General features: G+C 41.8%; 2 protein-coding genes across 2 annotated transcripts in view; both read left to right on the top strand.

Moving 5' to 3' along the window:
• IDO1 (indoleamine 2,3-dioxygenase 1) overlaps nt 1–5,391 on the top strand; it is a 14,189-nt gene extending 8,798 nt beyond the window's left edge. The window contains exons 6-10 of the mRNA XM_061134445.1: nt 1–21; nt 575–692; nt 1,857–1,908; nt 3,488–3,636; nt 4,602–5,391. The exon at nt 1–21 is cut by the window's left edge and continues 79 nt beyond it. Of these exons, the coding sequence (XP_060990428.1) occupies nt 1–21; nt 575–692; nt 1,857–1,908; nt 3,488–3,636; nt 4,602–4,969 (708 nt within the window). The 3' untranslated portion in view covers nt 4,970–5,391. The remainder of the gene's footprint in view (nt 22–574; nt 693–1,856; nt 1,909–3,487; nt 3,637–4,601) is intronic.
• A 5,434-nt stretch (nt 5,392–10,825) lies between these two features.
• IDO2 (indoleamine 2,3-dioxygenase 2) lies at nt 10,826–79,804 on the top strand. The gene is made up of 11 exons (XM_061134789.1): nt 10,826–10,830; nt 13,785–13,929; nt 38,052–38,147; nt 43,759–43,878; nt 47,702–47,820; nt 49,277–49,291; nt 51,186–51,285; nt 52,775–52,892; nt 67,958–68,009; nt 77,240–77,388; nt 79,243–79,804. Exons 1-11 carry the CDS (start codon nt 10,826–10,828, stop codon nt 79,596–79,598), a joined length of 1,275 nt encoding a protein of 424 aa, XP_060990772.1. The 3' UTR covers nt 79,599–79,804.
• The last annotated feature ends 64,375 nt before the right edge of the window (nt 79,805–144,179 follow it).

Here is a 144,179-nt window from a genome sequence, read left to right on the forward strand (position 1 = left end):
GCAGCTGCCTCTGCAATCAAAGTATGTCAGTCCAGAAAAACGTGCATTTTGATTCACTTAAGCAGAACAATTACTTAGCAACAGAACATTATTATGCATAAAGTAACTTGATCCTGACTGAATAGAGGATTTGCTGATTGAATTGGAGATAAGGGATCGCCTGGTACAAATAAATACTTTATTTTATTTTATTTTTTTTGTCTCTTCTAAAATATAAAATGTAAGAGCCATATAATTAGAATCAAATTTGAAGCCCTAATAAGAGAGAAGTATTTTCAATGCAACTTGCCATGGGAACTCTGTCTCACAGTGACAAAAAGCTAATGATTTTTTTGCCTTAGAGATAGAAATACATAAAACTATATAAACTTAACTCTAAGTGATAAATTAATAAAGACAAACCCAAGTTTAATTAAACATATGAAAATCAGTCAAACAATCCAAAGGTATTCAATCCAAGAAAGAAATGGAAATACCAAATTTAACTTGAGCATTAAGATTTAGAAGAACTTAATTCTATGCTAATATTTAGTGTTATGAAATCTGAAGTGTTTGTTTTCTTTTTTTTTTAAAGGTGATCCCCATTATATTTGATGCAGTAAAACGTGAAGACTCAGATACTTTGCAGAGGGCACTGCTTGACGTATCTTCCAGCCTGCACAAAGCCCTGGACGTGTTTTCCCAAATTCATAGCAAGTATTGTGTGCCTTGCAAATGCTAGACCATGCTCAGATGTTTCTGGTTATCTAGATGTAGACTTGCAGAGAAAACGGACGCAAAACCAGCTCTCACATAGTAGTTGTGTTTGCGGTTTCCTTTATCTCACTGAATCATTATATGTACTTTCCATGTGGTGGGTTTTATTATGTTCATCTTACAGAGAAGAGAATCTAAATTTTGAGAGAGAAGATAAATGACCCAAGATGATATAAGTAATAAATAGGGAAGCCAGAATTCCACTAAAAATTATGGAAAAACTTGCCAAAGGTGCAGGATATGTTAAGTTCTGAAAAACTCAGCTTCTGCTTGATAAGAACTCTCTATGAATTCTGCTTTTACGTAAATTAACTAGAAAGCCATCTAAAACAGCCACAGGGCTCGAAAGTTATCATAAAATTAACAGCTAAAAACAGTAACAAAAAGAGTACATAAACAAGGATTTGCAAAAGGAAATGTCCCCTACTGGATGCGCCTAACAAATATGTGATTGTGTATCAGTGGGCTTTGGCAAGAAGATTGGCCTTCAAACCAAAGACATTAGCAGGCTTTGGGGAGGAACACCCAGAGATGTGGTCCCTAGGGCTCCTGGAGGTTTTGTTTTATTTTTGTTTTTTGTGTTTAGATTTGGAGTTTCTTTATGTAAGTAATTTATCAGTTATGCCAGTAAAAACGTTGCTGTTGTTTAGTCTCTAAGTTGTGTCCAACTCTTACGATCCCATGGACTATAGCCCACCAGGCTTCTCTGTCCATGGGATTCTCCAGGCAAGAATACCAGGGTAGGTTGCCATTCCCTTCTCCAGGGAATCTTCTTGACCCAGGGATCCAACTCGCATCTCCATCACTGGCAGGTGGATTCTTTACCGCTGAGCCACAAGGGAAACCCAGTAAACATATGAAGCATCCTTAAGTAAATGTTGGCAGTTTAATTGGTCTCCTGAGGATGAGTGGTGAATGGGCCAGGGCTCTTTGTCACAAGATGTGTGCTTAACCTCAGGGATGTTTCTGCACAGACTGACCTAGCACCTTTCTTGTTTCCTATACTGAAATCCAGGATCAGTTGTTTATAACACCTTGATTTTTCCCCATGATGCTACTTAATTAGGTGTATCTCATCTTTTTTGTTTGTTTGTTTTTAGAATACGTGGACCCAAACCTGTTTTTCAATGTTCTTCGAATATACTTGTCTGGGTATGTAGCCTTATGCTTGGTTCTGTTTTCACTTAGACAATTAACAAAAAGAAGACAACAAATTTTCCTGATGGTCCCCACTATCAATCCAGTTTAAGAAACAATTTATATCCTAAAATACATGTTGCAAGAAACAGTAGGCTATTCTCTCGGTTACTACTTGGGCAGGCAAACACTAGAGTAGGGACAAGAAAGCTACTCATTTTAAGAGAGTGAAATAACCTTTGGTGGTGCAAGGTAAGATTTGACTTATAGAATCCTTATGCTTGTTGGGGTCCTTTAATGGACCAGAATCTGGTGGTATGGAGTCGACGATAAGAAAGTAAAAGAGAGAAAGAGAGAGAGAGACAAAAAAAGACCCGGGGACCGAAGCTCTGATGGAGCAAAAGTGCTTTAATGATTTTTCTATGAGTATATATAGGCTGTGGTACAAGAAACTTCTTTTGGGAATGATAGAGATCAGAAAACCAAACATATAGCAACCATTACCAAGGGAACAAGGGGAGACCCAAGCCTGCTAAAGGAGACCCAAGCCTGCCTCACACAATGACCTCAGTCCCTGGGAGCAGCGTGCTGTTCCGCTTGAAGAGGGACAAAGGACTCATGAGAGACAGCACGTAGGAATCCTCCCATCAAATATTCCCTGACAATTCCCCCTTATTTATTTATAATATTTGTAAGAAGAGTTCTGACCATCAGAGTTTATTTAGTTTTGACAATCTTTGCATGAAGGCAACAGTAGACAACAAATATAATTGTTAAGACAATCACCAAAATTATAGTTCTGGACCCAATGCTATGAGTAAGGCTTTGAAACCATCCATGTGGGTCTAGCCCAGATAATTGATCAGCCGATTGTTTAGCTAAAGTTCCCATACTAGTGGAAGAGGGCAGATTATTAGAAAAGGTTTCACATATTTTTTTTTGTAATAACTGTACATTCAGAAAGGCATTATCATATATGTTTTAAAAATGAAACTTGATTTGTTTCCAGTTGTAGCCACTATTATAGAAATGAACAGGAGTAACATGAAATTGAATAGAATTTCAATCACATTTTAGCATCATCTGTTTTTGTACATCTGTTCATTGATCTCCAACCCATTTGATGGCTGTTCTCAGTTCCTGTATTTCTTTTTGAATATCCTCATCTATTTGAGCCTGAGTGGCCCACATAGTATGAGCATCTTTAGTCCAATTTTGGATAAAATTATTTGTTTGAATTGAGATTTGTAAAGTAATGCTAGTGATGGCAGCAATGGTGCAAATAGTTATTAATCCTATAATGCCAAAAATCAGTCATCCAATGAATCGTTTAGATCACTAGAACAATTGTTAAAATAACTGAGAAAAATTATGAGCCTATTTGGACAAAGCAATGGACCCCAACAATGCTGAATTTGCTCAGAACCATGTTAATTATTATTCTTATGCTTGAACATGAGTAGAAGGGGGAGTATGGAAGAAGTATAATGAAACCTAGCTCATTTCACCTTTCACTCATCCTCTGTTGCAAGATTTGACGTACAAAAAATTGGCAATTGATAAAATACCGATTATTCTTTCCTTCCTGATTTAGTTGGAAAGGCAACCCATTGCTGTCAGAAGGCCTGCTATATGAAGGCGTCTGGGACACCCCAAAGAAGTTTGCCGGAGGCAGTGCAGCCCAAAGCAGCATCTTTCAGTGTTTTGATGTTCTCCTGGGCATTCAGCACACTGTTTGTGGAGGTGAGCAGCAAATGACAAAGGACCAGCATCGCTTAGGCTAATAGGATAGTGTCTAAAAAGTCCCTTCCCATCAGCATCTTATCTGAGCTTATCAGATACTTTTAGAAGAATCAGTGGAGACTTTACTGCAATCATCTCATTACACCATGAAGAAGCAGACACTGAAAGAGGCTCATAAACAGTCTCCCTGTTAACCAACTAAAAAGCAGGGAAGCCAGAGCTCAGACCAAGTTCAACACCATCTTGATCTTGATATTTGAACATGTCTATGAGGTCTGATTGAGTGGTGAAGCCAATATTGCATGTCCTGAACATGTAAGGTCAGATTTAGAAAGAAAAAGCCTATGACTGAGATAAGACCACAAGCAGAAGCTAGAGAGTGGGGAGGCTTGGCACGGTTCTAGTTCCCCAAGCTACTGCCCAGGGAGCCCAGGGCCAACAAGTGCATCAAAGTTTAAAGATGAGCCATGTTCATTACATTCTTCATAGGCGATTAAGGGAGCAGAGGAAGAAGCTCCAGGAAGAACTTCTTTCTGCTTTTCTTTCTTCCGTAAACTGCTAATGAACAGTCAAAGGGGAAAGCTTTGGGGTGCATGACAGTAAGGTGTTTTTTTTGTTTGTTTTTTTCCCGAGCTCATTCTCTTATTTTAAAATGGTCCCTTTAACTCTCTTGGACTCAGCATCACAGTCTATCAAGTATAGTACATCTACCCTGTCCTTAGAAGGATCAAATGCAGTAGGAACATGAGAAAGGAAGCAAAACAACAATATAATGAATGAGTTTAGCTCATGTGGTTTTCAGAATTAAGTGCATTTTGCAGTAATTACCATTACTAGTAGCAAGATTAGCAGGATGCTAACTTGATGGTTATAAATTCATGGCCACCCACTCTGACCCCGCTCGGCCCTCCCTCCCTGGATTGGAGACTGCTTCAGACTCCTTATTAACTCATCTCTGTTTTCAGTTCCTTCAGACCCTGCTGCTGAATTTCTCCAGGAGATGAGAACCTACATGCCACCAGCTCACCAGAGCTTTCTCCTCTCATTAAAGTCAAGGCTCTCGGTCCGTGACTTTGTTCTTTCAAAAGGCAATGCTACGCTGCAGGAAACTTATGATAAGTGTGTGCAAGCTATGGTCTCCTTGAGAAACTACCATTTGCAAATAGTAACTAAATACATCATAATTCCTGCAAGCCAGCAATCGCAATCCAAGGCAGAAAGCTCGGAAGAAGATTTAAAGGCAGAAAGTAAAGGAACTGGAGGCACCAATCTCATGGACTTTCTGAAGTCTGTAAGAGGTAAAACTGTGAAAAGCCTGTTGAAGGAAAATTAATTGTAATCCAAGAAAGTATATTTTTTGGCATATGTAGTATATTTTGACATGTGTTAATCATCTCTGCCCATTATATCAGAAATAGCATTCACATTCTTCATTTGAGAGGAAAATGAAACTTATATTCATACAAAAACCTGCACAGGGATGTTTATTGCAGCTTTATCATAATCACCCAAACTTGGAAACATCCAAGATGCCCTTCAGTGGCTCAATGGATGAACAAATCGAAGTACATCCTGACAATAGAATATTACTCAGGGCTGAAAAGAAATGAGTGCTGTGTGACAACCTGGAGGGGTGGGAGGAAGACTCGAGAGACAGGGACATATATATACCTATGCCTGATTCATGATGATTTATTACAGAAACTTACACAATATTGTAAACCAATCATCCTCCAATTAAAAATAAAATTTTAAATTTTTAGAAAAAAGAAATGAGTGTGGTGTATTTCTTCCTGGTTCAGTAAAAAATGTTGAAAATGAACTTATTTACAAAACACAAACAGACTCATAGACTTTGAAAGCAAATTCTGGTTACCCAAGTGGAAAGGTGGTGTGTGGTGAGCGGAGGTGTTGGTGGTGGTAAATTAAGATCTTGGGATTAACATATACACACTGCTGCTGCTGCCGCTGCTAAGTCGCTTCAGTCATGTCTGACTCTGCGACCCCATAGACGGCAGCCCACCAAGCTCCCCCGTCCCCGGGATCCTCCAGGCAAGAACGCTGGAATGGGTTGCCATTTCCTTCTCCAATGCATAATGTGAAAAGTGAAAGTGAAGTTGCTCAGTTGTGTTCCAACTCTTAGCAACCCCATGGACTGCAGCCTACCAGGCTCCTCCATCCACGGGATTTTCCAGGCAAGAGTACTAGAGTGGGTTGCCATTGCCTTCTCCCAACATATACACGCTACGATATATAAAATAGAAAATCAACATCAAACTATTGTAGAGCACAGGGAAATCTACTCAATATTCTGTAATAACCTATTTGGGAAAAGAATATGAAAAAGAATAAGTATTATGTATAAGTGAATCATTTTTCTATACACCTGAAACTAACACAACATTGTAAATCAACCATACCCCAATATAAAATTAAAAATATCTTTTAAAAGGTTAAAAAAAAAAAAAAAGAAATGGGTGATCAAGTGATGAAAAGACATGGAGAAATGTAACAATGCACCTGGCTAAGTAAAAGAGGTCACTCTGAAAAGGTTACAGAGTGTGAGATTCCCGCTATATGACATTCTGGAAAAAGGTAAAACCATGGAAGCAGGAAAAGGATCAGGAACTGCCAGGGGGTTGGGACAGAGGGAGTGATGAACAGGAGGAACACAGAGGATGTTTAGTTCAGTGAAACTACTCTGTATGATAGAATAACAGTAGATACACGCCATGCTTTTCCCAAACCCCATAGGACGTGTAACGCCAGGAGTGAACCCTAATGTAAGCTGTGGACTTTGGATAATCATAATCTATCAAGGTAGGTTTATCAGCTGTAACAAGTGCACCATTCTGATGTGCAAAACTCAGCACATCTGGGGAAGAAGATATATGGGGACTCTGTACTTTCTGCTTAATTTTGCTTTGGGCCTAAATCAACTATAAAAAATTAAAGTCTATTAAAAAGAAAACCACTCTATGGCCTTCAATAATTCACTTAACCTCTCTGGTCTGTTTTTTCACACCTAAAATAATCAGAGATAAATAGATTAAGGTGCCTTTCAATTCTATGATTCACTCCTCTATGTGATCTGAAAGTTCATCCAGATGTTATGTTAAGCTATGGAAGCTATGGAAATTTTAAACAACACATGTGCAAAAGTAGAATAGCATCTCTATTTCTTCCAGATCATAAAGACAATGATTTTAATGTAAGAATTATTTTATATATTTATAATTTTTAAAAGCTTACAACAGGCTTTCCCTCAGTATCTTTGTTTCCTGACAATATCAGTTAGTCAGAATAGGAATTATTTTTCTATGTTGTGGTGGTGGTTTTTTAAAGTGTTGGAGGCAGAGTGAATGAGAATGATTTTACTTAAAACAGTCAAGGTGACTCATCAATCAGATCACTGATAACTAATTTCAAGATGATTGTCAGAGTAAACTGTGCTTTCTGCATGTAGCCCACTCTGTCTGTCTACAAATGCTCTAACCTGCTGATTCTTGATGGGGGTGTTGGGGGACGGGGGTGGAGTCAGTCTTTGGACAGGAGTCTGTCCTCCTCTCCCCACACCCAGTTGCTGGCATCCAAAATAAAGCAAACTTTGCTTTCCACCAAAAAAAAAAAAAAGTTTGTGGTAAGAATAGATTTTCCTAGATAAGGCAATTCATGAGATGAGTTTTAAAAGGTGATTAGTATACTATATGCAAACAAAAGGCTAGAAAAATGCAGGAAGAGAAAGAAGAGTGTTTAAGAATAGCAGCATAGCAAAGTCTACTTAGGAAGCCCACACAGCTCAATATGACTGAAGCATAAAAGAAGAAAAATGGTGATGAGTTGATTAAGCTAAATCATGATTGGCTTCCAGGGCCATTCAATAAAGGAATTTCAATTTATTGTGGAAACAAAAAGAATGCTTTTAAGCAGAGAAATGACTTTATTATATTTGTATATTTGAATTCTATTTAAGTAAAGCATTGCCCACTGTAAAGGAAAGTGAAAGTCACTCAGTCGTATCTGACTTATTGCAACCTCATGGACTATATAGGCCATGGAATTCTCCAGGCCCGAATACTGGAGTGGATAGCCTTTCCCTTCCCCAGGATATCTTCCCAACTCAGGGATCAAACCCAGGTCTCCTGAATTGCAGGCAGATTCTTTACCACCTGAGCCACAAGGGAAGCCCATCGTAAAGAAATAAGTATTTAAATGACTTTGGTAGTAGTCGAGGAAAAAATTGTAGGGGTGGGAGACAATTGGGTGTGATCATAAAGGCAGGGTGATGAGGTTGGAGCTTGTAAAAGTCATCCAAGGCTGCAATGATGGTAAAGTATTATGGGCTTAGATTTGGGGAAAATATCAGTTTAAGGATTAGAATATATAATATTTCAGTAGTAAATGGCTATTGAAAATGATGGCAGTGGGATTGGAGATAAGGGAAACATAAGAAATATTATGGCAGTAGGAGGGGCAAGACCAGAGTTCTGTTGGATGAAATGGAGAGACGACTTTCAGGTCTCCAACTGGTCAGCTAGAGCCAGCCTCATGGACCTTCAGCCCATGTTGTCAGATAGGGTCTTGTCTGCAGAAGGGTTCACTCTTGACTTCATGCTCAACTGTTACTCTTTTGAAATTCTGAATAATTTTGAACAAGGGTCCTTATGTTTTTGTTCTTCTCTGGGACCCACAAATTATACCACCAGTTCTGAAAGATACCATTCACCAAGACATGCAATATAGGAAGGAAAGATGAGCCTGGTTCTTATCATCAGAGTATAAGTAATAAGTAAGCCTTGAATTTATCTCTTGGCAGTAGACTCTCTGCTCAAGACCTTGTACCTTGATGTAGGTTTTCTAAGTATTTGCTCAGGTCTTCATGAAAAGTATACAGCAAATGTTGGATGTGTTAAGGTGTTTCTTAGGAAGCTTCTACAGCAGTCCAGTAAAGATGTCTAGATGACAGGAGAGATCCAACTAGAAATGAAATGTTGAGAGTCTTCAGCTGGAGATGATGGTTGAAGTCTGAAGACAGATGACCACCCAAGGAGAGGGAAATCTGGACCTGAGCTAGGAAGATCACCAGTAGTAAACTGTAACTAGAACAACAGAGAGAAAAACCCAAAAAGGGAAGCGATACCTTCATGGTTAACAGCAACGATTTTGGCTCCAGATGGCTCCAGCCCTGACACCAACACTTACAAAGAAGTATGACCTCAGGCTCTTACTTAACTTTCCCATGCTGTGGTTTCCTCAACTGAATGATGGGAATAATATTGGCTCACTTACAGGGCTGTTTAGGAGGGTTAAATCAGAAACTCTAGGGAAGATGCTTACCTAAGGACTTGGAACAGACAAAAACAATCTGTGAGTGTTAACTGTCGGGTTTTTTCTTTTTAGTTTTAAATACAGTCCAACCAGAAGGAATACGTTTCATTCAGTTCAGTTCAGTTGCATAGTCGTGTCTGACTCTTTGCAACCCTGTGGAGTCCAGCATGCCAGGCTACCCTGTCAATCACCAGCTCCCGGAGCCTACTCAAACTCATGTCCATCGCGTCGGTGATGCCATCCAACCATCTCATCCTCTGTCATCCCCTTCTCCTCCTGCCTTCAATCTTTCCCAGCATCAGGGTCTTTTCCAATGAATCAGTTCTTCGCATCAGGTGGCCAAAGTATTGGAGTTTCAGCTTCACCATCAGTCCTTCCAATGGATATTCAGGACTGATTTCCTTTAGGATAGACTGGTTTGATCTCCCTGCAGTTCAAGGGACTCTCAAGAGTCTTTTCTAACACCACAGTTCAAAAGCATCAATTCTTCAGTGCTCAACTTTCTTTATAGTCCAACTCTCACATCCATATATGACTACTGGAAAAACCATAACTTTGACTAGATGGAACTTTGTTGGTAAAGTAATGCCTCTGCTTTTTAATATGCTGTCTAGGTTGGTCATAGCTTTTTTCCCAAGGAGCAAGCATTTCATAGGAAAGGTCAAAAGGAAAAGAAAGTTTTAAAAAATTAGTAAAGCAAAATGCCAGTTGTTTGAACTATTAATCAGAAAGGACTAGGAAGTTCCATTGAACTTATGAACAAAGGAGTAGTTAATGAGCTGTACAGAATAACCTTGGTGTACTGCTGTTTGGGCTGATTGAGTTTGATAACTCAGGTTTTGGACTTAATCAACTTGAAACTAAAACTAAGTATAACTGAAATTGTACCAGAAAACATGTAAATGATATCCTAAACACTTCCATTGTGAATGCTTTTCTTCTTTTTCTGACTATTTCTTGGTGCATTTCCAAAGGACCCTAATACCCAGTTTAAGAAAAGGGGAAACTTTGTTGTATACTGAAATTATAATAATTCACCCAAAAGCTGATTAAAGAACCCAGGACTCTGAAATGACAAGCCTTACTATTAGGAGAGGAAGTTCTTGAACATAGTTTCCTCTTGGTAAATAAGAAAGATATCAAACAAATCTTCATAAGGTCACTGTGTTCCCTACTTCAGAGTACACCTCTGGTCTGGAGCTACAGTGGAGTTACAGAATGTCAGGAAACATTTAACAAGAGGCTTCCTGTGTGCTGTTTTGGATCGGTCAGGAACCCTCTGGCCCTTGTTAATTCCTGAATATTCAGGAATTAAGAGGCGAGGCATGCCTTTCCTGGGGCTAAGGAATCCAGGCATTTCTCATTACGGTGGCAAAAACCCTCTTTCTTTTAATGAACCACACGGTAAAAGGTGATTGTTTGCAACTCTCTATTTGATAGGGATCGTCTTATGTTTTGTAAGTCTGGAATTTTAATCTTTATCTTTGCTGAGAGTAACTACCTTGTAAGACAGTATATATGCCCACACTATGTTGATTAAAACACCTTTGCTCCATCAGAGCTTGGGTCCCCATGTCTGTCTGCCTGTCTGTCTGTCTGTCTCTCTGTCTGTCTGTCTTTTCTTCTCTCTCTCTTTCAGGCTAATTCCTTGGAGCACAGAGGCCCGTTGAGCTCACTTTCTTGCCCGGGCTTCTAAGACCCTCTCGAGAAGGCACACTGTGCCTTCACCCACTCGAGAGGGTGCCCGGTGCCTACGTGCAGCAGTGTAAGCTCTAAGAACAGGACTTCGTTGGCTTTCTGCGTAAACCAGGGGATATCAGCCTCTTTCTCTCTCTTACTTTCTCATCGTTGACTCCGGACCATGAGGTTCCGGTCCATTAAAGGACCAACAACAGAACAGCACAAACTTCTACTTGGCATCAAGACACCAAATCTAAAAATGAGATGCCAGGATAGATCATTCATTTCATAGAACTCTAGACACTGGGCTTGCTGCTAAAGGAAAATACAAAGTTGAGTTAAATATGGCTTAGTCAAGGAACTTACAATCTAATAGAAAAGATTAGATAAATACAATGTTTGGATGTTAGTAGCTGTCAAACCAGGTTTGACATGATGCTTGAAACATGGTGTAAAAGAGGTTCAAGGTGATAGTAGAATTTTGAACAGCTAGAGGGTATTTAGAAGTCAAGTGAAGGACATCCTTGAATGTCAGGCCAAGGACATTTGAACTTCAACTTAAAATGAGGAGTTCTTAATGATTTTTGCTGCAGAACCTGAGATGCTCAGGGACCCACAGGTTCCATGGGCCTACACCTTGGAAGTAAGAAAGGTCAAGATTGAACATCCAGACTGTAGTACATGCACATAGAACTGATGGTTAAGATCAGGTGGAAATACATAAGAACACTGAGGTGGGGAAGTGGTTACAGTAATACTGCAAATATCTATACACTTTGGTCTGAAGTGGGAAAAGAAGTCAGAGACGGAAAAAGAAAAGATCCAGTCAGGAAGAGAGGGAAGAAAGCCAGAAAAAAAATATCATATTAAAAATGTATTTCTAGAAAGGGGGGAGAACATAAGGAAAATAACATTTACTGTTACCTATCTGATAAGTCCTTCACTTAATGTTCCTCATTTATCCACTGAGGTAAACATTACTATTTCCTGCAGATGTAGAAACAGAAGCTTGGAATTTTAAGTCACTTGTTAAAATAGCCACATAAGCTAATAGGAGATGAGATAGAAATTCCCACTCAGGGAGGCCTGGCGATTGGGCAGAGTGGAAAATTCTGGGCTGAGAGGCAACAAGTCCAAATTCTAAACCAATTCTGATGGCAACCCTATCAGAATGACATTTGCTAAGTCACTTCCCTCCCACCAACCTCAGGAATTTCTTATGTTTCCTGAGAGTTTGAATTAGATTATGTATTCTATAATGTTCTTTTCACTTTGGGTATTTTGATGCCAAGCTTTAATAATGTTACAATAAATTCTTATGAGAATGCAGAGAGAATGGATGAAAAATAGCTAGACCAGCATAAAAAACAAACAAACAAACAAACAAAAACCTGCCCCTTCTTTTTAATCTGAGATTGAATGAAAGAACAAAAAAGATCATTCAACATATATAATTTGGCAAATTGCATTTAGGAGGCATAAGAAACTGATCTTCAAAACTGGTTGGACATTGGTCTAAGAGGAAGTGGATAGTTTTAAAAAATTAATTTATTTATTCATCTAATTTTTTTTTTTTTTTTTTACTGTGCTGCATCTTCATTGCTGCTTGCGGGTTTTCTCTAATTGCTGCCAGCAGGAGCTACTCTTTGCTGTGGTGTGCAGGCTTCTCATTACAGATGCTTCTCTCATTGCAGGGCACAGGCTGTCGGGTATGCAGGCTTCAGTAATTGCAGCATTCAGGCTCAGTAGTTGTGGCTCACGGGCTTAACTGCTCTGAGGCACGTGGAATCTTCCCGGACCAGGGATCGAACCCATGTCCCCAGCATTGGCAGGCAGACGCTTAATCCACTGCACCACCAGGGAAGTCCCAGACGTGGATAGTTGAGAATGACTCTTAGGGTCTAATGAACCATAAATCAATTCGGCTACTTTTGAACACTACCTTCAAAATTTGAACCCTCTGTGGGAATTGGTACGTGAATTATCAGAGCACTTCCTACTCTCAGCTTTTGGATTTATCTTAGAGAAACAGAGGGAGGAAGAGATGTGTAAGGACAAGTCAGCCTCCAAATAAGTTTGTTGACAACGTGGCGACCTAAGTTCAGGGTCCAACTGGACCAAAAAGTTAGAATCTTTGAAATTTTCACAGTGCATCTGGCGCTTATCACTGGGCTCCAGGGTTCAGTGAATTCAAACCATCATGACACCTTCAACAGACAGCCTTGCAGCCTGATCAAGTGAACAGAGAAATAGCTTGGAGATAAAGATACCTCAGCTTTAGTTCATAATTAGTGGAGAGGCAATGGACAGGGTTATTTACATGTGTGTACTTCAGTTTACTAATCTGTAAAGTAGATCTGGTAGTACGTGGTTCATAAGTAAAGTCACCCATTTTAGAGGTCAATTTTCAAAATATGTTTAATAAACATAGAGGGTTAAACAAATGATACATTAGGTTTTTCTTGAATTTGTTAATATCTGCTACCTTGTTTGTCAAACTTCACGAAATATATATTCTCTGAGTGTCATTGAAGTTTTAAAAAAATTAAACAGTATTTCTTAATGTCACTCAAAGTAATTATAATCTTGGAATATGCTGTTCAAACTACACACAGAACCCTTCAGAGGTTCTGATATGCCTGCAGAGTCCTTGCCCCCACTCTACTCATGGCAATCACTGACACATCTGTCTGAAAGTAACTAACTTCTAGTTTTAATAGTTTATGCCCAAGACCCAGTTGTCAAAGTTCCTCAGGGACCAGGTTCTGTCAGGGTGTTTGGGATCAACAAAAACTCTTGTTTATTTCCCTTTTTCTAAAGAAGAGCCAATTTGTCTCTGGGTTTAAAATCAACCTTCTTGTATTCACATGTATGAAAAGAAATTTGTTTTTGTGTGTATGTGTGTGTGTGTGTGTGTGTGTGTGTGTGTGTGTATGTGTGTGACATGGTTTTGTTCGCTTGTTTGTTTTAACCAGCAGTCTTTAACTGTTTACTCAGCTTTGTGTCAGAGAAAGTCCATGGTAGTGTGGAATTCAACCTCAGAGCAAGGTACTCCCCTATTCCTGAGACAACCGGACAGCTAACTGTGAGGAAGAGATGTTATTCTGAAGCTCCCTGTGTCTTTGACATATTTGGAGCAGTTGTCTCTTTGGTAGCAGTCTCGGCACAGATACTTCAAACAACATTATGGAGCCTCAAAGTCAGAATTTGAAGACAGCACCATTCTTGACTTTAGGAAGATTTCACATTTCTGAAGATTATGGCTTTCTTCTCCCAAATCCTCTGGTAAGGCTAGGGTCTTAGAGCAGGTCAGTATAGTTTTCTTGAGATGCTGGTTTGTGTGTGTGTTTGTTTAATGATGCAGTCATTAAGAGAGATGCAACATAAATGCTAAGTCTGTGATGTGGGATGGATAATACAGATAAGTGCAAGTTGCTCTTTGTGACCCCATGGACTATACAGTCCATGGAATTCTCTAGGCCAGAATACTGGAGTGGGTAGCCTATCCCTTTTCTGGGGGATCTTCCCAACCCAGGGATCAAACCCAGGTCTCCCGCATTGCAGGTGGATTCTTTACCAGCTGAGCCACCACGGAAGCCCAAGAATAGTGGAGTGGGTAGCCTATCCCTTCTCCAGTGGGTCTTCCTGGCTCAGGGATTGAACCAGGGTCTCCTACATCGAAGGCAGATTCTTTACCAACAATACAAATGAGGCACAGGGTGATTACCAGCAAAGGCAAGTGACAGCTACCGCAGGGAGAAAGCAAGTGAAATGTTTTAATATCAGGTTTTTTGTTTGTTTTCTTTTTAAATGGATTGCCGATCATTCCACTGAATTTGTGAGCATATGTGCAGTTATCAAAAAGAGAAAGGGAGAATTAGATAAAGATCAATTATATGATCCCTGGGTCTGGAAGATCCCCTGGAGAAGGGAATGGCTATCCCTCCAGTATCCTTGCCTGGAGAGTCCAGTGGACAGAGGAGCCTGGTGGGCTACCCCAGTTCATGGGGTCACACAGAGTCAGACACGACCAAGCGACTAAGCACTAAAGCAAGAAATTCAGTTTATCTTGCCTGGCTAGAGGTAGAGAAAAGAGAACACAGTGGACCTCAGGTGTGCTTGAGGATAGTAGGAGGAATTAGATGTTCACAGATATTGCTGTGAAGAGGAAAGAATCTTTGAGAACAAACTGCAACTATTTCTTGATTGTTCTTAATGCAGTTCCTTTTCAACACTGTTTAATCTTTGAATGTGGTTGAGATCGAAAATGTTAAAACTGGAAGAGTTCTTAGAAACTGAAGACCAGAAGTGGCTTGCCCAAAGTCATATTACTAGAAAAAGCAGAAGTAGTACTCAGGACTCTTGATTTTTTTTTCCCACTATGTTATAAATAAGGGCCAAGACTACTCAGCTAAAAATCTAGAGATCCAATGTTACAATCACTGCAATCCTTTATTAGATTCAATTTTCCCTTCTATGGACCTAATTGGTGATTTAATCGTGATTAATGATTGACCTAGAATTTAATGAACTTTTATGGAATTCCTACTTCTGAGTGTGATAGAGGAATACAGATGAAGATAGGATCTATTTGCTGATCCCCAATGCTACTCTGTAGAGCTTTTAGTTTTGAAGTCAAGTCACAGATCTGCAAGAAACTTGAGCATTAACAGTAATGACTCCAGGGTGTTATAACAGACGACCATTGTGGCCCAGAACACTGGACTGTATTCTCTGACCCTGCCAGTAGGGTGAACAAGAATGTCCATTTGCTAGAGGCCAAAGGGGATTCCAAGATGCAGGATTTTCTATGCTAAGTCAGGAAAGTCCTGAACACACCAGAATACTTGAGTCATCCAAAGTTTTACTTACTAACTCTTGTGACCTAGAATGAATCATCAGCATTGCCTGACCCTCAGTTTTCACAGGCACTGAAAGAGATTTAGCCCCACCCTTACTGGACTGCTATGGAGCACGGAAGCACTTTCATAAATCCAGTGGAAGACTAGAAGCCAATTTGCCTGACCCTCGGTCCAGAGCTTATTCAAAATTTCATTCTGTGTATATAACTTGATTCAGGCATATTCAGATCATCTCTAATTCACAAGAAAGAGTCAATCTACAGGCCAACACTCTCTTATTGGGATTAAATATATACACTGAACTGAGAAAAATAGTATTAAAATTATTGGGTTGGCCGAAAAGATTTTTCGGGTTTTTCGATAACATTTTGTGTGTGAACACTGGGTGGGGCCACCATGATTGTGTTCCCTTCTTTGTTATTTCCTTTCTTATAAATAAGAAAACCAGATGAGAAACAATAACAACATCAAGTGGTTGTGACTTTCTCAGACAATACAAGACCCCATCTGCCCTGTGGTCTGGCTCATGCATACTCCTTAGAGGAAATTTCCATTCTGGAGCTCAGATAGAAATTTCCTGGCAAACTGGATCTGTTCTTACAGTCATTTGCCAGAGTTCTAAAGGTTGCAAGTCTTTGTTTCACTTTTAGTGTTCCCTCCTAAACACCTCCCTTTCTGGGAAGAGGTAGGGGAAGATGGTTGACACCAGAATCTGTCTCAGGTTACTCAGCTGATCAGAAGATCACCCATCACCCCTGGTGTGATCTTCACCCATCCTCAAATAGCAGTGGTGTCACAACAGATCACAAATTGAGAAACATCAGCCTGGTTTTGCTAAGGGCTTTGTTTGCTTTTAGGGAAGTGATGGGGTCGCTATTCCGTTATGTCAGTCAGACCAAGGATGCTCTTCCAGCAAGCTTAGTTGTTTACCACAAATACTTACAGCATGTGAGTATAATCATGTACCACAGGCAGTAAATATCACATTATGCTCCAATGATTTTATGGATATTGGACCCATCTATGTGGGATTTCTAATAGCGTTTTTATGTTAAGCTAATAAATACAAGAAATGGTTCTGATTTTTATCAATAACAAAGAAGAGAAGAAAGCACAGTCAAACTAATGAATAAGCAATCATTCTGGCTCTGCAGGAAAGGGCTGACTTGGTTTAACACACGCTACCCTACTGTTTATATAAACTCTCAAACATCTGTAGGGTCGAATATTTCAGTGAGGAAAATGTGTCTCTTTTAGTCCTACAGGGAAGCCCCCCAAATTGCTTGCCAATCATGTAATCTGTGCCTGCCTGTGTTTGGATGGATGGGTGGGGAGAAATTTTTCTTTAAAGAATATAAGCAAATCAGCTGGGCAGGAAAAGGAGGGACCAAGATAGATGATAGCAGATTAGATTGGGGTGGGACCAAGGGAACTCAAATGTCAGGCTCAGGAATTTGGATTTCACACATCTGGTAAACGACTTATGCACTTGCATGTGACTGTATTCCTAGCAGAAAGTTAAGCGCAGGCAAGGTTCTGACAGGGGTTCCTGGATTGTGTACCAAAATTAGCTGGGGAGCCTAAATACTGATGCCAGAAACCCAGCCAGGAGTGAAATAGGAACCTCTAGGCTAATTAGATCCGTACCTGACAGAATCTATAAAACACAGTGGAGGTTCACATGAGCAATGAGGGTTTTTGAAGGTTGTTTTTTGAAAGAAATGTGTTCCTAACTATGAGAAACAGTGAGACGGGCTTGTGTGCATACTAAGTCACTTCAGTCGTGTCTGACTCTTTGAGGCCCCATGGACTGCAACCCACCACGCTCCTCTGTCCATGGCAATTCTCCAGGCAAGAATACTGGAGTGGGTTGCCCTGCCCTTCTCCAGGGGCTCTTCCCGACCCACGGACCAAACCTGGGTCTCTTAGGAAAAATAAATATACATATACTCTCCTGTGAAAATTTAAAGCACTTGTGAGAAGCACTGGGCTCCAGCTGTTCTGAAGGAAGAGTAGAAAAATAATTAACACAGGAGACTATAGTTTTCGAATGGAAAGTAGATGTAGGAAGAAATCTAATATTTCCTTGAGAAAAAACTACCATATCTGCTAGTATCTGAGCTATATGCCTGACCATGTCAAATGAGATTTGAGGCAATGATGGTTATATTTAGTTTAGTTCAGTCGCTCAGTTATGTCCGACTCTTTGTGACCCTATGGACTGCAGCATGCCAGGCTTCCCTGTCCATCACCAATTCCCAAAGCTTGCTCAAACACATGTCCATGCTTTATTTTATTTATTACATATTATATTACATACATATACATGGTTTATTACATACTATATAGCCATATAAATGGTTATATTACCAATAGATATATTATTATTAATACATCTACTATGTTGCAGAGATACACCCAAAGAGATCAGATTTCAGAACACTGAGTGTAGATTAATAAAGAAAGGTGAGTTTGGAGCTGGGGAGGGCTGGACAGGATATGGATTTCCGTGCCAAAGTTAAGAAACCAAGAAAAAGGTGAGGCAAGCTGATGGGGAAGTGGCTGGACAATGAGGATAAAAATGGGGAAAAAGCAGCCAAGATGGTCCTAGAAGCTGGAATCCGAAACAATGAAACCGCTCAGAGTTTTTCACCCTCAGGGTACCGAAGCTGTAGAAAAGCTTAAGACAACATGGGGAGAGCTGAGCTGAGTGATCTAAGAAAGGATGACAAATCATGCATCAGGGAAATTACATATCTGCTACTCTCAGTCAAAATGAGGCTCTGGAAGTGAATTAATTTCCTAGGGCTGGTGTCAAAATTACCAAAAATATGTTGGTGACTTAAAGCAAGAGAAATGTACCTTCTTAGACTTCTGGAGGGAAGACGTCTGGAATCAGGGTGTTGGCAGCACACTCCTCCCCCGGCAAAGTCTCTTGGGGAGAATCCTTCTTGGCTTCTTCCACCTTCCTGTGGCTCCTGGCTTCCTTGCTCCCAGCAGAACTCCACTCTCTGCTCCATCTTCACATGGCCTTCATATCTGCCCTGCAATCTTCTCCCTCTCTCTCTGTCTTCTCTTATAAGGGCACATGTCATCACATCCAGGCTTCCCAGGTGGCGTTAGTGGTAGAGAACCTGCCTGCCAATGCAGGAGACATCAGAGATGTGGGTTTGATCCCCTGGGTCTGGAAGATCCCCTGGAGGAGGGCATGGCAGTCTGCCCACTCCAGTGTTCTCACCTGAAGAATCTCATGGACAGAGGAGCCTGGCGGGCTACCATCCACAGCATCGCAAAAGAGTCAGACACAACTGAAGCGACTTAGCACACATCATCACAACCATGCTAATCCATGGTGTTCTTATCTTGTGGTGACTAACTAAATGGTATCAGCAGAGACCCATTTCCAATTAAAGTCACATTCACAGTTTCCAAGCGGACATGTCTTTTGGGGAGAAAAGGGTTGGCACAAGCCATTCGGCTCACTATAGGAAGTGAGGCAGAAAGATGAACAGTTAGAGAGAGGGAGATCCTGGGCAATGGAAACCAAAGCCTTGTTAATTTTTTTTTTTTTAATAATTATTGATTGATTTTTTTTTTTTTGGCTGCGGTGAGTCTTCACTGCTGTCAGAGCTTTTCTTTAGCTGTGGCAAGTGGGTTTCTCCTTGTGGCGGCCGCTCTTGTTGTGGAACACAGGCTCTAGGGTGCTCAGGCTTCAGTAGTTGCAGCTCACAGCATCTAGAACCCAGGCTCAACAGTTGTGGAGCACAGGCTTAGCTATGTCACGGCATGTGGGATCTTCCCAGACCAAGGATTGAACCCACGTCTCCCGCATTGGCAGGTTGGATTCTTTACCTCTGAGCCACCAGGGAAGCCCCAAAGCTTTGTTTTGCCCTGAGATTCCCAGAGCTGACCAGACAGGAGGGTAAAGGGCAACAAAATGTGAGGGCGCAAAACACGAAATGACCAAGGAAGCACGAAGGGACTGTTAAATATTGACCGGTTTTGTCAGCATATTATTAACTCGTGTTGGATCAACATTCTATGATCTCAAAGTGCTGAGAAAGACTGAAGAATATTCACAGGCTCTGCTGAAAATTGTAGCTTTAAGATCAGAGAAAAGCTGGAATATGAGAAAACACCTTATGAGCAAAGGGTAGACAGCTGAGCTAGCCCACATGAGCTCAAAGTCCAGCCTTGTTTTTCAACTGTGAGCACAGTAATTACCTGACCAGTTATATGGGAAAGCAGTCTCCATGCCAGCAAATTTGGAAAACTCAGCAGTGGCCACAGGACTGGAAAAGGTCAGTTTTCATTCCAATCCCAAAGAAAGGCAATGCCAAAGGATGCTCAGACTACCGCACAGTTGCACTCATCTCACACGCTAGTAAAGTAATGCCTAAACTTCTCCAAGCCAGGCCTCAGCAAGATGTGAACCATGAGCTTCCAGATGTTCAAAGTGGTTTTATCAAAGGCAGAGGAAACAAGATCAAATTGCTAACATCTCTTGGGTCATTGAAAAAGCAAGAGAGTTTTAGAAAAACATCTATTTCTGCTTCATTGACTATGCCAAAGCCTTTGACTGTGTGGATCACAAGAAACTGTGGAAAATTCTGAAGGAGATGGGAATACCAGACCACCTGACCTGCCTCTTGAGAAACCTGTATGCAGGTCAGGAAGCAACAGTTAGAACTGGACATGGAACAACAGACTGGTTCCAAATAGGAAAAGGAGTACGTCAAGGCTGTATATTGTCACCCTGCTTATCTAACTTATATGCAGAGTACATCATGAGAAACGCTGGGCTGGAGGAAGCACAGGCTGGAATCAAGATTGCCAGGAGAAATATCAATAACCTCAGATATGCAGATGACACTAGTCTTATGGAAGAAAGTGAAGAAGAACTAAAAAGCCTCTTGATGAAAGTGAAGGAGGAGAGTGAAAAAGCTGGCTGAAAGCTCAACATTCAGAAACCTAAGATCGTGGCATCTGGTCCCATCACTTCATGAGAAATAGATGGGGAAACAGGGGAAACAGTGACAGACTTTATATTTTGGGGCTCCAAAATCACTGCAGATGGTGATTGCAGCCAGGAAATTAAAAGACACTTACTCCTTGGAAGGGAAGTTATGACCAACCTGGATAGCATATTTAAAAGCAGAGACATTACTTTGCCAACAAAGGTCCTTCTAGTTAAGGCTATGGTTTTTCAAGTAGTCATGTATGGATAGGAGAGTTGGACAGTGAAGAAAGCTGAGCACCAAAAAACTGATGCTTTTGAACTGTGGTGTTGGAGAAGACTCTTAAGAGTCCCTTGGACTGCAAGGCGATCCAACCAGTCCATCCTAAAGGAGCTCAGTCTTGGTGTTCATTGGAAGAACTGATGTTAAAACTGAAACTACAATATTTTGGCCACCTGATGCGAAGAGCTGACTCATTTGAAAAGACCCTGATGTTGGGAAAGATTGAAGGCAGGAGGAGAAGGGGATGACAGAGGATGAGATGGTTAGATAGCATCACTGACTCAATAGACATGAGTTTGGGTAAACTCCCGGAGTTGGTGATGGACAGGGAGGCCGGGGGTGCTGCAGTCCATGGGGTCGCATGGGGATATGACTGAGCGACTGAACTGAACTGTCCTGTATAAATATTGTATTGGAATATAATTGCATTGCAATGTTGTGTTAGTTTCTGCAGTACAATAATTAGCCATATATATGCACATATATATGTATGTATTTATATATATATATATGTATATGTATGTATATACATATATATCCCATTCCTTTAGAGCTTCCCTCGCATGCCCCCATCTCACCCCTCTAGGTCATCACAGAACACTGGGTTAGGAACCCTGTGCTATAGAGCAGTTTCCACTAGCTCTCTGTTTTATGCATAGTAATATATATATGTCAGTCGTACTTTCTCAATTTTTCCCATCCTCTCTTTCCCCTGCTGTGTCCATAAGTCCATTCTCTGCATCTGTATCTCTATTCCTTCCCTGCAAATAAGTTAATCAGTACCATTTTTCTAGATTCCATATATACATGTTAATATACTATATTTGTTTTCCTGACTTACTTCACTCTGTATAATAGATTCTGTATTCTTGCATGTCAGTTCTACTAACTCATATTTGTTCCTTTTTATAGCTGATGATATTCCATTGTATATATGTACCAAAGCTTCTCTATCCATTCATCTGTCAATGGACATCTAGGCTGGTTCCATGTCCTGGCTATTGTAAACAGTGCTGCAATGAACATTGGGGTATGCCGGGAGCCATTATGGGGGGTCCCGCCCATGACGAGGTCATGAAGAAAATACCGGGCAGGCAAGGCCGTCCGGGACCCCATCCATGACAAGGTCATGAGGAAAAAAACTGACAGGTAAGGCCGTCTAGGATAAGGGACCCTCCAGGTTGGCCCCGGCCTCTATCCCACCCTGTATCCTCCCCCCTTTTCTGCTGCTGTTCTTGTTTGCCCTGCTGCGGATTCTTGTGTTGCCTGCCGAGAGCTCTCCTGCTCCTCTTTCACTGAATAAAGACCAACTTAAAACCCTAATTAATAAATCTCCTGGACGCTTGTACCCTATGAAAGGGCCAGGGATGAAGGAAATGCTTCAGTTCAAACCCTTTGGCTGGCATTCTGGCTTGTTTGATAAATGTGTGCTCTCATTGCACAAAATGCTCTTGATTGTTCTAAACATCCTAAACACAGTACGCTAACAAAAGAAACTATTAAGCATAGGCCTCTTTGCGGGGTGAGAAAAGCTCCACAAATACGATAGCCACAAATGTGCCTAATAGAAAATATTTTAGATAGAGATTAGCTGGCGACTTCTTGCAGGTAGTTAACTTTTAGACTAAGAGCCTGTTTTGTGCCATATCTGCTGTTTTTGCAGTCCTTCGCGTTTCTGTTCTGTAAAAAATGGAATCCTATCTAGTTCCCATAGAGATGACACTTATTAGAAAGAAAATAGATTAATTATAAGAAAAACAGGGTTGGCTGCTGAAGTTGCTTAAGTCACACCAGGTGCAAGGCATAAAATGTTAGCAGGCCTGAAGGCCAAATGATAAGAAAGACTCTTGTGAATGAAAAGTATGTGGGCGACATCCTGTTTCTGTTGCAGGTCAAGTTGCTGTAATGTTTTGAGATGCCCTGTGTGTAAGCAATATGCACTTCCCCCAAAGATGTTGTTAAGGGTATAAAGGGGCCGTGCAAAAATAAACTCCAGACTCAGCCCCGAGCTTTGTCTCACTCACTCTCTCATTTGCCGACACTGTTCATCCTGAGGGTTCCCCTGGATCCTGCTGGGGCTGGACCCCGGCAGGGGTACATATGTCTTTTTGAATTATGATTTTCTCCGGGTATATGTTGAGTAATGGGATTGCTGGATCATACAGTTGTTTTATTCCTAGTTTTTTAAGGAACCTCCATACTGTTCTGCATATTGACAGTATCAATTTACATTCCCACCAACAGTGCAAGAGGGCTCCCTCTTCTCCACATGCTCTCCGGAACTTATTGTTTGCAGATTTTTTGATGATGGTCATTCTGACCAGTGTGAGGTGATACATCATTGTAGTTGTTCTCATTTCTCATAATGAGCAGTGCACATCTTTTCATGTTTTTGTTGGCCAACTGTATGTCTTCTTTGGAGAAATGTCTGTTTAGGTCTTCCACTCATTTTTTAGTTGGGTTTTTTTGTTTTTCCGATATTGACCTGTATAAATCTAAAAGGATAATCTAGAATCATGTTTCTGAAACTGTGGGTTGTGGAGTAGGGAGATAGAAGAGGAGTAAAGATATGCTTCTAAGGATGCATAAGTGCTAAGATGTTTAGTGTAGTGTTTTTAATCTCTGACTAGATATAGAAAGAAATGTTTTATATCACAAAGATAATTTGCAGTGAAAAAACATTTTCCATAAAAAAGATTTTAGTTTCTTTCTTTTTTCCGACTCAGGTCTTTGAATCTTTGGGAAATTATTCTCTGGGATTCATGAAAATTATTCCTCAAAGGCAATTTTTTACATTCCTCTAGTTGAGAAACAGTAGATGATTAACATTACAAATTCTGGTTAACAGCACCGACAACACTATAATAGTCATATTGATTTGAATTTGAAGTCTAGATAAATCTGTTACCAGTTTTAAAATTAGCAAGTCATATTTGCAATCTTTTTACCTACTTTACTTGTGTGAGGATAACATGTCATGGGCATATGAGGAGGATCAAATTAAGAAAACCCCTCATAATTCTGATACTCTGTGATTTCAGTCTGAAACTAAAGACTAAGCCAGGCCCAGCTCCAGGTCCTGTTGACAACAGGATAAGTTATTTCTATATAATATAGATTTTCTAAATCATGACCAATTTGAGAAGGAATATCTTATCACATTTCATACCATCATTATGTCAATATTTATTGAATTATGTTCTAATTTGATTTTGAATCATATAATTACCATAATTATCTCTTAACTGCTTTTAATCACAACTTAAGACCCCACTATTGATTAAAAAATTCTTTCAATTATATATAATATCAGGTTAATGTGTACTATAAATTGACCATCCTCTGCTTGAAATCTTACCACAAACTCCTTTTATTGAATATTTATTTTATTATTAATCTTTAGAAATTAGGAGACTACTAAAATTCAGTGGCACATCATTAGTGACAAGATTTTTTATGAAAAAAAATCTAAATGTTACTATTTTGTTACCAACTTAATAAATTCACATCAAGTTCACATTGGAAGATTCTTAAAAGTAGGAAATTGATTATTCACAACTCTACCATAAAATCAATATACCTTAGGTATCTGGGGATAATTTATCTAAGGGTGTGTATGTTTAGCTATGTATTTGTCTGTGTATATATGTGTGTCTATGTGTTTGCAAAGCTGCAAAGTTGTAATTCTATTGCATATCCAAACCTGCATTGTGTGTTTTTAACTCAATGCTGTAAAATAAAACTGCCTAAAATTAATCAGTCTAAACAATATAATTTTAATGGTTCTATTAAATCCTATTTGCATGATAAAACATTGCAATTTAATGGCATTAGACATTTTGGTTAATTTTAATTTTCCCTCTATAAATAAAACCAATGTATGAAACTTCTGATGGTTTAATTCAAACCAGGTCATTCCCACAAAAATTGCTTATCTTGTTCCTAAAATTAATTTGTAATCACGAGGATTATACTTGTAAAATCACTTGTAATTTTGAGGACGTTTGCTTAGAATGCTTCCCCATTCTTCATTCTAACTTCTGGGCATTCATTCTCTCTCAGTTCGGTTCAGTTCAGTCGCTCATTCAGGTCCGACTATTTGCGACCGATGAACCGCAGAACCCCAGGCCTCCCTGTCCATCACGAACTCCCGGAGTTTACCCAAACCCATGTCCATCGAGGTGGTGATGCCATCCAGCCATCTCATCCTCTGTCATCCCCTTCTCCATCTGCCCCCAATCCTTCCCAGCATCAGGGTCTTTTCCAATGAGTCAACTCTTCGCATCAGGTGGCCAAAGAATTGAAGTTTCAGCTTCAACATCAGTCCTTCCAATGAACACCCAGGACTGAGTTCCTTTAGGATGGACTGGTTGGATCTCCTTGCAGTCCAAGGGACTCTCAAGAGTCTTCTCCAACACCACAGTTCTAAAGCATCCATTCTTTGGCACTCAGCTTTCTTCACTGTCCAACTCTCATATCCATACATGACTACTCGAAAAACCATAGCCTTAACTAGAAGGACTTTTGTTGGCAAAGTACTGTCTCTGCTTTTAAATATGCTATCCAGGTTGGTCATAACTTTCCTTCCAAGGAGTAAGTGTCTTTTAATTCCATGGCTGCAATCACCATCTGCAGTGATTTTGGAGCCCCAAAATATAAAGTCTGTCACTGTTTCCCCATCTATTTCTCATGAAGTGATGGGACCAGATGCCACGATCTTAGGTTTCTGAATGTTGAGCTTTCAGCCAGCTTTTTCACTCTCCTCCTTCACTTTCATCAAGAGGCTTTTTAGTTCTTCTTCACTTTCTTCCATAAGACTAGTGTCATCTGCATATCTGAGGTTATTGATATTTCTCCTGGCAATCTTGATTCCAGCCTGTGCTTCCTCCAGCCCAGCGTTTCTCATGATGTACTCTGCATATAAGTTAGATAAGCAGGGTGACAATATACAGCCTTGACGTACTCCTTTTCCTATTTGGAACCAGTCTGTTGTTCCATGTCCAGTTCTAACTGTTGCTTCCTGACCTGCATACAGGTTTCTCAAAAGACAGGTCACTCTCTCTAGTGTCAGAATAATGTACCTCCCCGATTCACTATTTCTTCAATTTTTTTTGGTGGAATTTTTTTATCGTTTCAGTCCACTGCATAATATTGCACTGCTTTTAATGTTTCAGAACACTTAGTTTACAGATGTGAATTAATGTGAACTCTCTGCTCCCAGCCTAGAAAATAATTTTGATAGAGGATGAGACCAGAACAAAAGATGTAGTTCCCCTAGGTGGATGAATCAATTTGTCATCAATGAAAGTTTTTAACGCTTGTCCAATCTTCATCATAGAAACGCCTGAGCTCTTATTCCAAATGGAGAGAGGTGGGTAGAGATGGTGAACCCCTCTCTGTAGCAGCTGCTGTCCAAAGCTACAGAACCTCAGTCCCAAATCTGTTTACATCCTCCAGGAAAAAAGACAAGCAAAACGAAACAGTTAGAAAGAAAAAAAGAAAATTTATCATTGCCAAGTTCCACCTTGGAGGGCATTTTAACATCCATTTATTGTTACTTTGGGGCTTCCCTGGTAACACAGATGGTAAAGAATCCACCTGCAGTGTGTGAGACCTAGATTTGATCCCTGGGTTGGGAAGATTCCCTGGAGAAGGGAATGGCAACCCACTCCAATATTCTTGCCTGGGGAATCTCCATGGCCAGAAGAGCCTGGTGGGCTGCAGTCCATGGGGTTGCAAAGAGTCAGACGTGACCGAGCGACTCAGCACAGTTCATTGTTACTTTGGCATGCCCTCAAACAACTTATCAAAATGTTCTTTCTAAACCTTTTCTGTACTTTTTCTTGGCCTTTCTGATTTTATGTTTCATAACAACTTTCCAAGGGCCTCCCTGGCAGCTCAATGGTAAAGAATCCGCCTGCAATGCAGGAGACGCGGTTTCAGTCCCTGGGTGGGGAGGATCCCGTGGAAGAGGAAATGATACGCCACTCTAGTCTTGCCTGGGAAATACCACAGACAAAGGAACTTGGCAGGCTCCAGTTCATGGGGTCGGAAAAGAGTTGGATACGTCTTAGCAACTAAAAGACAACCAAACAACAACATTTCAATGTCAAAATATACTCACAGTAATGCCAAACATGGGTTGGCCTTTGTACTAATGAATTCAGTTTGATAATATTTTATTTAAGAATTACCTTTTTGTATTCATACACCACAGTAGTGTTACTCTTTCAGGGGTTAGTCCTGAGGGTCTGTTATCTTCACAAATTGCATTAATTGCTTTCTCATCTTCATCTATGCTCTGGAAGAGATAATATATCATAATTCTTAAGAAAGGACAGATTTTAGGTGATAAGTTTTTAATTATATTTTTCATTTCCTCTTTGCTTTTGGTCTATTTAGATTTAATACTTCTAGGCAAAAAAACAAAAGTTTTTTTTTGTTGTTGTTGTTGTTTGTTTTTTTTTCAATTAGGGTTCCAATTCAGTTTTTCAATTGGGGTTTCAATTCAGATTTTCAAAGTATTAGCAAAATTTATTGATATCATTCTTCTATATTTCATTAAGAATGGAATATTTTTTTAGTTCCTACAATAACCCCTTTATAATATATAGTTATTTTATAGTAGTTGAGTGACTGAACTGAACTATTGTTTAGTCAGTGTTCACTTTGTTCTAGACCTGTGTTACCCTTAACTACATATTTTGTAATTGAGTCTTGCAGTAATCTTTATTATTCTAATGACTCCTGTGATAATGAATGAATTCATCCCTGTCTCTGAAATCTATCTCTTAGCTGCCCACCTTTCTCTTTTTCACCCTAGTGCAATCCACCACCATTTCTTCCTGGACTGTTGCTTTGTAAACTGTCTTTATTTCCCCTCTTGCCCAACTATAATACACTCCTGCATGGCAATCAGAGTAACCCTTAAATTAAAAAAATCAAACCACGTAACTCCTCTCTTTAGAAAAAAATCCTATACTTTGGTGTCGCCTCAGAGGCCACTCATGCTGCCTACCCATCTCTTCAAAGTCATCTAATATTTCTGTCTCCTCTTTACTTGGCAGCTATGTCACACCAGCCTCTTTCCATTTTTCCAGTCTTCTACTTCCCTAAAAATCATCTCTTTCAAATTCTACTCAGTCCAATAGATCACATTCTAATTTTTATGATACTAACATTATCACCCAGCTTTTCCTTATTGACATTTGACTGGTTTAATTTCACTTAAACTTTTAAATTTTTTTTTTTTTTTTTAGCTTCTGTACTATTTTCTTAACCAGAAGTTGATTTTGTGAACCAGTATAATACAGTTTGGTATTTCTATAAAATACATGATTTCTATAAAATCTGTTCTTTCTTAGATTATAAATGTATTGAGAAGAACTATCCAAAGCAGAGCAAAAGGAGGGCTGAGTTTTAGTCACTATCACCTGGAGCCCTGTCTAATTAGCAGTCTCACTTTAGGATTACTTAATTACCTTCCTTAAGAACGATGCTCCTTTTTTGACATGCTGCTTACTATTGAGTCAGACTGAATCTCTGAAACTACATGTTAACTTGCAAAATTTTGTTCAAAAGAGCTGCAAGTGATTTCTGTTGAGTAGAAAACATAACCCTAAAGTTTCTGACGGTTGTGCCACATAGGACATTAACCCATTACCATGTTTTTAACTCAGCAATTAATTTTTTAGCATTCATTTTTTAAAAACTCTGTAAACACTTCAGTCTATCAAGTGCTTTTGAACCAACTTGGCCATCCTGTTGAGTTCCTCATTAATAAACTAAATTTATTTTGGACATGCATTCCATATTTGCATGAGTCATTTTTCAACTTTTGAAAACTATACTTTGACAGATATAAAAGTCCAGAAAAACAATAATATCAAATAGGAAACTGGAAAATAAAATAGAAAAGAAGGCCACAGATTTTATTATTTCTGTCCATCCAATGGTCTTCTGATCATTGGAATAAGGGGAAGAAAAACATGTCAGGCTTCTCTGGACTTCTTATCCCCTTGCACTAAACATCCCCCCACTTGCCATTCTGTGTGTTTACTCTCAGGGAGTGCTGGAAAGTACACTGAAATTTGAGTCAGAAGTGGTTTGACCTGACCGCCAATGATATGGGTAACCTTGGGAAAGTTACTTAATTTCTCTGGCTTGAACTTCCTCTATTTTGAAAGGGCACTAATGAGATAATCTATCCTAACTCACGACACAAGTGTAGATAGATTAAAGAAGTAATCATCAACAGATAAACTAGAAATATTCTAAAAAGAAGTAATATTGGGACAAGAAGAACTTTCTAAGTATAACCAAAAACCCAATGCATAAATGAAAATACTGGCTCATTTGACTACCCTGATGTGAATGGCAGTTTCACACCTGCACCCAAAATGCAATACGACAACAGCACAAGACAAGATATTCAAACTCATCAGTAATCACAGAAATGTAAACAATACAATGATAACATACAAAATTTCTGGAAAACCCCAGAAATGTCCAAGGGTCATTACTGCTAGAAGAGAGGATGAGAACAAGAGTAATTTTACTTTCCACCTTCTAAATTCTGTGCTTTTTGACTGTCTTGCCATCAACATTGACTACATTATTTTAATCATCATTTTTGAGAAAGGAATATTTTTGGATGTTTATCTTATTATTGAATATTAAAATAACTATAGAATTTTAGTGCAAAGAATCCAATGTATGTACCTTTAAAAATAACAACAAAAAAGTTTGGTAATGCTCAACCTTGTTAGACTCATAAATAAACTGGCACTCCCATTATATATTACATATTATATAAATGCAACTATCAATTCATGTAACTTTTCTGTAAGAAAATCAAGAAGAGGCTCTCAACCATTCTAGGTGCAAAAATCTTTCATTCAGTAAAATCCATATTTATAAATTTGTCCTGCTAGTGAGACAACACCTAAAAATGCATGTAGAAGAATGACTGTTTCAGATTTGTTAATGATAGCCAAAAATTGTAAGCAATTACCAATATTCATTCACAGCACATTAGGATTGTCTGCAGGTTTTGAAACAGATGAGATAGAGAAGTATTAACTAACACCAAAAGGGATGTTGTGTAGAGAAATACTCATCAGCTGGTCCTGCCCCCCACACTGTAACTTAAAAAAGAATCTGGCAGTCAGAAAGTAATGAACATGATTCATTATTTTATTCAGTTGCTAGAGGAAAAGCCCACAGGAAGGGTGGGTGGTTTTTTTTTTTTTTTTTAAAAAAAAGAGTGATTTGTTTATTTAAGTTCTTTTTTTTTTTTTTTTTTAAGTTTTATTTTTGGTTGCTCTGGGTCTTCATTGCTGTGTGTGGGCTTTCTCTAGTTACAGGGAGTGGGGAACTATCCTTCCCTGGAGGGTGCTGGCTTTCTACTGCGGTGGCTTCTATGGTTGCGGAGCACAGATTCTAGGCACCCCGGGCTTCAGCAGTCACAGGGCACCAGCTCAGATGTGGTGGAATGTCAGCATGTGGAATATTCCTGGATCAGGAATCAAACCCGTGCCCCCTGCACTGACAGGTGGATTCTCCACCAGGAGACCACCAAGGAAACCTTGGTGGATACACTTCAAATGGATTGTGAACTAGCTTTAAAATCCTTTCTCCCTTCACTTTTGAGGTCTCCACACCAGTGGTTTTCAAACTTTTGGTTACATAAGCTTCAGCTACAGGGCTTGCTAAAACACAGAAGCTGGGCCCCAGCCCTGAGTTTTGGGTTCAATATGTCTGGGGAGGAGCCCCCCAAATTTGCATATCTAACAAGTTTTCACATCATTCCAATGCTGCCAGATGGGGACTGCACTTGGAGAACCCAGAGGTTCTCAAAGCTCACTGTTTTCTTATATTTGTGGAGTGATACCAGAGTCCACACACTTGAGCTGTTTAAAGAAGGGAGAGGATGAGAAAGAGGAAGAAGGGTAAGAAGCATCGAGGCGTCTAAGGGGAAAGGAGGTATTAAAGAATAGAGGGTGGCTCAGGTTGAGGAACAATGGAGTATTTAAAGATTTCCATCCAAGCCCAGAAACAAAAATCCAGGATGCTGTATATTTATATGTATGCTGTATATATATATATATATATATTTGGTTGTGCCACGTGGTTTGTGGGATTGTATTTCCCATACCAGGCATTGAACTCAGGCCACCAGTGTGAAAGTACCAAGTCCTAACTACAGAGAATTCCCCAGGGTGCTTTAGTTCTCAGAATACGATCCCTTTTCTAGGTATCAGTGAAAGAAAGCCAGAGGTGATGACTTATTTACAGCTTTTTCTCAAACCCATTTAAAAAAAAAAACTGGAAATAGAACTGCCATATGACCCAGCAATACCACTTCTGGGCATACACACTGAGGAAACCAGATCTGAAAGAGACACGTGCACCCCAATGTTCATCGCAGCACTGTTTATAATAGCCAGGACATGGAAGCAACCTAGATGCCCATCAGCAGATGAATGGATAAGGAAGCTGTGGTACATATACACCATGGAATATTACTCAGCCATTAAAAAGAATTCATTTAAATCAGTTCTAATGAGATGGATGAAACTGGAGCCCATTATACAGAGTGAAGTAAGCCAGAAAGATAAAGAACATTACAGCATACTAACACATATATATGGAATTTAGAAAGATGGTAACGATAACCCTATATGCAAAACAGAAAAAGAGACACAGAAGTACAGAACAGACTTTTGAACTCTGTGGGAGAAGGTGAGGGTGGGATATTTCAAAAGAACAGCATGTATATTATCTATGGTGAAACAGATCACCAGCCCAGGTGGGATGCATGAGACAAGTGCTCGGGCCTGGTGCACTGGGAAGACCCAGAGGAATCGGGTGGAGAGGGAGGTGGGAGGGGGGATCGGGATGGGGAATACGTGTAAATCTATGGCTGATTCATATCAATGTATGACAAAACCCACTGAAATGTTGTGAAGTAATTAGCCTCCAACTAATAAAAAAAAAGAAAAGATCAGTTAAAAAAAAAAAAAAAAAAAAGACCTCCTGAATACTGAGTCTCCTTCTGTGATTTTCTTTGAAAATACTATATTCCCTTGTCTCTGTTGCTGCATTCAATTGCTGTTTGTAAAACAGGAGAAAAACAAATCGCTGGTTCAGAGTCAGTTAACCGTAAATCTCTGTGCCTCTGTGAGTGCAAGCATTCTTAACTCTGCCACCACTCTATAAATCCCCAAACTTGGGTCAGTTACCAGCTTTCTTCAACTCTGCGTCACTGCTAGGGAAAATGACCATTATGCTTATAAATGTTTTTTACCCTGGGAGAATAGGGGAGTGTAGTGGACTCTACCTTTGAGAAATTGAGGGACTGGGTGAAGAATATATGAGGAGAAAATGGTATGGTTTCTTCTTTGTGAATACCCATATTGCTGGGGCCCTGGGCAAGTTAACCCTGAATATGCCTCAATCATATTGATTATTTTGTCTTCTGTTCTTTACATTCTTTCTTTTTTTTAAAATTTTTTTTTGATGTGTACTACTTTTAAAGTCTTTCCTTAACTTTGTTACCGTATTGCTTCTGTTTTATGTTTTGACTCTTTGACTACAAGGCATGTAGGATCTTCGTTTCCCAACAAGGGATCGAACCCATACCACCTGCATTGGAAGGCAAAATCCCAACCACTGGACCAGCAGGGAAGTCCTTCATATTGATTATATTGAACTAAAGTTACTAAAGAAACAATCAGGGTGGGAAGCAGGAAGGAGGTTCAAGAGGGATGGGACATATATATATATATATATGGCTGATTCATGTTGACATATGGCAGAAACCAACGAAATATTGTAAAGCAATTATCCTCCAATTAAAAATAAATAAATTTTTAAAAAATAAAAAGACCATTTAAAAACAGAAAGAAATAGTAAATTCAAAAGGAACTTTGACCCTCTTTTCTGTCTTCGTAGAAGCAGGGAAATAAATCTCTCTTATGAAAGATGTCCTCCTTGCACATGAAGATAGGAAGACACCCTTATCACCATAGGTAGGGAATTTGAGCCGAGAAGCCTGAATAAATAAAACCCTGTTAGTTCTTTAATTGATGACCTCAGGACAAGACTGTATAGATTCTTCACTAAATACATGAAGCCCAAGTTTCATCATCTTGTCCTTTCATCACAGATTTATTGTTTCTTTGTCTAAAAAGAATAAAAGTTGCCCGCTATGGTCACTTCTCAGGTCCCATTTCTGAGGTCACATTTCTAATAGTCTGAATGCACAAGCTATTAATAACATTCCTTTCTTTTTCTCCTCTTAATCTGTTTTGTGTCAATTTATTATAAGTCCGGACTCAAGAACTTAGGAAAGGTAGAGGGGAAATCCCCCCCTGTCAATACTATATTAAAAATATTAAATTATGAAATTATAATAATCTGGTATAATTTAAGAAAGCTACAAAAGGGTGCCCTAATTTGTCCTGAATTGATAGAAGATAGAAAGCAGAGGATTAATGAAGTCTGTAATTTTCACAGGTTGTGCATTGGATGTTAGATTCTTCCAGTTTTATTTTACGTTCTAAGAAATAAGTGACTTATTGGTAACTTATAGACCTACAGCTCTCCAAACTAATTGCTTTCAAACTTCCCTGGGTTTTCTAAGTCGTGATAATGTGTTATAATATACCTACTATGCATTGTGATATATTTGCATTTTGTGTTTCATTTCCTGTTTCTTCTCCTATAATGAAGATAACACTCACCTCTCTCCTCAAATCATACTACCTGACTCTTCACTACCATTTGCTGAGAAATTAAGTTCATAAGAAATGAATTCCTTCATACTCCAGACTTTCTTATTCTCTTTATTAAAAAAGAAAAATATATATATGTGTGTGTATTTTTATTTTTGGCTGTGCCAGGTCTTCAACGCTGCACGGGATTTTCCTAGTTGCTGCAAGCAGGGCCTACTATTCCTTGTGCTGCACAGGCTTCTCATTGCGGTGGCTTCTCTGGTTGTGGAGCGCGGGCTCTAGGACGTGTGGCTCAGTAGTTGTGGCTCCCCGGCTCTGGAGCACAGACTCAACACATGGACTTAGTTGCTGTGAGGCCTATGGGATCTTCCCAGACCAGGGATGGAACTGTCTTCTGCATTGGCTGGCAGATTCTTTACCACTAAGCCACTGGGGCAGCCTTCCTATTTCTTTAAATGTGTTCCATCGGGGCTCTTTCTCTCCTCCTCCCCTTCCTCATGATGCTTTTCTTTTTTATTTCCTCTCTCCTTTTTCTTCAGTCTCTGCCTCTTGAGTAGCAGACTGTAAACCACTCAAATCTTTTATTCTTCAGTGGAAACAGCTCTCAAACACAAACTTTCCCCTTGTTAATGCCTTATCTTGCTGTTTCACCACTAAGTCATGTCTGACTCTTTTGCAACCCCATGGACTGTAGCCCACCTGACTCCTCTATCCATGGGATATTCCAGGCAAGAATACTGGAGTGGGTTGCCATTTCCTTCTCGAGGGGATCTTCCTGACCCAGGGATCGAACCTGTGTCTCCTGCACTGGCAGGCGGATTCTTTACCACTGAGTCACCTGGGAAGCCTTAATGCCTTATGGTGCTCCCAAAAAAGTAATTCATATATTCAATCTCTACACTCTTACCTCTTCAGCACACTATATTTCAAACCCTGTTTCCATGACCCCAATCTGAATTGGTGTATGTGTGTTGGTGATGTTTCAGTTTTTATTTTAAAGAGGTAAACTTACTTAAAATGATGCATTTGGCCATTTGATAAATAAATCCCTATTGTTGTTCACTTACCCAGTAGTGTCTGACTCTTTGGACTGCATGCAAGCCAGGCTTCCCTGTCCTTAACCATCTCCCAGCGTTTGTTCAAACTCATGTCCATTGAGCCAATGATACTATCCAACCACCTCATCCTCTGTTGCCCCCTTTACCTCCTGCCTTCAGTTCTTTCCCAGCAGGGTCTTTTCCAATGAGTCAGCTGTTCACACCAGGTGCCCAAAGTATTGGAGCTTCAGCTTCAGCATGAGGCCTTCCAATGACTATTTTCAGGTTGATTTACTTTAGGATTGACTGGTTTGATCTCCTTGCAATCCAAGGGACTCTCAAGAGTCTTCTCTAGCAACCAGTTCAAAAGCATCAACTCTTTGGCTCTCAGCCTTCTTTATGGTCCAACTCTCACATCCAGAAAAGCCTGACTACTGGAAAAGTCATAGCTTTGACTATACAGACCTTTGTTGGCAAATCAATGCTTCTGCCTTTAATATGCTGTCTAAGTTGATCATAGCTTTTCTTCCAACGAGCAAGTGTCTTTTAATTTCATGCTTGCAGTCACCATCTGCAGTGATTTTGGAGCCCCGAAAAATAAAGTCTGTCATTGTTTCCATTGTTTCCCCATCTATTTGCCATGAAGTGGTAGAACCGGATGCTATGATCTTAGTTTTTGAATGTTGAGTTTTAAGCCAGCTTTTTCACTCTCTTTCACTTTCATCAAGAGGCTCTTTCATTCCTCTTTGCTTTCTGTCAAAAGGTGGTGTCACCAGCATATCTGAGGTTATTGACGTTTCTCCTAGCAATCTTGATTCCAGCTTCATCGAGCCCAGCATTTCTCATGATGTACCCTGCATATAAGTTAAATAAGCAGGGTGACAATATTCAGCCTTGACATACTTCTTTCCCAATTTGGAACTGGGTGCTCCATGTCCGGTTCTAATTGTTGCTTCTTGACCTGCATGCAGATTTCTCAGGAAGCTGATAAGGTGGTCTGATAGTCCCATCTCTTTAAGAATTTTCCAGAGTTTGTTGTCATCCACAGAGTCAAAGGCTTTCACATAATCAATGAAGCAAAAGTAGGTGCTTTTTTTTAAATTCCCTTGCTTCTTCAGTGAGGAAACAGATGTTGACAATTTGACCTCTGGTTCCTCTGCTTTTTCTGAATCTAGCTTGTACCTCTGAAAGTTCTCAGTTTGTGTACTGTTGAAGCCTAGCTTGAAGGATATTGAGCATTACCTTGCTAGCATGTGAAATTAGCACAATGTAAGGTAGTTTGAATATTCTTTGGGATTGGGATGAAAATTGACCTTTTCCAGTCTATGGCCACTGCTGAGGTTTCCAAATTTGCTGGCATGCTGAGTGCAGCATTTGAACAGCGTCATCTTTTAGGATTTCAAATAGCTCAGCTGGAATTCGATCATCTCCACTAGCTTTGTTCATAGTGATGCTTCCTAAGGCCTGCACACTTGACTTCACACTCCAGGACATCTAGTTCTAGGTGAGCGCTCATGCCACTGTGGCTGTCTAGATCATAAATATCTTTTTTGTATAGTTCTTCTGCATATTCTTGCCACCTCTTCTTGATATCCTCTGCTTCCATTACATCCATACAGTTTCTGTCCTTTATTGTGCCCACCTTTGCATGAAATGAACATGAAATGTTCCCTTGGTATCTCTAATTTTATTGAAGAGATCTCTAGTCTTTCCCGTTCTATTGTTTTCTTCTATGTCTTTGCATTGTTCACTTAAGAAGTCTTAAAAGATGTCTGGCTCTCCAAGAAAACCCTCTAATATCTTGACTTCCATAGGGTGGTTCTTTTATGGCTCATTGAGCATCTGTGCATGTCTTCATAATATGAATTGCTGGATTTGTTTCCTCTGCCTGCCTTGTAAGATCCCCGAGTGCACTGATCTAAGCCTTCTCTTCTCACTTTGCAACTTCCCCTGAACTACCTTTGTATACTCTTTTCATTTTACCCACAAAGTAGAATTTGCTCTACAGTGATACTCCCAGTTGCACATTTGTAATGTAAATTTTCTCCTGAACTCCCAATTGTATATCCAGTTGCCCAGTATACAGCCATATCTTGACATTCCATGGATATTTTAGGTGACATTCCATGGAATTTTTAGACAGATCTAACAATAAATTCAGTACTGTGTGCCCTGTCTGTGACTTCACCTGTATTTCTGCTTCAGTTCATGGTGTTCTCACCAATTCATCCAGTCACTTGATTCATAAACATGGAAATCATCCTCACTGCCTCTACCTTTTTTCCCCAAATTTTTTCCCCCAATTTCTTTTAAATCGGAGGATAAATGCTTCACTATATTGAGTTGGTTTCAGCTGTAGAGCGGTGTGAATCAGCCATAAGCATACATATATCCCCTCTCTCCTGAACCTCCCTCCCACCTCCCCCAATCCCACCCCCTAGGTCATCACAGCATGCCGGGCCGGGCTCCCTGTGTTATACAGAAGCTTCCCACTAGGTTTCTATTTTATGCAGAGTAATGTATAAATATCAATGCTAGTCTCTCAGTTCATCCCACCCTCTCCTTCCCCCGCTGTGTCTACAAGTCCATTCTCTGTATCTCGATTCCTGCCCTGCAAATGGGTTCATCGGTACCACCTTTTTAGATTTCTTATATATGCGTTAATATATGGTATCTCTTTTTCTCTTTCTGACTTACCTCATTCTGTATAATAGACTCTAGGTTCATCCACCTCACTAATGAGTGAGTGACTCACATTTGTTATGAGTCATTTGTCGTTAATCTGTCATTTCTCTTAAACTTTAGATTTGAGTAACACTGAATGATCTGTAATCCCAAGAACAGATGATTTATCCATCATCTGCTCTGTTTCACTGCCTTCTCATCTTCAAATTGCCAACCTGAAAAGTCACTTTCAGACCCTAATGCTGGCCCCAAATGTCATGTTTCTATGACCATTTCCCTTTGATCCCCTAGAATAACCGACAGAATTAACCACTCCCTCCTCTGCTAGTTTTTAAGGGTACTGTGTCATGCTAAGTCACTTTAGCAGTGTCCGACTCTTCGTGACCCCATGGACTGTAACCTCCAGGCTCCCCTGTCTGTGGAAATTCTCCAGACAAGAATACTGGAGTGGGTTGTGTCTCCTTTCTCCAAGGGATCTTCCCGACCCAGGGATCACACCCATGTCTCCTGCAGCTCCCGCGTTGTAGGCGGATTCTTTACCGCTAAGCCCCCTGGGGAAGCCCCTTCTTAAGCTTACACACATCTATAATCGAATATATTATACTGCATGGGTTATGTCCGATGACACTATACTTATCCCTTAGTAGTCACACGCTCCTAATCACAAGTACTGTATTTTAGTCACCTGTGTATCTGGAGTGCCTCACATAGGATTCAGCGAATTCTCAGTATTTGTTGAATAGAATTGACCTGAATTCTGCCTTAAGGTTGAAATCTGAAAGTAGCATTGAGGCTGCTTCCCAGAGAGGTCTAACATACTGAGACATTTGTATTTTTTGGATGCAGAGAGAACTCCCTGGTCACTATCGTCCTTGGATGGAAATTGCCAACAGACTTCCCCAGTTAATTGAGAACCATCAGCTTCGAGCTCAAGTAAATGAGGTATAACATCTTGTGTTCTCCCTGACCCTTTCTCACGACCCTGTTTTCATCCTCTCACCACTTTTCTTTCTCCATATTGTAGACATGGGTCAGCTCACTGAAGGTGGTGACTTTATCCACAGAACTGAAACAATCTCACTCTTGGTGATGAGTGGAATAACACTTGCTTCTGGTATGATGTGTGTTTCCCTAAAATTTCCAGAGGATACACAGAACAATTCCTGGACTATTCTATATTAAGCACTCAACAATTTTTTTTTTTTTTTTTTAAAGAAGGCAATCTGGTTGAGAATTGTCAGGAAATTGATGGATAAGTTGTATCTGGGTCAGGATAGGCATGGAATTCTCTGTGTCCTCACATCAAGCCCCATGGTGAGGGTTCCCCTCCCTCTGGGTGAAGTCACACTGATTTATTGTTGGAGTCCTATAAAAGAGTTGAGCCAAGAAACCTTCTCAGTTTTACAGCCAGTGTTAGCAGATTCTTTAGAAATTGTTGATAAACCTTAATCAGGAAGGAGACTTCCTGACTAGGAGACTTACAGAGAAATATAGGACTATTTATCTATGATAATAAGTATTAAAGTGTAATTTAACACCTATTTGAACAGCTAATTTTTAAAAAAAATCTGGCAATAGCAAACACTGGTGATGATATATACAAAGAGACTCTCATTCACATTGCTGATGGGAATGCAAAATATCACAGCTACCCTGGAAGATGGTCTGCAAAATATCACAGCTACCCTGGAAGAAGGCCTGCAAAATATCACAGCTACCTTGACAAGTTCTTTTAAAAAAAAGAAAAGTATAATTTTGTATTAGGGTAGACCTCTGGTGGCTCTGCTCAGAAAGACCTCTGCCTGCAACGGGGGAGACCCAAATTTTATCCCTGAGTTGGGAAGAGCCTCTGAAGAAGGGAATAGCTACCCACTCCCAGTTTTCTTGCCTAGAGAATTATATGGACAGAGAAGCCTGTCAGGGTACAGTCCAAGGGGTCTCAAAGAGTCAGACACAACTGAGTGACTAACACTTTCACTTTCACTCATAGCCAATTAACAATGTTATCATAGTTTCCGGTTAACAGCAAAGAGACTTAACCATACACATACATGTGTTCATTCCCAAACTCCCCTTCCATCCAGGTGGCAGATTCAAATAAAGAATTACTATATGACCCAGCAATCACATTACTAAATATTTACCCAAGTAAACCGAAATTTTGTGTTCATGGAAAAGCAGATGTGTAAGTGATTATCTAAACCAGAAACCACCAAGATGTCCCTCAACAGGGGAATTTTATTTGTTTATTTTTTAACAGGGGAATTTTAAACTGATTTTTAAACCACATTTGTGTGGTTCCCAAGTTCATGCATTGAAATCCTCATCCCCAATGTGATAGTGTTAGGAGGCAGAGCCTTTGGAGGTGATTAGTCAGAGATCTGCTGAGAAACAGACTTTTTTTTTTTCTATCTATATAGGAAGAGACTTATTAGGAGGGATTGGCACACATGATTACTGAGGCTGAGAGGTCCCACAGTCTGCCACCTGCAAGTTGGAGGAGGCCCAGGAAAGCTGAGAACCCAGGGAGCCAGTGGTGCAAGTTCCAGTCTGAATCTGAAGATCTAAGAACTAGGAGTGCTAATGCTATGGGTCAGGGGAAGTGGCTGTCCCAGCTTAAACAGAGCAATGTCTCCCTTTCTCCATTTTGTTCTTTTCAGGCCCTACACAGGGCAGTGATTCCACCTGAGCTGGTGAGGTGAGGTTCCTTACTCAGTCCCCACATCTCTTCCAGAACCTCTTCCAGAATGTCTCAGAGACACACCCCAAAATGTTTACCAGCCATCTGGGCTTCTCTTAGCCTAGTCAAACTCACACCTCAAATCAACCAACACCCAAGGTAATTGAGTCATGAGAGAAGAAGGGGATAGTCATAAATGGGATGAGTGCCCTTATCAAAGTGATCCCAGGGCTCCATGACACTCTGTCGCTGTCATGGGAAGATACAGCAAGAAGACAGCAAGACGGTTCTCAATAGAACCCCATCGTGCCGGCACCCTGGTCTTGGACTGCCAGCTTCCAAAACCAAAATAATTAAATTTCCATTGTTCATAAGCCCTCTAGCCTGTGGTACTTTGTTACAGCAGTCTGGAAGACACTGAGCTGTCTTCATATGAAGGAATGCTATTCAGTGGCAAAAATGAATAAGCTATTGGTTTATTCAACAATATGGATAAACTTTATGTACATTTTGCTAAATGAAACATGTCAGAATCAAAAGGCTACATATCCCTATTCCATTCATGTGACATTGCAGAGAAGGTGAACCCTATAAGGACAGAACACAGGTCAATGGTGATGAGAGACTGAAGAGAAAGGATTACTAAAGGGGGATTTTAGGATAACATAACTGCAATCTATGGTATTCTGGTGGTGGATACGTGATTCTATGCATTTGTGAAACCCATAGAATTGTACATCACACAGTGAAGGGTCCGCAAATTTTAAAATATTAACCAGAATGTTGGGAGATGCTGGAATGGAATGCAGACAATAATACCTAGGTAAATCTAGCTGTCCTATAGATGCATGACATCACTTTAGGAAAGAGGGTAGGGAAAGGGAGATGACCTAGGTTACTCAAAAAAGTGATGCTGTGACTGGTGCTGGATTTAAAAAGAACCATTTGTAATCACTGCGCTCAAGCTGGTGAATTTGTTTTGCAAAGCAGTACAGTTGAACAATTCTGAAACCACTGTGTGTGTGTGTGTGTGTGCACACACTAGGCTGAGCAAATAAATAAATGACTTGTGAATTATATTTCACTGTCAGAGAGGCAAGTTATACATTAACAAGGCAGGAAAATAAGATCAACCCGTGACACCAGGTTAGAGCTGGAGACATCTGATATGTTTAGCATTTTAGCATCATTTATGTGGGTTCTTTGGAGAAGGAAATGGCAACACACTTCCATATTGTTGTCTGGAGAATCCCACGGACAGAGGAACCTGGCAGGCTACAGTCCATGGGGTCACACAAGTTGGACATGACTTGGTGACTAAACCATCACCACCATGTGGGTTCTTTTCCACTAGCACTACCTGGGATGCCCTTATATACACGTACATGCACACTGATACATAGATGGACAAATAAATTTATGTGGATAAACAGTATATATAATAGGTGTATGGGCTTCCCAGGTAGCTCAGTGGTAAAGAATCTGCCTGCCAACCAGGAGATGCAAGTTCTATCCCTAGGTAAGGAAATACCCTGGAGAAGGAAATGGCAGCCTACTTCAGTATTCTTGCCTGGGGAATCCCATTGACAAAGGAGCTTGGCGGGCTATAGTCCATGGGGTTGCAAGAGGGCTGGACACGGCTTAGGGACTAAACAGCAGCGGCAGCATAACAGGCGTACACACACACATCCTGCTCCTTACTCATCCAGCCGTGTCAGATTCTCTGCGACCACGTGGACTGTAGCCCGCAAGACTACTCTGTCCATCGGATTCTCTAGGCAAGAATATTGGAGTGGGTTCCCATACCCTCCTCCAGGGGATCTTCCCAACCCAGGGATTGAACTCAGGTCTCTTGCATTGCAGGCGGATTCTTTACCCCTGACCCACCAGGGCATACCCCCACCCCCCATACACATGCACTATTTCCTAACTTGGCCCACTGTGAGGATCTGGAAACAGTGGCATTCCACCAGCAAAGAGCAAACCCAGTGCCCATTTATTTGAACTCTTTTCCAATCAATGGAAGTAGGGCTCCTTGGAGAAAGAGTTGATTATAAATCCTGAGCTAGGAAAAATAGAAGGTGACCCCAGGACATCTTGGGACTTTATTCCCTTACCTTGAGGCTGCAGGGTAGGTAGCCAGTAGCCACTCATGGCCACTGAGCCCTTGAAATATGACTGGGGACAAATTAACATGTCAGATATCCACTGGATTTTGAAGACTTACTATAAAAGGAGAGTGTAAAATATCTTGATATTTTTAATATTGATCTTGTGTTAACATTTTGCATATATTAATCTCGATAAAATGTTATTAAAACTAATTCCACTTCAGTGTTTTCTTTTTTTCTTTCCTATTTTTAAAATGTGGCTGATAGAAAATGTAAAATGACACATATGGCTTTCAGATTTTCATCTGGCAGAGAGGACTTTATAGTGCAGGGCAGTGGCCAGCAGAATTGAACTATAACCCTGGCTCAGTACCTCCTGGCTCTGTGACCTTGGGCAAATATCTTACCCTTGCTGATCCTCAGTTCTGGTCTGTGGGTCTTGGGAGAAGATGGGATACCAACCTGAGTGAGAAGCTTTTAGCATTAAGGCTTGGACACTTTAGTAACTGCCTTAGAATAAGTACTGAATAAATAACTCTGGTTGTAATTTTCAGGCTGGTTCTTGTTAAAATGCAATATCTCAGTGGTCCTCCCAACCCTGCCTTTCCCCTCTTCCGTCCCTTCCCTGCCCACACCCCCCTAATGCACAGAACTTTCAAGATTGTATCTCAGCCAATTTTTAGGGCAAAATGTGGAATCTGGTACAAAGCGGAAGACAGGGAAAGGCTGTCCATAGAGGACCACGTAGGAAGGAGTCCCATCCCAGAGGCAGATGCTTCTGCAAGGGCTATAGGACCCCTGGTCCCATCCCACTCCTCTCTCAAAGAGATAGATGCCATGATCACGGCCGCCCTTCTGGCACTTGGGACCCCAGAGAGGTGCGCCTGGAAGGACCTAGATCAGACTGTGTCTAGAACTGGGGGCAGGATGGCGGAGTGGGGGGTCGGGGGGAGGAAACCCAGTCGGGATATGCAGGGAAATTAGAGCTCAGAGGTGTCATCTGAAACAGGCAGGGCTATCCTGAACTAAATTGAGAAACTGGTACTATTTGCAGAAGCAGGGCTGTCAGAAATAAAATATTTGTGCACAGGGTGTTGCTTTCAATAGCAACTGTGGTCTCCACACTTCCCTATGACTCATCTTGAGGAGGAAGCCAGTGGAGAAGTGAAAAGACCCACCCAGTGTCACCGGGAGAGTTCGGACAAGGACTGAACAGCCTTTGGGCTCCCCACAACCACCCCCTCGTAGGGAATTTGTTGGGTGGATTCCTAATTCCGTTGGACTTCGTTTACCTTTTCACCTAGGAATTACACCGAGAGAGTCACGCCCACAGCAGGTGGGCTGATACTGAGGTTCAGTGGTACCCATTAAGCAGAAGATGTTTGATAAGGCAGGATTGTAAAAGTCGCCCTGGGAGACTCCCTGTTTGATACATGATATCAGTCTTGGGACTACCTTATTCTGTTAATATAACACTCCAATCAAGTTGCCACTTCAATAATGGTGACCAGTGTCCAGACACTACCATGGGGACAATTTGGGGGCTTGCATGGGATGTAGGCATTGGCATTTCATGAACAATATCATGTGAAAGACCTCTCTTACTGCAGTGTCCTGAGATTAGGGCAGAAATGAGTGTGTGAGGATTGCCTTAACTGAAACATAACCCACCAGTTACACCCAAAGGACCCTTCAAGCCACAAAACTCCCACGGCCATTACACCCCCGCGACTGGTAACCTCCGGACATTTCTCCTGGACAGATGCCGCTCTTGAACTGCCAGTTCCTCACAGGTTACCGAGAGTGGCGCCTGGCACGCCTCGTCCTGAGCTTTATCACCATGGGGTATGTCTGGCAGGACGGGGAGACGCAGCCCGAAGAGGTAGGGACAAAGGAACTCCTGTCTTCTCATCTGGCAGCTTCTCTGTCCCTGAAGAACACTGTCTACACTGTTTTCCTGGAAAACGGGTCCTTTCATGGTCTTCCCTTTGGGTTTGAGATGAAGGAAGCGCAAAGGCTTCCCAGCTGGGTCAGTGGTAAAGAATCTGCCTGCAATACAGGAGAGATGAGTTCAATCCCTGGGTCGGGAGGATCTCCTGGAGAAGGAAATGGCAACCCACTCCAGTATTTTTGCCTGAGAAAGCCCATGAACAGAGGAGGCTGGGGGCCTATAGTCTGTGGGGTTCTCAAAGAGTCAGACATGACTTAACTATTACCCAGCAGCAGCAGTAAAATGAAGTGCAAAAGGCCCATTTAAATGAAAGACCATTTCTCCCCACCTGGCCAGGAAGTTAATTTTCTTTAGCACTGGGAGCCCTTTCACTTGTTTTTGAATTGTTTTCTTTTCTTCTTTCTGACCGGCACTTTCTTCTAGGAATGTTAAACTGTTGCATTTGAAGGCAAGTCATAAGATATCATGAAACCCTGAATGACCCGTTTCACAGCATTTTGTGCTCTTCCTCACATCAGTAACCACAGCATTCACAGTCTCATATGCTTATAGCAATGCTGTACCCATTTTACAGACAGTCAAGGACTACAGAAGTTAAATTTCTGGCCCAAGGCTAGGTAGCAAGTTTGTGGAAAATCCAGGGTCACAACCCAGACTTTCTGATTTCACTAATGCAGCCTTCATTCCCCAGAGACACACATTACCGTTTATAACACTGTGCTTATTTATTTATTTATTTTTTTTTTTGATGTTGCTTGTTATCTACCAAATGCTGGTCTGTCTCTTAACATTTCATGCAAATCTCTTCTGACTCCTTGCATAACTTTTTACGGTTTCGACCTGAACCTCAGAACATGAAGTCTTTGAGCTTCACTTACCACAGTATAAATTACTATTCGTTTCACTTTTTTATAAATGGACCTTTTACAGAAATCAGGATGTTATCCTTGTTTTGCTTCTGCAAGCTTGAGTGAGCAACCTGTTCTTACTTTGTTTGCCTGGGTTTATTCTGCTATTTGTCTATCAAGTAAATAGAGGAGACTCCCAGTGATGAAAACAAGGCTAAGTGAGATAAGAGACGGGAAGGAAGCAGAGAGCTACTGTGGACTGTTTAAATGTCAGGGCGTCTAACTTTAAAGAGTCATGTGTCTGATGTGGGAAAGTTTGAAGTCTAGGCACACATGATGGAACATCCCAATGGATTTTTCCTCCTCTTTCTGTTCTCCAGACCAGCATCCTCGCTTGGGGAAGGGATGAAGTAGGTGACAAGGGAGGGAGACACCAGCTTCCGGCGTGTCTGTGACCTTCCAGATCACCACTGAGCTCCCTACACCCATTCCCACACACCACCTCAAACCATCTCTACTTTCCCTGTATTTCCTCCTTTAACTTTTCTACTGTGGAGACACCTCATTCCTGCACTGCCCTCCTCATCCCCTGCCTCCCAAGGGAAGCGGGCCTTAGGCTTAAATTTGAAAACTATTGTTCTTGAGTCGCTGCCACATCTGACTCTCTGTGACCCCATGGACTGCAGCACCCCAGGCTTCTCTGTCCTTCACCATCTCCAGGAGTTTGCTCAAGCTCATGTCCATTGTGTTGGTGATGCTATCCAACCGTCTGGTCTTCTGTCCCTCCCCTCTCATCCTGCCCTCCACCTTTCCCAGAATCAGGGTCTTTTCCAGTGAGTCAGCTCTTCACATCAGGTGGCCAAAGGACTGGAACTTCAGCTTTAGCATTAGTCCTTCCAATGAATATTCAGGACTGATCTCCTTTAGGATGGACTGGTTGGATCTCCTTGCAGTCCAAGGGACTCTAAAGAGTCTTCTCCAGCACCACAGTTTGAAAGCATCTTCAGTGCTCAGCCTTCTTTCTGGTCCAACTTTCATACCCATATATGACTACTGAAAAGCCATAACTTTGACTATATGGACCTTTGTTTCAGATTTTTAATACGCTGTCTAGCCTTGTCATAGCTTTCCTTCCAAGGAGCAAATGTCTTTTTAATTTTGTGGCTGAAGCCACTGCAGTGATTTTGGAGCCCAAGAAAAGAAAATCTGTCACTGCTTCCACTGTTTCCCCATCTATTTGCCATGAAGTGATGGAACCAGATGTCATGATCTTAGTTTTATGAATGCTAAGTTTTAAGCCAGCTCTCTTTCATCCTCATCAAGAGGCTCTTTAGCTCCTCTGCACTTTCTGTGAATAGATATTTTTACATTAAGGGGGAAGGAAGTTGGAGTGGGAGAAAGGAGGCATAAGAATATTCTTTTCAATCTATTTAGCCTTGTTGATGGTTAGAGTCCCCCACTCCCATCCCCATGGGTCCTGGTAATTTTTCTGGATATTTGGACAAAGAGGGTTCTTTAGAGAGGTCCTCAGATTACTCAGGGATTGAATGGGGACTGTCCTAAGGTGACTTACTTGAAGTTGCTATTGGGTGTGATGAAATGTTCTAGTCTTCCCATCTGTCTCCCTGAGAAAAGGACAAACACACACATATATACACAAACACATACACATATTTGTTCCTAAAACTAAGACTATGCAGAAAACACTTGTATGCAGGTATCTACATTATCTGTCTGGATATATATAGGAGATATATATATATATATATATGTATATATATATATACATATATATATATATATATATACACACACACACACACACAGAGGGATATTTTCTCACAGCTTATCAACTCAGTCCCCACTTATGCCTCAACATTTGTTCATACTCTTAATTGTACAATTTTTAGAGATTATTTTATACTATATATGTACATGCATGGTCCAATTTTGTACTTTTCACATATATTTCAGACCATACTCATAAATAATATATCCACTAGATTGTTAAAGAATAAATATCAGAGTGAGGTGTGTATTATATTTATATTAATTATATGGATATATGTTAATTAATTATATATATTAATTACATGGATTAATTATATGATTACTCATATGAGTGAGTGAGTGAAGTCACTCAGTTGTGTCCGACTCTCTGCGACCCCATGGACTGTAGCCCACCAGGCTCCTCCATCCATGGAATTTTCTAGGCAAGAGTACTGGAGTGGGTTGCCATTTCCTTCTCCGGGGGATCTTCCCGACCCAGGGATTGGACCCGGGTCTCCCACATCGCGGGCAGGCGCTTTACCATCTGAGCCACCAGGGAACCCCACTCATATAATTCCATTTTTATTCTCAGGTTGTTTCTTTACCACACGATTTTTAGGAATAAAAAACCAATTGACATAGTTGCTCAGTCATGTCCAACTCTTTGAGACCCCATGAACTGGGGCTCTGTCCAGGGGATGCTCCGGGCAAGGATACTGGAGTGAGTTGTCATGCCCTCCTCCAGGGGATCTTCCTGACCCAGGGATCGAACCCACATCTCTTATGCCTCCTGCATTGGCAGGCAGGCTCTTTACCCCTAGCACCACCTGGGAAGCTCACACACTATTGATACTATGTATAAAAAATAGATAACAAATGAGAACCTACTCTATAGCACAGGGAATTCTACTCAGTGCTCTGTAGTGACCTAAATGGGGAGGAAATCCAACAAAGAGGGGATATACATATACGTGTAGCTGGTTCAATTTCCCATACTACCTACACAGGAACTAATTACACAGAAGCTAACACAGCATTAAAAAACAAATATATGCCAATAATAAAAAAAGACAAGATTGCTTCCTCCATTGCATTCTTTCTATAATGTGCTAACTGTCTGCATTTATATCTGCAAGATTCTGCCAAGAAACCTTGCCCTGCCCTTTGTCGAGGTCTCCAGGAACCTGGGGCTCCCTCCTATCCTCGTTCACTCGGACTTGGTGCTGGCCAACTGGGCTACTAGGAACCCAGGAGGGTAAGACCAGGAGAGGGTGCTTGGGATCTGAACAAATGAAAACTGGGTAAGGGAGAGGTTTGTGATTTCTCTTGTTACAGGAAAAGTCCAAACTTTGTCAGCTCTTTTGGTTGAGAGATGCTCATATTTATTACCTGGGGCCTTCCCTCGTGGCTCAGATAGTAAAGAATCTGCCTGCAATGGGACTCAGGTTCAATCCCTGAGTCCGGAAGATCCCCTGGAGAAGGAAATGGCACTCCACTTCAGTATTCTAACCTAGGAAATTTTATAAACAGAGGGGCCTGGCAGGCTACCATCCATGTGGTTGCAAAGAGCCGGACACGACTGAGCAACTAACACACTTGTGGTGTCAAAGAAAGGGTGAACTTAAACCTAAGTTCAAAATTCACAGTTCACTGGAGTTTCCTCTCAACCCACTCTGAACATGCTGGGACAGGTTGTTACAAAGATATAAAAGGAACAAGATAAATTGTCTGGATGGCCACAGGCTCAGTGTTTTGGGTCTGATATGTACGTTGAGACTTGGCTCACTCTTTGTTACACCAAGACCTGTAGGGAAGAAAACTTTGCCCTTCTTCACATCTAGGCTCCTTGGCTAGTCTAATCATCAAACTGACTTAAGGCAGATGAACAGAGGGGGCTTCCCAGATGGTGCTGGTGGTAAGGAACCTGCCTGCCCGTGCAGGAGATGTAAGGGATGGGAATTCAGTCCCCTGGGTCGGGAAGATCCCCTGGAGGAGGGCATGGCAACCCACTCCAGTATTCTTGCCTGGAGAATCCCGTGGACAGAGGAGCCTGGTCGGCTATGGTCCATAGGGTTACAAAGAGAGAGACACGCCTGAACAACTTAGCACTCATGCACGCACAGATGAACAGAAGAAAAACAAATTTAATTTTGTACATGTTGGAACTCCATAAAAATATGAAGCTGAAGATGTGACTGAAGCAGGCAGCTTTTATAACTTCTAGACAAGGAAACAGTACATTTGTAAAAACTTGACAAGACACTGGGGTTTAGGCTTGGGGTAGCTAATTAGGGGAGAGGTAGCAAGGTTTGCTTGTACAAGCTCCTCAGCTCCACATTCCTGTCTCTGGCGATAAGACTCTTTCTCTACCGCCTGGTACAGAGAGGACGCCCTTCACATGGAAGATTTATTTCCTACTTTCAGGGGCACAAAGAGGTCAGCATGTCCTTTTGGCAACTGCTGTTTCTCAAGTACCTTTAATTCAAAATAATCCACCAAAGTGATATATTTGGGATGGTGTATTCTGCTGCCCTCAGGCCCATAGTCTAGTAACAGCCCCTGACATCCAAACTGTGTGTGTGTCTGCAGGTTCATTTGCTCACAGATGCACATGCCTTGTGTACACATGACCCTGGATGGCATATCAAGTTTGCAAACTGATTTGTTCCTTTCTTTTCTTTTTCTTCTGTCAATCACTGAAATTGGACTAGACCCCTGGAAATCAGGTAAGCTATCAGAAATCCTTCACTCACTTTAGTTCAGTTCAGTCGCTCAGTTGTATCTCACCCTTTGTGACCCCATACTCACTTTAGGATTCTCGCTAACTGTAAAAATTTACAATAAAATAAACATACAAAAAAGAAAGCATCCCATATTGCATGTATAATATATAATTTATAGAAATGCATGAAAAAAAAGACTAGAAGAACATATGTTTCAAATCAACAGCCCCAAAGTTAACAGTAGTTGTCTCTGCTATGTGTAAATTAAGGAATTAATTTTCTTTGCTATATTTTCCAATTTGTACATTAAAAAAAAGTAAAAGCCGATGCAATAAGATCAAACAAATAAACCACTCCTCACCAAAGCTTCACCAGTTCTCTAATTCTCTGTGATTTTTTTCAAGTCTAATGATCTAGTGGTAAAGAACCCGCCTCCAATGCAGTAATTCAGGAGAAGTAAGAGATGTGGGTTTGATCCCTGGGCCAGGAAGATCCCCTGGAGGAGCGCATGTCAACCCACTCCAGTACTCTTGCCTGGAGAAACCCACAGACAGAGGAGACTGGTGGGCTACAGTCCATGGGGTTGCACAGAGTTGAACACAACATGAACTGACTTAGCGCACATGAACTGACTTAGCAAAGTCTGAAAAAGATCTCTGGTCTCACCATAACTTCTATGAAAGGACACAGGGCAGGCTGTGGCTGCTACAGCTACAGAATCCCTTTGAAATATTACAGAGACTGGAGCTTGCGGGGCAAATCTGGTTGAGATGTTTTTAGACTCCTCTTTCACTAGAGAGCACAGTTAACCTCTAAGTTGGCATTGCCTCTCTAATCAACAAACCTCAGCTCAATAAGGGGTTCAGCATAAAAGCTTTGGCTCGGAAGATGGAGAAATGAAGGGTGAAGACCCCATTTTGCACAGAAATGTGACTCTGTTGAAATTATGGGAGTCCCTGACTTACTTTTCTTTTGTGTTTTTCATTTCTTCTTGTTTTTAAAATGCTAGAGGCAGAGGTGATTTATGGAATAAAGTTTGCATGCTTCATAGACTGGATTCAGCTCTGGGGTATTTGAATCCATGTGATAACAGGTCATTTAAGAATGATCCTCTATTACAGTCTTCAGCTTTCACTACTATAATACAGAATTTGGTAGGGGATGGGGGGAGAAACTGATTAGAGAGAGTCCCAGCCTGAGTTATGAAACGGCTCTCAAGCAGGTCCAGTGACTAAGCAACTGGATGAACTTGGGGAAGTGACTTTGCTTCTTTGGGCTATATTTTTCTGTCTGTAGAAAAGGGGCGTGGAGTTAGCCATGGCCTGAGCCTTCCAGGTGGCTCAGATGGTAAAGAATCTGCCTGTAGTGTGGGAGACTCAGGTTCAGTTCAGTCCCTGGGTTGGGAAGATCCCCTGGAGAAGGGCACGGCTACCTAATCCAGTATTCTTGCCTGGGAAATCCCATGGACAGTGGAGCCCAGCAGGCCACAGTTCATAGAGTCCCAAAGATTCAGACATGACAGAGCAACTATCATCTTATGCTCCCTGTAGCTCTATGACTCTGTGTTCCTAACAGGAAGGGTGTGTGAAGAATCAACCCTACTTGTCCACCCGTGCTGTAGTGGTTTCCTGAGGTTGAAGTGGTGGTCTGGGACCATCAAGGCTGTGCCAGACTTTGGGAGTTCAGCTTAGGTGCACTTGGTCTGGAGCAGATGTGTCCCTTTCCTTCCTGTATGCTGCTGAAGAGATGTTTGTCCTAGGCTGCCCTGCGGAGATGAATAGCTTGGCCGCTGGTTCCACCTTGGACTAGCAGTTACCTGACTCGAGGCCACCCCTGGGCCCTGCATACTCACGGTGCCCAAACCTCTCTAACCACGTGGTCATCTCTCCCTCCCAAGGAACTTGGATACCATTGTCTCATTCCCTGGGGGAGAAAGCCTGCGTGGTTTTATACTGGTGACCGTTTTGGTGGAGAAAGCAGCCGTGCCTGGGATTAAGGTATCTTTCCACCCAAAGCACTTTTTTTTTTTTTCTCCTAAATGAGAAATCTGTGAGCTTTCTTTCCCACCCACACTCTTTCTCTGCAGTGACCGAATCAGTATAGACTCCTGTTTTGGTTAGTTAAGCAAAGAGATTGAAGTTCTAGCTCCCATTCCTCAACTACCATAAAGCTTAGAATTGACCATTTGCCCATGGTCAAAACAAAGAAGTATTGTTCTAGGCAATGGGAAATCTGGGGGAATAAGAAAGACATTGCTCTGGCCTCCAACTGAGGCTCAGGATCCAGTGGGGGAAGGTGGGTTGATATCGGGTGTAACGAGAAAAAGAGTGCTGAGTTTCATGGAAAGACATCTAAAATCTAATTCAGACTCAACAGGTTGGGCAAAACTTCCCATGGGAAATGACAGGTCTGAAAGCTAATCCCTGAGTAATGTAGACAGAGAGACAGAGATAGAGAGACAGAGTCTGATCTCTGGCAGGAGGAGATGCCATACAAAGGCTCTGAGTTCAAATGAACCCTCCTTGAGAACCAACGAAGACCCCCTGTGTAGCACAGGGAACTCTACTCAGTCTTATGTGGCTGCCTGGATGGGAGGGGAGTTTGAGGGGTTAATAGATCCATGTGTATGTATGGTTGAATCCCTTTGCTGTCCACCTGAAACCATCACAACATTGTTAATTAGCTATATCTTCAACAGAAAATAAAAAGTTAAAAAAAAAAACTAGCTAAACTAAAAATGTATCATCCTTGAAGTCACCTAGCCCTTGGGGGTTGTAAACTTGAATCCCTTTAAGGCTCAGGCAGGTCCCAGGAAGGTCAGGTGTCCACAGAGCATCCATGTCTTGCCTAGAGATATTGGAGTTAGATTTCTGTCCTTCCTCACCACCTTCCCTGATAAGCATATTTTGGGTGGCTTCCGTATCTAGAGTGGGGTTATTGGGCTACCAGATTGGGCTACTGCTCCTTCCTTCACTCTGAAACTATGTGGTCACTTTACTCCTCATCCGTGTGTTTATTCTGTGTGTTTATTATGGAAACAGAATCAGATACTGGTAAGGGGTTCAGATAAAGTGGAGGCTGCTAATGACAGGATTCTGGAACTGAGCGGTCCACAGATTCTGATTTTCCATCAGACAAGAGTTGAGGAGTAAAGGTGTCCTGATTCAAGACATAGAAGTAGGAAGGATGCTCATGTGTGATAACTCCAGAAGAAGGAAGGAGGGAAATGAGGGAGGGAGGCCCCTGAGAGGGACAAGAAGGAGCAGCCAGGTGAAAGATCCAGAAAGACCTAACCAGGTCCATCCAGCAGTTGACCAGAGAGACTGTCCTCTTAGGAGGACCTCACGGCCAATCTGGTTGAGGACCGCTCCCCGGGGGAGCCTCGCCACGCGGTCCAGTAGGCAGAGGGCTGCCCTTCCTGGACTCCCCACCTCAGTGGACCGTAAGTGAATGCTCGTGCACTGAGGGACTGAATCTTGTCTCCAGGCCCTGGTTCAGGCCGTGAACGCCATCTTGCAGCCCAGCCCAGACTCCTTGCTTCAAGCCTTGCAGCAACTGAGGGTCTCCATCCAGGACATCACCGGAGCCTTGGGACAAATGCACGGTACATGCGCCTGATGCCTGAGGGCTCTCTTGGTGGGGAAAAGGGCCTGAAGGCTGGGAAGCATCCAGGGGATGGTGCTGCTGTGTTAGCCTGGCTTTAAGGTAACTGCCTTTCAGACTGTTGGAAAATGACCTCTCAGTTGGCAGGGATATTTCCGTGCTTTTGGCCTCCTTTTCATTTGCTTGCAATTAGGGTGATTTCCTATCTTGGGCAGTCACGTTTCTGTGCGTTGAGGTCTCACGTGAAGCTTGGGAAAAGGGGAGGGGCACATATATGGCTTATACCTGCTTTAACCAGCAATGACCCTGGTCCCAGAGAACATGACTGACCTTGGCTTCTTCAGTTCTCCTTTTCTGTGGCCAGCAAAGGGATAGGTTATCCTAGGAGTGGTCACTTAAAGGTCACACCCTTTGCCAACTGGTTAAACATTATTCTGGTGATCACATCACTCGGCAATTTCTTGGCAGCTATTTAACTTCCTCTCTCAGGAGAAACTGCAAAATTAAAATGGAAGAGGGTGTGATCTTTTTAATAAAGGAAAAACGACTGAGTATCCGTTCCTTCTGCAAAACAAAATAGATTCTAGTAAAAGAGAGCATTTATAGGAAATGGAGCAGGAGGGAGGGAGATGGAAACCAGATGTAGCTCAGTTTTAGCTTCTCATTAAAAGGATAGATTGTCCTCATGGACTCTGCGAAATTCCTCTGATTACATACTCTTTTCATTCAAAGGTCTCTTTTTACATGGCAGAATCACATCTCCCCATTTCTCCAAATTTTAATTTTAAAGGCCTCCCGATCACATCAGTAGGTCTCTTGCCAAACCAGCTCTCCCAGCTTAGTGAGATGGATTTCAGTTTTGCCAGGGTGCCCTGAGTGTATTACTCAGGATGTCGGGACAACTAGCGAGACATCGCAGGTGCCCAGATCATACGAATGAGCTGGAGTGAGTGGTTCGGAAGGTCATGGGAGGCCCTCCAGCCTGTCACGGGTATGTCCCGGCAAGGTGGCCTTAGCCCTGTCTGGCTCTCTCACGTTTCCCTAGTTCTCATTCTCAAAGTCACTTCTACAGCCTGGGCCAACTTTTAGCTTTCTTCATCACCCTCTGCAGGAGGTCTGATGGCCTGGGAAAGTGATGGGATGATTTCTCTTGGATCACCCCAAGGCAAATTTGCCTACACAGACATCCTATGCAGGTGTCTACTATAAAAAGTGACTACTAGTCACTGCAGTGAGAGACATGATGGTCTCAGCCTGCAACTTCCAAAAGCAACTCCAACAGCATCTTCCGCCCTCTACGCTCCTTAAACATGTGGCCTGGATTCTCCTCTCCTCAAGGGGTGAAGCCTGTGTGATGTATGTGGGCTTGTGACATGCCTGTGACCAGTAGAACTCAGCAGAAGTGACACGGCATGACTTCCCAGGCACGGTTAGAAAACATGATGCATCTGTCACGGTGTGCACCGAGTCATGATGAAAAAAAAGTCCACTGGGGTCACCGGGGCATTGAAGAGGAGGTCAGACCACACAGAGAGGCCAAGTGTACCCCATTGGGCACTTGGCACAGGGGTGAATAAGCCCCTGGGAGAGTCTTAAGTTCCAGGCACCTTCAGCTCCATCTCCTCGGCTGAGGACCCAAGCACTGTGAAGCAGATAGCCATCTCTGCTGGGTCTGGCCCTGATTCCTGCCCTGCAGGTCTGTGCACACAGTACAATGGTTATTCTATGCCACTGAGTCTGAGTGATTTGTTACTTAACCATGGTAACCAGAAAAGTGATATCATAAAAATGATCGATAATAGAAAGTGCAAGGTGTAAGGAATCACATGAATGTTTTAGTCATTGGTTGAATTTCTTTTGTAGTTGAATTTCGTCTGCCTGATAAGTAGAGCTCAGCTTCACTGCTTTCCTCCCCCAAAGGGAGCTTTCCAAGATTCCTTTTTTTCTGAGCTCAGCTTTAGCACAAGTTGCTTCTTCCTTTTCTCCACAAAGTCCTCTTTTCCAGGAATTTTCTGGCCTGGAGTCACGCCTGAAGCAGTGCCCAAGGCAGGGGAGGAGGCAGGGCCAAGGCAGAGCCTCTTTGCTCTAGAGCTGCAGTTGGCATATGAGAACCACCCTCGGTGACCTTTGTCAGCAGTCTCCTTCCAACGCACACAAGATTTTCCCTTCACAGTTTTACCCAGTTCTCACTGCTGACTGGAAATCAAACCCAGACAATTCTATTTCCATAGCCTGACTCTCCCCAAGACAGAAGTCCATCACCACGTCACACACATGGACCTTCACACTGCACACTCGCAGGACCCAGGTTCAGCTCTCCTGTTCTGGTGGTGAACAAGCAAATCAACTAGGTCAGAGCTTTGGGCTCCATTGGAAGGCTAAACTATGCTCTGATTTCCAGGCTTCCAAAATATGAGTAAGTCTGGATTTCAAGCCCGTGTGGTTATTAACGGCCCTTGTTCTCTGAGTTTATTTTCTCAGAAAAGCTGAGGGATAATTAATCTCTCTGAAAAGCCGTGGAAACTGTTGCCTTGTATTTTCTTCTGACACAACACCATTTCCGGCTTACCCTTTGTCAACTGCAAATTGGCACTTACCAAGAGCATTGCCAACAAGTGAACAATAAAGGCATTTGCCATCTGCCTCCACGGAGGTTGAACCCCATGCTGCTATAGCTGTTGACCTTCAACAACCCCAGAAGGAGTTCAGGGTGGAGTGAGGCAGTCTGTGCTCCAGGGAATCCGGTGGGACAGATCTTTAGATAGTTGGATGTTTTTAGGAACAGATTTTATGATCTAAATCCTTGTGTCTCCTCATATCTAGAGAAACACTAAATCCCTTCGTGATGACATCAGATCCTCATGACTAACAAAAACCTTTCATAAAATGGGTGCTTCATGGCCTTGAATTCCCCCTTCACCAAAACCTTATATATTGACTTTCCCCCACTGCTGCTTTGGAGCAGCCTCTCAGGTATCTGAAGTGCTGCCTCCCCAGCTGCATTCCTCACTTTGCCCCAAATAAAACTTACCTCACAACTCTCTAGTTGTACATTTGTTTTTTAGTCCACACCTTAGTAGCTGTAGGGATTGTTCTTTGATTAGTGATGAGGGGGTCAAAATGTTTGCCTCTGACAGTTTGGTAAGTGTGAATGCCCTTCACATTACTGATTACTTCTGATTACTTCACTTAGTTCTGTCTAAGATATTTTCCTTCTTAACTTCTGAATTTATTTTTTAAGTTTTTATACTTTAAAATTTTTCTTAATTTTTAAATTAGAGGATAATTGCTTTAGAGTGTGTTATATTGGTCTCTGCTGTACAACACCACCAATCATTCATAATTATTTATATATAGATATGGGCTTCCTCGGTGGCTTAGCTGTAGAGAATCCATCTGCAATGCAGGAGATGTGGGTTTAAACCCTGGGTCAGAAAGATTCCCTGGAGGAGGAAATGGTAGCCCACTCCAGTATTCTTGCCTGGATAATCCCACAGCTACAGTCCATGGAGTTGCAGAAGAGTCAGGCACGACTTAACGGCTAAACAACAACAGTGTGTGTGCATGCTAGGTCGCTTCAGTCATATCTGACTCTGTGCAACCCTATGGACTGTAGCCCACCAGGTTCCACTGTCCATAGGATTCTCCAGGCAAAATACTGGAGTGGGTTGCCATGCCCTCCTCCAGGGGATCTTCCCAACCCAGGGATTGAACCAGTGTCTCTTATGTCTCTTGCATTAGCAGGTGGGTTCTTTACCACTTGGGCTTCCCTGATAGCTCAGTTGGTAAAGAATCCATCTGCAATGCAGGAGATCTGGGTTCGATCCCTGGGTTGGGAAGATCCCCTAGAGAAGGGAATGGCTACCCACTCCAGTACTCTGGCCTGGAGAATTCCATGGACTGTATAGTGCATGGGCTGGCAAAGAGTCGGACCCTGAGCGACTTTCACTATCACTGATATCACGTGTTCTTTTACTTTTTCTTTACCACTAGTGCCACCTGGGAAGCCGCAACAACAGCCATGTCTATATATCCTCTCTCTCTTGAGCCTCCCTCTCCCCGCCCATCCTAGTCCTCTAGGTCGTCAACTTGTGAACTTACTTTGTCTAAATCCAGGTGGAAGAGAATTAACACTGGAAATCTTCTCTTCAAAGAGCATACAATTATATGACCAAGGGACCAAGTTCATGTTTCTAAAGTTGTTTTCGCTCATGGACTAGTGACACATAGTAATCTGAGTAAACCCAAATTATCTGAGCCATCATCTCTTCCCTTAAATCTAATTTCATCCTGTGAGTGCAGCACATCTTAAGGCAAGCACACACATATATACACAGGATACTGAAGAGTTTTACAAATCTTCACAGAAGATTTCTTAAGGCTGTAAGCAGAAATATGTATTGCACATCATACATCGAAGATATCTAAAAATCTACAGTGATCATTACTATATGGTGAAAGGTCACTCAGATTTGCTTATATATACATTTTAAATTAAAAGAAAAAATTTTTTTTGGCTGCAATGCATGTGGAATCTCAGTTCTCCAACCAGGGACTCAATCCGAGGCCTCTGCATTGGAAGTGCAGAGCCTTAAACACTGGACTGTATATTTATAACCCTTGCTCTTCACTCCTTTGTATATATTTATTTTTTTGCCTATAAGATTTGCTCTAGTGAGAGTCTCTGGTGCTGGCAAATTCATCTAAAAATTGCCTTATTTTTCCATTTATTTATTTATATATTTTATTATTTTTATGCTTATTTATATCTTGCATTTTTGCTAAAGGAAATGGCAACCCACCCCAGTGTTCTTGCCTGGAAAAATCCCATGAACAGAAAAGCCTGGTAGGCGGCAGTCCATGGGGTCGCAAACAGTTGGACACGACTGAGCGACTTAATTTCATTTTTTTTTTTTTTTCATTTAAATATTCTTCGGTGTTGAGTACATCAGTAGTAGTTCCCTTTGTTGCCTCTGAGAAGTCTATCTCCTGTCTTCTTCCCTGTCTTGTCGTCTAGTCACTCAGTCACATCCAACTCTTTTTGCGATCCCGCAGACCGCAGTCCGCCAGGCTCCTCTGTCCATGGAATTCTCCATGCAAGAGTACTGGAGTGGGTTGCCATTTCCTCCTCAGGGGATCTTCCTGACCCAGGGATTGAACCCGTGTCTTCTGCTTGGCAGGCAGATTCTTTTCCACTGAGCCACCAGGGAAGCCCTTCTCCCTGTCTACTTGTCTTCTTTTGTCTGCCTGTTTTCTGTGTTGTTCAGTTTATTACCCCTTCACAATATTATGCTTCTGTACTTGATAGGATTCATTACCCTAGAAAATCCTCAGCCATGAAACCCTCACAGACTGCCCACCTCACTCCCTTTCTGCCTCCTACTGGAACTTTTCTTTTTCTTTTTTTTTTTTAATATATCTAAACAATTTTTAAATGTTGTGTTGTTTCTGCCCTACAACAACGCAAATCACCTACAATTATATTAATACATACATCCCCTCCCTCCCTCCCTAACCTCCCCCACCACCCATCTCATCTCTTCAGGTCCTCACAGAGCACCAGACTGGGCTTCCTGTGTTACACAGTAACTTCCTGTCAGCCATCTTACACATGATAGAGTATCTCTGTTGATGCTACTTCCTCCATTGTTCCATTCCATCCCTGTGTCCACAAGTCTATTCTCTACATCTACTTCCTACTGGAACTTTAATTCCGGGTGTTAGACCATTCCTCTTTGTCTTCCATTTTCCTAAAAATCTTGCTGCTGTTTTCCATTTCTTTCTTTCTCTGGGCTGCATTTTGGACTACTTCTTCCCATCTAATTAGATTCTTTCCTCTTCAAACTGCTTCTGACCTACTACTAAACACACACCCTGAATAGGTTGTTTGATTTTTCATTTCCAGAAGCTGTTATTCTTTTCAACTCTGTTTTCTTTTTGTAATTTTCTGTTTCCTATAAATGCTTTCAAGCTTGCTTAAATGTGGGTGAGTGTAGTTCTTTATAATCGATAGGTGTGGTAAGTGATAAGTTTAATGTTTGGCACTTGTTTCTGTTTCCTTTCTTTGTTCTCACAGTGGTTGTCATGTCTCTTTTTTTTTCCTATGCGTGACCTGTTTTGTTTTTCTACTTTGTAATGTTGTTCTTGAAATATCATTTGTAGGCAGGCTTTTGGGACTAGGATAGAGAAATATTTGTATTTGGTTCCTTCTGGCTCTTGGGAAAACTAAAATTCTGGATCATCATCTTAGATCAATTTGAGCAAGTAAAGACCCATGTGTCAATCCGTCAGCTGAACCTGGGCTAAAAATATGCAAAAACTATGGTCCCAGCTTCTCAGGAACAGAGTTTTCTTTTTTTTAAGTCCTATTTTGCTTGGTGCAAAAGTTAGCTCTAATGCTTTCTCCTGTGGCAAGCAGGGGTGAATTGAGGGCCTGACTCATACAGAATTTGAGGGTACAGCATCTGGGTCTCCCTGGATAAGATGAGTAGAGTGTGGAGTAAAATTTCTCACCAAGGTTGGACCCAGGGCTCCTACCATAGCTGCTAAAGCAGAGCCCGGATGAACCTGAATTGACAAATGCTTTGAGGGAAAAGTGTCTCTCCAGTTTGGTTTTCTGCATCCCTGAGTTTCTCCTTTCTTTGCATTTTTGCTTAGTGACTCCTTGCTGGTTTTTTTGCTCTTTAATTGTCTTTAGGATGCTTTCACATTTATCCAGCTTTTCCTGTTTGTTTGTTTGTTTTCAGTGGAAGGATAGGTCCAAGTAAAACAACATCCTGTTACCACAAAGGGAAGTCTCTTTTAGGAGTACTGTTTGTATCTCTTCCTTCCCTTGTGTTTCTCCCATCACTTCCTCTGCACCTGGCTGTCATCATCTCTTACCAGGACTCCTACAGTAGCCTTCTGCATCCTCTCTCTCAACTGCCTTTTTTCCAGTCTAATCCACACTCTATACACAGCCTGAATTGATGTTTAGGAGTGCAAATCAGATTGTGTCACTTTAGTTCTGAAAACTCTTCAGTTTCTCTCCAAGCACAGTCTAATATGGCAGCCTCTAGCCACCCATGGCCGCTGAACACTTGCTACATGGCCGGTGCGACTGAGGAGTTAAAGTTTTAGCTGCATTTAATTTTAATTCATTGCAATTGAAATTTTAAAAAAAACTGAATCAGTATAATTACTTTTCTGTTAGACACAACTTTAATGTTAGAAAGACTCATTTTCACTTAATTGTTGAAAATTCAGCATCCAAATTAAAATACACTCTAAGTATAAAATAAAATTTAAGTCTATAAGAATGTACACAGAATTTCAAATAATTATTTTTAGAACCCTCATTAATAATTTTGTGTTGGACACATTTGAAATGATAATATTTTGTATATTTGGAGTTAACTAAAACATGGTATTGTTATTAATTTTTCCTTTTTTTTTTTTTTTTACCTTTTGAAATATCTCTAGTAGAAAATTTAAAACTGAATGTATCCATCAGGCTTCCCAGATGGTTCACTGATAAGGATTCACCTGCCAATGCAGGAGATGTGAGTTCGATCCCTGTGGGAATTACACACACACACAAAAGATTCAGTTCGGATGGATAGTTCAGTTATGCATCTGTTTTGGATGTTGGTAACAGGTGCTTTCTTTTCTAAGTTGTTTCAGTCATGTCTGACTCTCTGCAACCCTCTGGACTGTAGCCTGCCAGGCTCCTCTGTCCATGGGATTCTCCAGGCTAGAATACTGGAATGAATTACCATGTCCTCCTCCAGGGGATCTTCCTGACCCTGGGATGAACCCACGACTCTTGGGTCTATGTCTCTTATGCTTATGTGTCCTGCATTGGCAGGCGAGTTCCTTACCACTAGTGCCACCTGGGACACCCCTTACTGACCTGCATGGGACCAGCATGAGCATTAATAATGTCACGTGAAAATGCTGCAGTGATTCTGGGTCTGCGGCTTTAGTACAGACCCAAAGCAAAGATTTGCTGAATTTTGTTTTGTTTAAAGGCCACTTCTCAGTATAAACTCAAATATTCTACCTCTGAAACATAGAAATAGCAAATTTCCTTTGGTTTTCCAAGCAAAACAAAAATAGGATAAAATTTTCATGAAATGAGCATGAACTAATCAAGAATAGACATTGCATTTCTCTTCAGATTCACTTAAATGCAAAAGAACAAGATACTCAACCAAAATGGTTTGTGTTTTTCAGAACAACAACAAGGAAAGCTTTGAAAGACATGACCCCCATTCACTAAACATACCTGAGCTTGGCCATCAGGCAGAAGCTGCCGTCCAAGGGTCATTCTCTGCTCTCCTAGGAAGACAGAGGGAAGGACATGGGGGGAGGCTTAACTCAGCTGTGTCCTTGGAGCTTCTGTGCTCCCTGTAGGATAATGTCACTGGCTTTCAGGAACTGCCCTTCCTAGTGCAAATGTACACACATATGATCCAGAAGTAAGACTATTTACATGGCTTTCATCCCTCACCAGTCCCGTGTTAATAGATGCTCTCTATCTGGTTTAGAGAGAAATACCATCCATCAGCCTTGGTAGGGATTCTAAGGCTTTTCCACACTGGCTATGGATACACCTGCTCTAGTCTTCTTGCTCCCTCTTGTGGCAGAATTCCTTTAAGCATTGTGCCTGCCTTCTTTTGATCTCCCAAAGACAGGCCTGGAGCTGATATTCTTCTCTAGGTTCCCTCTATGCGTGTGTTCCTTCAGTGGCTCAGTTGTGTCTGACACTCTGAAGCCCCATGGACTGTAGCCTGCCAGGCTCCTCTGTCCATGGGATTCTCCAGGCAAGGATGCTGGAGTGGGTTGCCATTTCCTTCTCCAGGGAATCTTTCTCACCCAGGGATCAAATCTGGGTCTCCTGCATTGCAATGGTATCCTTTACCCACCGAGCCACCTGGGAAGCCCATCTTATCCATGGGTGACTGTCTAAATCAACGCTCTTTGTGGGGAAGAGAGAAGAAAACTCTTATTCAGCCATGAGGATGGCACCACTCTTGCATTTCCGTGATTTGTAATGAGTTAACTCTCTGTGTATCAGGGACGGAGGAGCGGAGAGGCCCATGTTCTTGTGTTTACTGAGCATGTCCCTGTTTTGTGAAATGCATGGCTTTCCTTAATTTTGGAAGTGTCTTTTATCTTTAACTCATTGCTTTTAGTCAGCTTTTTGGTACACTCTGGAGGGTGATTGTTGTTAGTTACATGTTGCAAATGCCTTGGATTGTCTTATTCTGCCTTTTGAAAGCCAACATTCTTCATTTAAATATAGCCAGAGTATTTGCCCTTTCTTTACAGCAGTCTATTTTTAGGAAGTCTTATGTAAGATATAAATTCATAATCAGAGGTCATAAATATATTTTTTCTATGTTTTCTTCTGAAATTGTTTATCTTTCACCCTTCAGCCCTTAATACACATTTAATGATTATCTCTAGGATATACATAGGAAATACATTCAGTTTCCCTTCTGTGAATCATCACTAATCTGCAACATTAGCATCATCTTACACCAGATTTTCTTAAACAAGTGGATCTCTTTCCAGGCTCCCTATTTTATTTCATTGTTTCTTTGTCTTTCCCCATATCAAAACCATCTGTCATAAGAGAACTGTAGCTTCACAGTATTTCTCATTATCAGGTAAAGAACTGCCCCCCCCCCCCACACACACACCTTTGCTCTTCTTCTCCAGGGATGCTTGTCTTACCTTTGACACTTTGCCTTTCATATAATTGTAGAATCAGCTTGTCAGATTCCAATTTTTAAAAAATCTGTTAAGAACTTTGCTCAAATTGCATTAAATCTGTATTCTATAATTTGGAGAAAAATGACATGATTTTGATGTTCTCTCTGGTCCTTCTGATCAGGGCAAGTGGAGAGATGGAGACTGAACACACGATGTCAGCAGTCCCAACTATTTTGGCATTAAGGAACTGGTTCATGGAAGACAATTTTTACACAGGCCGGGGAGATGCTAGCAATGAGGAGTGGCCATAAATACAGGTGAAGCTTCACTGATCACCTGCCACTTACCTCTTACTACGGTGCCCGGTTCCCAACAGTGCACTGACCTGCACCTGTGGCTCAGCGGTTGGGGACCCCTGCATTAACGTGCTCCTCAAATCATATCTTTATATTGCTGGGTATTCCTCTGTTGTCACAGGGCCTAAAATTTACCCAGAGTACTCTTCTTCAGATACATTTCTTCTTCTAGATTTTTCTTTAGAAAAATTTTCTTTAGAAGCTTCTTCTAGAGTTTTATTTCCCATCAACAAAGACATTTCTTAAACTTCTTTGATTTCTTTCATGATATAAGAGATTTAGATATCTTCGACCTTATCCATAGTTACTCTGTTTTTGTTTCTAGTGAATATTATCTTTGAATTAGGTATAATATAGTCCATTATATCTACTACTGTGGGCAGGAGTCCCTTAGAAGAAATGGAGTAGCCATCATAGTCAACAAAAGAGTCTGAAATGCAGTACTTGGATGCAGTCTCAAAAAAGACAGAATGATCTCTATTCATTTCCAAGGCAAACCATTCAATATCATGGTAATCCAAGTCTATGCCCCAACCAGTAACAGGGAAGAAACTGAAGTTCAATGGTTCTATGAAGACCTATGAGACCTTCTAGAACTAACACCCAAAAAAGATGTCCTTTTCATTGTAGGGGACTGGAATGCAAAAGTAGGAAGTCAAGAAACACATGGAGTAACAGGCAAATTTGGCCTTGGAGTATAGAATAAAGCAGGACAAAGGCTAATAGAGTTCTGCCTAGAGAATGCACTGGTCATAGTAAACACCCTCTTCCAACAACACAAGAGAAGATGCTACACATGGACATCACCAGATGGCCAACACCAAAATCAGATTGATTATATTTTTTGCAGCCAAAGATGGAGAACCTCTATACACTCAGCAAAGACAAGGAGCTGACTGTGGCTCAGATCATGAACTCCTTATTGTCAAATTCAGACTTAAATCGAAGAAAGTGGGGAAAACCACTAGACCATTCAGGTATGACCTTGATCAAATCCTTTATGACTATACAGTGGAAGTGAGAAATAGATTTAAGTGACTAAATGTAATAGACAGACAGCCTGATCAACTACGGATGGAGGTTCATGACACTGTACAGGACACAGGAATCAAGACCATCCCCAAGAAAAAGAAATGCAAAAAAGCAAAATGGCTGTCGGAGGAGACCTTATAAATAGCTGTGAAAAGAAGAGAAGCAAAAAGCAAAGGAGAAAAGGAAAGATATACCCATTTGAATGCAGAGTTCCAAACAATAGCAAGGAGAGATAAGAAAACCCTCCTCAGGGATCAATGCAAAGAAATAGAGGAAAACAATAGAATAGGAAAGACTAGAGTTCTCTTCAAGAAAATTAGAGATACCAAGGAAACATTTCGTGGAAAGATGGGCTCAATAAAGGACAGAAATGGTAGGGACCTAACAGAAGCATAAGATATTAAGAAGAGGTGGCAAGAATACACAGAAGAGCTGTGCTAGAAAGATCTTCATGACCCAGATAATCACAATGGTGTTATCACTCACACTCACCTAGAGCCAGACATCCTGGAATGTGAAGTCAAGTGGGCCTTTGAAATCATCACTATGAGCAAAGCTAGTGGAGGTGATGGAATTCCAGTTGAGCTATTTCAAATCCTGAAAGATGATGCTGTGAAAGTGCTGCACTCAATATGCCAGCAAATTTGGAAAACTCAGCAGTGGCCACAGGACTGGAAAAGGTCAGTTTTCATTCCAATCCCAAAGAAAGGCAATGCCAAAGAATGCTCAAACTACCACACAATTGCACTCATCTCATACACTAATAAAATAAAGCTCAAAATTCTCCAAGCCAGGCTTCAGCAATACATGAACTGGGAACTTCCAGATGTTCAAGCTGGATTTAGAAAAGGCAGAGGAACCAGAGATCAAATTGCCAACATCTGCTGGATCATCAGAAAAGCAAGAGTTCCAGAAAAACATCTATTTCTGCTTCACTGACTATGCCAAAGCCTTTGACTGTGTAGATCACAATGAATTGTGAAAAATTCTGAAGGAGATGGGGAATACCAGACCGACCTGACCTGCCTCTTGAGAAACCTGTATGCAGGTCAGGAAGCAACAGTTAGAACTGGACATAGAACAACAGACTGGTTCCAAATAGGAAAACGAGTACGTCAAGGCTGTATATTGTCACCCTGCTTATCTAACTTATATGCAGAGTACATCATGAGAAATGCTGGGCTGGACGAAGCACAAGCTGGAATCAAGATTGCCAGGAGAAATACAAATAACCTCCCATATGCAGATGACACCACCCTTATGGCAGAAAGTGAAGAAGAACTAAAGAACCTCTTGATGAAAGTGAAAGAGGAGAGTGAAAAAGTGGGCTTAAAGCTCAACTTTCAGGAAAGTAAGATCATGGCATCTGGTCCCATCACTTCATGGGAAATAGATGGGGAAACATTGGAAACAGTGACAGACCTTATTTTTCTGGGCTCCAAAATCACTGCAGATGGTGATTGCAGCCATGAAATTAAAAGACGCTTACTCCTTGGAAGGAAAGTTATGACCAACCTAGACAGTATATTAAAAAGCAGAGACATTTCTTTGTAAACAAAGGTCTGTCTAGTCAAGGCTATGATTTTTCCAGTGGTCATGTATGGATGTGAGAGTTGGACTGTGAAGAAAGCTGAGTGCTGAAGAATTGATACTTTTGAATTGTGGTGTTAGAGAAGACTCTTAAGAGTCCCTTGGACTGCAAGGAGATCCAACCAGTCCATCCTAAAGGAGATCAGTCCTGGGTGTTCATTGGAAGGACTGATGTTGAAGCTGAAACTCCAGTACTTTGGCCACCTGATGCGAAGAGCTGACTCATTTGAAAAGACTCTGATGCTGGGAAAGATTGAGGGCAGGAGGAGAAGGGGATGACAGAGGATGAGATGCTTGGATGGCATCACCAACTCAATGGACATGGGCTTGGGTGGACTCTGGGAGTTGGTGATGAACAGTGAGGCCTGGCATGCTGTGGTTCATAGGGTTGCAAAGAGTCAGACACGGCTGAGCAACTGAACTAAACTGAACTGATAGTAATGCTGGATCTCTCTTTGTTCCTGGTTTCAGATGAAATTGATATTTAATATGAAGCTTGAACCTAGCAGTTTGATAACCACTCATTAATTCTAATAATGATTTGTTCACTATCTGGGTTTTCTATGTAGAAATCACATTGTTTGAGAATAACATTGTTTTGTTATTTCATTTACCATCCTCATAACCTTTCTTTATTTTAATTTTTGTTCTTATTCTTCAGGCGAGGTGTTGCCTAACATAGTGTTGAATGGAAGTACCGTACTTGGTTTTGTCTCCCATTTTAAAAGACATTTTTAATATCTCACTATTAAGTATAGTATGTCCTGAAGGCTTTCTGTGGATTCCTTTCATCAGTTTAAGGAGGACTTTCCACCTATTCCAAATTAGCTATTTTTTTGTTTGTTTGTTTTAATCATGAAGGGACTATTTATATCTATTGAAAATTTTAATATTAAAATTATCTCACGTTTGGATTTACCTAATGATCCAGTGGCTAGGACTCTGTGTTTTCACAGCAGAGGACATACGCTCCATCCCTGGTCTGGGAACTAAGATTTTACAAGCTGCGGGGCATAGTCAGAAACAGAAAAACAAATTATCTCAGGTTATTGAAATACTCATTTGACTTTCCCTCCTTAAATATGATAAGATGGGTAACACATTAAACTACCTCCAGTCATTATTGCTTCAGCAAAAAATTGTGCATAGTACTCAGAGGATCTGTGGGAACAGAGCACCAAATGGAGAAGACCAGAAATAGGGCTCAGAGAAGAGTCCAGCATGTGGAACCTTGCTGCAGATGAGCAGGGGGGCTGTGGCAGCCCTCCGAGGCCCTGGGAAGCCCCGAGGCTGATGCAAGACATGAGTTACCTGGGCCCAAGGGGCTTCAGAGAAAACGGAGATAGAGGACCAGAGACCAGGTGTGACAATGGAAAAGGTAAATTGATGATATACAGATGTCACTGATATACAGATGACCCAAACTGATGTCATTATTTGGGTTTCATAAAAAAAAAAGTTTCTGGTTTTTTTTTTCTTTTTTTTTTTTGCTCAGAAACAAAGAAACATAGACAGGAATCTGGATAACAGAAACAGAGAAAGAAACAAGTCAGATCCCAGAGGGTCACAAGCATGAAGAAGAGAAAGTAAGGGTCGAAAGAGGATGGACAAAGCGGACTTGCCTGGCGGTCTAGTGGTTAAGACTTCGCTTTCCAGTGCAGCGGGTGCAGGTGCCCTGGTTAGGGAGCTAAGATCTCATACATCTCTCCCGGCCAAACAAAAAACAAAAAAAAACAACGTATAAACCAGAAGCAATATTGCAGCAATCCGCACAGACTTTAAAAATGGTCCACATAAAAATAAAGTGGATAAAAAAGAAACCCGAAGGAGCTCAGTACCAATGTGAGGATGTGCTTCCTTGCATACCAGTTAATGAACTAGTTAAATCAGTGAGCCCCACTCCCTGACTTAGGTTCAGAGCAAACTGCACAGACTAGGGAATATAGGTCGGCGAGCCTGCGTCCGGCCAGGTGCGGCGGAGCCTGGGTGGAACACCCTCCACACTCTGTCCGGACACGGAGGGGTCAGAGGGCAGATCCTCTCTGCTTTTCTCCTTTCCGCTTCCCATGTTCTCTCAAATATCATGTCTCTTTAAAAATATGACACTAAATTTTTTAAAGATGGGCTTGACCTCCCTTTTTGGTTGTTGTTCAGAACACGGAAGAACCACAGATGGAAAAGGCCAGTTGTGCAGCTGTTTAACACTCCCGGAAGCACCAGCGAGGGGGCGACAGAAGGGGACATTCCTGCCTCTCCTGCTGCGGGGCTCCTTCCAGATTTTCTGCAGATCAGATAGGGGAGGGGCCCGGGAGGGCTTCGGAGCCCAAGCACATGGAACTTATTGCTTTCGTTGCCTGTAGTAAAGTTCACATTTTGATTGCTTCTCTAGATTACGTAGATCCAGACATATTTTATGCAGTCATCCGGATCTTCCTCTCTGGGTAAGTACAGTTCAGCTCCTCTCTGGCTTGAGACATCTGTAGCCTTTCCCAGACTTATGAGGGGGAGAAACAGGCAGAAACTTGCCAGAGAAAGAGACACCAAGTAACAAAAGAATCACCCGGGGATCCACTCTTGGGTCAAAGCAATGGGGTGCCATCTGCGCGACAAATGACACTGAAAGGTGACTATTTAGAGTGATTGTCTTGAGGCCATCCCTTTAGATTCGATTTGTATTCACCTTTCTTAGAAAACCACGTGGAGGAAGGAGGGAGAAAAAGCTCAATGTGCCACCCACAAAGCTCGACTATTTATATCCCTTTTCCCACCGCCCTCCACCCCCCCATTATCCAAGCTGGTGAAGGCAAAGGCCTTAGCTGAAAAGCTTTCTTCTAACATTCCTGGAATAGCTACCCCATGACAGGTTTTTCATATTCCTGGTATTCTTCAAGATGAGATACATTTCTTACTTATATCAGCCATAATTTGACATATTTTAATGAGATGGCTCCCTATTCACATCAACTGAGAGGAATGAAGAGTGAAAGGGGGGAACAGTGGACGAAAGAGGTGAACGTGAAATAGTCATCACCTAGCAACCAGTCCATCCTAAAGGAGATCAGTCCTGGGTATTCATTGGAAGGACTGATGCTGAATCTGAAACTCCAATACTTTGGCCACCTCAGGCAAAGAGGTGACTCATTGGAAAAGACCCTGATGCTGGGGGGGATTGGGGGTAGGAGGAGAAGGGGATGATAGAGGATGAGTTGGCTGGATGGCATCACCGACTCGATGGGCATGAGTCTGAGTAAACTCCAGGAGTTGGTGATGGACAGGGAGGCCTGGTGTGCTGCGATTCATGGGGTCCCAAAGAGTCAGACATGACTGAGCAACTGAACTGAACTAAACTGAGAGACCATCTTGATAACTAGAAGGTGCTTGAAGCACTGTTGGTAGAAAGTATGTTAAGCTGTGTCTGGATGTAGCAAGAGTCATACCTAATACCAACATCAGTAGATGTACTGATTCATCAATAGCTTTAGTGCATGGAGTCACCATGTGCATTAAGTATTTTCTCTAGATCACGTGAGTGTGTGGTGTGAGACAGTTTCAGGGAAGGCCAGCCTGGGTGTGGACCCCTCACTGTAGGGACAGAGAGTGGGAGCAGCTTTTCCAGAGAATAACTTGAGAGTAATGGATACCTGGATTATGGGGGAAAGAGAAGGACAGGGGAAGAGCAAAGGAATGGAATTGAAACTGTATGTCAGAATTTAGACATTTCCTGTGTACCCTTCACTCCTGAAACCCCCACAAAGGGATTATCCATCCTGTGAAAGTGTTAGCTGCTCAGTCGTGTCTAACTCTTTGTGACCCCATGGATTGTAGCCAGGCTCCACTGTCCATGGGATTCTCCAGGCCAGAATACTGGAGCAGGTTGCCATTTCCTTCTCCAGGGGATCATTCCAACCGAGGGATCAAACCCAGGTCTCCCATATTGCAGTCAGATTCTTTACCATCTGAGCCACTGCAAACCCTTAAACTATGAAAGGTTGTTGCTGAACGATAAGACGCCAGGATTCTTGGCCTCTGGGGGAGACAAATTCAATCCAGGGCCAGAGACAAGGCTGGATCACTCAGAGCTTTTGTGTAATAAAGTTGCATTAAAGTATAAAGGAGATAGAGAAAGCTTCTGACATAGGCATCAGAAGGGGGCCAAAAGAGTACCCCTCTGCTAGTCTTCAGCTGTATGTTATATAGTCACTAGCAGTCTGTTAATGAAAAGAAAGCAATGTCTTAAAACTCAGAATGGCACCAGGCCCCTCATCCATAAGATGCATTTTGGGCTAATCTTGGCACCAGACGATTCATCCCAGGCCATAAAACGATTGACTTGAATCTTGTAGAAAGGCAGATAACCATACAAATAGTTTTGTTTACATAGATTAGGGGAACAATATCTGAGTATAATGTACTGGTTTGTCAAGTAGGTTCTGAGTCATTAGGCAGAACCGACTTGAAGACAGAGTCTGGGGTAAATGCATAGCACAGTAACATAGCTTAAGACAAACAGTTCCATAAGAAAAATGTATTGGTTAACTCAAGGTTTGAGAGTAGTTAGCTTCAGGTGAAACCAGGTGTCATTATGGCAACACAGTATTTTAAGAGAAACCTCCTTTTAAATTTGTATAGAGAAGGGAAAAAATATTGCTAGTTTGTTTCCTCCTCCCGCTTAAAGGAGATAAAAATGTCTGACACTTGCAGCCTATTTCCTCCATTTGGAGACCCCTGGCCTTCCTGCCTGTTACCCTCTCAACTACGTCTTAAAGAGGTCACAGGGGCAGTCGGCCCTGGGTGGGCTCGAACCACCAATCTTTTGGTTAACAGCTGAAGACTCTTCTTGCTCTCCATCTTTAGCATGTAGTATTATTAGGGAGGCTTCCCGGGTGGCACTTGTGGTTAAGAAGTCACCTGCCAATGTAGGAAGAGACTCAGGTTTGATCTCTGGATCAGGAAGGTCTCCTGGAGTAGGAAATGGCAACCCACTCCAGTATTCTTGCCTGGAAAATCCTATAAGCAGAGAAGCCTGGTAGGTTAATTCTATGAAGTTGCAAAGAGTTGGACATGACTGAGTGACCAAGTACACACACACAAAGGTTAAGACAAAGATCTGATTGTAGAATAGATTCTAGCAACAAATATTAAGCAAAACATGTAGAGAAGTGTTGGTAGGATTAGAAGGGAGAAGAAAGGGCCATTAAAAAAAATTTTTTTTTGAAATAGCCTGGGATTTAGGAAGATCTAATTCTGGAAAATCTCTCTGTGCTTCACTTTTCCCTTTGAGTTTGTGTTAGTCTCCAACATTCCCTAACAAATTATCACAACTGAGCAAGGCTCTCTTATGATCTCACCTTCCAATGGGTCACAAGGCCAGGTAGGCTTGGCTTGCTTCTCTGCTTGGGACCTCAAAAGTCAGAGGGTCTGCTGGGCTTGAGCCCTGATCCTAAGAATCTGGGGAAGATTCCCTTCCAAACTCATTCAAGTGTTCAGCAGAATCAGCTCATGGTGGTTTGGGAACTAAGGTCTCTTTCTCTCCTGGCAGACTCTGCTCTCAGCTTCTAGAAGCCTCCAGAGTCCCTTTCACACACGTGTGTTTTTGTGCCTACTGAGTCACTCAGTTGTGTCCGACTCTTTGCAACCCCATGGACTGTATCCCACTGGGCTCTTCTGTCCACTGAATTTTCCAGGCAAGAACACTGGAGTGGATTGCCATTTCCTTCTTCAGGGGAATCTTCCCGACCCAGGGATTGAACCCTCATCTCCTACATCTCCTGTATTGACAGGCGGATTCTTTACCACTGTGCCTCCTGGGAAGTGGCAAAGTTCAGTTCAGTTCAGCCACTCAGATGTGTCCAACTCTTTGCAATCCCATGAATCGCAGTACGCCAGGCCTCCCTGTCCATCACCAACTCCCGGAGCTTACTCATACTCATGTCCATCGAGTTGGTGATGCCATCCAGCCATCTCATCCTCTGTCCTCCTGCCCCTAATCCCTCCCAGCATCAGGGTCTTTTCCAGTGAGTCAACTCTTCGCATGAGGTGGCCAAAGGATTGGAGTTTCAGCTTCAACATCAGTCCTTCCAATGAACACGCATGACTGATCTCCTTTAGGATGGATTGGTTGGATCTCTTTGCAGTCCAAGGGACTCTCAAGAGTCTTCTCCAACACCACAGTTCAAAAGCATCAATTCTTCAGCACTCAGCTTTCTTCACAGTCCAACTCTCACATCCATACATGACTACTGGAAAAACCATAGCCTTGACTAGACGGACCTTTGTTGGCAAAGTATGTCTCTGTTTTTTCATATGCTGTCTAGGTTGGTCATAACTTTCCTTCCAAGGAGTAAGCGTCTTTTAATTTCATGGCTGCAATCATCATCTGCAGTGATTTTGGAGCCCAGAAAAATAAAGTCTGTCACTGTTTCCAATGTTTCCCCATCCATTTCCCATGAAGTGATGGGACCAGATGTCATGATCTTAGTTTTCTGAATGTTGAGCTTTAAGTCAGCTTTTTCACTCTCCTCTTTCACTTTCATCAAGAGACTTTTTAGTTCCTCTTCACTTTCTGCCATAAGGGTGGTGTCATCTGCATATCTGAGGTTATTGATATTTCTCCTGGCAATCTTGATTCCAGCCTGTGCTTCCTCCAGCCCAGCATTTCTCATGATGTACTCTGCATAGAAGTTAAATAAGCAGGGTGACAATATACAGCCTTGACGTACTCGTTTTCCTATTTGGAACCAGTCTATTGGTCCATGTCCAGTTCTAACTGTTGCTTCTTGACCTGCATACAGGTTTCTCAAGAGGTGGGTCAGGTGGTCTGGTATGCCCATCTCTTTCAGAAGTGGCAAAAGGCCCCTGCTTTTCAGCAATGGCACTCCTGACTCTTCTTATAATTCAGACCTCTTAGAGGTCTCCTTCTGCCACCAGCCAGAGAAAACTCCCTGCTTTTAAGGTCTTGTGTGATTAATTTTCTCTAGGTAATACAGGATAACAGCCTACATTAAGGTTATTAATTAGTGACCTTAATTACACCTTCAAGATTCCTTTCGCTTGCCATGTATCATATGCACAGGCATGCTGTCTTATAATATTAACAGTTCTTGGAGTTAGAATGGGAATCTTGGGGCAATGTTTTTAGAATTCCATCTCCAGTAAGTCCCTTACATATGAATGAGTCCATTCTGAGAGTCCATTTTTTTCCTAAGTCCAACAAAGTTTACCTAGGTACCCAATTAACACCATCCAATATATGGTACTGTACTGAATAGGTTTATAATACTTTTCACACAGATAATACATAACAAACACATACACACACAAATTTAAAAAAAAAAAAACAAAAACACTTTTAATCTTACAGTACAGTACCTTGAAAAATACAGTAGTACAGTTGGCATCCAGGGGCTGGCATCCAGTGAACAGGTAAGAAGAGTTACTGACTGGGGGAAAGAGAGGAAGTAGGGGATGGTAGAGCTGAAGGGTCATCAGCAAATAGGAAACAGAGGGCAAGCTGTAGCATCTTTGAAAGTTTGTAACTGGAAGGTTCCTATGTTGGGGACTTCCTGTGTCATGATTAAATGGACACCAGAAGGTAACTTCATTTTCATTAAAATAAGTTTCTGGGCCGCTGATATACTTTATCTCTGATCTACATAAATACCTGCTTTCTGTTTGTGAACCTCAAAATTATTTCCCACATAGCTAAATAAACCAAGTGGCCAGTAGCCATACCTAAACATGTTGGTGGCCAAGAACATCTGGATTGTTGAACGTTCCCAGTAGACTTGTCTTGAAAAATCTAAATCTGTCCCTGTGTTCTTGATTTGTCCTATGCATGATTTATTATTTCTGTTGACTTAAAATTTTTTTTTACTTACGAGTTTTGAGAGATTCCATCTGTAAATGAAACAGTTCCCTTTATTTCTCATTCACTTTAAATTTCTCAGGGACGTTATCAGTCCCCTTGGAAAAAAAAATGGCATCGCATTTTTTTTTTTTTCTTTTTCTGTTTAAACATCCCCCTTTCTGAGGTTTACTAGAAATATGCTACAAAAAAGGCTAAAAACAAACTTGCCTATAGAGACTTGAAAGGAAAATAATTCCTTTTCTTCACAAAGAACAATTTGGGCCTAAGAATGCATGGGAGCAATTCTTGGGCTATTGACAGGAACCCAATTTTTCTTCCTCAGATTAATCTCATCATAGATGGGGAATATGGGGTTTTGAAAATAGATGCCTTCTTTTTATTTTTAACTTTCACACTGTTTTTCTTTTCTCTATTATTTTCTGTTAAGCTGGCCAGGTCCTTTCAAGAAGTACACTTGGATTTACTTATTCTGGGGCTTCCCTGGTGGTTCATAAGATAAAGAATCTGCCTGCAGTGCAGGAGACCCAGGTTCAATCCCTGTGTCAGGAAGATCCCCTGGAGAAGAGAATGGCAACCCACTCCAGTATTCTTGCCTGGAGAATCCCATGGACAGAGGAACCTGGTGGGCTGGGCTGTATAGTCCATGGGATCACAAAGAGTCAAACACGACTGAGTGAATAACATTTTACATATTCTAGATATTTAATGCTTAATTATATAAAGTTATTTTTCATCCCTTCATTGATCAAATTCTTAGTGAGGGCTAAGTCAATGCCAGGCACAGTTCTATTAATAGGTGCTGGGAATGAAGCAGTAAAACAAACAACCAGTTCATTCTTGTGGAGCTTACATGTTAATCATAGCACATATTTATTAATATATGAATAATTAATGAACAAATTATAATTTATTATAATTATAAATAAATTTATATTTAATGAATAAAATAAACATTTTATTAATATAAATTAATGAATAAATAAATATAAGGAAGGCAAGTATCATACTCTATGTGTTACAACAATAAAAGCTATAGAAAAATTTAAAGTAGGATAAGAGCATTACGGAATGTTATGAGTGGTGGCCGAAGTTCTTATTTATTTATTGTGGTCTGTGAATGCCATGTTCCTAAAGGGTGTTTAAGAAGATACGCGAAGGAAGTGAGGAGTAAGCTACTCAGATACCTGCTCCATGCAAAAGGAGCAACATCACAGTGACCCAGGCATGGGAAGACTTTTGAAGGAAAAGCTGCCCTGAGCCCAGAAGTGCTCTCAAGGAGGAAAGGAGGGGAGAATAAGGAATACAAGTGATGTGGGGGTGGGGGGCAGACCATGTAGAGGTTCCTTGATTTCCTTTCTGAGTGTGATGAACAGCACGGACAAGTTCTGAGAAGAGTGGCATAAGCTGTCTTAAGTTTTGGGTCATCACTCTTATCTTCTGAGTGGAGGACTAGAATGGACCCAGGAAAGCACTTAGGAAGCTCTGACTGCAAGATAGGGTGGTGGCCTGGGCTTGGATGGGAGCAGTAGAGACACTGAGAAATGGTCAGTTCTGAATAGATATGGATTGAAGGTAAGGTTGACAGGACCTGCTCTTGGATTGCACATAGAATGGAAGAGAAAGAGGTCCATCAGCGAGGACTCTAGGTTTGTGGCTGGACCCATGGAAAGAATGGAGCTGCCGTTGGCTTTTCTCCGAGGGTAGAGACATGGGAGGAGCCAACCTGGCAAAAGGAAGGGGGAATGGAAAGGTCAGTTTGGGGTGAAGCCCTTCCTATGGAGATGTCTAGTAGGCAGTTGAATACATGTATCTGGAATATAAGGAAGAGACTGAGGTCCAGGTGCACATTTGTCAATAGTCCCAGTAGAGCTGGCTTTGAAATCCACGAGGTGAGATGAGATGATGAGGGAGCGAGAGTAGTGAGAGATGCAAGGACTAAGTCCTGAGAGTGCCCAGCACTTAGAAATGGTCATTAAGGGAGGGAGCTAGGGAAGGAGCCCAGAATGACCAAACGAGACCATCAGCAGGATTACAGAGAACAATCCAAACCCATACTGCCAATGTTTGGTCCACTTATCACACAATAGCAGTCTGGTCTTCAACATTTCTGCCCCATAAAATGTTGTTTAGAAGTTTTATTGGACCAGTGTCCTGAACTCTGATGAGTCATCAGACCTTTCTGGAATGCACTTGATGCTTTCAGCAGCTCTAGGTACTAGGTACAAGTCAGGAGGGACTTCACAGGTGGCTTAGTGGTAAAGAATCCACTTGCCAAGGCAGGAGACGCAGGAGATGCGGGTTCCATCCCTGTATCAGGAAGATCCTCTGGAGGAGGAAATGGCAACCCACTCCAGTATTCTTGCCTGGAAAATCCCATGGACTGAGGAGCTGGGTAGGCTACAATCCATAGGGTCGCAAAGAGTCCAGCACTGAGTGACTGAGCTCGTATGCACAGGTCAGGAGAACTGAGACTAAGAAGGGCTTGTATAAAGTTACCAAAAAATGAAAGGGGGGAGCTGAGCTTACAATTCAGTGTGAATAGTATGATAAAATGCCTAATATTTATTGAACACGATATTTTTCAGACACCGAGCAGGTATTATTTTAATTAGTTCTCCCAACAACCCCCATAAGATTGATGCTAATATTATTCCGATGAAGAAACTGAGGCTTTGGAAAGTGAATTAACTCAGCCAAGGCTCAGAGTTACTAAATATCAAAGCTGAGATTCAATTCCACATCTGCCTAAGACAGAGTCCTCTCTCCTAAGAGCCACAGCAGGTTTTGATCTTAGACTCAGAGCCTCCCTGGGCTCCTCCCATTCACACCTGGCTCTTCTGTCTGTGTGTCATCTCCTTGTATGGTGAGATTTCTCCAACTGCAAAGGCCACTGTGATATTCATCCAGCAAAACCGCAGAACAGCCAATGCAAAACGGCCCCCAAAGAAAATAAGAGCATTTCCTACTCAAGGAGGTATTTGAAAAAGGTCATGGATGCCAGCTGAGGCCATCTGTCTGAGGTTTCTGTATGTGCATGGATGTGTGTGTTTCCCTTCTCTTGAGCAAAATGATCTTTAGAATTACCGGAAGGACGGGAGACATCAACGTAAGTCTGCTATCTGCTATTTAAAGCATCAACAACAGGGTTCCCAGCAATAAGAGGAGAATATTTTGTTGTCAGCAAAAGAAATTAACATGTGGGTGGGTGGGGTCTTGGGAAGTGAAAATAGAGAATTACAAATTTAGGGGTCAAGTTCTAGTTGCTTCACTAAGAATGGTAGTCCTGGAGACAGCCTCTTGAGACTGTTTCTCTATTAAATGGGTTTTAAAATGCCTGCCTGGATCTACTCCAGGAAAAAATAAATCAGAAAATGTAGGTGAATGTGATATACAAACTATATTCTCCCCTGGAGAATTCCATGGAAAAAGGAGCCCGGCAGGCTACAGACCATGGGGTTGCAGAGTCGGACATGCCTGAGCGACTAACCACACACACACACACACACACACGGTGTATTCTTGGGGTTGCTGATTCTGTCTCATTGTGGAATTACCCACATACACCCCGAGAGCGTTCAAGACCCTCTAAAATATCAGAGAGTGAAATGAGTAAAATGGCTGGGGGACTCAGAATGAGGGAGACTCAGACAAAAAGATGAGGACATGGAATAAGTGGTGACAGAAGAGGAGAGAAAAGATAGGAGAGGAACGTGTGTTTTCTTTCTTGCTTGATCTATATCCTGATCAGAAAAGACACCCTTAAATCCTAGTATGCACTTCCGTCTGACTTTTGTTCTTACCTAGATGGAAGGATAACCCAGCACTGCCTGTGGGCTTGGTATACGAAGGTGTCTCCAAAGAGCCCCTGAGTTACTCTGGTGGAAGCGCTGCTCAGAGCACGATACTGCATGCCTTTGATGAGTTCTTGGGCGTCCGTCACAGCAAGCAGAGTGGTAAATCAGACATTTTTCTTTTTTCTTGTTTTTTTTTTTCCTTATCAGAGAGGAAGAGCGGAGCTGTTTTTACCAACTGATAAGTCCAACTACAAGTCAGAAAGTCTATACTCCTCCTGATTAACCAGGAGACTGTGTGCCTACCATCTGTGATTGTATCAAGCCAGTTGGTATCAGAGCTCAGCGGAATGTTGGGTTTTACTTCCAAACTTTAAAACATTGCTGAATTTCCCATAGTCTCCTGTCACTTTATTTGGATCCTTAGGCAGTAGATTGCTTTTTCTAGAGTGGGGGAGTGTTCTGGAGACTGAGGATCAGACACTAGCTGCCAAGTCAGGATTTAGCTGCTGACAGAAATGAGTTCCTCCACTGAAGCCTCTTCCCATAAAAACAGTGCAGCCTCAACCCACATCCCTTTAGACCAGGACAGGGTTCTGCCATCTTGCAAGCTTGAAAAGGTGCCTTTCCTTACCTGCCATCATCAAGCCAAATGCTCAACAACTGCAAAAAGACATTTCCTAGCATGAAGTTTCTAAACTGGATTAAGAAAAAGGAAAAAGATAAAACCAACTAGAATTTGGTCATAGAATCTAGTCTCACCCACAAAAGGCAATTCTCTAGAACTATGATCAATTTTCATGGGTTTCTTTTTTTTTGCGGGGGGGAGTACAATTGCTTTACGATGTCATGTTAGTTTCAGCTGTACAATGAAGTAATTCAGGCATATACACACATATATCCACTTCCTCTTGGACTTCCCCATCCCCTGCCCCATCCCACCTCTAGGTCATCACAGAGCACCGAGTTGAGCCCCCTGTGCTACAGCAGGTTCCCATTAGCTATCTATTTTGTACCCAGTAATCTACATATGTCAGTCCTACCCTCCCAATGTGTCCACATGTCTGTGTCTCCCCTCCTGCCCTGAAAACAGGCTTGTCTGTACCATTTTTCTAGATTCCATATATATGTGTTAATATATGATATTGTTTTTCTCATTCTGACTTATTTCACTCTGTGTGACAGACTCAGAGCCCATCCACATCTCTGCAAATGATCTAATATTGTTTCTTTTTCATGACTGAGTAATATTCCATGGGCTTCTGATTTGGTGATATTAATCATGTACCATGATTAATATTAATCCCATAATGAATTTCCTATAAATGATCTCTCTTCTATCTATATTTCCCATAAATATCTATTGACCCGATTTTTCAGCAGTTTGACTTTGAGGCTATTACTAAAACAATTATTCATTCTTTATCTTCTTGCCCTCAGAAACTTTTATCACTGTCCTCTTCCTTAGCACTCCCTCTAAAATAAAGCACTTGAGAAACAAAATTTAGCGAAATAAATATCTCCTCCGTTTAAGGGTCTGTGCCTTACCTTTGTGGATATACCTCATGTGACTAGTGAGATATTTTGCCCACATTTCAGAGATGATAACTATTTCTACATTGGCTGGTAGAGCTGGTTCCAGGTTAGTTATCTGAAATGGGGCTTGCTTCTTTTCCCTTCCTCATTTCCAATCAACATTTGGAGGCTTTGGGAATTCCCTGGTGGTCCAGTGATTAAGACCCTGTGCTTCCTATAGGGCGGGTGGAGCTTCAGTCTCTGGTCAGGGAACTAAGTTCTCACATGCTGAGTGAGGGAGCCAAAATATTTAAAAAAAAAATAAAAAAGAGAAAAAGCTTTGGAGGATGTGATGTCTGTAAGCAAAAGAGCCGGCCAAATGGACTGGATACTGTTAGGATGAGTCGTGAGGATCAGGGCGCCATAATGTCCTGACAGGCAGACAGGTTTGCTCGTCTTTCCACAGGGAGTTACAGCCTTGTCCCACCATCTTTCTTTCAGCTGAGTTTCTGCACAGGATGAGGGATTACATGCCTCCTTCGCACAGGGCCTTCGTAGAAGAAATTCGCATGGCTCCTTCCGTGAGGGCCCACGTCCTGTCCTCTGGGAACGGCCAGCTTCTGACGGCCTATAACCAGTGTGTGGAGAGCCTGGCCGCGCTGCGCACCCACCACCTGGCCCTGGTGACCAAGTACCTCATCACGGCCGCATCCAAAGCAAAGGCCCGGAGGACCAGCCACCTCCCGAGGCCCCCTCGGGCCCTCGAGGCGAGGGGCACTGGGGGGACGGCCGTCGTGAGCTTCCTGAAGAGCGTCAGGGATAAGACGCTGGAGGCACGGCTCCACCCGAGCGGCTAAGCGACCGCCCTCTCCCCGGAAACGCCAACCCAGCAATGGCGGGAGGTCTCCCCTTGGCTTCCTCTGGCGGCACAGCGGGCGGGCCTGGAGAATGGGGCCAAGGCTCCGTCTGGAATAGTCTGAAAGGAACCTCAGTGCCGTTGTTCATGTCCTTGCTCCCCAGAACACTGCCTTCTCCTTTACTGAGACCTGTTCTCAGAAGAGAGTTTTCATGGCCTGAAACTTATCTTTCCCTCTCTAGTTACTGTTTTACAGCAAACAGCTCTGGATCACCCCTTTAGAACCAACCACCACCCCTCGCCCCAACCGGGAGCAAGTATACTCCTATTCTGTTTGTCCAACTGTAGAAACCCAATCTACGTTTCACTAATCAAATAAAATTGCTTATGCATGGATCACCTTGCTGATTTCTCAAAAAACAAAATCAAAACTTTCCTGCCTCCATTCATGTACTCACCAACTTACTAAGTTCCTACTGAGTCCTGGCTTAGGGGCTGTGCTGTGCTGCGCTGAGTCGCTCAGTCCTGTCCGACTCTTTGCAAGGCCACAGACTGCAGCCCACCAGGCTCCTCTGGTCATGGGATTCTCCAGACAAGAATACTGGAGTGGGTTGCCATGCCCTCCTGCAGGGGATCTTCCCAACCCAGGGATCGAACCCAGGTCTCTCACATTATGAGCAGATTCTTTACCATCTGAGCCACCGGGAAAGCCCATTAATACTGCATTGGGTAGCCATTCCCTTCTCCAGGGGATCTTCCCAACCCAGGAATCAAGCCGGGGTCTCCTGCATTGCAGGCAGATTCTTTACCAGCTGAGCTACCAGGGAAGTCTGGCTTTGGTGGTTACAGAAAGGCTTTTCCAGGCCCCAGGCTACCACTCTCCCCCTGCATGTGCGGAACTTGTGGGCAGAAAGTTGGAAACACTCCAGGGGAGGTGAAGAGGGAAGAGGAAGTGGAGGACAAGACTGAAATCACCAGTGTGGAAACGGGTACTTAATGTTACGGGAACAGATAAGGCATAGCCACACAGTTCAGAAGTTCGTAATTTCTATTTCAGTTTCCTTCTTTATTTTTAGAAGAATGATTCTTTCTTCTTATGCTGAAAGTCTGTATTTGTAAAATGGATGAATTGATCTTTCTGGACTCTCCTCAATGCCCAAGACCCTTGATAAGAAACCAGTACAATTTTTGGGGTGCCAAGAAGGCCCTACATCCTCTGAGGACTTGGTCTTGCCAAAAAAAAAAAAAAAGGAAGGTGTGGATGATGCAGCCAAGAGCACGTGGTCTGAGTGGACCAAGAAAAACTCTGATGGTGTCCTCTCTGTCTACAGTTTAGGTGAGTCTAAGCTCAGAAGGCAGAGGCTCTCATCACTCATAAAGCCTTTTCTATCCATGCACCATCCTTGTGTTTGACAAGTCAATTGTAAAACTTAAGAAATGTGTTTGGATATATTTATTTCTCTTTGATTTGCTCTCCTAACTGCTCTAACTTGGTATCAATAAACCCAGACCGCTTGTACACCGGGTCCAAGGAGGCGGGTCAAGTAGAAACACCATAGCTGGTGATTCAAAACATCGCCCATCATTGCTCTCATTCTTGTTCAAAAAGAACATAACATTTAAAATACGTTTGAATTCTGTCTTTGAATTCTGACTTCTCCATTTTGAAAATTTATTTTGCTTAATTGATGTAAAGTTGATTTGCAATATTGTGTTAGTTTCAGGTGTACAACAATGTGATTTTGTTATACATATAGCTATGGATGAATATAGATACACTGACCAAATTCAGAATATCCTTTATTCTCAGCTTCCTGTTTGTTTTTTTTTAATGCATTTTCTTTCCTTAAAAAAAATATTTATTTATTTTAATTGGAGGATACTTGCTTTCCAAAATTGTGATGGCTTTTGCCATACATAAGTGTGAATCAGCCATAGGCATGCATGTGTTCCCCTCATCCTGAAGCCCCCCCCCAACCCTCTCCCCACCCCATCCCTCTAGGTTGTCACAGAATACTGGCTTTGGGTTCCCTGCATCATACATCAAACTCCCACTGGGGATCTATTTTACATATGGTAATTACATGTTTCAATGCTTTTCTCTCAAATCATCCCACACTCTCCTTCTCCCATGGAGTCCAAAAGTCTGTCCTTTAAGTCTGTCTCCTTTGCTGCGCTGTGTGTAGGACCATTGGTACCATCTTTCTACGTTTCATATATATGCATTAATGTATGGTATTTGTCTTTCTCACTTACTTCATTCTGTATAATAGGCTCTAGGTTCATCCACCTCATTAGAACTGACTCAAATGTGTTCCTTTTTACAGCTGAGTAATAGTCCACTGTGTATAAGCACCACAACTTCCTTATCCACTCATCTGCTGATGGACATCTAAGTGGCTTCCGTATCCTAGCTGTTGTAAATAGTCTCAATTTCTGTTTCTTACAGTCAAGATGACCTTTCATAATCAAGATTGGTCTCAGGGTGGTAATAAGTCACAAACGTTATAGTTCTTGTCATGGAGGAAACATTAATGAAAGTTTGGTTTTGGGGTGAGGCTCAGAGCATCGTACAGACACCAGTACAAGAGAGAACACTGTATTCCTCCAGCTTCTTGGATTCACGGAGCCTGCTTGGCAATAAAAAATGACCATTTATCATTTGGGGATCCTAGGAAGTAGAAAGTGACCAAAGTGTGGATTTAAAGAAAGGAAAAAATCTGGGTCCATATTCCAGTTTTGTCACATTTCATGACAGGCAAATTATTTAATCTTTCAGAGCCATAGTTCACCCACTTGAGGGGAGCTAAACTAGAGAGTGAGTGAAAAACTGGTGGTTATGGTATTTTATTATGTGACCTTGAACTAGGGGGAGCAGTGTCTAGATCTCAGGAAGCCATGGCTTCCTGAGAACTAGAAGGAAAGTTGGACCTGTCTCTATCCTGCACTTGGTAAAGAAAACAGGTACATGGCCTCAAAACAGGCAAGCAAAGTGAGACAGAACCTGGAATTTTCTTGAAATAAGTAGGCCTGAGTTGGGAGTAATGAAGGGCTTTGAGAACTTAAAAAAGAATGCCAGTTCAGTCTAGGTTTTAAATGTAGGCTTATGTCAATGAAAAAATGTTTTTCCACTGAGAGCGACCAGATTCACAAAGAATCGTCTTCCCTGGAATCCTTTCGACAGATCCAAGCCCACACAAATAGACCACAGGGATTGACTCTGAGCAGGTTTTCAATAAATGTTGACTAACTAGAAAACCAGGTAGACTGAAGAAAGCTGGAAGGGAAGTGAGCAAAGTGTGGCCTCTCAAAGCTTTCAGAATGTTTTGTTTGTTTTCATTATAAAAGGATGAAATCAGTGCAAACCAGAGTTTCTTTGCCAAGGAACCAACTCCTAATTCATGTCCAAGGTTTGATTTCTAGGGCCAAGTGAGTTCCATTTTCAGCTTTATGGCAGAGTAGGGAAAACAAAGCTTCCGTAATAATAATAAAAAAAAAACACATTTTCCCCCAAGAATTCTAGAGATAAAGGGTGTACACATCAGTGGGGGAAAATGACTTACTGTATGGTTGAAATGATGTGGTGATGATGATGGTATGAGGATGTTAGCACAAGCTTGAATAAAAAGTAAAAGTATAGGCTTGACATGTAGGCTCAGAAACTCTGTATCTGTATGTATCTATACTTATGTCTATACCTGCATCTACATCCATACCTATCCCAAGAGGAAGACCCAGGGAGAACCAATGCTGTGGTTCAAGTCTGAAAGCTGTCTGCTGGAGAATTCTTTCCTTCTCAGGGGAGGATGAACCAAAAGTTCTATTAAGACTTTCACCTGATTAGATGAGACCCACCCACCTAAGGTGGGGCTTCCTAGGTGGCACTAGTGGCAAAGAACCCGCCTGCCAATGCAGGAGATGTAAAAGACACAGGTTCAGTCCCTGGGCTGGGAAGATCCCCTGGAGGAGGGTATGGCAACTCACTCCAGTATTCTTGCCTGGAGAATCCCATGGACAGAGGAGCCTGGAGGGTTACAGTGCATGGGGTCACAAAGAGGCAACTTAGCCCATGCCCACCCTCACCTAGGGTGGGGCAATCGGTTTTACTCAAAGTCCACAGACTTAAATGTTAATTTCATCCCCAACGCCCTCACAGCAACATCCATAAAATAGTGTTTGACCAAATATCTGGGCATCTGGCCAAGGGGATCAATTAAATTAGTCATCCCAGACTTCCTTGAGAAATTATGAAGTCTAACACACACTCTCCCCATGCTCCGTACTAGCAGAAGAATTTTCCTTTGTAATGATGGAGAGGAGGCAAAAAAATGGCACAAGTTTGAGCCATCGTCTAAGACAGGCAGGGAAGGCGTGCAGTAGTGGAGTGAGCAGACGCCACCAGGAAAATCAAGGAGCCCCACCCAGAAAAAGCTGACCTCGTTCACATCTGAAAGCTCATTATGCTGGGGATCCATGTGCAAAGGAACCACTGTCTCTCTTAATAGCAATCAAACCCTCTCGGCTCTGAGGCCGAGAATGTAGGACAAGTCTTCCTTCCTACACTGGTTTCTTTACCAAGGAAGAAGTTCCTCCTCCTTCTGAGAAGGAGGAACAAGGTGTTAAGGTCTGAAACCCTGTAGATTCACCTTCTCCTTGGGGGCCCCCCAACCACCCACCCCTGTTGCTGACAAGGAAGCATGCAGTCCTTCCTATTCTCTGCTCTTGTCCAGCTAGGATGAGTTTCGTAATTTTTCCAAGAATTTTAAAGATTCAAGCTTTCAGACTACAGGAAGTTTTATCTCCCAGAAAAAAAAATTTTTTAAGATGGTTATTTATTTATTTTTGTCTTGACAGTTTTATTTTTATTTTTGAAAAATGAGTGTCTTTATTTAGACAAGGCCTTAGGGCTTCCCTGCTGGCCCAGATGGTTAAGAAACTGCCTGCTATGCGGGAGGCCTGGGTTTGATCCCTCGGTTGGGAAGATTCCCTGGAGAAAGGAAAGGCTACCCACTCTGGTATTCTTGCCTAGAGAATCCCCATGGACAGAGGAGCCTGGCTGGCTATATGGTCTATGGGGTCATGAAGAGTTGGCCAGGACTGAGCGACTAAGCACAGTTGGAGCTTGAGGGATTAGTCACTGTTTTACTCAAAATGATGCATTTATCCGGGGCAAGACTTAGTTTTCTTCACCTTCTACAGAAGAAAGAGCTGCAACAGTGCCTTAAAAGTTGGGGAGGACTTGAAAACTTGGATGATTTTAAAAGAAGACAAACAAAAAGTGCAAAGGAAAAACCTGGAGATTGCAGAACTAACGTGTCATGCTCTCTCTGTAGGCTTGCAAGCCTCACACCATCCTGATCCCCAAGCCGCCTTCAGGTCAAACCTGGACACAAAGACCTCTCAGTTTACACGACATCAACCACACAGGAGCTCAGAGACGGAGTTCCCCCTTTCTCACTATTAGTCCTATTTCACTTTCTGTAGTTTACAAACCAGGGTTAAAGTCAAAATGAAACTAAGCCACCACAACAAAAGCATGCTTAAAACCTATGAGATCTTATCCAATTTAAGATTTGGGACAGAAAACTTTCTGTACCTACAAACCAATTATTCCTTCCATGACACTGGATTGCACCCACCAAATTGTATGTTTCATTTCCTTGCGCACAGATGTTCTCTTTGCTTTGCTAATGGAAGAAATGTTATTCTCTTTCTTTGTTCGCTTAACAGTAAACTTAATAAAGAAGTTGGATATCATCGCTTTCTGAAATGCCTTTGCTAGTTAATTTTTGCAGTTTAGCATCTGTTTGCCAGCAACATTAAAAAACTGAGTTCTTGAATACGAGCATCGTCAAAAATAAATGATTTTGTTTTTTTGCAAGGTCATTTCCTTTGTAAACTCACAAATCTGTTGGTTCACATGGTTCTATAGCTGTGTATAGATTCCAAACCAAACTCACTTATGTATTTTCCTTTCATTGTCTATAACTAATTTTCTTTTTTTTCTTCCTAAACGTATCAGTCAGAGATTGGGCTGCCGTCTTTCGGGGAAGCGTTTTCAGTATAACATGAGACTTCACTTTGACCCTTCACAGGTCACCTCCCGCCTCACAAGAAATGAGAACTGGAATAAGCATGTTTGGCCTTCAGGATAACCAAATATCTAGAGAATCAAATGGGCAACCCATTTAGGTCACCCTAGTTGCACCCCAAGAACCCACCACCATATACCCGACAGCCACCTTCTAGATCATGCTCTGGGTAGTTGGAGCCCAGAATTCTTGCATAAATGGTCCCAAGATGGCCTTTGAAACCTGCACAGCCCTATCTCCATGTACTAAAGAGAGGAGGGTACATTTTTCTGCCTGGCTCTCTATTATTTTTGTTTCCCATGGGGCCAAATTCAAACTAACTTCCAGCCCATTGGCAGTCATTCAGAAAGCTAGATTCCATTCCTTGACATGATTTATGGTGTTTGATTTATGGTGTTTCATCAGACAAGATAACAACAGTGATTAAAAAAAACTAATAATGAAAATAAATAATAATTATCCACACAGTGTTATTAATTTATCACTGAAATATTAAAACATAAATCTCTACTTGAAATTATAGTTTTATATTTGGCTTTACTTTTCTGTTGCACAAATGCTATTATTTCAATAAAACAATTGACTAGTTAACCCTGGCATTAGTAGTGGTTAAGAACAGGACTAAGTAAACTAATACTGTGTACTTGTCTTCAATCTAATTATCTGAACTTTTCAAAAGGGGTGGGTTAACATGATCGCAATAGTCACAAGGCGAAGGTTAACATGATCGCAGTAGGCACAAGGAGAAAAATCAAACTCTCACCATCTCCATACAAAGAAAGCACCATAGTCAACCCACAGGTAAAGTTGGAGAGATTGTGAACTTGGGAGTAAAAGGCAGTCCTTGGGGTGAGCATCAGTGGGGGACCCATTCCTGTGAACCACAAACCACAGTTGCCAACATCGGCGACTAGTGGCCATGACTATGGAAGAGAGGTAATCTACATTAGATCTATTTTTTTAAAAAAGGGTGGCCACACCCCAAGGTGTATGTAATCTTAGTACCGCATTCAGGGATCCAACCCACGCCTCTTGCTTTGGAAGGCAGAGTCTTAACAAGTGGACCACTCGGGAAATCCTGTTTCACATCCATTTGACATTGAAAACGCTATTACTTTCAGCTCCTGTTTGGGGGTCTGTCACGAGGGTTTTGCACTTTTCTAGTCATCTATGAACACAGGATTGAAAAGTGAGATCTTTTATGTCCTAATGAAGGGTTTTCCAGGACATGGAACTTGTCCTTTGCTGAGAGCAGGACAGAATGCAGCAACCCAGTGGGGTCCCCAAACTAACCCCCCAAGAGCCCACACCACCTCCACCACCACCTTCTAGATCTTGCTCTGGGTACTCGGAGCCTGGAATCCTTGCATAAATTGTCCCAAGATGGCTTCTGAAACCTACACAGCCCTCTCTCCTGGAGTCGCTCCTGGAGCCAGTGCTGTTTATTCCCCGGGCCCACAGCAAGTATGCGGGTAGCAAGGGGCTTGTTGTTGCAGAGCCGGAGCGCTGCCGGTGTTCTGCCAGGAGACTGGGGTGTTGTGGGCAGGAGGGCATGGTCCCTGGAGGTGTGCAACAGAGCAGACCTGGAAATTGAGAGCTATGCCTGAGTCCCTCTGTTTCCAGGCCTCCACTTTCATACAAGATTCTCAGGGGTCTGGGAATTTTAACCTGAAGATGGGCTTCCAGGTTATTACAAAAGTTTTTTTTTTTTTTTTTTTCCTATGTGGGATGATGGAACACCTTTATCTTTAATAATTTGTTATCTTGATTTATCACTTTTAAATATGTGTAGACATGGCAATTGGATGTCCATTTACAAGGAAAGGTCCTGGAAGAATCAGGGGGTAGGGATTGCTTCAGACCTGAAGTTGTTTTGTTTTGTTTTTGTTTTTGCTTTTTTTGCTGCTTTGTTTTCTTTACCTCTTCACCTGTAATCTTTTTGTTTTTTGTTTTTTTCACTCTCCCAGTCGAGAATATCATGAGGCTATAACTTAGAGTTCATGATTGAGTGACCGGGTCTCAGTGAATCTCCTAAAATTATTTGCAGAACTTGCATAAGAAGACATACCTTTTTTCTGGAGAGGAGGGGTCATAATTTGAGCAGATTCATGAGTTTTCATGATACACAAAACATTAAATAGCACATCATAAAAAGAAAAGTTGTATTGCGGAACACTTCTTTTTCATGTTTTACCTTAGCTTGCAAGTCTACTCTGTCACCACTAGAGGGCAACAGTGACCTGCAAGATAGCTCCCGCCTAAGCAAAATCACTGCAGATGGTGACCGCAGCCATGAGGTTAAAAGACGCTTTACTCCTTGGAAGGAAAGTTATGACCAACCTAGACAGCATATTAAAAAGCAGAGACATTACTTTGCCTACAAAGGTCTGTCTGGTCAAGGCTATGGTTTTTCCAGTGGTCATGTATGGATGTGAGAGTTGGACTGTGAAGAAAGCTGAGGGCCGAAGAATTGATGCTTTTGAACTGTGGTGTTGGAGAAGGCTCTTGAGAGTCCCTTGGACTGCAAGGAGATCCAACCAGTCCATCCTGAAGGAGATAAGTCCTGGGTGTTCATCAGAAGGACTGATGCTGAAGCTGAAACTCCAATCCTTTGGCCACCTCATGAGAAGAGCTGACTCATTGGAAAAGACCCTGATGCTGGGAGGGATTGGGGGCAGGAGGAGAAGGAAACGACAGAGGATGAGATGGCTGGATGGCATCACCGACTCGATGGACATGTGTTTGAGTAAACTCCAAGAGTTGGTGATGGACAGGGAGGCCTGGCGTGCTGCGATTCATGAGGTCGCAAAGAGTCGGACACGACTGAGCGACTGAACTGAACTGAACTGAACTGAAGCAAGATGTAGCTTCCCAATCATCTCCCAGGTCAAATGATTTTTCTGTTTTCCAGAATTATCTCTCTAGTGGTGTGATTCCTGCTCATTTTTTTAAAATTTAATTTAATTTTATTTGGTTGTACCACTTGGCTTACAGGATCTTAATTCTTTTACCAAGGATTGAACATGGGGGCCTCAGCAGTGAAAGTACAGAGCCCTAACCACTGGACTGCTGGGGAATTACTGATTGCTTCCTTGGGAGAAATGTCGAACTTTTCTACGTAAATGACACAGTATTAATAAAAGTATTTTGGTGAGTAAAAGAAATAGAATTGTCTCTTTCTTTGTGGTAGGACTGAGGAATGTTGGGAGGTTATCACCCAGGAAGAGGTTATCACTCTTCCTCCAGACAGAATCACAGTAATCCATCCTGATAGATCTGTCCATGTGCAAAAGCAAATTCTGTTTTATTTGTAAATGTTAATAAGGATATTTTGGGTGGTAGAGCTGTGGATAACTTGTATTCCTCTTCTTCAGAGCTTTCATTATTAAAAAGAAAAACACTGATCCTTGTTGTTTTAAAAAGTTGGAGAGGAATTCTTCCTTCTGCCTCAATGACCAGTGTTATCTGGGAATCTTTACTGTCAGAGAAGCTTAAATGCTGGCCAATTGTGAAAGGAAGATTGGTAACAGAACTTGAGATCGAAAAGAAAGAGCACGTAAATACTACAAACAGGAAAGGACAAACACTGCCTTGGGCTTAGAAAGACATTAGCTGGGGCTTCACCTAGAAGAAAAGACAGATGTCATCACTGATAAATAGTTCTGTCCTCATTGCCCCCTGCACCTCCATTCAGAGCTAACTGCATCCTGACCGGTGAGTGACTCCTGTGGAATTCCTGCCACGGGAAGAGGTTAGTGGTGGAGTCCATACTTACAAATAGATGGTCCGCATAAAGATGTCCTACCAGGGCAACCGCTGAAGTCATATTCATAATTGGAAGGGAAGCGTTCTGGTGAATGGAGGCATGAGAAAGAACAGGCAATGTGACCATCTGCTCAACATCACCACTTTCAACCTTCTTCTAAAATACAAAACAAGCCAGAAAAGAAAACAAACATAAAGCATCCTTATTTATCATCTCCCTAGTCTGTTAATTTCCGATACAGAAATTAAAACAGAGAATAAAAAAACCCCGATATGAAACGAATGAAAACAATAAATGTAGACTCTACATTGCAAAAATGCCCTGTAGCCACGTATTACACACATTCAGGATTAGTACTCTCAACACAGAGCAAGAAGCCCGCAGAAATCTACTCATAGCACCCTCCTTTCTATGTCATTGGTCTGGGTACAAATCCCAGTTCTTCTATTCAATACACTTGTGACATTTCTGTGGGCCATTTTCAGTGTGATAATGATACTCACCTTACAGGGTATGATGATTACATGAGCTAATGTAAAAATACATACATCATTTAGACCAGTAACTACAAAGATCAAACACTATGCAACTATTTACTGCTGTGATTGTTGCTATCAGTCATTTCCAGAGACTGGTAGAAACACAATTGGACAGTGTGGAAGGAAATTTCTTTTTTCTTTTTATTTTTTATTGAAGTATAGTTGCTTTACAATGTTGTGTTAGATTCTGCTATACAGCAAAGTGAATATGTGTGTGTGTGTGTGTATCTATCTATCTATCTATCTATGCCCTCTTTTTGGGGTTTCCTCCCCATATAGGTCACCACAGAGCACTGAATAGAGTCCCCTGTGCTGTAGATTAGATTTTCATTAGTTATCTTTTTTACACATAGTAATGCATGAAATTTCAGTCATGCATTTGTAAACCTAAGGCATAGAGTCAAGAAGAGTTCGGCTCATTTCTGTCCTCTCAGGCTTCACCTAGAAGGGAATTTATGCTCTAAGAACCCCAGAGGAAGGCCATGGGGAAAACTGAGAAATTTCTATGGTATTACATGGTCATCTTCTTAGAGAAATATTTTTCTGACTTTGCTTGATTACTATCTTGTTCACTAAACAAAACAAAACAAAAAAACCTCCAATTCTAGATTCTAAACACTATAAAATGACCAGTTTTAAAACATATAACTAAAATCATATCATTGTTGTTGTGGAACTTTATAATACTCTTTGAAGGAAATGGAGATACTATAGATTTCAGAAAAAAACTGGAACTAAAGACTCGCTAAAGACTCATAAGTGCGTTGGGAAGCGGGGTAACTCTCTGGAAGAAAGCTGTATTATCCTGCTGCTTGACAGGATCGGTTAAGCTGTAAAGTGGGGAAGGTTTAGCTCCCACACTTCTGATCTCCTCTTTCTGTACTTTCCACCCCATCTTGGTGCCATCTCTTCTATCAAGAGAATGTTGCACTTTATATAATAAAAAAAAGAAAATGCCAAAGAAAGATGCTTGTTTCTCTCTCATATTTTAAAATGTCTGGGAATAGAAAGGTGGTTCCCATCAGTCATTAATGACTCAAGTTGTTCTCTCTCTCAGCCCTGACATCTCAGTAAGTTTCTTCTACCTCATGACTTAATATGGCTGCTGGACTCCAGCCTTTATATCTGCCTTCCAGGTGATGGGAAGATAAGGGGAAATACAGACAATCTTGTTTTTATTTTAGAAGGCTTACAAACAGTTTTCTGCATATCTTCTAGTTTCTACTTACTATATCTTAATTACATAGCCTTCCTAGCTACAATGGAGGCAGAATTGCCATGAAAGTGAAAGTGAAAGTGAAGTCGCTCAGTCGTGTCTGACTCTTTGCAACCCCGTGGACTGTAGCTACCAGGCTTCTCCATCCATGAGATTTTCCCAGCAAGGGTACTGGAGTGGCTTGCCATTTCCTTCTCCAGGGGATGTTCCCAACCCAGGAATTGAACCCAGGTCTCCCACACTGCAGGCAGATGCTTTACCCTCTGAGCCACCAGGGAAACCCCTAGCAAAAAATAGGGTTCTGTTAAAAAAAAAAAAAAGAAGAAGAAGACCATGTATGCATTTTGAGGTAGGCAACAAAACAAATTTTTATTGTACCTTCCTTAAATAGTCTAATTTTCTCAGTGCCTTTCATGGTTCTCAAAACTTTTCCTCCAAAAGGAATCCAAAACTCAGTCCATTGTATAAGAGATTGATAAAGGATGGAAGTATTAACCTGCCTAAGGCATTTGAAGTATAATAGGATTAAATCCTTAAGTATAGTTATTAAGCATTATTAGTGAAATTTCAAGCAGGGGAGAGGCAAATGCAGGGAGCAGAGGCTGATGGGAGTGGAGTATAAGATCACATCACACAGGCAATTACTCCTCACCTTGTTCAGGGCAGCCTGCTCTAAATGCTATGTTATCTTCAACTTGCAACCACAGTGATATGGAAACAGTCCTGCCTCGGTAAAAACAGCTGCTCTCAGACTGGAAGAAATTCGACCTGTTCTCATAGTCAGTAGTAAATTCTTAAATGGGTTGCATTCCTTAAGTTTCCAGCAATCTATATCTCAAACTTTACGCTTATATCAGAATTATCTGGATTTTGATAAAACACAGGTTGGAGGACTCCCAGAATTTCCGATTTGTAGAATTCAGGGTCGACCTGAACATTTGCTTTTCTAGCAAGTTCCCAGGTGATGGCATTACAAGCTAAAGGTTGAGATCCACTGGTTCATGGCATTTTCTTCTTTCTCTTATTAACAAGGATACCATGAGATATTACCTATAATTCACCTTGCATTCAATGAAAAAGAGCTTTGCTTTCTGGAGGGGAAAACTTAAGTTCTTTATTATCATCTGAATATGAAGCAAAAAAAGTCTAAAGCTGTTTTGAAGGCCTGCCTACCCATCCCTCTCCAAACACTTGCGTAAAATTGTTTGTCTTTATTACAAAGGGAAATACTTCTTTTTGATCATTCTTTTGCATCAGTAAGTTTCAACTGAAATAGAACACAAATTCAGGTTTTAGGAGAAAAAACAACATTACTACTGTTAAACAAAGGACATACTAAAAAATTTAGGATAGTTTGGGCCAAAAGACACAGGAAAGGAGACAGATGGCAAAATTCCAAACAGGCTGCTGACTAACCAGGATTTTATCTGAGGGGAGACTGTTTCTGGGACTTGAAACTAGTTTGGTGTGGGTTTTTTTTGTTTTTCTTTTTAATTTTTATTGAAATATAGTTGATTTACTATGTAGCATGGTTTTGCGTATTTCTAAGTGATGCTAACATTAATGGGTAAAATATTCTTTCAAAAGTTCAAAGACAAAGAGCATGTGATTTCACTCATACGTGGCATCTAAAAAATTATGCAAATGAACTTATTTACAAAACTAAAAAAGACTCACAGACACAGAAAAAAAACTCACGCTTGCCAAAGAGGAAAGGCAGGGAGGGATAAATTAGGAGATTGGGGTTAACATATATACACACTGCTATATATAAAATAATCTTCAAGGACACACTATAGATCACAGGGAACTCTACTCAATACTCTGTGATAACCGATATGGGAAAAGAATCTGAAAAAAAAAAAAAAATGTACATGTCTAATTGGGATTTCCCTAGTGGCTCAACCAGTAAAGAATCCACCTGCAATGCAGGAGACCTGGTTTGATTCCTGGGTTGGGAAGATTCCCCTGGAGAAGGGAAAGGCTCCCCACTCCAGTATTCTGGCCTGGAGAATTCCATGGGCTGTATAGTCCATGGTGTCAAAAAGAGTCAGACACAACTGAGCGACTTTGACTTTCACATGTCTAATTGAATCACTTGGCTGTACACTTGAAAAAAAGTGAAAGTCACATTCGACTCTTTGTGGCCCCAAGAACTACACCCTCCATGGAATTCTCCAGGCCAGAGTACAGGAGTGGGTAGCCAGTTCCCTTCTCCAGGGGATCTCTCCAACCCAGGGGTCGAACCCAGGTCTCCTGCATTGCAGGTGGAATTTTTAGCAGCTGAGCCCCCAGGGAGAACACCTGAAACAAAGGCAGCATTGTAAATTAACTATACTCCAACATCAAATAAATTTTTTTTTAAAGTTCATGAGAAAAGAGAGCACTGGAAAAATGTTTCATACAAATCTGGATTCTTCTGCAAACAAATATAAACGCAATGGTGGGATGGTTGCGTTCCTTTCCTCTGCCTGCCCATCGCAGACAGTTCACACCTCCCCACTGAAACTCAGAATCTTCAGTCTTGAAGACAGTGAGCTGGGCTGGAGGCTCTGAGAGGTTTCTTTCTTTCCTAACTTTCAGTGATCCGCTGATGAGTGTGCAGTTGATGAGTCGGTGCTGAGTACACGTGGAATTAACTCTCTTTCTGCAATCAGTTGGCATGTATTCAAAGCTGTTGCCATTTGGGCTGGCCTCTGCCTGTTTGCAATAAACACAGGCGATATCTATCACAAATAGGCTGTGAAATAATAGACCAATTAATCCTATTTGAACAGCAAAAGGTGCCTGAGAAACCCCTTTTTTTTTTCTTACCCGAAATTGCCCACCCCCAGGACCACCAGCTCCATGGAATAAGCCCTCCCTGGACCATGGCTGTCCACCTTTTCCAAATAATACCAGAACACGTAGGTGTGGTTATTGCTATTTTAAATCACGTTATCCGAACTCCTCATAATTTAGGATGGTTAGCAAAGTCATTCCGCTCCACATAGTGGGTGAGCCTGGCACTCCCTGGATACCTCCCCTCCTGTCTCTTCCTGATAAGGTCCTACAAACCCTGAGACTTAATTAGCTACCAGCTCTTATTCCCCTGCCTCCTCTGCTCCACCAGCCTATGTGTTGCTTAATCCCTTGGGTTTGCCTCCATGCTGGATTTGCTTGTAATTTTCTGTTCTACAGCTGCTTCTGAGGCAGGAGGTAGATTATGACCCCTTCCCCCTGCCCCCCATGGTAAAGTGATTGGAGATTCGTTCCCTGTGACTGAATCTCCAAGAAGAGAATAGCAGGACAATTGGGGGAGGAGGCTGGGCCCTGCCTAGATCACATGTTTCACATTCTCGAAGTCAGACACATGCGCAGAAAAGTTACACAGAGGTCAAAGGTGAGTGATGTTAACTAATACCAGGCTACCCATAGCCCTTTGTGGTAGAATCTGTCTTGGCTAAGAGAGGCATGAGCACCCACACATGGAGTGTCCTGAGAAATGCTAAATACAGACTGTGAACCAGGCAAATCAAAATGATTGGCCAATGGAAACCTGGAAGATGTACCCCAGGTAAGTGATTTAAACTACCACCGGGGCGTGACTCAGGGGCTCTCTCTCTGAGTCTGCCCACGTGCCTGTCCACAGGTACTGCATCTTTCTCCTCTGAATAAATGCTTCACTCGCTTCACTACCTTCTGTCTTCATGGAAATTCTTTTCTGCAAAGCCCAAGGGCTGGGGCTCATCACTGACCACTGGTCTAGTGGCCAGGATTTGGTGTTCTCACCAAATTGATTGGATTCTCAATCTCTGGCTGAGAACCCAAGCCCTGCTACAACCAAGGCCACCTGAGATCATATCCTTCTCTCCACTATGAGCTCCATGAATTCACCTCTGTGTCCCCCAAGCCCCTACTCTTGGAATGAGTGAAGGAATGAATGAAGAAGCTCAGAGAGGGTGTAGAGAGAGCCCACACGAGGCAGCCAGCGATGCAAACACAGTCTGAACATCTGGTCTAAGGGAGAAAATTGCCCTTCCCAGAAACAGGAGTCTACTTATCATTCTAGAATCTGTATCTTGGGGCAAATTACTCTGTGAGTCTTTCTCTCCACACACGTTCAAATCCATCAAATCTGACTTGAATTTGTACCAAGCAAAGCTTTGAACAAGGTGAGGGCTTAGGTTAGAAGTCTTCGGGGTGTACAACGATGATGATAACGTGGGTGTGATTCCTGAGATGCCTTCACAAACATTCTTTCACTGAGTTTTGACCACAGACTGGTAAGGTGGATGCTACTGTTTTCCCAGTTTGAGTAGTAAAGAAAAGGCCGCTCAAAGGAGTTAATCAAGCTACCTTGGTGGCTAAGAACACGCCTGCAATGCAGGAGACCTAGGCAGTCCCTGGGTTGGGAAGATCCGCTGGAGAAGAGAATGTCAGTCTACTCCAGTATTCTTACCTGGAGAATCTCATGGACAGAGGAGCCTGTCAGGCTACAATTGATGGGGTCGCAAAGAGCTGGACGTGACTGAGCAACTCACATTTTCACTTTTCAAGCTCTGATTGAACCGGAAGCTCAACCCAGGTTTTCTGGCTCCAAATGCAATGGTCTCTGTATGGTTCTCTCATGAAGTAGTTCTTTCATGGTTCTTTCATGAAAGAGAAGCTATTTCAAAAACTGGATGTATGTTTTCTGGGGGTTGGGGGAGGTTGAGGGAAGAGTGAGCTGTGAAACAGTCTGACTCCTTCCTTCCTAAATGGTCACCAGACTCAGTCCTTTAGCCTCAGCTTTCTGTAGCTTTCTCCTATCCCAGTGTCCTTCCCTGCGAGTCTGCTGCTTTGGCTGCAGAAGCACAAAGACACAGGTCCCAACATGATGGCCCTAATTGATGACTCCACACTAAGCGCTTTGGGGAGTGAGTCCCCTGCAGTGAGTCACCTGTCAATCATCAGTGAGTCAGGCCACTCAACTCCATCTCTAATTCATGCTCCATAAACAGCACCAGTCATTTCAGAAGTCTTTCATTAAAAAGCCAGCAACAATGGCAGGAGCAAAGCCAGGAGCGATGGCAACACCAATTGCCAGAAGTCCCCTTACAGAGAGAAAAGAGAACAGGAAATGGATGCAGAGGTCCCCTTTTGTTTTCACAGAAGATCACGGTTAATATAGCATCTTCTCCATCATGCGTATCCTCACGGTCACCTCCAGGACTCCTCGATGGTGAGAGAGGGAGTAATGCAAAATGCATTTGCAATCTGTCCTCCTAGCTCTGGATGTACCCAGGGGCAGGGATCGTCATCAATCACCATTTATTGAAGCAGGGACAGAGGAATTCCACAGATGTGGCTTTGAAATATCTTCCCCAGCTTTCAGTAGAGCTGCCCTGGGTAGAGAAAGCAGAAGAGGATTTGGTTTGGGGCTTCTTTATGATGCCGAAAACTCAGCCTCTGCACACCAGTGCCAAAATGAATCTTGGAGACTGAGTTTTGGGTGAAGCAGAAAAGAAGAGTTTTAAGGCTTTGCCAGGCAAAGGGGGACACAGTGGGCTGGTGCCTCTCAAAACCGTGTGCCTACAAACCCATGAGGATTTGGTGAGATTTGTAACAATGGTGACTCAGATGGTAAAGAGTCTGCCAGCAATGTGGGAGACTTGACTTCGATCCCTGAGTCAGGAAGATCCCCTGGAAATTGAAATGACAGTTCACTCCAGTATTCTTGCCTGGAAAGTCCCATGGACAGAGGAGCCTGGCGGGCTACATTCTTGGTGTTGCAGAAGAGTAGGACCCGACTAAACGATTTCACTGATACATACAATAATAGCAATGGTTCAAGGACAGATTGCTGATAGGGATCTGGGTGTGCACAAGGCTGACAGCCCTTTGATCTGGCCTCAGGTGGCCTCCTGAAGCATCCCTTGAGGTTAACAAACTATGACCTTGTCTCTAAAACATCTTCCATTCGTTTTCAGTAATGTCCAACTCTTTGTGATCCCACGGATTGTGGCTGCCAGGCTTCTCCATCCAAGGGATTCCTCAGGCAAGAATACTGCAATGGGTTTCCATGCTCTTCTTCAGGGGATTTTCCCAACTCAGGGATCGAACCCAGATCTCCTTCTTGGCAGGCAGATTCTTAACCATCTGAACCTACAGGGACACCCTGTAAGTTCAGTTCAGTTGCTCAGTCATGTCCAACTCTTTGCGACCCCATGGACTGCAGCACGCCATGCCTCCCTGTCCATCACCAACTCCCAGAGCTTGCTCAAACTCATGTCCATCGAGTCGGTGATTCCATCCAACCATCTCATCCTCTGTTGTCCCCTTCTCCTCCTGCCTTCAATCTTTCCCAGCATCAGGGTCTTTTCCATTGAGTCAGTTCTTCAAATCAGGTGGCCAAAGTATTGGAGCTTCAGCTTCAGTATCAGTCCTTTCAATGAATATTCAGGATTGATTTCTTTGAGGATTGACTGTTTTGATAGTTCTGTAAAAAAAAAAAAAAAAAACTCAAAGATACCATTATGCATGTCCCTTGGGTGGAACGAGGACCCTGTCCCCAAGGCTGCACTGTTGTTCCTTGGCTGCCCCTCCTCTGTTTCTGCATCCCCTCCCTCACTTCCCTGATTAGCAACAGCTTGTAAGGCTTTTGTGCCCAGAAGCCCAGCAGGGTCATGCTTGGTTTCATTTAGTGCTCATTTCTGAAACCCTAATGTATTAGTTAATATTTTGAAATACTTTGCAAAAGTGTTTTTGAAAAGCCATATACCTTGATTTTTTTGTCCAAAGAGGAAAGAACGTCTCGATTTCCTATCCTGAGCACAAAAGGGTAGATCCTGGACTGAATTCTCAGCAACACAGTCGAAGAGCTGTCTGATGGGGGCGCTGCTTACAGCTAAGGGGCTGAATCAGAGTCAGCATATAATCTTTCATAGAGAGCCAGTAAAATCATTTAGTGACTTCAGAATGGGATAAAAGCAATAGACACTAGATTTTATGCTTCCAAACCAAGGCCATACTTCAGATTCCTGCCTTTAAAAGAGTATTCACTTCTAAACCATCTTATGATAATTTTTAGAGCAAATTTCATATGTCAGGCACTAGATTATGTACATTCTATACTCTATACATACACAATGGTCTCAAGACATGCCTGCAAAGCATTGTGATCCTACCAGAAAGTCAGATGAAGACTGTGGATCAACTACAAGTGTTATGGGGCACCTTTCAAAACAAGAACTAACTCTGTCCTTCGCCAAGTATCTAGAGACCATGAGTTTCAGGCATAAAATGACGTTTTAGCCTATGGCGCTGCTACCAGATGAAAAGCTTTAAAACATCCATCAATCTATAATACTTAAGTATTTTAATAGGACTTGCTTTATGAGCTATATCCCTGGCCTGTTGCTATGCTATTTCTCCTCATGTTTTAAGCATAGCTTAAAGCTACTGGGGCTTCCCTCATAGCTCAGCTGGTAAATCATCTGCCTGCAATGCAGGAGACCCAGGTTTGAGTTGGTGATGGACAGGGAGGTCTGGCGTGCTGCAGTCCATGGGGTCGCAAAGAGTCAGACACGACTGAGCAACTGAACTGAGCTGAATTGGGGCTTCCCTCATAGCTCAGTTGGTAAATCATCTGCCTGCAGTGCAGGAGACCTGGGTTCGATTCCTGGGTCAGGAAGGTCCCCTAGAGAAGGAAATGGCAATTCACTCTAGTATTCTTGCCTAGAGAATTCCATGGACAGAGGAGTCTGGCAGGCTACAGTCCATGGGCTCGCAAGAATTGGACATGACTTAGTGACTAAACCACCAACACCAAAAGCTATCCCAGGGCCCAGATGTTCCATTTTTTTCACTCAAGTGCTGAGGAGGATTCCAGACTGGCTTAGCATATCCATTTTCCATTTCTTCCTGAGTTACATGACTTTTGCTCCACTTAAGCACTCCCTAGGGACAACTGTTAAGTGCAGAGACAGCCTGGTGTAGATACAGGGAAATTCAGAAGCTCCCATGTTTCCCCTTTTGACGTTCTGTGTCACTATGCCAACATAGCATCTGTATGTTAAAATTGTTCCATGTGTGGTCTCCTCCCAGGCACATGTTTTCTGACAAAACTCTGAAGTAAATGCTTCCTGTCTGCACCAGCCTCCTGCATCTATGTTTACTTTTATGCCATCCTTCAAGCATGCAAATGCTTTTATGCCCAAGTCCTAATTCCTCACATGCGTAGCTCATCTTACCTGTAAGAGTACCTTCCAGTCCTCTGAGTCCTTTAGGGTCAAGGTGAGAATGGCTTTTTTTCCATTTCAGGTATTGCAGTGGGTCCAGTTCCAATTCTTCTGCTCACAGGTGCGTAGGTGGCATCATCACATTTAAACAGAGGGCTTTGTTACCCTAGCCACGGGGATAAACAAGGGACCACAGGGTCAATGGACTCTTGTTTCAGATATCTGGGTGCTGAGAGAAATCCATGGGAAAGTCTGTTTAGGGATGACTATGGAAAGAGTCTAATCTGAGGACAAAACCAATGGAAACAGGGAGAGGAGTCAAGAGTGGGAGGGGCGGGGCATGGAAGAGTGGGAAGGGCAAGAGAACCAGCTCAGAAAACACCCTCCAAGACAGAGCCACTGAGGCAAGCTCTGCTATTGGGCTTTCCTGTTACCTAAGCCAATAAATTGCATTAAATTAAAAGAAAAAAAAAAAAAAAAGAGCCTAGACACAATGAACTGTTGTCTATGACCATTTGCCCTCATCATGTTACCTGTTCTGGAATGTGAACCTGGCTAGATGTGACCTCAAATCTTTCAACAGAATTTCACACTCACAGATTTCCAAATAAGGTTTTATACCTTCCCTGGTGGAAGGCAAAGAGGAACTAAAGAGCCCCTTGATGAAGGTGAAAGAGGAGAGTGAAAAAGCTGGCTTAAAACTCAACATTCAGAAAACTAAGATTATGGCATCCGGTCCCATCACTTCATGGCAGATAGATGCGGAAACAATGGAAACAGTGAGAGACTCTATTTTTATTGGGCTCCAAAATCACTGCAGATGGTGACTGCAGCCATGAAATTAAAAGACACTTGCTCCTTGGAAGAAAAGCTATGACCAACCTAGACAACATATTAAAAAGCAGAGACATTGCTTTGCCAACAAAGGTCCATTTAGTCAAAGCTATGGTTTTTCCAGTAGTCAGGTATAGATGTGAGAGTTGGACCATAAAGAAAGCTGAGCACCGAGGAATTGATGGTTTTGAATTGTGGTGTTGAAGAAGGCTCTTGAGAGTCCCTTGGACTGCAAGGAGATCCAACCAGTCAATCCTAAAGGAAATCAGTCCTGAATATTCACTGAAACGGCTGATGTTGAAGGTCTACTACTTTGGCCACCTGATGCAAAGAACTGACTCATTAGAAAAGACCCTGATGCTGGGAAAGATTGAAGGCGGGAGGAGAAGGAAACGACAGAGGATGAGATGGCTGAGTGGCATCACCGACTCCATGGACGTGAGTTTGAGCAAGCTCCTAAAGTTGGTGATGTACATGAAAGCCTAGCGTGCTGTAGTCCATGGGGCCGCAAAGAACTGCACATGACTGAGTGACTGAACTGAACTGAACATGTGGTAAGCAGGATTCTCCTGCTGACCATGCCCCTGGCTTTGATTTTGCTTCATAAGTAAATTTTACAGTCTCACTCGTCCCCGTGACCTCAGCCCATTTAAGCCCACCAGTGTATCCACATTCTGTCTCATCCTAATTTTCTTTGCCTTTCCTACTTGTCCTGAAAACACACAGATCATATCTGTACAGACAGATGGGATTGAACCCTCATGCAGCGTATCAGGTAACCCTCGAAAAGAAAATACCCTAATGGAAGGGATATGTCTATATTAGTACTTTAGCCAGACGTCTGCATTCTGAAACCCAAGATGTGTTACACTGGAAAGGAATGGAGATGAGATATCAAACAGTGAGACGGGTCAGCAGGTTTGGAAGCTTTCCCAGGCTCTGCCAGGCAAAGCCACGTTCACAATATCAGTCATTTCCTGCTCGGTTCACATTCCCTTCTAAGGAAATCGGCTCCACCTACCACCTACCGTCCCCCCTACGAATGGGCCATGTTTTACACTGTGTTACTCTGTCCTCTTGAGATCCAGAGTCCAACAGGTGACGGCAAAAAACCAGAGAGAAACACCTGCATTTTCAACAGTTGACTCAGGCTGAAGGAGGAACACTGGACTGTTTCAAAGAAAGTCCATGATAAACCACTTTGAGTCAAAACATGCAGTTTGTAGATCCTGATTTTGAATAATTATGGAAAGCCCTTTTCCCAAACTACTCTACACGAAAGAAATTAACATTCCCAACTAAACTCCTGGTGCTTACCTGGCTTGGTGACTTTCTACCCTGGGCAACCATGTATTCATATGTTCAGTAAGTGCAATAAAATTAGTGGGGAAAAAAAGTGTAGTGTCTCCTTACCAAATGTAATGATGACTCTGATTTTCAGAACAGATGAAGAAGGGTGGCACTTGATGGGATTTCGTGGTGAGGGTGTGTGTGTAAAATGCATCATTGTATTCAGCAGAAAGAACACAAGTCAAACTTAACACAACCTGGCTTAGAAGACATTAAAGAAAGAGGATGTCTGATCCCTTTGTCCAATGCATATCTTCTTAGAAACCTTTTTCTTACCTCTCTTCCAAGGGTAAGATGAATCATTTACATAAATTTGCATATCAGGATAATTTGGAGGAAAGCAAGGCATGCTATATTAAGCAGAAGAGGGATTTATTGAAAGGATATTATGGACTTGTGAAACTAAGGAAGGGTAGATAACCAGTGCTATCAAAACTTTATTTATATACTTGCAGATTTGCATAAAGTTGCAAAGGTGGTACAGAAAGGGTCTATGTAACCTACAACCAGTTTCCCTCAATGGTTATGTTTTATGTAATTAATAGCACAATATAGTGAAACAGAAAGTTGAAACTGGCATATTAGTGTGTATACTATGTAAATTAAAGTAACCATCTCTTCAATTAAAATACAGAACTATTCACTCACCATCAAGGCATCCCTTTTATTTTTTTTTAATGATCCCATTCATTTCCCCCTCCCCAAAGCCCTAGTCCCCTGAAGTCACTTACCTATCTTCCATCTCTGTAATTTTGTCTTTCAGAACTTGCTATATAAATGGAATCACACAGCGTGTGACTTTGTAAGAATGGCCTTTTTCACTCAGAATAATGCTCTTGAGATCCATCAAAAGTCGCTGTTTGTCAAAAACTTATTTATTTGGATTGCTGACTAGTGTTCCATTATATAAGGACTTCCCTGTAGCTCAAACAGTAAAGAATCTGCCTTCAATGCAGGAGACCAGGGCTCGTTCCCTGAGTAGGGAAGATCCTCTAGAGAAGGGTATGGCAATCCACTCCAGTATTCTTGCCTGGAGAATCCCATGGGCAGGGGAGCCTGGCAGAATCACAAAGAATCGGACACGACTGAGCGACTAACATGCACATTTCATTATATTGATGGAGCACAGTTTGTTTAATCATCCACTCATCGTGGGACATGTTAACTGTTCCCAGTTCTCGGTTATTACAAATAAAGTTGCTAGGAACCATCCTTGTACAGTTTCTATAGTTTGAGGGATTTGATTTTGGTTTTTTTGATTTTTTTTTTTTGATATAGGCTTTGTCTAGTTTTGGTATTGGTTAATATTAGCTTTATAAATTAATTGAGTAGTGTTCCCTCTTATCTGATTTTCTGGAGCAGAGTAGGTAGGAATTAAATCTTTAAATATTTGACAGAATTATCTGGTAAAAACTTCAGGGCCTTAATGTTTCTACTTAAGTGGTTTGGTTTTGTCTTTGGTAGCAATTAGATTTCTTCAATAGTCATATTCAATCATCCCTGAAACAAACTTTATGTTGGATAAGTTGTGGTGGTTTATGTTTTTCAAGTAATTAGTCTTTGTTCAAGAGCGTATTGAGCAAACTGAGGTGACCAGCAAAGTAACTTTAGTACCAAGCATGTTTGTCCACCTGATTATTAAGATTCCCTTTTGGACTGCTGGTGATAATGTATATGAAATAGAAGGCTGAGTTTATTTAGGCTATCAAATCATCTACCTAAAAATATAAAGCTCGACTTCTTAGCTGGCATTGTGTCTAAGCATAGCCATGTAACTAAACTCTGGCCAAAGAGATGTAAGTGGAAGTACCATATGGAATGTTCAGGAAGATTGCAGACTTAGCTGAGAGGTGCTCCCCTTTTTGCTTCTGTCTTCCTGTCTTCCTGACATGATAGGTGGAGTTCCAGCAGGCATCTTGGACCAGGAAGTAACCAGGATAGCCATGGAGTGGTTCTATCAGTCCTGGATACACAGCTACAACTTCTTTTACATGTGAACAGAAAACAAAGCAAACCAAAAAATGACTTTGCACCTTGTTTGGTTACTGTTCTGTAGGATTTTCTGTTGTAGTCAGCTGAAACTAGTCCTAAATATGTATATATGAGGATCCATTCATCAGGATTCATCCACACACTTCTCTAAACATCCTTGTCATCAATTCCTTCATCAGGACTCTTCTCAGATCCTCATCCTCTAAGCGGACTATCTGCCGCTGCCCAGGATGAAGGGAAAGTCTTGTCTCTGACCATCTTTCCTAAGCAAAGGTGGTGAAATGCGCTCTTTAGAATTCGACTCATGAAAGAAGTTTCTTTCTTCATTACGCTTCAGAACTATGCCTGAGTGAGGTTAGAGTGATGTGGGAATTACAAGAATAATCTCATAGCAAGGGAACCTCATGGAAGACACTGAGATTAACAGATTCCAATCATATCTCCTCCACCTGCCTGAGATCATCAGCATTCAAGTGACAAGCTAGAGAAGGGAGATGGGGTGGGGGGTGGGAAGCAGGCTCAGGAGGGAGGGGACACATGAATGCTTATGGTGGATTCATGTTATGTACGGAAAAAACCAACACAATATTGTAAAGCCATTATCCTCCAATTAAAAAAAAAAAAAAGATTCAATTCCTGAAAAAAAAAAAATGTACTCTAATTGTCAAGTTAGATGGTTGGTCCAAATTTTGTCAACATGAGTCAAGTGCAGGTAAAATCTGATCCCTGTAGTTTCTTTAGTAAAAGGCAGAAACATGGGGTTCACTATCCCAATTCCAGACACAAGAGAAGAGGCAATCACTCCCAACCCCTCTCCCCAAATAATGCCAAATCAAGATGTTGATAAGAAGGGGGAACCAGATGCTATGCAGACAAAGTAATGGTAGACTAATATCAGCCACTTTGGCAGTTTCCACCTTATTAAATGCAATAGAGTGTTAGCGTGTTGTGCAGCTAGCTGCAAGCTCAGACAGAGGGGGTGTTGGTCAGAGTTCTACCACCTAGTTTCTGATTGTCTATAGCAAATTACATGACCTTTAGGAGCTCTGATTTTCTCATCAGTATAAAGGGGCTAGCATACCTAACTTATTAGGTACACAACCTAAATTTTACATGAGACTACTTATATTACAACACAGTATCTTAAGATAGCTGCTATTAGTCCAAGTCTCAGTTTTTAAAATGATGGTCCTAATTTCAGCCTTCTGTAGAGTATTCCTTCATGCATGCTAGTAAAGTAATTAAGAGCAAAGCATGTGAATCAAACAGACTTCTATTTACCATCTATAAGATACTGATCAAATTACTTACCTCTCTAAATTCCCTTTTTTGGACATAAACTGAAAATAATAAATGCTTCAAAAACTTTATTCAAGGAATAAATAAGATTATGCATATAAAGCATTTAGTACAGAGTCTAACACTTATAAGGCTTCCCAGGTAGTAAAGTGGTGAAGAATCTGCCTATGAATGCAGGAGACATGGGTTTGATCCCTGGGCCAGGAAGATCTCCTGGAGTAGGAAATGGCAACCCACTCCAATATTCTTGCCTGGGAAATCCCATGGACAGAGAAGCCTGGTGGGCTATGTATAGACTACTGGATGGCAAAGTGTCTGACATGATGGAGCATGGTTACACGTATGTACGCTAACAGATAGAAAATGCTCAAAGATGGCAGCTATTATCACTATTATTATATTATTATTATTATTACATAAGAGATGTTGAGTCAAGCTATAGAACTTCCTGGATATAGTGCTATATGAGAGTAGGAAAATTTGTCTCAGTTCTACAATATAATTCTAAAGTGAAAAAGTAAGCTTTATTTGATGCAGCACTTTGAAACAGCTCTAAATGGATAAAGATAACAATGACTGATTGTCCCTATTACTCTATTATGGTCTTATAAAATGTATTGCGTGCCCACAGTGTACTATAGATAACAGAGCTGATACTTGCCCATGGGGACTAATTGCCTACACTTAAGATCACAGACAAACTCTTACTCAATTATGGAATTTGTCTGGAACCTAATTATAACCCTGATCTTCTCCCCCAGTATCTAATTCTCCCTAGATGCCTCAAAAGACTAATATAAAACAGAATATGGGAAAAGGGCATATGCCAAAAGCGAAAGCATAATTAAAATGATGCCTTACCAACCTCAAGAGTGCAAACTGCCACAAAAATCACTTCTAGGAGACTACAGTCACTTAGGGATTACGGCGTAAAATCTACCAACAGCAAGGTGGGGGGCAGATCCTCTGGCTTCCATAGAGATTTATTCTTCTCTAGGCACATTATTGATCCATTAATTCACATTTATAGAGCATCCAGTACACACAAAGCTAATTATTCAGGAAAGATATGCATCGCATTAGCCTCAATCCTTCAAACTGAAAGAATTAGGCGTACATTCATTAATCCATTCCTTGTGCATCCACAGACTCAATGTGAATTTAATGAGCATCTCCTAAGTGCCAGACCCTCTACTTAGGAAAGGGATATGAAGATAAATAAGAGAAAGTTACTCAGATGCCCAAAGTCTGATCCAGTGTAACCAACTACCTGTGAAACACGTTTGCTTCTTGGCATGTGTGAGTTCTTCCTGTTGGGGTGGTGGGAGAGGATTCCGGAGGGCTAAGGTCGTAAAGAACGGGGGAAAGAGTTAAGTCATGCCCAACCACCCTTCTCCTGGGGGAGAGCTGAGAGGACTCGAATCAGAAGCACACATTTCAGGGCAGAGGTGGCACTGACATGCATCAGTGGAACTGACCTTTGGAATTTACAGACATGCCCCTTGAACAAACATTTCAGCAACTCTGGGAGAACGGGTTTCAGAAACCCGTTGTGCAAGAGCTGACCCGGGGCGATTGGCGTGTCGGTCCTGGGCGTTTTGCTGTGTGGGACTGTTTTTTCTCCTGCAGTCTCCACTCTTGTTCACAGACTGTCTGCAATTACACGTGCACATCTGGAAGTTAACGCTGTCTTGTGCTGCTGGCTCTGTCTGCCCCAGTGACGGCCGAGGTTGTTTGCAATGTCTATCCTCCCATCGGGGCTTCTAGGCGGTAATTCCAGCCAGTTCTGATAAACAAAGGACACAGCGAACTGCACAGAGGTTGGAAACCACTTGCTCTGTCCCAGTTACCAGGCTGCCGCAGGTCAGTCCCCTGAGCGGCTGTAAGAACCCGGCGTTGGGAAGGACAGTTTTCTCCAAGCTTGGCATTTGGTGGACAAAGTGGGGAGGGCCCGGGGTAGCATGGGTGACTTCTTGGAGATGAAAGGGACCCTGAGGGGTCATTGGGTGAGGAGGCAGGTGGGGAACAGGGCAGGAGAGTGGCTTCCTTTCCCTGGCTTTTCCTACTTGTTATGGGTTTGTCAATACCTTCTCCGAAAGAAGTTCCCGAGACAAAGATTCAGGTGGGAGCAATTTACCTGTGAGGTTGTCTCTCCATGCACAAAGGAGAGTGATGACAGTGGATCAGGCAGGGAGGAAATCCATCCCAAGGGGTGCTCCTGAGCAGCCCAGCTCTGCAGGAAGCTGGGGCTCCACCCCAGCGATGGAGACCCTGCGAGGAGCCGTGAGGAGGGACCCTACCCCCTACCTGTGCTGCCAGAGAGCATGGTGTGACTCCTCCAGCAGCCTCCATCCCCATCAACCGGGGACTGCCTCCCAGGTCATCGAAACCCCCTCCGCACACTGCTGGGTTGCTGTGGCGTACAGGGGAGCAGGTACAGGTAGTGCGGAGAAAACCCAGAGCAGAGGGGAAGAGGCATGGAGGGGCTTTTCTCTTCTTAGATTAATTTTTATTGCAGTATAGTTGCTCTACAATGTGTTAGCTTCTGCAGTACAGCAACGTGAATCAGCAGGAAGTATATATATTTATGCCGAGCCGCGCTAAGTCGCCTCAGTCGTGTCCGACTCTTTGCGACCCCACAGACTGTAGCCTGCCAGGCTCCTCTGTCCATGGGGATTCTCCAGGCAAGAATGCTGGGGCGGGTTGCCGTGCCCCCCTCCAGGGATTCTTCCCAACCCAGGGGTCGAACCCACGTCTCCCATGTCTCCTGCATTGGCAGACAGGTTCTTCACCACTAGAGCCACTTGGGAAGCGTATACATATATTTATATCCCCTCCTTTTGGGATTTCCTTCCCTTGTATGTCCCTGCAGAGAATTGAGTAGAGTTTCGTGTTCCATGCAGTAGGTTCTCATTAGTTGTATGTTTTATACATAGCAGTATACACATGTCAATCCCGATCTCCCGATTCATCCCACCCTCCTGGAGGGGCTTGAGGTGGAAAGTCCCCCACATGCTGGAAGCTGTCTATTGGCACCACAGGCAGAGCCGGGGGTGGACCATGAGGACAAGAGATAGGGCATCAGCCACGTCAGGGGCAGTCAGCAAACACAATGTTTGCATTTGGAAAGAAATCAATGAAGAGATACCTAGAGAGAAGGAATCTCCTTTATATGAAAGAGGAAGCCAAGATGTGGGGGCTTGCAACATCAACAAAGGCTCCAACAAGAGATCACCCCATCACTTTCTTTCTTTATGGCCCTCCTCAGTTGCCTGAATTTTTAGAGATCTCAATCTACATATCTGTGAAACAAAATCTATTAGATTGGTTCCATCTTGCTGGCAGAAATTTTAAAGAGAACAAAATGAGAAAGTGCTTATGCAGATATTTACATAGAACCAAATGTTGGCTCATGGTAAAGAATCTGACTGCAATGCTGGAGGATCCCTGGGTCAGGAAGATCCCCTGGAAGAGGGCATGGCAGTCCACTCCAGTATTCTTGCCTGGAAAACCCCGTGGACAGAGAAGCCTAACGGGGTAGCAAAGGGTGGGACACAACTGAGAAACTAACATGAAAAGAGTATTATACGCTGAATTTCTTTATTCCACCAGCATTATCAGATGCCTGCATGCTGGAGATCAAGACCTATGCTAAGCATTAAAGATAACACAGTGAATAAGACCAATAATGTTCCTGTTCTCACAGAGCTAGTAGTCTATTGAGGGATATAAGGGAAAAAAAAAGAAGTTTAATGAAGTGTAGTGATAGTGGGAGTGTAGCCACCATAAAGTACAAGGTGCTATAGGAATGCAAATAGGAGCATAAAAGAGGCTTAATAAATCAGTCCTGAATGTCCATTGGAAGGACTGATGTTGAAGCTGAAATTCCAATACTTTGGCCACCTGATGCGAAGAGCCGACTCATTTGAAAAGTCCCTGATGCCGGGAAAGATTGAGGGCAGGAGGAGAAGGGGACAACAGAGGATGAGATAGTTGGATGGCATCACCGACTCAATGGACATGGGTTTTAGTAAGCTCCAGAAGTTGGTGATGGACAGGGAGGCCTGGTGTGCTGCGGTCCGTGGGGTTGCAAAGAGTCGGACATGACTGAGCCACTGAACTGAACTGAACTGACTAAAGGGAGCTCAAGAAAAGCTTCCTGGAGGATGTGATGTCTAGGCAGAGTCCCGGAGGAAGATAAAGGGTTAGCCTGGTGCTGGGACTTCCCAGGTGGTCTAGTGGTTAAGACTCTGCACTCCCAGTGCAGGGGACCTGGGTTGCATCCTTGGTCAGGAACTACATTCCCACATGCTACCATGAAGAGTTCACATTCCACAGCTGAAAGAACCCACATGCTGCAATGAAGATAGAGACCCTGCTGACGCCACTCAGACCTGGTGCAGACAACCTGGTGAATGGGGAGAGGAGTATTTCAATAAGGGCTGATACAGAGCCATGGGGAGAAAGGGGTGTGAAGGAGGTACAGGCCCAGCAGAGGTCTAAATGAATGAGGAATGACAGAGGATCTGAACACAGTCCAGGAGGGCTGGAGTGAGAAGTTAGGGAGTGCGGGGTGGCAAAGGCAGGAATTAGAGGTCCCTGGGGTTCCAACGACAGATCTTGGAGCTGTGTTAGGGGCTGTGACTTCATCTGGAGGGAATAGGGACTCAAGGTTATGTTTTAGAGAAAGGAGGTGTGATCATGTCTGGCAGTGCAGAAAGATCAGCCTGGCTGCTGGCAAAGGAAAGGCTGATTATGGATGTGACTGCCCTGGTCCTAGGGCTTTGTACCAAAGCCCCTACTGGAACTGGAGAAGCACAGACCACAACCATCTCCTGCCAAGGGTCTCCTCCAACATCGGGCCCCTGCCCCCTCCAGCCTCTACAGCCCTCTCACCAACCCAGATCTTTGCCTTTCCTGTATGAGCTCAATTTTTTTTTTTTAAATTATGGTACAATACACACATCATGTTTACCATCTTAATCATTTTTAAGTGTATATTGTGTAACGATCACCACCATCAATCCATAGATCTCTTCATCTTGCAAAACTGAAATTCTCTGCAGAAAGTCCCCTATATCCAACTGAGTTCTATACCAAGAGCACCTTGGTACAGAAGTCCAACTTGTTGGTAAGTCCAACAAATTAGCCTAGGTACCCAAGTAATACAATCAGCTACATAGCACTATACTGTGATAAGTTTGTAATACTTTTCACACAAATAATACATGAAAGCAAAACATAAAATAAGTTTAATCTTACTGTACAGTTCCCTCACCAGGACGGTAGTACAGGACAGCAGCTGGCATACAGACCTGGCATCAAATGAATAGGCAAGAAGAGTCATGGACTTGAGGAGGGGAAAGGAGATGGGAGATGGTACAGCTGAGGGATGGTCAGCAATAGGAGGGCAAGCTGGAATCTCACTCATGCCAGATGTTGACGGAACGCACGTTCGCACCTTCAAAAGTTCACAACTTGAAGGTTTGTATGTAGGGACTTACTGTACCTGTGAAACAACAGCTCCCCGTTCCCCCCCACCCCCCAGGTCCTTCCTGTCTTTATGACTGTAATTACTCACATGGTTGAAATCACCCAGTATCTGTTTTTTCATGACTGATTTATTGCACTTAACATGGCAAGGTTTGCCCATATGCTGTGGCGCTTGTCAAACTTCCCTTCCTTACAGAGGCTGAGTACAATCCCATTGTGTGCACAGAGCACGTTTTGATTATCCATTTGTCTATTCGTCAGTTCAGAGACAGCTTTTGCTATCACCTTTGGCGGCTGAGAAAGGTGCCACTGCGAACATGGGTGTACAAATATCTCTTTGAGTCCCTGCTTTCAATTCTGAAGCTTTGATCTCTTGCCATTGGTCATTTTTGACCAGCTTCCACATGCGATTGCACATATTTTCTTCTTTACTGGAGAGTATGGAGAATCTCGCAGTAGACGGATTTCTCTTCCTGTTGGGAGTAATCATCAAACCCCTTGTCCATCCTGTTTTTCCAGCAGGCATGTAGAATAAGGAGAGTGTAGATGACTCCTGCTTCCAGTTCTAATGCTTCCACTTATTAACTGTGTAGAGAACTAAGCAAGTCATCTTACTGTTCAAGTCTCAGGTTCTTAGTCACTCTGTCCTGTCCGACGCTGTGTGACCACATGGACTGAAGCCTGCCCGGCTCCTCTGTCCATGGAATTCTCCAGGCAGCAATACTGGAGTGGGTTGCCATTCCCTTCTCCAGGGGATCTTCCGGACCCAGGGATTGAACCAGGATCTCCTGCACTGCAGGCAGATTTTTTACCATCTGAGCCACCAGGGAAGTCTCAGCTTATCATTCTCTACAATCAGGAGGAGGTAACTAACCTCGGGGTTTCCCAGGTGGTGCTAGTGATCAAGAACCCTCCTGCCAATACAGGAGACATAAGAGACATGGGTTCCATCCCTGGTTCAGGGAGATCCCCTGGAGGAGGGCATGGCAACCCACTCCAGTATTCTGGTCTGGAGAATCCCATGGACAGCAGAGCCTGATGGGCTCCAGTCCATAGCATCACACAGAGTCGGACATGACTGAGTGGCTTAGCAGGCAGCACCAATACACAACAGAAATTACACAATGTGTTTATAACCAACGTAGCTTAGGAACTCAACACCTAAACAGTGATGCTAAAAAAAACAGTAACTATTAATCTTATAGGCGTTTAGTGAGATATTTTGAATTCACAAGTGTAGGGGTCAGCAAGGAAATGAGTAAGGTGGCTGGAACATCAGGACTGAGACAACTGGGGGTATTCTGACCCCCCTGACCCGAGGCAGAGAAAACACGGCTGGGAAAGGGGCCCCACCCACCTTGCTGCAGGCACAACCGAGGTCCGGATGACTCAGGACTCATGTGGCACCTTCTCACACAGCCTCCCAAAGTCATCTCATTAGTTTGGGACACATATTTGGGGTGGGGAGGAAGAGACACAGAAGGTGACCCTTCCCATAGTCCTGCCTTATGGGAGAGGGGTTTTCAGAGATCCTGCCTCATTTCTGTACAGGTTTTTTAGCCAAGACACATTCCCCTCCCCCATAACCCACAAGACTGTCTTCTAACTCTCCCCACAAGCTCAATCTTATATTCCTATCAAAACTTCCCCTTGCAATTTGGCAAATGGCTTGAATCTTTCATGGAATGAGGCACAGTACAGACACCAGCATTTAACCATAGTACCTGGTTGTCAGAATATAAAATACATGATTTTAATTGGAGATGGGCATCCTGCAAACTCGATGCCGTAATAGTTTAAAAATACTTTCAGGCTCTAGAAAACATTTGTCTACTTTCTGTCAATGTTTGATGGAACCAGAAAACACCATCACAACCAATATGTGTGGGTTATGAACTTTCTCAAAAGGTTAGCAAATCTTAGTCTCTAAGGTAAGAAACAAATCAAGGGGAGCTTTGTTCAACTCTTGGGAAATAACTTTGCAAGGCGGAAACATGTGGTCATTTTGTCACTCCAACTTCAACATTAAAAAAAATAAAAAAGACTTCAAAACCACAGCCCTGGAATCTAGAAGTCAGTGTACCAGAAAGTGTAACAGGTCGTTAGAGTGTTTAGTCCAAGGCGTATTTTCTCCAAAGTTTCGAGAGCAAGCAATCTCCAAAACAAACATCAAAGGTTTCTGCAAATGAAGGCACTTGTCTGCAGCCACTTACTTCCTTTTAGAAAGTGCAAATAGCAGGTGACTCAGCCTGGTGATTCTGCCACCAGAGTGCCTTTCACTTCAGGAAGGGCCAGCTAACTGTGATATTCGTTCAGGGAAGCATGGGGCTTTCCATTCCCAGACCTCAGTAGAGGCACTTAGAAAGGGAAAAGGAATGTCAGATATCTTCCTGAAGTCTTAAAAAGGAAAATGCCCCGTTCCCTCAAAATTTCCTCTTCTGAGCACAGAATTGTAATATATTGCGGCAATATACAACATGCAGTGAAGCATGCCAATAGTTCCAGGCTCTGAAAAACAGCCAAGTAAGGAAGAACAAAGGGTGGTGAGACTTGGAAACGATTCTCTCCTCCCACAATTCCAGATGAGGCTTCTTTTAGCAACAGATGTGACAAGTCATATGTTAGAGAGTTTATGATATCTCCTAGGTTGTAGCCCGTGGATGAAAGATGAATCAGCTGATCTAAGAAAGAAATGAGAAATTTTACTTGAGCCAAATTTGAGGATTATAACCCAGGGAGAGCATCTCTGAAGGCTCTGAGAACTGTTCTGCCCATTATATAAGTGTTTTGAGACAGAGGACTGTGCATCAAACAATGTATTATCGACAGTTCACATAACATAGCATCAAGGTGGTGGGTCATGTGACCCCCTCCTTTTACAAACTCAAGAAGAAGTGTTATCTTTAAGGAGTTGTCTTGGTGATGGCGGGAGAATGTTGTTCTTTATGAGTGAGCAAATATTTCTGCCAAAGGGTGAGGTTTGGTGATGCCTAATACAGATACATTATGTACAGTAGGGTGAAAGGCGGCCACAGGGCAGAGATCTTTTTATATGTTTGAATTATACTTGTTTTGCCATAAGATATGAATTTTATTTTACAAGCCTTTTTTAGATGCTTGTCCTATGTGTATATACTGTGTGAATGCGTAGGCAGCTAGGGCAGGACCTGGATTAGAATACTGGGCAGCGTCCTAAAGTCAAGGGTCATGAACCTTTGAGTCAGATCCCTCTCTGTTCAAATCCCACCATGCAACCAGCTGCTCTGAGGCTCAGCTGTCTCATCTGGTATTGTTTTCCTCATTTTTCAGATGTTAACACTGAAAACAAAAACATCCAGCACCCTATTTAACTCACAGTTAGCTGGAGTAAGTGGGTGAAATAAAAGGAGTGCATGAAATTCTACATAAAGTGACTGATGCACGGGCACTACTCAAGATGTGAAAATGTTGTTGTTGGTGTTAGTAGCAGCAGCACAGCCTCCCTGGGCTTGCTGATCTAATGTATAATTCATTGTGATCTTTTAAACTTTTTTGTTTTTCAGCAGTTTATTTTTTGAATTGATTTGGCTGTTTCAGGTCTTGTAGCAGCATGCAGGATCTTCCATGCAGCACGTTGAGCCTCTAGTTGTGGCCCTCAAGCTCAGTAGTTGGGGTACACGAGCTTAGTTGCCCCGTGGCACATGGGACCTTAGTTCCATGACCAAGGATCTGATCTGCATCCCCTGCTTTGCAAGGCAGAGTCTTAACCACTGGACCACCAGGGACGTTCCATCTCTTCAGTTTTATAATGTGATTTGCCCTCGGTCAGCAGTCGAGTCGCGGAATCAGGAAGTTATCCCCCAGGCTCCTCTGAGAGCTCTCTCTAGGACAATATATATCAGAATAACGCAAGATTAGGGATTCTGGTGTGCACATCCCAGACCATCATTAAAGGTCAAGGTGACAGGTTCAAAAGTAACGGTGAGAAAGCAAGATTTCTAGAAATGAAAAGCTAGATAATCAGCAGTTTAATGGTTCAACTTGACTTTTGAAGTCAGCTATCTTATGTATTAAATTATTTTGCCATTCATCTGGTCATATTATTTATTAACTACCTAATACGATGTTAGGCTCTGTGTAAATAATGATGCATGAAGTAGACATTTCCCCTAATAAATGGGACTGACATTTTAAAAAGAAAGGAGACACAGAGTTGCCTATTGTGTGATACACAATGAAGATATAGATTTTAGAGTTCGTTCATCAGATCAGAGAGGGCATCTCTGAGGAAGGTGTGGTGAAGCGGATGTTGGAGAACTAAGTGGGAGTTAGTGGGCAAAGGAAAGCGGGAAAAGCATTCCAGACCCAGGAACCCACGTCCTGAGGACCTCGAGGAAGGAAAAAGCATGAGAACCTAAAAGATGACTGGAGTGGCATGAGAAGAGCAGCCTTACTGTAAATCTGGGGAGATGAGGAGAAGTTGGAGTGGGGGGGAGGTCAGCAAAGGCAAAGCACATGAGTGATGCTCTGGTGGCCGGGAGGGAACTGAATCCAGAGATGAGTTAATCTTGGCGCTGGGACAATGGTACCTGACTAGCCAAGGGGTTCCTGACTTCAGGCATGTTTGAAAAAGCTGTATGTCTTTCAGACTCCTGTATAAAGTCCAGAACAGGGGAGGACTGACTGACTGCTCACTGACTGAAAGGAAAACTAAAACATATCCATCCTTAAAGGAACAAAGATCCTGACTACTTTCTGGAAATATAATACTGGGAAAAAATACTCTGGGAAATGGAAGCCCTAATCTATGCTCTAGAAAAAAATGGGAGAAAAAGCTAGCATAAATATTGGCCCCATAAAGATATACTAAGATCTTGATTTAAGCAGATAATTAAAGTGAAAGTGAAGTCCCTCAGTCATGTCCGATTCTTTGCAACCCCATGGATTATAGCCCACCAGGCTCCTCAGTCCATGGGATTCTCCAGGCAAGAATACTGGAGTGGGTTACCATTTCCTTCTCCAGGGGATCTTCCCAACCCCAGGATCGAACCAAGGTCTCCTGCATTGTAGGAAGACGCTTTACCGTCTGAGCTACCTTTGGCCCCAAAAGGTAGCTAAAGCAGATAATTAAACCAACTGTTATTTGGGAGGATTTTTCTCCCAGCATGAATGTGCGAACGCACACACACACACATACATACACACATCTCAGCTAAATAAATAGGAAACACACAAAAATTACAAACCACTCAAGAAAATAATCTATCCTGCGGGGGAATCTGCTTAAAAAGTAATACTAGGAATAAGTTTTCAAGAGTTACAAGAAATAGAAAAACCATAAAGTATGCTTAAAATTGTTAAAGATTTAAAGATATAATAAAATTATAATAAAGGGCAACATTTCAAAAATAATGTTTTCTGAGAGAAAAACAAAACTAATTTTAAGAAACAAAAATACAATCAGCAAAATTAGATGTCCAAAGTTTTGGTTAAACATCATGTTGAACACAATTAAATAAAGAATCTTGAACACAAATGATTAAAGAATCAGTGAACTGAAAAAATAGTCTGCAACAATTACTACAGGAAATAATAACTCAGTGGGATATGTAAAACGTAAAGATGGAACGTCATGGCAGGTAAAATAAAAGTAATTGTATCTAATTAGAACTCCAGAAGAAAAAAAATAAGGGAAAAACTGAGTAAAAACATTCGTGCTCAGTTATGTATGACTTTTTGTGACCCTATGGACTGTAACCTGCCAAGCTCCTCGTCCTTGGAATTTTCTAGGCAAGAATACTGGAGTGGGTTGCCATGCCCTTCTCCAGGGGATCTTCCCCACCCAGGGATTGAACATGCATCTCCTATGTCTTCTGCATTAACAGGCAGATTTTTTTTTACCACTGAGCCACCTGGGATGGCCCAAATCAACTATACTCTATCATAAAATAAAAATAAAAGTAAAGTTGAAAAAAATGAATAAGTTTGAGATGAGGAAGTAAAGTCAGCAAAAAAAAAAAAATGCTTGAGAAATGTTTGTGTGTTTTTTTAATGAGGTTGCAGGAGGTTGAGAACTAGAAAAGTTCCTTTACAACTTACGTTCACATTTTTCTTCTTCTGAATAAAGACTAATGCGCCTGGTAATGTGATAAAATTACCCACCACAACATATTCTTAAACATGCACATCAAACTTCGGTTCTTACCACAGGCACCTACTGATTGTGCGTTGTGGGCCCTCTTCGGTAAATACTTTTTATTGAGCCATTTACAATCTGGTGTTAAAGCATAATCAACCAGATCAAACTGTATTAATTCAGAAAATGCCTAAGAGGTGTTCCTTTAGTTACAAAATTGATTTCCTGGGTGTTGCATTAGGAAAAGAAAGCTGGTGGCCTTCATTTCACTCTGCATGCGTGTGTGTTGAGTCACCCCAGTTATGTCTGACTCTTTGTGACCCTAGAGGTGTGTAGCCCACCAGGCTCCTCTGTCCATGGGAATCTCCAGACAAGAATACAGGATGGGTTTCCATGCCCTCCTTCAAGGGATCTTCCCGACTCAGGGATCAAACCAGTGTCTCATATCTACTGCATTGGCAGACGGGTTCTTCACCACTAGCACCACCTGGAAAGCCCTCTTTTCACTCTACCTGGTAGCAAAATGGATGAGAAAGTTTGCACAAATTGAGCTTTAAAAAAGCTTCCTTTGAAAAGTCTGGGATGTTTGCTGATTCTAGGCAGTTCTCTCTCGACTCACACGCTGAGCTAATATTTCTCTCCAACCAGCTGTGCCTGACCTTGGATGCCCTTCCCCCTGCTGAGAATTCCACAAAGCAAAATTTCCTTTTCAAGCGTAATCCAGGGCTTCTGAAATGGTCCCTACCGCTTACAGTAGCTGTCTGGTCCTCAGAGTGATTCCATTTGCTTTCTTTAGGGTATTCCAGGGTCTCTGAAGCTAGTCTGCACAAAACAAAGACATCTTCCTGCTTCTGTTTTTCACTTGTAGATTCATGATTATGTGAAAATGAACTGGGTTGAAAACACTTGGATTGGAGATGCTTCCTGTTTTTAACTGTTTCTGTCACATTTGGTTAATTTCCTGGAACCAGATTGTGTGGATGCACCAGATGATTCTGGCCTTATTGTTGGTTTGTCTCTCAACTTAAAAAAAGTGCACAACGTGAGAGCTGCTGGTTAAGTCTTCCCTGGGGCAAAATGAGGACTGCAGCCTGAGAGACGACACCGCAGAGAGCTCTGAGAAACTGCTCCAAAGAGACAGGGGGAAAGGATAGTATATATGTGATTCTGGTGAAGGGCAAGCACATGCAATCAAGCAGAAAGTTTCTGCTCTTCTCATGAGGCTCCCTGTTAGTCACAAGGAACAGTCGTCACTGTGAAGGATTTTAATGCTTTTCTAGATATGAGGAGATACAAGGATTGGGCTCATAAAATCAGCTCCTGAAAATATCTGACTATCTAAAGGCCTGTTCTGCCAGTTTTTCCCAGAGCACAGAATGCCTCATTTCTGTTCTCCACCCTGAATTGCTTTCAGGGGGTGTTGAAGGTCAGCAGCTTCAGAGGCACCTGATTGAATTTTTGTAGAGGCAGAAGGCACGAATTTTTGTAGAGGCAGAAGGCAAACGCCTACAGCAAGTGCCAACTTTCTAGTTGGAGTCTTTCAGCAAATTGTACAGAGAATATCTCTGCCCTAGCTTATGTCAGGTGAGCTTTCGTACATACTCTCACTGCTAGGATGTCTTTAAATTAATCAATATGCTATTTAGTCTCTCTTCTTGATGTTTGACCTGTACGCGAATCAAAAAGCAACAGTTAGAATCGGACATGGAACAATGGACTGGTTCAAAACTGGGAAAGGAGTACATCAAGGCTGTATGTTGTCACCCTGCTTATTTAACTTACACGCAGAGTACACCATACAAAATGACAAGCTGGATCAATCCTAAGCTGGAATCAAGACTGTCGGGAGAAATATCAAAAAGCTCAGATATGCAGATGACACCACCCTTATGGCAGAAAGCCAAGAGAACTAAAGAACCTCTTGATGAGGCTGAAAGAGGAGAGTGAAAAGGCTGGCTTAAAAGTCAGCATTCAAAAAGCTAAGATCATGGCATCCAGTACCATCATTTCATAGCAAACAGAAGGGGGAAAAGTGGAAACAGTGACAGATTTTGTTTTCTTAGTTCCAAAAATCACTGTGGATGGTTACTGCAGCCATAAAATTCAAAGACTCTCTCCTTGGAAGGAAAGCTCTGACAAACTTAGACAGCATATTAAAAAGCAGAGATATCACTTTGCCAACAGAGGTCCGTATAATCAAAGCTATGATTTTTCTAGTAATCATATATGGATGTGAGAGTTGGATCACAAAGAAGGCTGAGCACTGAAGAATCGATGCTTTTGAACTGTGATGTTGGAGAAGACTCTTGAGAGTCCTTTGGACAACAAGGAGATCCAACCTGTCAGTCCTTAAGGAAATCAACCCTGAATATTCATTGGAAGAACTGATGCTGAATTTTTGGCCACCTGATGCAAAGAGCCGACTCATTGGAAAAGGCCCTGATGCTGTGAAAGATTGAACGCAGGAGGAGACGAGGAGGCAGAGGATGAGATGATTGGATGGCCTCACTGACTCAATGAACATGAATTTGAGCAAGCTGCAGGACATAGTGAAGGACAGTGAAGCCTGGTGCATTGCAGTCCATGGGATTGCAAAGAGTTGGATGTGAGTTAGCAAATAAACAACAGCAATTCGATGATTGAAAGACTTCCAGTTGTGAAAATACTCCTTGGGAAACCAGGGTTCGATCCCTGGGTTGGGAAGTTCCTCTGGAGAAGGGAATGGCAATCCACTCCAGTATTCTTGCCTGGAGAATTCTATGGACAGAGAAGCCTGGCAGGCTACAGTTCATGGGATCACAAAGAGTTGGACATGAATGATTAACTAACACACACACACAGACATTCCTGAGGTATCTTATGTCATCCTTAAATTACTTGATTTGCTCTCTTGACTAATGATTTATCCAAAGAAACTTTGCTCAGAATCAATATGTTACTATTATTTCCCTCTGCTAGTCATTAGTACCATTAGTTCTGAATCTTAAGTTTAAGTTCTCCTATTTGGCTTGCTTCACTGGAAATCTCTTCTGTTTCAGTTCAGTTCAGGCCAGTTGCTCAGTCATGTCTGACGCTTTGCAACCCCATAGACTGCAGCACACCAGGCCTCCCTGTCCATCACCAACTCCCAGAACTTGCTCAAACTCATGTCCATCGAGTCGGTGATGCCATCCAACCATCTCGTCCTCTGTCATCCCCTTCTCCTCCTGCCTTCAATCTTTCCAGCTTCAGGATCTTTTCCATGGAGTCAGTTCTTCGCATCAGGTGGCCAAAGTATTGGAGCTTCAACTTCAGCATCAGTCCTTCCAATGAATATTCAGGACTGATTTCCTTTAAGATTGACTAGTTGGATCTCCCTGCAGTCCAAGGGACTCTCAAGAGTCTTTTCCAACGCCACAGTTCAAAAGCATCAATTCTTTGGTGTTCAGCTTTCTTTATGGTCCAATTTTCACATCCATACATAACTACTGGAATGACTACATGACTTTTCTGCTTATACCTGTTTTGCATCTACTTATGATTTTAACTACCAAAACTCCATTAAAGTGGCAACCATTGAAGGCTATAATATCTGCAAAGATGTATTTATAAAAAGAGTCCAGAGACTGGACCTTGTGGGATCCAGTGCTAAGACTCCATGCTCCCAATGTAGGGGGCCCAGGTTCAAACCTTGGTCAGGGGACTATAAATAGATTCCACATGCAGCAACTAATGATCCCGCATGCCACAACCGAAGGTCCTGCATGCTCTACCTATGACCCACTGCACAAAAATAAATAAAAATAAATATTTTTAAAAAGAGTCCAAGTCAAAGAATGCCCAAGTGTGTCAACTCTGTAATATCCTATATTGTCATTTCTCGTGTCTACATTACATCTTCTTCCTTTGAGAATGCAGAGTGTCTCTGTAAAACATTATCTTCATACCCAAAGAGAGTTAGAGTGCTTGTACAATTTTTTTGAAATTGTGCATATTTCTTTTTCTCTGTGTGTGTTGCAAACAGACTTCTGCCCTCACACTTTCCCCACTTTTCTTTTCCCAAGCACTTGTTATGTTCTCTTGCCCAACCACTGTACTCAATGGTGATGTCCAAAAAGAAAGGTCAAAGTTTGATATAATGTACTACCTACTTTCAGGAACTCATAATCTACTTAGAGAGAGAGAGAGAGAGATGTGTAACAAATAGCTATAATGTACTATATTCTATAAGAGAATTTTGGTCAATATGTATGGTTAACTTTGCCTCTAGGTGCCAAGAAAGGCAGTACAGAGATAAGAGTTAGCATCTGAGCTTGGTCTGAGGGAGTATCACATAGTGGTTAAAGGGCTTAGAGTCGGCAGAGGGTCTATGTGACGTCTCAAATATTAATAGCTGTGTGATGCTAGGTGAGTTTTTTCCTTATTTCTGATGCTGGGAGGGATTAGGGGCAGGAGGAGAAGGGGACGACAGAGGATGAGATGGCTGGATGGCATAACCAACTCGATGGGCATGAGTTTGAGTAAACTCCAGGAGTTTGTGATGGACAGGGAGGCCCTGCATGCTGTGATTCATGGGGTCACAAAGAGTCGGACACGACTGAGCGACTGAACTGAACTGAAGCATCAGTTTCTTCACTGTCCAATTCCCTTAATGATAGTTGACTCAGAAGGTTGTGGGAATTAAAAAATAGGATATATATGTATATATGTATGTATGTATGTATGTATAGCACATTGCCTGGGACATAGTAGACACTTAATAAATAGTTGTAGTAGGCTGATGTTCTGTTTTGTCCTAGGTAGGGTACCTTCCAGGCGTCCTAGGTGGGCTAGTGGTAAAGAATCCACCCGCCAACGCAGGAGACATGAGACTAGGCTTTGATGCCTGGATCCAGAAGATCCTCTGGAGGAGAGCATGGCAACCCACTCCAATGTTCTTGCCTGGAGAATCCCCACGGGCAGAGGAGCCTGGTGAGCTACAGTCCGTAGGGTCGCAAAGGGTCAGACACGGCTGAAGCAACTTAACACAACACGCATAGGACACTTTAGGATAGGTCTTTGCTAAAGGAATAGTATTTCCAGTGACAGAATTCACACACATTTATCACATGCTGAAGAAAAAGCAGTAAGTGATGCAGTAAATTTAGTGCATGGCCTAAATGAGTTAAAATGAGTTAAAATTTCACTGAACAATGTAAGTGGACGCAGATAAAGTTTCCTTTAGCCTGCTGAGGAGTCAAAGTTGATTGATTTATCTGAAACTTAAAATGTTTTTTTAGTAGGAAAGCAGCTTAGTCTGCTTTGCCTGCATTGGGCTGTAACAGAAAGATTGCAAGGTAAAAGAGGAGCTTTGGAGTCCAGTTAGCCAGCGATGGACATTGTCTAAGCAAAAGATACTGAGTTTCTGAATTAAGCCCCCAGAATTGGACAATAAGTGAGTGTGAGGTGTGAAAGTGATGGAATCAATAGCCTTTGAAAAGAACTAAATGCCTATGCATGTGTGTGTACATGATATCCTCCACTTGGCTACCAAGAAATGAGTTTAGTTACACATACTCCAGAATGGTATGTCTTTACTCCAAACTATTGATACAGATTTCATTCAATTATCAGTCCTTTCACATTTGTTTTTCCACTTAATAACAATTTATTGACATTACTGGTAGAGGAATGTAAAAATAAGATTTTGTTTACTCCTGTCTCCCAGAATTTTTTGCTGATAGTGAGAAAAGAGAGAAAATCCATTTTTCTAATGTTAAACCACAAAGACTTGTTAAGTCAAAAAACATCCAAGAACTTAACCCTTGTTATTTTGAGATTTGACTAGTATTTTGCTTTCCCCATCTTCCCAGCTCAGTGGGTTATAGGAAGTCCCTATCCACATGACCCGCTGAACAGAAGGCTAAATTAGTTATTTTTGGATAACCATGAAAATGTCACAGAGCAGCTTGAGCTAAATCCCATATTGCCAGTTCCTTCCCTAGACAAGCTCCCACAGATAGCCATCACCTGCATTTTCTCCTTCTAATTCAATTCTCCTAGACATTGCTCTGTGTGTGCCCCTGCTAAGTCACTTCAGTCACATCCCACTGTGTGCAACCCTATGGACTGTAGCCCGCCGGGCTCCTCTGTCCATGGAATTCTCCAGGCGAGAATACTGGAGTGGGTTGCCATGTCCTCCTCCAGGGGATCTTTCCAACTCTGGGATTGGACTCTCATCTCTTATGCCTCCTGCATTGGCAGGTGGATTCTTAACCACTAGCACCACCAGGGAAGCCCAAGACATCTCTCCGAATCTTCTCTTAAAAAAAGAAAAAGTAACTATAGGGACGTCCCTGGTAATCCAGTGGTTAAGAATCTGATTTCCAATGCAGGGGACACCTGTTTGATCCCTGGTCAGAGAACTAAGATCCCACATGCCCCAGTGCACTCCAGCATGTCACAGCTAGAGTCTGAATACAACTAGAGATAAGCCCGCATGCAGCAACTACAGCCTGACACAGGCAAAGGTAAATATTTAATAAATTAATTAATCAAAGGAATAACCATATAGGTAATATTCAATTATGTAAGCCCTTTGTGATGGCAAGATTATGATCCATGAAAGGGAAAAAGAGGAAAGCAACAGAATGGGAAAGAAGAGATCACTTTATGGAAATTGGAGATATCAAAGGAATATGTCATGCAAGAATGGGCATGATAAAGAACAGGAACAATAAGGATCTAACAGAAGCAGAAGAGATTAAGAAAAGGTGGCAAGAATACACAGAAGAGCTATGCAAAAAAGTCTTAATGCCCCAGCTAACCACAATGGTATGGTCACCCAGCTAGAGTTGGGCATCCTGGAGTGTGAAGTCAAGTGGGCCTTAGGAAGTATTATACAGACAAAGCTAGTGGAGGTGATGGAATTTGAGCTGAGCTATTTCAAATCCTAAAAGACTATACTGTTAAATGCTGCAGTCAATACGTCAGCAAATTTGGAAAACTCAGCAGTGGCCACAGAACTGGGAAAAGCCAGTTTTCATTCCAATCCCAAAGAAGGGCAATGCCAAAGAATGTTCAAACCACAGTATAATTGCACTAATTTCATATACTAGTAAGATTATACTCAAAACCCTTCAAGCTAGGCTTTAGCAGTATGTGAACCAAGAACTTCTAGATGTACAAGCTGGGTTTAGAAAAGGCAGAGGAACCAGAGATCAAATTGTCAACACTAGCTGGATCATAGGGAAAGCAAGGAAATTCCAGAAAAACATCTACTTCTGCTTCATTGGCTATGCTAAAGCCTTTGACTGTGTGGATACAACCAAATGTGGAAAATTCTTAAAGACATGGGAATACCACACCATCTTACCTGTCTCCTGAGAAACCTGTATGCAGGTCAAGAAGCAGCAGTTAGAACTGGACATGGAACAATTGACTGGTTCAGAATTGGGGAAGGAGTAAGTCAAGGCGGTATATTTAATTTAATTTCTCATTTACTTTCTGTGCAGAGATTATCATGTGAAATGCCAGGTTGAATGAATCACAAGCTGGAATCAAGATTGCCAGGAGAAATATCAACAACCTGAGACATGAAGATGATACCACTCTAATGGCAGAAGGTGAAGAGGAACTACAGAGCCTCTTGGTGACAGTGAAAGAGGAGAGAAAAAGCTGGCTTGAAACTCAACACTCATAAAACTAAGATCATGGCATCCAGTCCCATCACTTCATGGCAAATAGATGAGGGGAAAATGGAAGTAAGTGACAAATTTTATTTTCTTGGGTTCCAAAATCACTGTAGGTGGTGACTGCAGCCATGAAATTCAAAGATTCTTTCTCCTTGGGAGAAAAGCTATGACAAACCTAGAAAGTGTATTAAAAAGCAGAGACATCACTTTGCCAACAGAGGTCCTTATAGTCAAAGCTATGGTTTTCCCAGTAGTCATGTATAGTCATGTACAGATGAGAGAGCTGGACCATAAAGAAGGCTGAATGCCAAGGAATTGATGCTCTCTAATTATGGTGCTGTAGAAGATTTTTGGATATTTTCTGAAAGGGCTGATGTTGAAGCTGAAGCTCCAATATTTTGGCCACCTGATTCGAAGAACTGATTTACTGGGAAAGACCCTGATGCTGAGAAAGATTGAAAGCAGGAGCAGAAGGGGACGACAGAGGATAAGATGGATGGATGGCATCACCTACTTGATGGACATGAGTTTGAGCAACTCCAGGAGTTGGTGATGAACAGGGAAGATTGGCCTGCTGCAGACCGTGGGGTTGCAAAGACTCAGACACGACTGAGGGACTGAACTGATTTGAGAAGATTCTTGAGAGTCCCTTGGACAGCAAAGAGATCAAGCCACTAAATCCTCTGGTCCAAATTGGGGATTTCTTGATGCAGAGATTTAGGAGGCAGAAAGCAAACTCGTCTGACCTTTCTCAACACATGCAGCCAATATGCAGGAGAAGAAGAGGAGCAGGAAAGCAGACTAAGTTCTGCTTTTCTGAGAGAGGAAAAATGGGAAACACATAGTTGGCAGAGGTCTGCAGAAATTCCTAAATGCCAAGGGGAGAATATATTTAGAGGTCCCCTATCTGGGAAGTGTGGAATGTTTGGAATGTTCCTTGATTAGGTTCCAAGGAGTAGCTTGGGCTCCCTTCACCTTTGTCCTCTGTGGTCCAAAAGTTTTGTTTTCATTATTCTCCCTAACTGATAATGAAAAAAGTTTAGGGAATTCAACCCTCTTTAGGGACTGAGAAGATTTTTGGTTTTGGTTCCACTTCTTGCTCAGAAACTGCTGGATCGTATAAGGGTTAATTTAAAACAAACAGACAGTTGAGGATTAACATATACACATTATTATATATTAAACCCTGGTCTTCCCTGGTAACTCAGGATACAGAATCCACCTGCAATGCAGGAGACCACCTGCAGCGGAGGACACTCAAGTTTGATCTCTGTTTCGGGAAGATCCCCTGAAGAAGGAAATGGCAACCCCCTCCAGTATTCTTGCCTGGAAAGTCCCACGGACAGAGGAACCTGGCAGGTTGCAGTCCGTGGGGTTACAAAAGAGTCAGACATGACTGAGTGATTGAAAAGACAAAGATAACAATATATAAATACAACAGGTAATCAACAGGGACCTACTCTATAGCACAGGGAACTCCACTCAATATTCTGTAAAAATCTATATGGAAAAATAATTTGAAAAAGAATGGACAGATGTATGTGTATAACTGAATGACTTTGCAATACACCTGAAACTAACAGAACATTGTAAATCAACTATGAAAATGAAAGTGTTAGTCACTCAGTCGTTTCAGACACTGCAACCCCATGAACTGTAGCCTGCCAGGTTCCTCTGTCCTTGGAATTCTCCAGGCAAGGATACTGGAGTGGGTAGCCTTTCCCTTTTCTAATATAAAATTTAAAATAAACAAAAAAAAAATGAGTAGACACAGTCTCCTTTAGTCCAAGCAGATGAGTCTCTTGACCACAGAATTCAAACAAAAGTCATTTTAGAGCTTTGTCAATTGAGTTTTGAGCTTTCAGAACCGTCCTAAGCTCCATTAAATGTGGAGTGTCTGGTTGCAGCTATGTGTACCTGTCATCAATAGATAAATATTAAAGAAACTGCAGAGTTTTTTCCCCTTGAACAAATCTCAGGATGCTTTTATCTATATTAAATTTCATATTCTTATATGTCTTTCTGAATGAATATTATACTGGGACCATCTTTTTTTTTTCAAATGGCTATGAAAATTTCTCTTCATGTATATATTTTATTTTATTTACTCTGACTGCCCTTGCTTTCAAATTGTATATCTGGTTTCATTTATTATCTCTTCCCTTTTCAAAAGGTATGTTGGGATTGGCTTCAAATATATAATTTCACTCGTTGTTGTTCTACCAATAACCCCTGATGGGCCTTATCTGGCCCTCAACCACCCATCAACAACAAAAGACAGTGACAGCCCCTAAAACACATGTGAAGGGACCTTCTTTTCCATGGCACAGATTTATCATTGATTTCTTGAGAGAAGTGGCATTTCCAAGTGATCTTGGGAAGCCAGATGATCTGAAAAAAATGGTACAAAAGAAATTCTGTCATCCCTCAGAGATGCAGGGTCACTTATAATATGGACTATCACTATAATAATAATGATTTATCAAGTTTATCTCTTGTGAAATTCCTCAATGGGAGACAAACTTTTATGAGTGCACCTGTCTCTCTTCCAGGCTTTGGGAATAAATTGGTAAAAATAAAAATGTCTCTGTCTTCACTGTGAAGCCTAAACTCTGATGGGAGAAGGCAAGCTGTCAGCATCTAGATAAGGAAAATAAATCATATGCAAGCATATATTGTTTGCTGTTGGCTTTACTTTTTAAAAATCTTATGGATTTCAAAATAATTCTTGGCTAGTTGATGGTGGTGGAAGGGAATCTTGTGTGGGACTCATAAATACAAGAGAGCTTGTAAAACTAATACATTTAAACTGAGGTATGGAGGTGACTGAGTTTCTTACTGGTGATGCCATCCCTCATTTCTTCTTGAATACAGACCTTCACTAAAATCTGCTACATGGTAAATGAAACTTTACGATATCTTAATATATGGGGCTTCCCTGGTGGCTCAGATGATAGAGAATCCACCTGCAATGCAAGAGACCTGCGTTCAATCCCAGGGTTGGGAAAATGATCTGAAGAGGGAATGGCAACCCACTCCAGTATTCTTGCCTAGAGATTCCCATGGACAGAGGAGCCTAGCGGGCTTCAGTCCACGGGGTCACAAACACAAGTCAGACACAACTGAGCGACTAGGCACACACATGCACACCTTAATCCATTCCCAGGTTTTACAACTGTGTGAGATATATTCTTAAAAAAATTTCTCTATATTGACATGTATCTGTTTGATCCATAAAATTTGTATTGGTTGAATTATTCTTGAAGTAGATTATTATATATTTCACTCTGAAATTTGCTTTTTTTTTTTTTCACTAAACAATATACCTTAAAGATACATGTTAACTGTATATAGTGTTTGATAGCAATTCCCATATTGATGAACACCGGATTTTTCTGATATTTCCTTACAACAATAAATCTGCATTTGATATCGCAGTATATCAATACAAATAACAAATATTGATATTTGTTATCAGAACATTGCAAATAATTCTCTTAAAAGTGAAATTGCTGAGACTTAAGATATACATTTTTTTCTTTTAGTACTGTTAAATTTTCAATAAAAAGGCCATGCCAGTGTCCCACCTATGGCAACCAGTTTCCAAGGATCTGCCAATGTGATCTGCTGGTTTGGTCAAAAAGTTTGTTTCAGTTTTTCATAACATCTTATGGGAAAACCCAAACAAAACTTTTAGCCAACCCAATATTATCAAACTTCATATGTTGCCATACTGTTGGGTGGAAAATGTTCATTTCTATTTTCATTTGCATTTTTTCTTGATTACTAGAGAGGCTAAACTTTTTTTTTATTTTAGTTTTTATGTGTTTAATGACCATTTATGTTTTTTTCCTTTTGAATTTCTTCTTAATATAGATTGTTAGTTTTCCTATGAATTGCACATTGTTTGATTTTTGTATTTGTAAGAAAATAATTTTTATTACAGTACTGCACCAATATTTCCTATAGTCTATGACTTACAGTTCTTTTATTTTTGTCTTGTGTTTTATCTTACAAAACTTGAAGTTTTACTGAACTCAACGGTTTTCAGGTGGGAGGGGTGTTCAGGATGGGGAACACATGTAAATTCACGGCTGATTCATGTCAATGTATGGCAAAAACCACTACAATATTGTAAACTAATTAGCTTCCAACTAATGAAAATAATTGGGAAAAAATAAAATAAAATAGTTTTCATTATATCAATTGCTTTATGTACCCAATTTAAGGACAACCATGCCCTGTGTTGGTAAATATATTATTTCACATTTTTTTCTTGTATTTGTATACTTCTTACATGAAGGTCTAAAATCCATATAAAATATATTTCTGTGAATGTTGAAAACAACTGATTAATATTTTCTCAGATGTGTAACTGGTTTTTACAATACCATCTAATATGTTAGAATTTCTCTTCAATATAAAGACAGCATTTATCATGTAAGAAAATCCCTTGTATACATAATTGCTGCTTCTGGACTCTCTGATATTTTTTTTCTATTGGCCTACTTGTGTTTATTTGTTCAACTGACACACTGCTTTGATATTTAAAAGCATATATTTCAGTTTAGTTCAGTCGCTCAGTCCTGTCCAACTCTTTGCAACCCCCTGACCCACAGCACGCCAGGCCTCCCTGTCCAGCACCAACTCCTAGAGTTCACCTGACCCATGTCCATTGAGTTGGTGATGCCATCCAACCATCTCATCCTCTGTCATCCCCTTCTCCTCCCACCTTCAATCTTTCCCAGCATCAGGGTCTTTTCAAATGAGTCAACTCTTCGCTTCAGGTGGCCAAAGTATTGGAGTTTCAGCTTCAACATCAGTCCAATGACACTCAGGACTGACCTCCTTTAGAATGGACTGGTTGGATCTCCTTGCAGTCCAAGGGACTCTCAAGAGTCTTCTCCAACACCACACTTCAAAAGCATCAATTCTTCGGCACTCAGCTTTCTTTATAGTCCAACTCTCACATCCATACATGACTACTGGAAAAACCACAGCCTTGACTAGATGGAACTTTGTTGTCAAAGTAATGTCTCTGCTTTCTAATATGCTGTCTAGGTTGGTCTTAGCTTTCCTTCCAAGGAGCAAGCATCTTTTAATCTCATGACTGCAATCACCATCTGCAGTGATTTTGGAGCCCAGAAAAATAAAGTCAGCCACTGTTTCCCCATCTAAAAGCTTATAATACATCATGATATTTGTTAGGACAAGAAATCCTCTCTCGCTCGCTCTCTCTCTTTTTTTTTTTTTCAAAGTTGTCTTAATTATCCTTACACATTTCTCTTTCACTTGAATTTGAGAAATAGTGTCCCAAGTTCCATGAAAATTCCCCTTTTATTCATGATTTTTTTCCTCTCTTTTGATCACAGTTGCCAAAGATTTGTTCATATTATTAACCTTGAAAGTACATATCTTTTCTGGGTATGGAACGTCAAGCCCAAATAACTTCTTTTTAAAATCTAATTATATTCTTATTTTTCCTGGTATTGTATCAAATTTCATTTTGAGTTTCTAATTCATGTGCTGAAACATTCTAATTGATATGAATTGAACATTTTAAAAAATGAACATTTTATTTATCTTGCTTGGGATTCTTTAGGACTTTCATTTAGAGAACTCATATTTTGGATTGAAAATGAAGTTATTGGTTAGAACTCAGTTTTTGAAGTATAATACATAGATTTTTAAATAAATATAGATGAAAATTTGTGTATACACACACATACATCTTTCTTAACCCTGTCCACTGAGAGTTTCTTAGAACAGTTACATTGCCAATTAGCACATTTAGCTCCAGATCTTGGATTTTAAGTACTGCTTACTAATAAAAATATTAAGTCCCCTTATGTTGTATTGTGTGTGCAGCCACTCGGTCATGTTCGACTCTGCAGTGTCATGGATTGCAGCCCCTCAGGTTGCTTCTGTCCATGGAATTTTCCAGGCAAGAATATTGGAGTGGGTTGCCATTCCCTTCTCCAGGGGATCTTCCTGACCCAGAGATCAGAGCTGTGTCTCTTGCATCTCCTGCATTGATAGGCGGATTCTTTACCACTGGGCCACCTGAGAAGCCCCTGAGGTCCCTTGGAACCTGTTCAAGAGGCTCCTGTGTCCTTCTAATACATCTATTATTCTTCGAGTACTTCCTTAATTTTTGGTATAAAAATATATTCCAAACTTATCTTTAATAAGTTTGGTTATTTTATACTGTGAAATGGAATCTCCTGACATATCAGAGAGTGAGGATGTAATGGGCATCAGAGATTTTGGGTGTCCAAAAATGAATGGAGCCTCCTCAAAGGGAAAACAGTACCTGGGATCTGACAGACGGCACTGCCTCCCCAATCCATGCCACCTGTCTCCATGGTGATTGCTGAGGAGCTTGGGGTGGGGGAGTATGTGAGAAACCAAAAAACAGGTTGCTGGCCCCAGATAGCTGAGATACATATCAGAAGAATGACTTCAATAATCCCAGACTCTTGTATTTTCCCATCCATAGAAGAACACTAAATTCCTTAAGTTGATATCTGGCTTTCCTTACTTAAAATAATTTTTGATGTCCCTGGTGGCTCAGATGGTAGCGAATCTACCTGCAATGTGAGAAAACCCAGTTTCGATACCTGGGCTGGGAGGATCCTCTACCCAAATGGCAACCCACTCCAGTATTCTGGGCTGGAGAATCCCATGGACAGAAGAGCCTGGCAGACTACAATCCATGAGGTTGAAAGAGAGTCACACACGACTGGGTGTCTAACATTTGATGTTCAGACTGCCTGCCCACTTTGTTGCAAACTTGTGTATAGCCTGGTCTTCCCTAGTGGCTCAGATGGTAAAGAATCTGCCTGCAGTGCGGGAGAAATGGGTTCGATCCCTGGCTTGGGAAAGTCCCCTGGAGGAGGGCATGGCAACCCACTCCAGGATTCTTGCCTGGAGAATCCACATGGACAGAGGAGCCTGGTGGGCTACAGTCCATGGGGTCACAAAGAATCGGAATTGACTAAGCACACACATATAACCTGACTCCCTCTCCCACCTCCTCAGAGCAGTCTCTCAGGGCTACCTAAGTCCTAAGACTTTCCCACCCAATAAAGCACTCTCTACTTTGAGGCTGTGACTAATTTTTAAGTTGACAATATCAAAAAGTAGGAAGTGCTCAAAGAATAATGGGATTATCAGAAGGACGCAGGAGCCTGCTTGAACAGGTTCCAACCAAATCTGACATAATTTGGGTGTCAAATAATAATTCAGTTTTGACATGAAAAATGGGAAGTCACAAATCCATATTAAATACGAATGTTAATATGTACACTGGTAATACACAAACAAGAGGGGAAAACCTTCTGTTAACTGCTTATTTTTTATCGGAGTATAACTGATTAACAATAATGTGATAGTTCCAGGTTGATGGGAAAGTCCTTCTTAAAAGTAGAAAGGCAAATAACAAATATAGATGGCATGATAAAGTCAGAAAACCCCTATTTGACACCATGGTAATAATTGTTTGAGTCAAGACTCATCAGTGGATACTAAACCAGTAGGTGAAAATTTGATGAAAAACCTTAACAAGGTGAATGAAATTAGCATCACCATTAATGAGACAAGTAGATACCTGCTGATGGGTGTTCTGCCAGTCTAAACATAGAGAGGCTTCAGAAAATTCCCAGTAAATAAATAAATAGCCAGTACTCTTCAAAACTATTAGAGTCATGAAAGACCATGAAAGGCTAGGAAATATTTTGAATTATAGAGCATAAAGACACAAGTAAACCAAAAGCGGTTCCTAAATCCAGTTTGAAAACTCTTAAAGAGATGGGAATACCAGACCACCTTACCTGCCTCCTGAGAAATCTATATGCAGGTTAAGAAGCAATAGTTAGAACCAGACATGGAACAATGAACTGGTTCCAAACTGGGAAAGTAGTATATCAAGGCTGTATATTGTCACCCTGCTTATTTAACTGATATGCAGAGTACATCATGTGAAATGCCCAGCTGGATGAATTAAAGATGAATCAAGATTGCCAGGAGAAATATCAATAACTTCAGATATGCAGATGACACCATCCTTACAGAAGAAAGTGAAGAAGAACTAAAGAGCCTCTTAATGAAAGTGAAAGACGAGTGAAAAAGCTGGCTTAAAACTCAACATTCAGAAAACTAAACTCATGGCATCTGGTCCCATCACTTCATGGCAAATAGATGGGGAGACAATGGAAGCAGTGACAGACTTTATTTTTCTCGGCTCCAAAGTCACTGCACATGGTGACTACAGCCATGAAATTAAAAGGCACTTGTTCCTTGGAAGAAAAGTTATGACCAACCTAGACATCATACTAAAAAGCAGAGACATCACTTTACCAACAAAGGTCTGTCTAGTCAAAGTTATGGTTTTTCCAGTAGTCATGTATGGATGTGAGAGTTGGACCATAAAGAAAGCTGAGCGCTGAAGAATTGATGTTTTTGAATTGTGGTGCTGGAGAAGACTCTTGAGAGTCCCTTGGACTGAAGGAGATCAAACCAGTCAATCCTAAAGGAAATCAGTCCTGAATATTCTTTGGAAGGACTGATGGTGAAGCTAAGACTCCAATACTTTGGTCACTTGATGTGAAGAACTGACTCACTGGAAAAGACCCTGATGCTGGGAAAGATTGACAGTGGGAAGAGAAGGGGATAGCAGAGGATGAGATGGTTGGATGACATCACAGACTTGATGGACATCAGTTTAAGCAAGCTCCTGGAGTTGGTGCTGGACAGGGAAGCCTGGCATGCTGCAGTCCATGGGGTCACAAAGAGTCAGACACAACTGAGCGACTGAACTGAACTGAAACCAAAAACATTAATCGTACCTTGACTCCTGGACCAGGAAAAAAGTATAAACTCCTTGTGCTATAAAGTTGTAAGACAAATGACAAAACTTGCCGAAGACCTGAAGATTATATAACAGAGATGCACTGATGTAAATTTCCTGATTTGGAAATCTGTACATACTCTAAATTTGTAAGAGAATGCTCTTGTTTTTAGGAAATACAGCCTAAGGGAAAAGGGCATTGTTTTTGCAACTTACTCTCAAATGGCTGAAAAAAGAATTTACATACACACATTAAGAGGGAGAGAATGATGAAACATGGAGCAAGTATAAAGTTATTTCCAAACAAAACAGATAAGACGAATTCCTTCAAAAATGCATTGTTGATAAAGAATCGTGTAATCTCTCTGGGCACAGAAAGCAGAAGGTTGCATGTTGTAAATGTTCTGTCTTGAGCAAATTACTAGAATTACATACTGTCCCTGTCCTCTGAAGGATGGAGTCAGTGGGAAAAACAGCCAGCTTTAGATGATACTATCTCTACAGTGCGTTGGCAGAACAAGAATATAGTTTGAACAAATGCATAGTTTTGGTATTTGCCAGCTGAAAGCAGGCAATGAACAAATGCCATGTAAATAGTTATTAATCTTGGTTCAGTTTACAACAAAGAAGGTCACTAACAGGGCACCAAGGCAGGAAGACTTGCTTCAGAAAACTGAACCTGTCCAGGGTCTTCCCTGGCATTGCAGTGGTTAAGATTCCCCTTCCAATGCAGGTGGGTGAAGTCAGGAAACTAAGATCCTGAATGCCACAGGGTGTGACGAAAAAGTAAAACAAACAGACTGTACCTGCCCAAGTCCAGGGATCACTCACACAGACGCCAGGCGGAACTTTACAGTATGTTTTCCAAAACCATTAGACACGGAACAAGATGAAGTATCAGGCAAGTGCAAGCTTTCCCCTTGTGAAACTGCAGGACACAAAGAAAACATGAGATTTGCCTCATCTGATCTTCGGGTGACCAGTGGTGACATTAACGAATTATACTTTGAAAGAATAGGGCATTGGTGAGTGGGTGACACCTTTAATGAGAAGGTCAACAAGATGAATGTTTTTCCCTGCTTCCACTGACAAAAAATTTTTACACAAACAGGAAATGGAGTCGTTTGAGCTCCTCATTCCTAGGAATGTAGACTTAATTAAAGAAAGATGTTCAAGAGTTATTTTTCTCTTGGGCTCTGGGAAAGGAAACTTATTTTAGATTCACCTCCGGTGACTTTTTTATTGTCCATAAAGGGCTGTTAATGTGAGGATCCATGTTTATGGAATCATTCATATTTCCTTTGAAGTCCTCTCACTTTCTTGGCCATGACGAGTTCGAAACAACTGAGTTTTTCAAGTATATTTAAATTTTTTTTATTCTATTTATTTACGGCGCTTCTGGGTCTTTGCTGCACCTGGGCTTTCTCTAACTGTGGTGCGCGGGGTCTCCCCTCCGTTGTGCTGCTTCATTGGGTTCTCACTGCCGTGGTTTCTGCTGTTGCAGAGCACAGGCTCTAGGATCAGGGGCTCAGTAGTTATGACCTCAGTTGCTCTGCAGCATATGGGACCTCCCCGGACCAGGGATCACATCGCTGTCCCCTGCACTGGCAGGGGGACTCTTAACTACTGGTCACCAGGGAACCCCCTCACCCACCCCACCCACCCCCCAAAAAAAACCCTGAGTTTTGATCTCTAAAGAAAGCTGAGCACTCTGTGGGAAGGAGCATGTTGGGCCAGGGAAAAGCTCCTGCTCAGATTCTTTGCTGTGCATCCTCATGCTTCTTGCCTTTATGTGCAACTGTTAGCTCAGGGCACCCTTTCATGTGTTCATTAATTCATTCACCTATATGTTCACCCAGCAGGGGTTCACAGAGCAGGTGTGCACGGGGTCCAGCATAGCTGTAAACATTGAAATATAAAGGGCTCGCAAGACATTGCACTTTCAGTTCAGTTCAGTCACTCAGTCGTGTCCGACTCTTTGTGACCCTATGAACTGCAGCACACCAGGCCTCCCTATCCATCACCAACTCCCGGAGTCCACCCAAACGCATGTCCATTGAGTCGATGATGCCATCCAACCATCTTGTCCTCTGTCGTCCCCTTCTCCTCCTGCCCTCAATCTTTCCCAGCATCAGGGTCTTTTCAAATTAGTCAGCTCTTCGCATCAGGTGGCCAAAGTATTGGAGCTTCAGCTTCAGCATCAGTCCTTCTAATGACCACCCAGGACTGAGTGACTGGTTGGATCTCCTTGAAGTCCAAGGGACTCTCAAGAGTCTTCTCCAACACCACAGTTCAAAAGCATCAATTCTTCAGTGCTCGGCTTTCTTTAGAGCCTGACTCTCCCATCCCTACATGTCCACTGGGAAAACCATAGTACTTCTGTGAACATCTATATAACACACACAGAAAAGATCACGTCCCGTCTATTTGTTGCTCCTCAGTTTCCAAGTAAGTTATGCAGACTGTGCATGCTCAGTGGCTTCAGTCACGTCTAACTCTTTGCAATCTCTTAGACTATAGCATGCGAGGCTCCTCTGTCCAGGCAATTTTCCAGGCATGAATACTGGAGTGGGTTGCCATTTCCTCTCCAGGGGAACTTCCCGACCCAGAGATGGAACCTGTGCCTCCTGCATCTCTGCATCGCAGGTGAATCCTTGACTACTGAGCCACTGGGGAAGCCCCTGTGCAGACTAAAAGGGGTCAAAATTCAGACAAGTTTATTTCCTAAACCCACTTTTTGGAAGGGCTAGAGAAGACGATACTAGAGTGGGTGGGAAATGTTTGGAAAGGGACCATTCAACTGGGCCCTGAAAATAGGTGGAATTCAGAAAGTTAGACTGAAAAGGCAATTGCGGCAGGAGATCAGATGAAGGACAGTGTTTAGGGAACAGTGAAGATGTTATTCCTGGAGAAGACTAGTGTGGAAAAAAGTGGGAAAATGTCTTGTCACGGCCACAACCCTGGGCACCCCCGGCCATATCAAGAGTGTAACACAACGTCCTTCCATCCCCTCTTTTTGCTTCTGCCTCTCCTCCTTCCAGCATTTTCTCCTTTCCAACAGAATCCTGTTGGTAGAATAAGATAAGCCTTCATATTACTATTCTAAAAACGTGGGAATTTAGCCTATAAAATGTATGGATGGTGATGCATAAATTCCTAACATACCCTTCACTGTCTATATCAGTTCCTGGATGATTTTATAACTGAAGAATCTCCTTATTCTTTTTTAAAAATTTTTTACTGGAGTATAGTTGATTTACAATGCTGTGTTATTTTCAGGGCTATAGCACAGTGAATCAGTTGTACATATACATGTCCACTCTTATTTTAGATTATTTTCCCATATAGGCCGTTATTGAGAAGTAGAGTTCCCTATGCTATACAGTAGGTCCTTATTAGTTTTCTTCATAATTTGAAAAGATACATGCACCCCAGTGTTCATTGCAGCGTTATTCACAATAGCCAGGACATGGAAGCAATGTAAATGTCCACCAACAGAGGCATGGGTAAAGAATACGTACATAAATACCATGGAATAATACTCAGCCATAAAAGGAACAAAAGAATGCCATTTATAGTAACATGGATGGGTCTAGAGATTATAATAATGAGCTAAGTAACTCAGATAGAAAAAGACAAATATCATGCTATCGCTTATATGTGAAATCTAAAAGAGTACAAATGAACTTCTTTACAAAACAGAAGTAGAGTCACAGATACAGAAAACATGCTTATGGTTACCAGTGGGTAAAAAGGGAGGAGAGATAAATTGGGAGGTTGAGATTGACATATACACCTGACTATAAACAAAATAGATAACTAATTAGTCCCATTATTCTTTTAAAGAGGTTTCTGGGGTCAGAGGGGGTTCATTTCCACCAACAAAAGCAGGCACAAATTACATGTCAGGTGGTATTACTTAGAAGTTGAGAAAATGTCCTCTCTCTCCTCTTCTTCCCTTAAATCGACAGAAATGTTGAAACTCACCAACTCTGGGCTCTTACGCAAGGCATACGGTAAACTGGGAAGAAAAGTCAGAAATAGGATTATGCTCATGGCTGTTTGAACATTTATTTCCCAATGAATTCTTAATGTCTTCTTGGTAAAGCCCAGAGAGTCCTGTTTTGTTTCATGATGAGATTTCATGATGTTGTCAAAAGAGAACTCAGTGGTCAATTTGCAAAAAGTCATTTTGCCAATAGATCAGGGTTTTTTTTTTTTTTTAAATCCTATTTGCCAGTTATTGAGAGTATTTCAAAGTTTTGATATTGTTCCAGCCCTTATCTGGGCTTCCCAGGTGGAACAGTGGTAAAGAATCCCCCTGCCAATGCAGGAGACCCAAGAGATATGGGTTCAATCCCTGAGTCGAGACGATCCCTTGAGGTAGGACATGGTAACCTGCTTCACTGTGCTTGCCTGGAAAATTCCATGGACAGAAGAGCCTGGCAAGTAACAGTCTGTGGGTTGCAAAGAGTCAGACATGACTGAGTGCCTTAGCATACACACACGTGCACACACACACACACACATGCACACTCACATACAGCCCCTATCCAGCACTTGCCTCAACATTGTCTCTTGTTCCTATTCTTGTTTTATTTGTCAATGGAGAGCCTTTCCTCTTGTGCTTATTAGTCTGCTTAGTTTTGTAGATTTGCGTCCTGACACTGCCTTCGATTCTGTACTTACCTTAGCCCGAGAGGTTTTTAGAAACTTTACATTTGTATAGGATCTGGTACTATGCCATAACTTTTTCTGTGCCAGTGATTAAAGGAAAATCCCACTACCTTCATAAAAAATTAATAGGCTGGAGTAGAAGCAGATGCAGGTGAGCATTGCTGGAAAGGATTGCGGAAGTCAGGGGCAAGGGTTCAAGTTAAAGGAAAACTTTGAAAAATACTTTATTGAATAGTTAACTACTAAATTAACTATTAAATATTTATTTAACTATTAAATAATTAATTAAATTATTTGTTAAATTGAATAATTTGTTAAATAAGTTGATCATTCACTTGGATTCATTCTCAGGACCCGACTTTTAAGCAAACTGACCTGAGTAAGTGTAAAGCCATAAAGCTCCATGATGAAAATGTTGCCCTGAATGCTGACTTTCACCCCTCCTCAGTTATGAGGTCTTCATTTATTTTTCCAGTCCTCTAATATAGCCATATGGCTCAAGTGATACAAAGATGGTCTTCAAGGTCACTTCTGGAAATGGGCATATACTTCTCCTGTTAGTACTTACTATGCTTTCTTTTTGGAGTTTATTTTAAATATTGTAATAGAAAAATTATGTGAATTCTTGCAACTGCATGAATACAGTTAAGATAGGTTTCCGCTTTAGCCTTTTTTTTTTTAATTGCTGTTTGTTTCACAAAGCTTAATGCAAGCAAGAAAATCTAGTACCTTCCAAGTTACTTTTTGGACTGGACTAAGTGGGAAGAGGTGGGGACAGAGTTAGGTGTATTTATTCTGTCCTGGGCCTTCTCAACAATGCAATGCCCTTATATCTCCCCACTGTTTCTGAGCATCGTGGGCTGCAGCCCCCTGCCATCCCTTTTCTGTAGAACAATTCACTGTTGTTTTCAAAATTTCACTCTACTGAAACCCATGGTCCATAAATTAAACTTAATGAAGAAAAGAGTGGGCAGATAACTAAGTTCCTTTTTCTAAATACTTGGAACAGGCTGGCTATGGCAGCCTCCAGACTATTCATCACCAAACCTGGCAGGATTTTAATGTCACCCTTTCTAAGTAGACACGTATAGATTCCTAAATTGTAAACCTAGTCATTGAGAAGACAGTCAACATGACAGTTGTGCACATGATGAAGATACTCTTTTGAGTTTTGTCAACACTTTTTTTTTTTATGTTATCAAAACTTTTGCCAACATTTTTTTATTTGAACACTTTTTAAAATAAACTTTTTATTTCAGAACAGTTTTAAAGTTACAAAATTATTATGATGGTAGTACAGACAGGTCCCATAGACTCCAACCTCTTTTCCATTATGGTTATGATATCTTATTGGTATGGTGCCTTTGTCACAATTAATGAGCTGATGTTGATACATTGTTATTAATTATGGAAAATGCTTAATTCAGAAATCCTCAGTTTTTCCCTCATGTCCTTTTACTATTCCAGGATCTCATGAAGGATATTCATTGTATTGAATAGTCCAGTCTCCAACAGACTGGGCTAATTCCTGGAAAGATCATGGAGATTAAGTGCCCTTCTCATCACGTCATGTCAAGGGTACAAACTATCAAGTGAATATGATGTTGATGTTAAATTAATCTTGATCAACTGGGCTTCCCTAGTAGCTCAGATGGTAAAGCATGCACCTGCAATGCAGGAACCCGGATTCAACCCCTGGGTCAGGAAGATCTCATGGAGAAGGAAATGGAAACCTACTCCAGTATCCTTGCCTGGAAAAGTCCATGGACAGAGGACCCTGGCAGGCTATAGTCCATGGAGTCGCAAAAAGTTGGACACGACTGAGTGATTAACATGCACACAAGTCGTGGCTGCCACTTTCGTTATTCTAAAGTTATTCCTTTTCTCTTCCAGTTTTATTGAGAAATAATTGACATATATCCCTGCATAAAGTTCCAGTGTACAGAAAGATGGCTTGATTTGCATATATTATTAAATGTTATCTCAGTAGGCTTAGTTAGCATCCATTGTCTCATGTAAATACAATAAAAAGGAAAGAGAAGAAGACTTTTTTCTCTGTGTTATAGGAACTTTAGGATCTATTCTCTTAACAGCTTTTCTACATATCATTCAGGAGTGTTAACTGTAGTTATCATGTGGTATATTACACCCTTAGTACTTACCTTATAGCTGGAAATTTGTAGTTTTTGACCACCTTCTCCAACCCTCCCTTCTTCACTCCTCCCACACCTCTGGTAATCACAAATCTGATATCTTTTTCTATGTTTTTGTTTAAGATTCACATAAAAGTCCAAACATACCAATATTCATCTCTGTCCATTTAACTTATTTCATTTAGCATAATGTTCTCAAGGTTCATTTGCCTTGTCACAAACAGTAGGATTTTCTCATTTTTTTATGACTGAAAAATACTACATTACATATTCTTTATCCAGTCATTCATTGATGGACACTTAGATTATTTCTGTGTCTTAGCTATTGTGGCAAATATGAGGGTGCACATATCTTTTCCAGTCAGTGTTTGTCTTTCCTTTGGATGTATTCCCAGAAGTAGAATTGCTGGATCATATGCTAGCTCTATTTATAATTTTTTAAGGAACACCCATGCTGTCTTACACAGTGGCTTCAACAACTTACATTCCCACCAACAGTGTACAAGGACTTTCTTTTATCCATATCCATGTCAGCATTTATCATCTCTTGTCTTTTAGATAATGGCCATTCTAACAATCGGCAGGTGATATCTTATTGTGGTTTTAATTTGCAGTTCCCTAATAATTAGTGATGTTGAGCATCATTCTTTTTTTTTTTTTTTTGAGCATCATTCTTTCATGTACCTATTGGTCATTTGTATATCTTCTATGTAAAAATGTCTATTCAGGTCCTTTGCTCAGTCTTTAATAAGGAGGTTTTTGTTGTTGTTGTTATCTCCTATTAAGTTGTGTGAACTCTTTATATATTTTGGATATTAACCACTTATCAGATATATGATTTATAAATATGGTTTACAAATCAGATATATGGCTTACAAATACACCTTTCCATTCTGTAAATTGTCTTTTCACAATTGATATAAGGCAGGTTTTAAGGTTCATTCTTTTACATGTGAATATCCAATTTTCCCAGTACCATTTATTGAAGGACTGTCATTTTCCACTGAATATTCTTGGCTCTCTCATAAAATATTAGTTGATTGTATATACTTGGGTTTATTTCTAGGCATTCAATTCTGTTCTATTGGTCTATTTGTCAGGTTTTATGTCAGTACCACACTGTATTAATTAATATAACTTTGTAGTATAGCTTGAAATCAGGAAACGTGATGCCTCCTCCTTTGTTCTTCTTTCTCAGGATTTCTTTAGCTGCTCAGGGTATACATTTTAGGAGTGCTTTTATTTATTTATTTTTCATTTCTGTTGAAAATGCCACTGGAAGCCTGATAGTGATCATATTGAAATTATAGATGGTTTTTGGTAGTGTTGACATTTTAACAATATTAATTCTTCCAATCCATGAACATAGGATCTCTTTCTATTTACTAATTTTTTTTATTTCTTTCATCATTGTCAAGTAACTCTTTTTTTTTTTTTTTCCTCTCTCTTTCTATACTATCCTTCTTGGAAATAAATTGCTCTTGAGAACCACACTTAAGGAGCTAGGAGGTATAGTACATTGCTTGTTGGTGGGGTATTTATCTTAGCGTTTGGAATTTCTCTGCAGAGGAAACATCTATTCTCTCCATTTATTTATTTATTCACCCACTTATTTAAATAAGTATGAACTCATGGACATTTATTTTATACTTTTTTGACTATAATCCAATACAACTTTATTTGGGGTTTCTCTGATGGCTCAGTGGTAAAGAATCCATCTGTAACACAAGAGACAAAGGAGATGTAGGTTCAATCCCCAGGGTCAGGAAGATCCCCAGAGGAAGAAATGGCAACCCGCTCCAGTATTCGCTTGGAGAATTTCATGGACAGAAGAGCCTGACGGGCTATCGCCCATGGGGTTGCACGCAGTAGGACATGACTGAATGACTATGCACACAGAAACTACATTATTTATTCCGCTGCTCAAACTGTTCTAGCTTTGACGGTTGGGAGTTCTTTGCTTTGGCACTCAACTTCCCTCCACATACCTCCATCAGTTTGGAATTTTTAACTTCTGAGCATTTTTTTACTTTCTGAAACTGTAAGATGACCCAGACTCATCTTGTACATTTCCTGCCTTAATCCAATAATCAGCCATCTCTCCAGGGATCTTTTGTTTCTTTGGCTGGAGAAAAATATTATAAAACAAGATCTGGGTGCTAGGTGTGACCCTTGCTGTTGTTATTCATGTGAACATTTAAAATCTGAGTTACATCTGGAACATTGACACTAATCAACTAAAAATGAAAACTTGTTTAATAATCATCCTTCAGAAGACTACTAATTCTAGGATGATGAGATAGCATAAGCACTTCATTAACATCAATTTCTAGAAATTCTTCAAATAGCATGAAAATCAAGCCTAGTCTTGGGAATGGAGGAAAATAAAAGTAAATTTGAGGTGATAGTATAAGAAAGTATAAGAAATGTGGGAATTATTTAAGAAGTATGCATACTCAATTATAAGATAAGACAAATGCCTTCCTCTTCATTAAAAAAGAAAAGGTGGAAATAAAACGTACTTACTTTGTACAGTGGAATTTGCTTTCTGAACTGTTTCCTGGATTGATTGTTCATTCTAGGGCAAAAGTAAGGCAAACTCCAGAAGTAAGTGGAGAATACCATTCGTGTACTGCCCCCAGATTCTGCCATCTAGTTTCTCAGCTTTTATTCTTTTATTCAATAAAATATTACTTGAGCACCTTCTGTGGAGGACAAATTTTGAAAGTCTGGTGTCCTGGGGGACTTACCTCATGGTCCAGTGGTTAAGACTCCATACTTCTACAGGCGCTGTGTGTTTGATCCCTGGTTGGGAAACCACATGCCACATGCCATGCAAGATGTGGCCAAAAAGAGAAAAAAGGCAAGAAAGAAGTAAAAGAAGGGAAGAAAGAAAAGAGTCTGGTGTTCTGGTTACTATTGCTGCACAAGACGTTCTCCCCAAACAAAACAGGACAACAGCCATTCAATTGTGCTAGTCTGTGAATTGGCTATTGAGGAAGAACCCAGCAGAGGCAGGTAGTAGCCGTGCTAAGAGCATCAGTAGGCTGAAAACAACCATCGTTGCTGCTTAAACAAAGCTAACGGGCACTGGAAACAGGAGGAATTGCCTTCTTCCTTCCCTCTTCCATTCTGTCTCCCAGTGCTTCCCACTGTCAGATCCTCATCAGAAGCAAAATGTCAAGGGAAACCCTGGCTCCAACATCATAGACCGGAGGGCAGAGGATGCGCTTGGAAATGAGAGCAAATAAATAGCACAGACAAACTTATGACCTATTGAAGACTTCTTTAAACACCAAGCTTTGAATTGTATCCATCTTAAATAAAAATTTTAAATTGCACTCTTTTTTTCACAGAAGATTCTAAGTTTAATTTTTCTTGGTATCTTACGATGGGCATTTCAGTTCAGTTCAGTCGCTCAGTTGTGTCTGACTCTTTGCGACTCCATGAACTGCACTATGCCAGACCTCCCTAATGATAGGCAGGGTTTTATACTATTTATAACACATTGTTTCCTCAGCATCTATATTTCTGGATCAGATCCCTGTCTGTCACCCAATATCACATATTCTGTGTTATTTGAGATACTACTGATTTGTGTAGTTTTTCCCTTTGTCTGTCAATAGGTTCAAATAAGTTATGTCATTGTTGAAACTGGGGCCTGACTTTATCCCAAGGTCTGTATTTTAAGCTGATATTGGCTCAGCTTTCAAATATGAAAATGTATTTATATGGTATAAAATAACAATAAATAGGCTTGAATAAATGCCCAAAAGTTTTGTGTAAATTGTGTACAAGTGGTTAAATCTCAGTGGAGGCACCATCCTTTAGAGTTACATAGGAGCTTTGCTTCCAAGTTCTCAGCATGTAACTATGTTGGACAACTGATTTCTGACTTGGGATAGTGTTAAGTATAACTTGTTTTCAGTATTTCTTTCTCTCTTTTCTTTTCCTTCCTTCTTTTTTTTTTTTTTCTATTTAGGAAAAAAGTTAGGTTTTAACCTTGAAGACAGCTGCTTGTCTAGTATATGTCTAGCCTAAGTCTAGTCTTATGCCTTTAGGTGGGTGGGTGTTTAGAAGAGCCACAGTGAAAATTTTACCTTCTTCTTTACCTGGTCTCCAGGTGTCTCCATGCAGCTGATCGTAGAGATGACAGGGGGAAATTGTTGGGCCAGGTACTCTGGGGGCTTCCCTGATAGCTCAGCTTGGTAAAGACTCCACCTGCTATGCAGGAGATCCCTGTTCGATTCCCGGGTCAGGAAGTTCATCTGGAGAAGGGATGGGCTACCCATTCCAGTATTCTTGGGCTTCGGTGGTGCTCTGATGGTAAAAAAAAATCCACCTGCAATGCGGGA

This window comes from Dama dama, chromosome 32, assembly GCF_033118175.1.
Source record: "Dama dama isolate Ldn47 chromosome 32, ASM3311817v1, whole genome shotgun sequence".
NCBI lineage: Eukaryota > Metazoa > Chordata > Mammalia > Artiodactyla > Cervidae > Dama > Dama dama.

What these genes read in the sequence shown, in the direction of transcription:
- IDO2 (XM_061134789.1), top strand. An exon ending in ATCCGGATCTTCCTCTCTGG is followed by an intron (nt 68,010 to 77,239) that starts GTAAGTACAGTT and finishes GTTCTTACCTAG; the next exon opens with ATGGAAGGATAACCCAGCAC. An exon ending in CCGTCACAGCAAGCAGAGTG is followed by an intron (nt 77,389 to 79,242) that starts GTAAATCAGACA and finishes TCTTTCTTTCAG; the next exon opens with CTGAGTTTCTGCACAGGATG.